The 104,364-nt window shown below is 35.0% G+C and overlaps 1 long non-coding RNA gene and 2 pseudogenes across 1 annotated transcript; all 3 read left to right on the top strand.

The window, feature by feature from the left end:
* Positions 1-14,909: 14,909 nt before the first annotated feature.
* Positions 14,910-32,553, top strand: LOC142617228 (TMV resistance protein N-like; annotated as a pseudogene).
* Positions 32,554-36,605: 4,052 nt separating this feature from the next.
* Positions 36,606-81,419, top strand: LOC142617714 (uncharacterized). Its single transcript, XR_012841028.1, has 3 exons — positions 36,606-36,707; positions 42,250-42,345; positions 81,018-81,419. It is a non-coding gene; the product is annotated as an uncharacterized LOC142617714 (long non-coding RNA).
* Positions 81,420-96,940: 15,521 nt separating this feature from the next.
* On the top strand, positions 96,941-102,893 carry LOC142617995 (disease resistance protein Roq1-like; annotated as a pseudogene).
* Positions 102,894-104,364: the final 1,471 nt, after the last annotated feature.

A 104,364-nucleotide genomic window follows, 5' to 3' on the forward strand; every position in this document is an offset into this window, starting at 1 on the left:
GAATGGGTTGAAGAAGAGGTGGAGGATCCGAATCTGAGAGAGGCGGGTAAGGGGCAAAGAAGATAGGGTTTGTAGTGATGATGGTGGTAGTGGAGGAGGAGGATAAGAGGACGAAGGAGAAGGGGGAAAGGGTGTTCCAAATGGGGAAGCGGAGGATCCAAATGAGAAGGTGGAGACAATGGCGGTGGATGGGTTTGAGAAGGAGAAGGGGGAAGGTGTGGACTGTAAGGATGAGAAGGAGGTGGAAATGGAGCATTCAAATGTGATACATGACATGGTTACTCACTCACTCACTCTAGTTTTGGGCAAGCGATTGATTTGGGGTTCTGAAAAGAAAAAGAAATGAGGGTTTTGCAGTTTTTGGTTTTGGGGGGCTAAATGGTAATTTGCCATCCCTTCTAGCTTTTTCTTTGGTTAAATTGAAAATGAGGAAAATTGGTTCCTAAAATTTATCTTATGAGTACAATTAGTCTCTTAAGTTTCAATTGAGCGCTATTGGTCTCTCAAGTTTAAAAAATAAGCACTATTAGTCCTTCTGTTAACTATTGTTAGTATTATTGCTTATATCGCTAACAGAATAGTAAAATGACATCTTTTTAATTTATTTGGCATTATTTAATTAAAAAATTTTAAAAGTAAATTTACATATCATAAATTCATAATCTCACTGTCATAGCTCAATCAAAGAAGTAATAACCAAATCAAATTTGAATCTCCAAATCCACAATCAATAACAATAATACCTATACCTATAGATAAATAAATAATTTAAATTTGATATCAAAAGACTTGCTGATCTTATACCCTAACACGGCTTTAATCATTGAACATACAAACCCGAACCTACCTTTATGCTTTATAGATCCAAATAGGTATAAGACCCAATCCTCACCGTATGAGACCCTCGTTCCCCTTACTCTCTCTCTCTCTCTCTCTCTCTCTCTCTCTCTCTCTCAAATTCAAACTATATTATCTCAAACTAAAATTTTCTTTAATGTTTCACTTGTCCTATATATATTAATAGATTCTTAGATATCACACAAAATTCTTCTCTACTCACTGAGCGTCTATGAAAGCTCTTTAATTCCATGACCCAATTATGGGTTATGAGGACAATCCGTGTGTATTTCTTGCTGTCTTTCTCCCAAATTTAGGGTTTTTTTTATTTTTTTTATATATTAATTGATTAACAAAATTGGAAAATATTCTGGTACCATGATGAGGGTGTTTTGCCATTGATGGACGTTGATGACATATAGTGGGATGGGGATAAATTTAAATCATTGTTATGAGTATCATTGATTGTGGATTTGGACATTCAAATTTGATTTGCTTTGATTTGGGTATTACTTATTTGATCAAGCTGTGAGATTATGAATTTATGATGTGTAAATTTACTTTTAAAATTTATTAATACAATAATACCACATAAGCTAAAAAGATGTCATTTCACTATTCTGTTAGCCATATAACAATAATACTAACAATAGTTAACAGAGGGACTAACAATGCTTTTTTTATTTTTTTTATTTTTTTAAATATTTGTGGGACCTATAGTGCTCACTTGAAACTTGAGGGATCAATTATGCTTACATGATAAACTTTAGGGACCGATATTATAATTTCACATAAAAAACAGGGAGGGAAAAAGTTTTTGTAGGGTCCACTCTTTTTGTAATCCCAAAATTTATACACATGTAAAATATATTTCCTCTTTTTTTAAAAAAGAAAATTAAATCCAATCATATTTTCCTTTCTCATCTCTTCTATTATCTAACGTCTACGGGAAACAATAACATTTCATAACAAACCGCTAGATTTCTTGTGTTTACTTCACCCATATAATCGAAACTAGAAAAAATAGTAATACACCTTGGCCTATTGTCATAGTGATGTCATACATAAGTTAACAATGCAAACATATATCATTGCTTCTATAGATGATGATAAATTATGATTTAAATATGTTAGTTGTGTATCGTTGAAAATCAAGTGATACGAGTTTAATAACTCCTAACTTTGTTTGTACATTCAATCACCAATAAGTCACATTTATAAATTCATTTTATCATTTATGGGTCCAAAATGATATGGAAGTAGGTTTTTTTTTTTCCCAAATACATTCGAAAGAAATCAACATTTTTTTGCACTTTATTACTTCTATTAACAACTGTATCAATTTCAAATTAGTGATAGAGTAAGTATTTAACTCTAGATGGTAAATTATGTGATACAAACATAACCAAGTATGTATACATGTGTGTATCTATATATATAGTTATATACACACACGTTCAAACATAAACATATACATATGGATATGCATATACAAATACATAGATTAAAAATATAAATTCAACAGCTAATAATTTATTAAACTTTAAAACAACTAAATTAATAAATTAATTTTTTGTGTACAAAAATTAAGAATAATAATAATAATAAGTTAAAAATTATCATGGCTTTGAGTAGAGTTTATGATGTGCTTTTGTATTAAAACTCCATTCCTTCTCCCTTGTTGTGGGTGTGTTTTTGAAATAAAAGGAAAAAAAGAAGAAGTGGTAATTGAAATTTTTTTATCATTAATTTCAAATAGTGCTTCTTCTTTACCCTTTTTTCCACTAAGTTTACTATCATTTTTCCCTCTATTTTTAATAAAGTTTCATGGTGAATCAGTGTAAAAGTTCAATATTTTAGCCAATAAACTTTGGACTTTCTTTACAATTTATAACTTTCACATTATTACTTCTCCAAATAAAGATTGCAACAAACATGTATATGCATTATCATTAAAAAAAAAAAAAACCATGGACGTGATAAATCTGTCTCGTTACTATCCTTGTAGAGAGATCTCATAATATAACTATATTGGAGAAACCATTTTTGCGATGATTGCCATATAACTAATAGTTTACTATTAACAGTCTATTTATTTGTTATTCAAAAAACAAAAACGATTATATGCATAATGCTTTGATACATCAGGATAAATGCATGAAAATCTCGAAAGTTGATTATCCTAGGAGCAACATATTCGTATTAATATCGTGGACATTTCCATCAATACTTACCCTCCAAAAAGTTGTTTATATATATATGGTTACAATAGGTACTCTCTTGATTGGATTAAAGCATACACATCTGATTATGTATTTGAAAAGTATTTTTGAAGTATACTTTTATTTGTATTTTAGTTGAAAAACATATGTTTTTCTTCATATAATACCATCATTAAATACTTGCACATGGTTAATTCTCCTAATATTTATCTCTCCATTTTCTTGGTAGATCCAATTAGGAAGTATTCATGCTATGAAGATAAAAATGTCTTGCACTAAAAGCCTAATGTTACGGCTAGGATTCTTGTATACTTCCAAAATTACTTGATACATGTTCTATACCTCCTAACTTTGCTTTTGTTAACGATTGTATCAAGTTTTAATCAATTACAAAGAGTGAGGACTTGACTTTAGATGGTAAATTATGTAATACACACATAAACAAGAACATAGACGTGTACATATACATACAACCAACCATAAACATAACCATATACATATGCATATACAAAATGTTTGACAAAAAAAAATTATTGTATGAATCTCAACGCATCCTCAATTGATCAACATTTAAGTTTGACACATACTCAACACATACTTGATCAATTGAAAATGGTCGAATCAGAATTTGATTTGATGCGATTTTCATTAAGTCAAATACACAAATGGGTTTTTGTAACCCTAATAGTATTGCCTATATAAAAGGCCTATTAAGCACGACTTTTAAATCCTAACCTTGTACTATTAAAAGAAAAAATCCTAACCTTCACCTATCTAGCCCGTTGATTCAGATGCAAATAGAGAATCTTCTTTCACAGTGTTGTTGCTGTCATAATATAGATCAAGTTTAAAGACAGAGCCATCTCAGGGTTTGCTACGGAGATCAAAAGCTTCACATGGGTACTTGAAGTCATGAGCGGAAAGTTCACGTGCAATAGAGTTCATATATCGAAGAATCCAAGGATTTGGAGCCACATTAAGTGTGCCTTTGACATTAGTTTACTTGGCTTTTTTCTAAAAGAAAACTAAAGTATACATGTACTTTGAAAATTTGAAGGAAAAAAAGATGTGAGGTCTTAAAAAGTCGTTCATAAGCAAAAAAGCGAAAAGGTAAACAAAAATACTAGATACAAACAGACACTAAGAAATGTTAGTAAGCTCTACAAGTGGCCGGAAACTAGAATATGATTACTATATTTTGAAAAACTCCACTTGTATATATAGTGAATATGTTTTTCTTAGGACTAGAGGCTAAACCCCTACAGTGGTTTTTCCTTTTGAATAGTTCCATGTGTCATCATTTGTTGTATCATTTGTTTGGTTGTTTATTGTTTTTCATATAGTGTAACGTATGTTTCTCTGTAGACTATGGTTATTAACCTAAAAATCAATCTAAATTCTTAACCGATTAATTTAACTAGTCGATTAATTCTGTTATAAAATCAATTGGGGCTAAAAGTTTCCTAATAAACTGATTTCACCACACGTTCGCATAAAGCAATTTAATTTCATGAAGCCAACAATAAAGGAAGAAGCAATTTGATATTTTGTATCAACACAAATATTCATATTGTACATGTAAAAGTCTATTTATCCAATAACACTACAAATATTACTTTGTCACAATAGTTTCCACTCGCCAAAATGGGTTTGAGATGGTGAAGAAATGCATTTTTGACTTGTTTAGAATTTTAGCTCATTTATCAAACCAAATTACATGTCAGTGGCCCAAAACCCATGAAAGCCAAGTGGAAAATTCAAGTGCTTTGAGACATCAAGTCTTGCAATAAGTACATCATCTTCTCCTATCCTCTTAAGATCTATAATTACAAGATAGCATCTTTGTATTGAAACAACATACTACAATACAGAGAAATACAAGAAAGGAAAAAACACACGTTTAAGCGCAGTCCATATATATAAATCCATAATGTAGTTACCAAGACTTATCAGTCTTTTATGATAGGCTTTAGACAGTAAAGAGGAATGTTTGACAAACCACAAAATTGGTTTAATTATGATACAAGATAAGCGAAAATAAAACCAATTTAATTTTGAATTGGTTTTGCTTTATTTAGTTTGTCTTTTAAATTTTTAGTGGGAATATATAAATGTGAAACCATTGAAATTTAAAAATGCAATTTTTGAGGGAATGTATTTAATAGAACCAAACACGCACTTGATTTTTAATATATATATATATATAATCAAACTAAAAACTGATCAAATTTAAATCTAGTTTTTGGTGGGAATGTATAAATGTGAAAACATTAAAATTTCAAAAATGTAATTTTTGAGGGAATGTATTTAATTGAACCAAACCAAAACTTGATTTTTGTTTTTATAAATATATTCAATCTGAAACAATTTTTGAATAAAAAATTTTCAGACTAAAAACAACTTAAACCGGTTAAATTTAAAACTAGATTTTAGTGGAAATATATAAATGTGAAAACACTAAAATTTAAATCTATAATTTTTGAGGGAAGGTACTTTTTTTTTTCTTTTGTGAGGTGGAGGGGGAAATAATAGAATCTAATTATCACTTGACTTTTTATATAGAAATATATCTAATCTCATTATAAAACATTTTTTCGAATTTCTTTTAAAAAAATGTCAAATTAAATAGAACTAAAACTGGTTATATATTGGTTGACTTGGTTTTGTGATTCACAAAATACTTAGTAAGTAACGATTGTCTCACATTCTTTATGTTCATGCTTCATACATATGGGACAATCATTTATAAAGTGTGGACATTAGGTATATACATATATATATATATATATATATATGTGTGTGTGTGTGTGTGTGTGTGTGTGTGTGTGTATGTGTATATATACTATATCAACTGGATATTCATTAGCTAAGCTTGCAGATTAGCTTACACTAAAATTATGCAGTTTTGTTGATGAGATAAATGATCAAGACATTGCTCACCTCAACCACAAGAAGATATCGATCCATCATCCTCAACGTCCCCTTTAGGAACAAAAATAGGCTCACCGATAAATCTCCGACAACCAACAGACCATGTGTGGGCAGATATTGATTTAACACATTGAGCTTCACGCGGTATCAAATGGAAAATGTGGTATTGTTTGGCGAGACCCAGAATAATTGTATTTGTTTTTGTTTCCGGAGAATGCTGGGTTAATCACAGGAAAATCATTTGACCTTTTTTCCATTGGTTAATCAAAGGCTCCACACAACATTTTTGGCAATTCCCATCAGTGTCTAATTGAATAGACTCCTGCATATGTGATAGGATATTTAATTAAGATATATGCTAATTGGAAATTGTACAGAATCCTTCACACGGTTCATTGCTAACTCAGAATGTACTTCGATTTTTTGTTTATGGACACAAGAATTCAAACTAATTTATGTAAGCGTTACAGCATAGAATGTGCTATATGGCATTGTTATATTAATATATTTATACCCAAACATATATATATATATATATATGTATATGAGCATACACATACATTATGGATGTAGAATCTAGAGAAAGAGAGAGTACCTGAACAAGACAGGACAGCAACTCGTGTTCACCTTCATTTACGTTCATAATGGAAGGGTCTAGCTTACCACTCTGCCAATTATATCCTGCTCAGTGCAAGTGTCCGTACTTTCTGTCAAAAAGATGTGCAACATGGCTCATGGTAGCAATAATATGCTCCAAAGTGAAACTAAATAATATGAAGGTGTGTATTAGAAAATCTTGTTATCATAATTTTGGCCACGTTTGGTGTGCAATATATTTTTTACAACAACTGAATTAACAAATTGTTACTAATTCTCATCTAAACCAATTACTATTATCATTTTTTTTTATCTAATAATAACAGCTTGCTACCTTAATAGTTGTGAAATTTTTTATGCCTTGTTGGCTTTAGACTTTTTGCTTTATATTTGTATTAGATTGAATACAGATTATCTTATCCCGTATTTGGAACTCATGTGCTCTACCGTGTGTCCAAGGAGGAAAGGGTAGAGAAAATGGAAATGAATTGATTTCTTATAGTTTCTCAGTTTTGGGCCTATGATATTCTCACTTGTGGTAGTTTATACATTGGCCCAAATCTTTTTTTTAGGCCTCTTAAGTCACTAAAGGGCAGAAATATTTATATTAACTATGTCATTCAATTGAGCTGCTTTCAAAGATCTTGACAGATCAAAAAAGAGAAAAATTCAGAACTTGCCCAAGCAAATAACTAGACTTGTTAAAAAACTACGTACCAAATACTTTTTGAAAGTTGAACTACTGGTATGAGCAAGTGGCAGCAGTGTTTGGAATATCTCCAATAATATCAGCATTATCAGTGAACCCAAGTAAGCCCACCTTTCCCAAAAATTTGCTTCCTCGATTTCCAAATAAATCCGGTAAAGCTCGAGATTGGAGAGTGCCTGTTTCACAGTTTTGGTTGCTACATGGTGGCAATGCTTTTGAGATTAAGGATGTGATTATACGGAGCACAACATGCCTACTTGAACATCTTCTTCTTCTTCTTTTGGGTGGGGTGGGGGGGGGGGGGGGTCTAAAAGAAATTCGTACCCACCATTTGTTGCTAATCCATGTATCAAAATAGTATAATTGAGAACATTTTAATAAGAATTTGAAAAAAGAAACGGCCTTTGTAAACTTGCAAGTTTTATCATTTCTTTCCCATGACTAATTGACAAATCAAATGGAGGTGCCATTAAAAGTGTACTTCATACTAAAGCTAAACAATCATTCGACATCATTATCTCATTAACTTTAAAATGCACATATGTATGTACTAATGCAATTAGAGAACAAATTAAATAGATTAGAGAGCCACAACAATGAAGTAAAAGTGATTTGCTTTATGTGCATTTCATTACCAACAACATCAAGCCTGATTCAATTAGCGAATAATATGCAATGAGTATCTGTAAAAGCCCAATCATGGATCATTGAGTGAAAGGGGATGTTGAACTCTAGCTTATTCATCATCAACTCGAAATTTGAATCATATTCTGGAAAAGATAATTATATGATAAAAGTTATAAATTTGTTGTGAATAATACATTAAATGATAGTTATGCATGACCTATTCAATTACGACCATAAAATGTAAAAGAACTGCGAGGCGCAGTAGCGTGTCCTCTGCATTGCATGATGTTGTAATAAGTCTATTCATGCGAGTATCAACCTTAAAATGAGGCAACAGTCGCTTTGGAGGCATTTTGAACACTCCTGTGAATGTTTAACCAAAAAGAAAAAAATAAATTAGACGCATCAATTTCATCTACAATTTATCATTATATATTAATTGATAGCATTTAGAACAAGATCGCAAAATATTCTATTAAACTTCTTCGTCTTCTTATCACTTTTTATTTTATTTTAATTTGATAATTACAATAGAGTAGAAAAGATTTGAACTTCAAATGTCTCCATTAGAAATACTAAAAAATGTCAGCTAAATGATATGTGATGATGACATTCTACCCTTACTGTGACATTGGATTGTAGATTTAATCTAAGTTGCTTTACATAATAAAAATAAATTAATGATTGAAGGGTCCTAGACTGAAATCTTTTTAGTACATATTTAGAAGAAAATTAAAAATGATAGCAAACTTCTACTGCTTGTTGAAAACTATAACCGCAAAAGAACAACTACAGGAAATCTCAGAAAATTGCAAAGATGATAGAAACTAGACCATCCAATGTGTCTAGTAGGTATCCAACTAAGCCCAAGTTGATTTTAATGAAAGATTAAACCATTTAGCCAGACCAGCTTGTTCATCCAAAGAGTATTAATGAAAGAAAGAGAATATTCTAAGGATCTGATCATCGGAAATTACTTTGCATCCTACTGCCGTCTTGCTTATATGATATAGATGGTCACCATTAGGTCAATCTGTGTTGTTGTGTCGTATCTACCTCTTTTCAAAAGCATGAAAATTGGGATGGTCACCATTAGGTTAAACTTTGAAGTAAAAAAAACAACTTAGAAGTTAGAAAGTGGACTATGGTTAAACACTATAAAGGTGAAGAATGAACGTACAAAGTGGATTAAATTTTTAGTGAAAGTTACTGCGTGCATTATTCGTCATCCATTTCCTCTAAAAAGGGTCATGCCGTCCACACTAAATAATTTGAAGAAAGCAATATCAAACAAAACTTCAACGGAGGAGTTATGTCCTTCTGTACTCTTTCTAAGAAAGTAGAAAGTGGGCAAGCTTGAAGACGAATTCTTCATTAAAGGTACTTAGCAAATAAATAGATAACTAAAATAAAGACAAGGGAAATCGTGACTTTTTGTGAATGTGCATGCTATGTTGTGTGTGTGTGATAGTGTGTAAAATAAACGGCACTCAGGCTAGCTTTATAATATAGGCAAATGTGGTGGTCGCCTAAGACCCCAAAGTACAAAATACCCCCAAATTTTAACCAATGTGATTATTTCCTTCATTGTAATAGTATTAAGTAAGCCCAAATATTAGCCAATAAATAAAATAATTTTTTTATCGAATGAGAGAGAGAGAGAGAGAAATACTATGTTTATAACATTTTTTACAACAAATTCTAAGTAGCAAGTTGTTATTGGTTGTTATTGGTGAGTTAAAAACGTAATTTTAGTAGTGAGTTCAAATTAGAACTAGTAGCAACTTAACACCTAGGCTTTGCTGTAAATGTATCACTTCTAAAAAAAAAAAAAAACACAAAAAACACAAAATATTTAAAATATTTTTCACAATAGTTGAGTAGGCAAACTTTTACTAGTTCTCATCTAGGTCAATCACTAGTATCACTTTTTTTACTTACCAATATCAATCTACCACATCAACAAGTGTGAAAATTTTTGTCAAACATTTTTTGTCTATTGACTTTCTAATATATATAGTTTATATTAGATTTAATAACAACTTATCACTTATAATTTGTTATGAAAATGTTATGTATATAACACTTTTCATATGTTTTTCCTATTTTCTTAATTTGTAACTTCAGATTTTGGATTTTAAAGAGGGAAATTTTCATTATTTTTTTCAGATCCACTTCCAATTTTATAGTTGTGGAAGATTTTCAATATGAGATATCACGCAGACATTGATTTTAACTCTGTTGGGTGACTTAAGTCAAAACTACATGGGAAAAAAAAGAGGGAGAAAAAACACAATTGGATGAAGAAGAATGTTTCCTGCACCAGACATTGGCACAATTCCTAATGTTTTATCATATCACCTTTGGCTACTGTATATGACTCCTCAATTCTTCGACGAGAGATCAAATAAATTTTTGGGTGATGGTGAAGCAAATGGATTCAGTTAGATTGGAATCAAAATTAAAACCAGAGGTCCAGGCTTGGGGATTAAAAAAAAAATGCGGATTTTGTATGATATACAAGAAAGACATAGAAGATATTGACTGAACAATGGCCCAGTATAGCAACAATAGCATCACTTCTTATGAGGGCTTTGATGTTCTCCATCATAATTTTGACAATTTGGGAGCGGTAGTGGAATGTCACAAAGTCAAGCGCAACCGTGATGATTATGATGGAGTTGGACCTAGTGGAGAAGGAAGCACTGATGATGTACCATACCCGGAAAGAACAAGAAGACTCTAAGAATTTATGGCCCATGGTAACTATGGCCATGGTTTTAAGAGCCGGATCAGAACGGCCAATTCAATTAGGAACCGGATCCTTAATTGGTCCGATAAAAACTGTAAAAATCAGTGGTTCAAATGTAAAAATTGCTGACTCAACAGTAAAAATCGGAAACTAATATAACTTTGGACTCATGCATTTACTTAATTAATTTGAACTTCAAAATATAATTTTGCTAGCTGTGATTTAGTTTCATTATTGGCACTTATTCCAACTCTCATCTGGTCTATTTCCTTGATCAAATAAAACATAGTAGTACACCTAGTTAATTTAATATGCGTATCATTAAATCTTATGGATCGATACAATTTGTAAAAGAAGAGTAATGATACAGTCACAAACTATTTTATAACATTTTTACAAATTGATGTTGTGGTCAACTTTTTATTGGTTTTTATTTGGCTCCACCACTAACATCACTTTTTCATTTATCAATAACCACTTATAACATCAACAGTTTGAAAAAAAATTTGTAAAAATGTTTGTATCTGTAGCATTTTTTGCATGCCCATTCTTGAGGCAAAATTTGCTAAATAGTATTTTTTTTAAGGAAAATTTTAGGAGAATAGTATGTGACTGAAGTTATTTAATTATGTAGACTCTTTTTGAAATATGAATTTATCAAACTCGAGTTTCAACCCAAAATCGAGTTTAGCAAACTCGAGTTCCAATTTATTATACAACGTCAGACTGCCACGCAATCTAAAATTAATTGAAATTCGAGTTTGATAAACTTGATTTTGGATTGGAAGTTAAGTTTGACAAACTCGAGTTCTAGAAGAAAAAGAAGAAGAAGTCTATATAACCAAATAACTTCGTCCTTGTACTATCCACCTAAACTTTTCCTTAAAATGTAATATTTAGCAATTTTTGCCCCATTCTTGAAGCTACTCTTTTAATCCTCAAAAAAAAAAAAAAAAAGTTTTATAAAATAAATAATGATTAGGCCAATTTTTGTTCAGTGATATATGTTGGTTGGCCCCTCCATGTAGGATTGTTGGACTTGTTCAGTAGGAAACAGTCACACGGCCAAGTGAGAAGAAGACAAGTGCAGACCATGTATGCTTCTGATTTTCGCTATTTAATAGATTGCCCGTATTGCCTATATGCATGCTACTACAAACCTTATAATTCTTATGTCTTTACGTATTATAACTTTGAACTCATGTATAGGTCACAATTAGAATGATTAGTCTGGCAAGACATAGCATGTAGCCTCCTTATAGAAGGTTTTCTATGGTTGGGAAATAACCTTCAACCAAAGAAAATGCTCTTTATCTGTCTAAGAGTTTGGCTGGTTTTTCTAGTCTTGTAATATATCAATTCCAGCACATTGCATAAGTGTGCGACCAGTAATACAATAATAATATTGTTTATGGTGTCCCATGTGTAGAGAGGGAAAATTTCCGACCTATCACAAGCTGATACATTATGCCACCAAGTCCACAAAGTATGGCTAATTACAAAGTATCATGTACTGTTACTAGAAATTTGCCAAATTTCATTAAGGTAAAAACATGAAAAACATGCAAAATGCTAATCACATGTAGGCGCGTGTAAGCGATGACACAAGCGAGCCAGCGCGTGTAAGCGATGACCCAAGCAGACCAATCAGGCTGTAACATGTGTCACCAATCAGACTCCGCCACGTATTACTCACCTACCCCCAAACTCCTATAAATAGAAGCCTTCCTAAGGCATTTGGACATACCAAGACATCTGGGGAAGAACCGAAAAGAGATCTTGAGTTCAGAAATCTAGAAGGTCTGTTGGAATCAAGCCTTGAAGCCTCCAGGAACTTCAAGAACTTCAACTTCGAATACGAAGAACATTCAAAGAGAAATCATCCAAACTACTCGCCTAGATCTCAAAGGTCATCAGAATCAAGCTCAAAAGCCTCCAGAAGCCTCAACAAACCACAAATTGGAGAAGCTCTACAGATTCAAGCCTCCAAAACCCCCAAAGAACTTCCACCTCAAACCTTCAAATATGAAGAACAATCGAAGAGGAATCATCCAAATCATCTTCCTGTTGGGGTTTATGCCTTAAAACCCAATTTATTGGCATGTATTTAATAATTAAATTGTTTAATTATATGAGACTATCTATAAATGAACTAAGACATTATCATAGTCCATGAGATGCATTGTATGTGATTTATGTGAAAAGTCACAGAAGATATAAATCACAAGTTCTTTGTAAACTCAGAAGTTTAGTTCGTAGTCGGTGATGAAATTGGGCGTTTCATCTGCGAAGACTATAACATATCAACTAAGATGATTTGTCTTGATCATGGAAGTGGAGACTTCTAGTTGGTATGTTGATATGTTTTAAGAGTTAAGACATATTGAATCGGACATTGTGAGATTTATTATTCTCCTAACGACTGTCAAATGAATAATAAATCTCACGACTTCTATTTACATCAACTCTAAATCCTGAGAGAATAATGGACCTGATCATGAGATGTAGGTTGCTTTGATATATCAGGAGTGAGATCTATTAGTTATGGTCAAAACCTCAGTATGTTGGGCATCCGCATTTAGTGTTGATGGAACATATATTCTCAAGATAGAATTCATAGTCTCTTAATGGAGATACAAAATATTCTTTTGAGATAAATTTAATAGATTTAGTTATTTAGAGTGTTGGGCCCAACTACTTTAGTAAGGAGTTACTAAAGTATATATTTATGAAATTGGATTTCATAAATATATGACGAATAACATAAAGGATTAAACCGGGTACTCAAGGATTAAGATGTAGTAATCTTCAAAGTGGCAGTCTATATTCATGACTTTGGATTACTACGAATATTTTAATGAAGGGGTTGTATGCATAATAAAGTCTTGAGATATAATTTATTAATAAGGCCTAGAGTGCAATTATATTTATATAGTGGTATTAAATATAATTAATGGTAACTTTGGGCTTGTTAAGAGTTGACGGAAAAGCCCAAGGCCCATTGGAGCTAGTGTCTTATTGGTCCCTTTTGGTCCCACTCCAAGCCACACACTAAAACCCAATTGGAAAGGCCCAATAGGCCAGCCCAATTAGATAATCAGTTAGTTATAAAGGGAGAAACATACATAATTTTTATTAGAAGAGATTAGAAAAGTAAAATAAGAAACGGTGTGTGAGAGAGTGTGAGACACACTTTCATTCTCCATTTGAAAACTGATTGAGAGACCACACATCTTGGGCATAAAGTGGAATTGGAGTGAAGATTAAAAGTGTTCCCAAGTGCTTCTAATCTTTGTTTTGAATTTCTCCACACCAAGGTACGCTATCTTGTTCTTAAATTCTGAAATTTACATAGTGCATGTTATCGATCATGAATGAAATAGATCCTTGTTTGTTGCTTCCGCTATGTGTTTTGTATGAGATACAAAACCAGAATTTTTCCTTCACTTCCTAGATCTTAAATTTCACTGGAATCAAGCTCAAAAGCCTTTAGAAACCTCACAAATCACAAATCAGTGAAGCTCTACGGATTCAAGCCTCTAAAGCCCCGAAGAACTTCCACCACAAACCTTCAGAAAAGAAAAACACACAAAGAACACGAAGAACACAAAGAGTGTGAAGAACAAAAAATTTCTAACAAGCTCATTGCCAGAGATTCATTGTAATTCCGTTTCAAATATCTTCGATCCATTCCTCAGCCAAATTGAAGGATATTTTGCGTTCAAATCAAAATCACATTACCACAATTCCAATCAATAAATCTTTCAAGGAGATCGAATTAGATAATCACTCTTTTGTAATTATAGAGAATTGTACCACACATTCATCAATACAAATTCGCATTTGTGAAACTATTCCACTTGTTTGACTTATTTCGAACTAAGAAATTTAGTCGTCCACACCATGTTTTTGGTTCTATTCTCACTTTTCTTCTCCATTATCTACCTATTAAATTAAATTATAATAAAAGCGAAATAAAGTTATAATTTTTATATTTTTAGGAGTGGAGTAAGTGCTAGGAAAAAAAAAATGCTCATTAATCATCAGAAAACTTCCTGGTATTTTCCTAAACACTCTAATATTAACAGAACCCAGGACTTCATATAAAGCTAGTCAACTCTCCTCTGGTCTGTTTCCACTAACTGAAGTACTTATCCAAAAAAATAGATATTTTCCACTTTATACTGGTCACTAGGAACGCGCTCGAGTAATCAAGTCAAGGAAAACCCACTCACGAAACTTCCTCAACTTTCCTCTTCAATTATTGTCTCTTCTACTTTATACTGATTGCTAGGAACGCACTCGTGTAATCAAGTAAAGGCGAAACCACACACGAAACTTTCCAACAACTTTCCTCTACTCTCCAACTCAACACTAAAAGTTTTCCTCTTCAATTATTGTCCCTTGTACTTTTTTTTCTTCTCAGACTGAGCACACGGAAAGTTTTTTTACAACCAATTGTTCAAGCCTATATTTGTTTCCTCGTGATCCGCAAACTCAAGGTCCTCTCTTTTGTCTTATGCCATGCTTTGTGTGAATTTTTTTTTTTTTTTTAATTATATTTAGTCTGTGTTTCAATTTCTATTTGGATGATGATAAAGTAGAGGGAAAGGGGAGCAACATAAAGATTTTATCCTGGATTTTGTGTTTCACTTATGTTTTTTTAATCTGAATTTCTCCACTTATACGGTTATACCAACTGTGATTGTTAAATTACAAACTTTTTTTTTTTTTTCTCTTTATACTATTATGTGAAAAGCTAACTGTAAGCATGTTCAGGAATGGTTGTGAATCTGTATTCTTATGCCAAAACTCTAAATGGATGCATCATTTTAGTTGACAAGGGAAAGGGTTTTTCCTTGTATATATAGGATCAAGAGAATTGATGCTTAAAACATCATAAAAAAAAACACACAGGATGCTTTGTAATGATTTAACGTTATTTAAATAAATTTCTGCAAAAATAATAACAACAACAACAACAACAACAACAACAACAACAACGTGAGTTAAAAATTTTCAGTTTGAGATTCCTGGAAAGAGAGGGAGACTATGCGAAATTCTTAGATCCATGAGATGCAAAATATAGAAAAAATATGCGCAAAAAAAAAAACAATCATTACAATACAATATTTACGGAGCTGTAGTGAAAAAAAGAAGAAGATAAAGACAGTAAAGTTTTTCTCTCTCAAAACAACATACCCAATCCTTAGAAAATCTCCCATTAAAAACTATAGCACTTTTGTATCGAATCAAGTCATAATCTAGATCAAACACAATTAAGCTTCACATAGCCAACTTGCACATCCACTCTGTTTAAAAAACAAGCAAACAAAAAAGTGGAGATTTCACAAAATTCACAAGAATTTACCATACCCAATTTCCCTACCACCCCTTCACTTTTTTTTTTTTTAATGGCCCATGTGAGAGGTAGTTGGCAAATTGAGTGTAGTTGTGAGATTGTTGTGAATTTTGTTTTATTAATGCCTCTGTTTTACTAATGATTCTATCTCTTTGATTCCAATGGCCAATATCTAAATTAACAAGAAATTAGTACATGATATAAGCTGAATCTGACTTTGAAATGAATAAACAAATTGGAAGTAGTTGGTTTTTGAAAATGTGCCCAAAACAGAGGATGTGAATGGCCATTCCTTTATATAATAGGAAGTTAAGAACTGAATTTTGTTACTCCGCTGTTATAATTTCAGACCTACTTCTCGATTGCTATCTCTTTTCCTCAATCCGACCATAGTTTTCTCCTTCAAGTGAGCTGTGAGTGTCTCTCTCTATTATTTTCTGACTGAGCACACGGAAGTTTTTCCGACGAATCATTCGATCCTCTCAAGGTCCTCTATCTTCTCTTATGCAATGCTTTGTGATAATTCTCTGTTTTATTTATTTTTAAAATAGTTTTTATTGTGTGTGTTCAATTTCTGTTTGGATGATGAGAAAACATAAACTTTGTTACTGGGTTATGGGGTTTTCATGATGTTTTATATCTGAGTTTCTCCTTTTATACCATTGTGATTGTCAAATTACAAACGTTAAGCATATTCTGGAATAATTGTAAATCTGATATTATTTGTATTATTTGGGGGAAAAAGTAAATGGATGCATCATTTTAATTGACATGGGAAAGGTTTATCCTTTTTTTAGGGTCAGGAGGATTGGAGGTTAAAAAATCGTTTAAAACACACAAGATATTTTTGTAATGATTTAACGTTAGTTAAACAAATTTCTACAATAATAATAATAATAATAATAATAATAGTCTCATTGCTCGAGCTATGTGCATGCTTTTAGGGTTTTTTTTTTAAATTATTTTATTTTATAAATTTTAGTGCCATAATTTTTTATTCATCTAAATTTGAGGTTATGCATATATTCAATAATATTATGTATTTGAAAACTATTGATACAGTTAAGATTGTCATGAGGCTAACTCCAAAAATGAACACCAAAACAATATTTAAACCATATCTATTCAGGTAGGATGTGTTTATTTTTTGATACTAGGCTCATTAACACTAATGGCTATATCAAAAGTTGCCAAACGCCTAAAACCATTAGACAAACGCAAAAGCTTCAAATTTATATGAAGGATAAACTTTAACATAAACTCAAATAAGATAGAGCCTCTGAGTGGCTAGTCTCTTTGACAACGGTAGTTTTTGTCTATATTTTGTATATTTACTAGCATTTATACCTAGTCCAATTCTTACAAAGTGCATTGGTTGTTTACTTTATTATTTTGTGCTACATCTCATCATATTCCTAAGTTTTTCAAGTATTGAAAAATACATAAATTCCAAATTGGGATTAGTGAAAAATATTATGGTAAACTACGTATTTGACCCTTATCATTTGTACCATATTTCAATTCGGTCCCTAACTTTTTAATTGTGTCGATTTGGTCCCTAACTTTTTTATGTCATGTTAATTTAGTCTCTGCCGTTATATCTTGAATGGAAATTGCTGACATGACAAACAACCAAAATAACAAATTAGTTTAATGCCACATCAATGGAAACTAATTATGTATTTTGGTCGTTTGCCATGTCATCAATTTTCATCCAAAAAATAATGACAGTAACTAAATTGACAAAGCACTAAAAAGTTAAGAACCAAATTGACATAATTGAAAGGTTAGGGACCAAACTGAAATATGGTGTAAAGAATAAGAGTCAAATACGTAATTTACCCGAAATATTAATATTCATAGAAAAAAAAAATCCTTTTGAGCACTCCCAAGTTCAAAATAAATTTTTACTAATTTTTTTATCATCAATCCACCTCCATAGTTAGGACTCCATAAAAAAGAAGACGTTCACACTTGAGTTTGAAACTCTTTTATTTATCTATCTGTCTAAGAAACATATATATGATGGAAAAGTTGTGCTTGTAGCAAAAAAAATAAATAAATGGTTCCCTCTCTCCCTTCCCTTCAATCATGACAAAGTTATATTTGAAAAAAAAAAAAAAAATTTGAATAACGGAGCTATAAAGAATTAAAGATAAAAGCAGTTTTGTAGTATTCCTGATAATCCCAAGTCTTGAAATAAAATAATAAAATATTGATAGTTTATCTATCTATAGATTCTATAATGTATAATTTATACATGCACATAGAGGTTTTCAAAAGAAATAAAATAAAATAAAAAATAACTAAAAGATTGTTAAATCTACTACAAAAATTTAGCAAACTGATGTTAAGAATAAGATTAGTACCACTTAAATAACATAATAAATGAATGTAAAATATAGAGTCAGTATGTATCACTATGTGAAACCCGATAGTAACAAACAACAGTTACCCAAAACAACAAAACCAAGCAATCAAGTATTGAAGCATCTTTTAAAAGAAATCACGAGATTAAAAAAAGAGAGAATAATAAGAACTTGCTTCAAGTTTTGGCCGGGCAATTCCTCGCTGTAACTCTCCTATTATGTATGTAGGTACATCTAGATTTGATTGTATTGCCAACCACTTCAATCACTGTATGTAGTTATGTATTACCATGCTTTGCACTACTTTGGCTATTATCTTCAATTTACAGTTAATGGACATTGATGAACAATTTTAAAATTTTAATTTTCACAACTAAAAAATGTACTGCGACCCGGTTTTTCTTTTCTTTTTTTCCGATAAATAGAACACACGTACAAATGCTTATTAAACCCATAGCTAAATAGAACACACGCACAAACGCTTACACAGGCCAATACTTGAAAATGGCATTATTCCTTTAAAATAGAATTGAAACAAAATTTTGAATTTTGTTTTAAAGCAAACAAACTATGTGCTTAACTATCAAAGTTTTTGCACTAGGAAAAAAAAATTCATGAAAAACAAATTCATGCCATTTTTGGCGACGTGTCCGTGTCCGACATGTGTCGGACACCGGAACCGGTACGATTCGTCGGACTCCCGTGTCCAAGCAGTCTCTTTTTTTTTTTCGCTTCTCCGACACGTCTCCAAACGGCGCCGACGCGGCTCCAACACATCCGACACGGCAGCCGTGAAAAAAAGAAAAGAAAAGAAAAATCACAGATTTTGACAGATGGACTTACCAATACCGTTGCTTTCATGATATACCCTAAAACAAAAGTCTGAGAAGTGAGAACTCATTAGCCCGAAACCCACCTCTCAAGCTCTCACCCACCCTCCCTCTGACCTATGTCCCTCGCCGGAGCTAGATCTGGCCGATCGGCGAGCTCCATAGACGTCGCTCCGTCCTTGTCCCTTCCGATCTCTATCTCTCTCGGCGTGGACATCTCAGGTCCGACCTCTTGGCTTTAAGCTTCTCTCTGTTTTTTTTTTTATTTGTTGGCCATTTGGTTGGGTGAATGGGACGGGTTGCTTATTTAAGTATTTAACTTATAACGCTTTTTTTTTTTTAATCCCACTCTCATGGTCACTATGTAACCGTGAGAGTGGGATATATATATTATATAATGTTGTTACATTAATATTATGTGCCATATAATATAATGTTGTTAGTTTTTATTGCTATAGTTTTATTTATTTATTAAAGTTAAATTACTTAAATATTGTAGGTGATTTACTAAAATGAATATTGAAAGTGAAAAATCAATTGAGTCAGTTGCTCCTCTATGGAAATATGTTACTAAGTTAGAAAAAGCAGCTACTGGTGGTGGGAATGTTACTTTCGGATGTAACTATTGTGAAAAAACTTTTAAGGGGTTGAATGTAGTCTATTTAAACTTTTGGTTTGTACTCTAAACATTATATGTATATTGTTGTATTACTTTGGGTGTTAATTTGCTTATTTGTAATTCTTACATAATTTAAATTTTATACATAAACAAATTTTATGTCTAAAAAAATTAAAAAATATGCCTAAATATAAAATTTAATTAATTATTTAATTGTTGTGTCCATGCCGTGTCGTGTCATTATTTTTCAAAAATTGCCGTATCGCCATGTCCGTCCGTGTCGTGTCCGTGCAACATAGTAATTTGCTTTTTTTTATTTGAGATGAAAATTTTGCCTTGGGCACTTCTATTAGAGATTGATATTTCAATTTTCACAGAGATAGTTAATGGTTTCAGGGAAAATAAAATGCTAAATATGCTTAGAAAGAAAAAGAAATCTAACCCTAATACTAAATAGGCAGTAACTGCCATATAGCAGTTGTTTTTTGTGTATGTGACTGTAATGCTGTTAGGGGTGTCAACAACAGATAGTGTATTTTGCCTTAGAGAGAATTCCATGTATTTCTCCAGGCTTGTAAGGTTTTCATTTGTACTTGAGATTAAGTAATAAAAGTTGGAGGTGGGTTTCCTATAAACATAGTGTGTGCTATGTGATTGTGTGTCCCTATAATAATTTGTTCTAAGTGTTACTGTAGTGTGAGAGTGGTGGTGGCTGAAACTAAGTCAAGGAACTTGGGGCCATCACAGACAGAAAAATTGAGTGAAAAATTTGACCCTATGACACCGTGAGAAGTTGAAAGGAACGTGTTTAAATATAATGATAGAGCATATGCGTCAATTTACTTTAAATTGCTTTTTTACCCTCACTTTTTGTGTTTCTATGCTCTAGAAAAAAGGTTGGGGTATTTTTGGAAATAGAAATGATAGTAACTAACTTTTTCAAATCCACTTCTATAGAGATGACAACGTGAGTTAAATAATTTTCACACTTACATCTATCTATCTATCTATCTAGATATCTATAATGTATTATAAAAGTTGGATTTCAAATTGGAGAATGCATGCAGCGGTGCCAAATAATCCTTTCTTAAAACATAATATGATAACATGTGGCAACTTTCTACATTTAGTTAGTATTATATGGACAAACAACACCATGTGTCAAAGAATTATTTGTACATGTCAATATATTTGCCATGTGTTAGTAATAATAGAAATTTATAATATATTATAAAAGTTGGATCCTAAAATTGGAGAATGCATGTAGCGGTGACAAGTGTTCCCTTCTTAAAACATAATACGATACACATGTGGCAACTTCCTACATTTATTTAGTACTAGCACGTAACACATGCAAATGCATTGCTATATTTAAAATTAAATACAATTTTTATTATAATATATATATATATATATAATTAGTCAAATTATTTATATAAAAAAATAGTATCTAACACGTGCATATGTATGGATACACTTAAAATTAAACTTAATTTCTATTATAAAAATATAAATAATTAGTCAAATTAGTTTTTTCAAAAAGTAAACGTAATTAGTCTTATATTAAAATTCTTATCCAAATTTAATACTATTTATGATTTTTTTTCTAATTTTTAATATGATTGAATGTGTGGTGATCTTTATTATGTGATTATTTGTATTAAGTATATGTGATTAGTTTTTTTTATTTTTTTATTTTTATAGTTCATTAATATTAGAGTTTTTGTATTGGGAAATTATTGTGTACTCCCGGAATACCATAAATGTGTACTCCCTCCTCTCACATAAATGGTGTGTCCCACTAATTAAATTCATGGCGGGACCCACCATTCATGTGAGAGGAGGGAGTACGCATTTATGGTACTCTGAGAGTACCTAATAATTTTTTGTTTGTATTATGCACCCATTAACTTACTTGGCATACAAATTAAAAAACGTAAGTAGATAATTATGGTGTGGTTCCTACATAAATTTAGACACATGGCACAAAATTGAATTCTAATTTCAAATTTTAATTGAACTTTCTTTGAGCTTTACCTACTAATATATATATATATATATATATATATATATATATATATATATATATATATAGAGAGAGAGAGAGAGAGAGAGAGAGAGATAGATAGATAGATGTCAATATGTTTGCCATGTGTCAATAATAAATAGGAAGAAAAAAAAGCTCAGTTTTTTTATTTATTTTTTATATCTAAGATAGAATTCTACTCTAGCCTAATCTAAATATATATTTGTGTGAAACTCTCTCCTGTAGACTTGAACCTCGGCTTTTACTCCTAACCTCAGAATCATTTATACTTGTGAAATGGTCATCGCGCCAAGGATGGTAAAAAATATTATCTTAAATGTTCATCATTAATTCCACCAATATTTAAACTAGGACAATTATATATGACCCTTAAATGTCATTTAATAGAGTTTTTTTTTCCCACTTTTTTGACACATCTAATTTAAATTTGTACATCCATATCAAAAATGTGTATATGGTATTATTATTATTATTATATTTTGGGTCCATAATTAATGTATAATAATTAGGACAAAACCCAAAAGTCTACAACTATACGTATATAGCATGAAAATGTATATGGAAATTCCATAATGTTTATCTTTTTATATTTCTTTATATAATTTTTTTGGGTATTAGTGAGAATTATTTTTATAATTATATAACGTCATTATTTTGACGATTAATATTACATTTGTTTCAATTAATTAAAAGAAATGTTATATCCACAACATTTTTACAATACTTTCACAACAATTTTTTTTTTTTTTTTTTTTTTTTTTTGAGAATGATCACAACAAATTTTAAGTGGTAGGTTGTTATGAGTTTTATTGGTAGGGCAAAAAAAAAGTAATTTTAGTGATAGTTTTAAATTAGAACTAATAACAACTAACCACCTATAATTTGTTATAAAAATATTGTGAATGTAACACTTCTCTTTAATTAAACATACAATGTCTCCTCCTCTTTCCCAACCTTTTCACCTTTCTCACCCCCCTATTGGTAATACATTTTTTTTCTTCTACATATTTTCATATTTAAATATGTTCTATCATTGTCTCTTTTATAGCAGCTAACTTAAAAATTGTGTTGGGTTAAATTTGTTCCACCTTTGCATTTTTATTTTTAATCTAACACTATCAAAGCTGTCTTTCTCTCTCTCTCTCTCTCTCTCATTTTTTTAGGGGTGTCAATGTTCGACCCAACACGCGAACACGACACGAACCCGACACGGGTTTTTCGGGTTAGGGTTGAGCCTTAGTGGGTTTGGGTCATAAACAGGTCAACCCAAAAGCGACACGATAAGAAACGTGTCATAAGCGAGTCAACCTGTGTAACCCGCAATAGACACGTTTGACACGCCAATTTATTTGTATTAACCCAAAATAACCCACTTAACACAACCCATTTAACTCGTATAACAAATAAATATTTATTTTATTTTAGATTTGTAAAATACCTTTTATATTCAACATATATTTTAAATTTAAAAAGAAAAGTGAGTAATTACAAAAATTTACAAGGGATATAATTGGAAATTGAAACTTTACAAACCCTAGAACTACTAATATATATATATATTTTGGGCATAGAACTTGCACAAATGAAATTGGATAAGCTTGTGGAAGATATTATGAATTTGTACATCAATAAAGAATCTAGGGATGATAATTGTGGTCATAGCCAGGATTAATCTACTGTTCGCTCAAATTCTTTCAATATTGATGCTTAGCATTTGGTGAGTTCCATAGATATTATATTTTTGTTGAACTATGTTATTTTATATTTGCTAAACTTTGTTATTTTGAATTTGAGTTGAAGTGTATGCACTTCTTTTGGAGTGTAAAGAACTTATTTTTAGATGAATGTTATATTTTTATTGAACTATATTATTTTGAATGTGGGTTGAAGACTTGAAGTGTATGCATTGTTTTTTGGGATGTAAAAAAAATTATTTCTAGATGGATGTTATATATAATATTATGCAGGTTGAAATGGGTTGTATTACATTCGTGTCAACCCAACACGACTCGTTTATTAAGCGTGTCAAATAGGTTGGGTTAGGTCAACCTGCCTTATTAACAGGTCGGGTTAGAATTGGAGGATTATGACACGATTATTAAATAGGTCGGGTTAGGGTTGAGCCATTTAGTCGAATATCTTACCTCGACACGACACGCTAACCTGAATTGACACCCCTAATATTTTTAATGCATTTCGTTTTATAGTGTATTTTCTTTGTATACAAAATTTATACCAACCACTGATTTTTAAATAAAAATGATCGTTAGTATTATTTTGAGATTATGCCAATGTTTTGAAGTTTTGCATTTGGATTGACGTACTCCAGGTTAATCTTGATTAGTGGGTGATATTCAGTTTCCATCTCCACTATTAGAGGTACCTCTCTCTCCCTCCCTCTTATTCTCTAATTTATTTTAATGTTTTTCGTTTCATATATGGCTTTCTATGTATATGGAATTTATGCCAAATATTGACCTTTTTTTAATTGTTTAAAAATTTTTGTTATTATTTTGATTTTGAGGTCGATTCCAATGTTTTTAATTTTTTTATGTTTGGATTGGTGTAATCCAAATTAATCTTAATGTATTTATAATGTGTGAAATTTTGATTACTGGGTGATATTCAATTTTATCATTCCATATAATTTATGTCCAGTGCAATTTAGGGTGTATATAAAAGTTTCTAAGGTTTGTGTCATCATCAATTTTGAAATGAACATATAAATAGCCAAATTTTCAACAAAAAAAAGAAAAAAAAGTTGAAGTATTATATATTCAATTTACTATGCCTTTATAGTTTATATGATATCAAAAAAAATTAATGTCTTTATATCAATTAAATGCAAAAATGCCTCACCAACATTCCTTATATGTTAAATGTGCACAATTGACCCTTATATTAATTGCTCTAATAAATTTGCTTACAAATTATTTCCATTTACTAATTTGTCTTTACCCTTGATGTCGGATGCTTGGTTCAATTCACCTAAATCATCAGCCTTCAAACTTCTTGTAAGTGTCACAAATGACCTTTAAATTGCTCTAATAATTTTTTTTACTAATTATTTCTGTTTACTGATTTTCTTAACCCTTGATCACGGATGCTTGGGTCAATTTACCTAAATCATTTACGTTCAAACTTCTTATAGGTGTCACAAATGACATTATTTCAACTTTCAATGTTTCAGTCAAAAAACTTTCAATGTTATATATGAAGATAATCTCTCTCTTTATTATTATTTTTTTATGAACGATAATCTCTCTCTTTAAATTATTATTCCTCAACCCAATATTATAGTGGGATAACTCTTATAAATACTCTCTCTCTCTCTCTCTCTCTCTCTCTCTCTCTCTCTCTCTCTCTCTCTCTATTTTAGCTTGCTCACTTCTTGATATTCTTTGGTTTAAATCAATTAATTGGCAAAGGAGTTTTCATCATTGTATATTTGCATGATGGTCATAACATGCATGATGGGCACAATGGATGGATCGTAATGGCTTGAAACCACTGAAATTAAAATTGGAATGAGGAAAAGAAGAAGAAGAAGGACCGATAAGGATGCTACCCAATCAAGCAAGAAAAGTTCCATAAATAATTTCATGCATGATAATAAATACATTTGATATTTATAACTTTTATATAAATATATATACAATTTATAATCAAATTCAACCACAAAATAAAAGAGGCCTGCATAAATACTAATAAAAAAATATAATTCTATGTAATAATATATAAGACTTTTAGACAAAACATATTTACTTCTAATATTTACAAATTATAATTAAAAAGTATAAAATTTACATATTATAACTAAAAAAAGGTGGAAAGGACGGGGTAATATTGTTTAAAAAATTGAAAAAAAAATGTAGACTTCATTTAAAACAGAGGAAGTGAATGCCCAGCAATGCTAGAATCACCACAAATTATGAGATTGTTATGAAATTTGTTGTGACCTCAGTTTTATTAATGCCTCCTGCACCTCTTTCACAAACTCACAATAAAAAGACAAAATAATGGCCATTCCTTTATTAAAAAGGCAATTATATAATATATAGGAATTGAATCATGGGTTGCTTTTTAAAATAGTGAGCATTACAATCACTGCTGCAAATTCATTTATCAAATATGTAAGTTTTCACTTTTCACACATGTCCATCTCTTTTGTTCTAGACTTTCACTCACTCCGAGAAATGAAAATTCCACGTCAAATGGTTCTCTTCTTCTCTATTTTTTGCCTTATACTCTTTCTTCAATTTTAATTGAACATGCTTTTTTTTTATCATCTTTATTGTAGTTCAAGATTTGCCAACATATTTCCAATGTCTTCCTTTAGCACTCAGAAGGCCTCTCTTTGGTCATCTTCAACACCACAGTGGAAATATGATGTTTTTCTTAGTTTTAGAGGTGAGGACACCCGTAATAGTTTTACGGATCATCTATATGTTGCTTTGAAACAAAAGGGCATAATCACCTTTAGAGATGAGGAAAAACTTGAGAGGGGAAAATCTATTTCACCAGAGATCTTCAAAGCAATAGAAGAATCAAGATTTGTAGTTGTCATTCTTTCAAAAAACTATGCAACTTCAACATGGTGTTTGGATGAACTTGTAAAGATCATTGAATGCATGAAAGAGATGAAAACAACAGTTTTTCCAATTTTTTATGATGTGGATCCATCTAATGTACGAAAACAAACAGGCTCTTTTGCCCAAGCCTTTTCTAAACATGAAGAATGTTTCAAGGACTTTATAGAGAATGTGCATACATGGAGAGCTGCTTTAAGAGAAGTGGCAAATCTCAAAGGGTGGCACCTATTGGATAGGTAATCCAATTTACATTTTTATATTTCTTTCAATTTTTTGCACCAAGTTATTTACATTTTCTTGTTTTAGCCAACAAAATAGAATATTGGGTGTCTACTTTCTCTTTTGGGGTCCTATTTATAGGTGGTGCTCACTATATATCATTCTCTCTTCATTGCAGGTCTGAGGCTCAACTTATCCAAAATATTGTGGGAGAATTATTGCATAAATTGAATTATGCATCTTCGGAAGATATTGAAGACCTTGTAGGAATAACATCCAGAGTGAAGGAATTGGAGTCATATTTGGCAATAGGTTTTAATGATGTTCGCATTATAGGGGTTTGGGGGATGGGGGGAATAGGTAAAACAACTCTTGCTAGAGTTGTTTTTGATACGGTTTTGAAGAAGTTTGAAGGTTGTTGCTTTCTCCCTAATGTTAGGGAGGTTTGTGAAAAGGATGGTTTGATTCCATTGCAACAACTACTTATTAGAAAAATATTAAATGAAAGTATAAGAATACAAGATGTTGACGAGGGACTTTTTGTGATCAAGAATAGATTACGTCATAAAAAAATTCTTCTCGTTCTTGATGATGTAAATCAATTAGACCAGTTGAAAAAGTTAGTTGGGAAGGGTAATTGGTTTGGTTCTGGTAGTAGAGTTATCATAACAACAAGGGATAAGCATTTACTTCGTATACTTAAAGTAGACAAAATATACGAAGCTAAAGGATTGGATGATGATGAAGCTCTTCATCTTTTATGTTTGAAAGCTTTTACTAATGACCATCCTCCCAAAGATTATCTAGCACTGTGTAAAGAAGTTGTACAATATACTAAAGGCCTTCCTTTAGCTATTGAGATTTTGGGTTCCTTTTTGTTTAGTAGAGATATTGATCAATGGAAAAGTACATTAAATAGGCTTAAGGAATTTCCTAAAAGTGAAATTCTCCAAGTACTTAAAATAAGTTTTGATGGACTAGATGAAGTAGAAAAGGAAATATTCCTACATATTGCATGTTTCTTTAATAATGAGATCAAAGATGATATAGTAGAAAAACTAGATTATCTCGGCCTTTACCCTAATGTTGGTTTAGGGGTTCTTGTAGATAAATCTCTTGTAAAAATGGATGAAACTACATTATGGATGCATGATTTACTACAAGAAATAGGTAGGAACATAGTTTATCAAGAGTGCCCTAGAGAGCCTGGAAAACGTAGTAAATTGTGGCTGTTTGAGGATGTTGACGATGTACTAACAAAAAATATGGTAAGTCGTTATTTAGAAAAATTAGGTATGTACCCTATTATTTTATTCAAAAGAGTTTGACTTACAGTAATTTAAGTAATATTGTAATAGTACATTTGCATGTCACTAATCCCTTTTGTTCATGATTATTAGGAAACAGAAGCAATTCAAGGCATTGTTTTAAACTTGCCTACACCAAAAGAGGCACATTGGAATCTTGAATCATTCTCAAAGATGCAGCATCTTAAATTACTCATAATTGATAATGTTTACCTTTTGCATGGTCCCAAACATCTTCCTAATGGCTTAAGAATTCTTGATTGGGGCAATTACCCTTCAAAAAATTTTCCATCAAGTTTCCAATCAAAGGTAATTTAGGTACTTTTATACACCATTTATTTTTATTTATTTATTTATTTTTAAGTTTCCTTAAAATGTAAGGTTTTGTGGAAGCTAATTGTTTTTTTTTTTTTTTTGTGTGTGGCTTTTAACAGTCATTTCAAAGGTTAAAATCGATCCGAATAAGAAAGTCTCTGAAACTTGTTGAAACCCCTATCTTCACCGAAGTCCCGTTCCTCGAGAAATTGGTTCTTGAAGATTGTTTAAATTTATCCAAGGTGCACCCATCAATTGTAGTTCTTAAAAAGCTAACTTTTCTTAGTCTAAAAGGTTGCAAAAACCTAAAATCTCTTCCAAAAAAGTTTGAAATGGAGTCTCTTGAAACTCTTATTCTTTCCGGTTGCTCAAAAATTAAACAAATTCCAAAATTTGGAGAAAACATGCAACATATATTGAAGCTTTACTTGGATGGAACTGCTATAAAGGAGATTCCTTCATCCATTGGTCTCTTAAAAAGTCTTAAAGTGCTATCTTTCGGTGGATGTAAGGGGTTATCATCATTTAAATCTACATCTTGCTATGAACTCCTCCCTTTTTATTCAATGCCAAAAAGTCCACATCCTGTGGGATTGTCCTCTCTATTGGGTTTGTGTTCTTTGACCGAATTGAATCTAAGAGACTGCAATCTTATGACAATTCCTGATGATATTGGTTACTTATTATCTTTAAGAGAAATAGATTTAAGGGAAAATGGTTTTGTTTATCTTCCTGACAGCATTGGTCGTCTGTGTAAGTTGAGAACCATGGATTTGGAGAATTGCAAGAGTCTTCGATCATTGCCAAAGCTTCCATTAAGTATCGTAGCTATTGGTGGATATGGTTGTACCTCGCTAGAAACGATACCAGATTTACTAAAACCTAATTCTATATGTGAGGCAGAGCTTTACTTTTCAAATTGCAGTAAACTAACTGACAGTCAAGGTGTCATTGACATGTTTTTTACTGTGATACGAAAGCACCTTCAAGTCTCTCTCTCTCTCTCTCTCTCTCTCTCTCTCTCTCTCTCTCTCTGTGTGTGTGTGTGTGTGTGTGTGTGTGTGTGTTATAAACAACCTGTGTTGTATGTTTCAGGGACTCTCTCTCAAAGATAGATATTGCAATGAAGGATTTGATAGTAGTTATCACATTGTTATTCCTGGAAGTGTAATTCCGAAGTGGTTTATCCGTCAAAGTATGGGGGCTAAAGTGAATACAAAAGTGGAAACTTCTTCTCATTTGAGGGATGAGTGGATGGGCATTGCTGTTTGCGTTGTATTTTCTTGTCTTCCACATCACCATATCGACAATTATTGCGATTGTGAAATAACCAGTCGGTTGATAGTCAATGGAAAAGAAATGAATGCTACAATAGGCACTATAAGAATGGTTGGTTTATCAGATCATATATGGCTATTTTATTTGCTTCCTCAATACTACGTGAGGAGGGAGGACATAAAATTACTGAAAGAATTGGAAGAAAATGAATTTAGTCAGATTGGCATTAAAATTGAAAAGTATGGTCCAAGCATGGAGGTGAAGAAATGCGGGTTCCGTATGGTATACAAGAAAGACATAGAAGATCTCAACCAAACTGTGGCTCAGAGTAGCAACACTACCATCATTCCTTATGAGGACTTGGGTGTTCTCCATCATAATTTTGACAATTCGGAGGTGCTAGCAGAAGCAACAAAGCGAACCAAACCCATGACGATTATGATGGGGCTGGACCTAGTGGAGAAGGAAGCCCTAATGAACTACCACACTCACAAAGGAATGAAAGATTCATAGAATTTCTGGCCCATGGTGACTCTGATTTTGAGGAGTACTTGGAATGCAGTGAGGAGCTCGGGGATTGGCAGAAATCTAGTGAAAGTGACTTGAAAGTTTGATGGAATTTAGAAAATCGGTTCATATACTCTGTAAGTCATCGGATTTTTTTATTATTGTTGATGGAATTTGAAAAATGGGTTCAAATACTCTGAAAGTCAATGAATTTAAATGAATTTTCCTTTGTTTTGCTGATTGCTGCATTATCTTTTTTTCCTTTCCTTTGGCATATACTTGTACATTTGGTTGATTTAATTTTAAATTCTAAATAGTATATTGCTAGCTGCAGCTTATCTTCGTTTTTGGTACTTATTCCAACAACAGCATCATTGAAGATTGTTGAACTTCTTGTCTGTTTTCTTTATCAATTTTTTCTCATAATTACCCACACATAAGTCACTGTTAAAATTTTGTTGGTTGCTCTGCATTATCTTTTTTTTCCTTTTCCTTTGGACGCTTTTACTTAGTTAATTTGAACTTCAAAATATAATTTTGCTAGCTGTGCTTGAGTTTCATTATTGGCACTTATGCCAACTCTCATCTGGTCTGTTTCCTTGATCAAATAACTCAATAGTAAACCTGGTTAATTTAATATGCGTATTATTCTGGGCCATTCTGCATTCTGTGCATATTCTAGCAGGCAAGCAACTGTGCAGACAAGGTTGAAATATAGAGAAGGTATCCTGCTTTAATCGGTAAGCCCCACTCTAGTTGTTACCGTTGTTTTGATGCATTACATCCAGAATTTAAGTTGTCATATTTTTCCACTTTTTTTGTCGTATTATATTTCATAGTGGAAAGAAAGATCCTACAATTTTATTTTGATGTGTTGTGTCCAGAATTTAAGTTTAGTCATATTTCATAGTGGAAAGATCCTACACTTTTATAAAAACATTCCAGTTTGTGTTTCTCTGTATCAGTCTTTTTCAATAACACAATATATATATATATATATATATATATATATATATATATATATTTGTATGTATGTATGTATTTTAGGAATCCCTTAATGAAGTCGAAACTGTTAAAACAGTTATTTAATCTTACCTTTACACTTTTACTTGAAAACAGGACCTGATTAGAGAGATGTACTCTGCAGAAGTGGCTGCTTAAATTTTAGTTATCCCTATCTCAAGCTGTGGAAATACTGAAAACCTGACATGGCCTCATACAACACAAACATAGTGAGTGAAACCAAGTGTCTTTTTTCACTGAGGAAGAGAAGTTGGATCATTTATTCCTGTAGCGCAGTCTTGCTAGGGCTGTGTGGTTTTGGTCAGATTAGACACTTTGAACTGAGGTCATTTACTCTTGCTCTTTGAAGCAGTAATTTACTTAGTAAATGGAGGATCTAGATTTTCATAAGCAGGAATATGTGATGTTCTCTAGATCATCTTATCATAACTATGTGGGACTTGTCATATAACCTCAACACAGTGATGTTTGAGGATGCAAAACAGTGTACTTTTGATGTACTCAGTAAAGCTTTGTATTGTAGGTATGCACAAGATGCACAACACGTGGATCAGAATAACTGCAGGAGAGTACCGAGGCGGGTCTGTCCATTGTTGATGACAGTTGAGGGGCACTGGCAGAGAAGGTGCAAATGTGTGTTTTGTCTATGTAGCTGAATTGTGCGCTAGATGCCATGCTGTTTGAGAAGCATTAACTAAGGCTCTACAGCTTCGTTTTTGCAGATTTGTTCTGGTTAGTAGAAGAATGGAGGAACTCTATTTGGGAAAGAAGTAAGTTCCTTGGAAACTTGCTGCCCTGATTGAAGGCCAAAAGTGCAATGTAGTTGGAGAACACCAGTGGTGTACATATGCTGCGCATAGGAGTCACTGCAGAGGCTAGGGCCCTGGCTACTCTTTGCTTCAAACTCAAAATAAATAATTTTCCACTTTATAGTGGTCTCTAGGAACGCACTCTAGTAATCAAGTAAAGGCAATTCCAATCACGAAACTTCCCACAACTTTACTCAAATCTGTATCCTAATAGTTTTCCTCTTCAATTATTGTCTCTCTATTTTTTACTTCTCAAACTGAGCACAAGGAAAGTTTTTTACCGCCAATCATTCAAGCCTACTCAACCTTGACAACGTGATCCGCATCCTCAAGGTCCTCTCTCTTCTCTTACATATGCAAAGCTTTGTGTGAATTCTTTGACGAGAAAGCAGAGGGAAAGGGGAGGAATGTAAAGATTTTTTTTCCTGGGTTTTGTGTTTCACTTTTGTTTTATAGTACCTGAATTTCTCCTCTTATACCAACGTTTTTCTCTTAATACTATTATTTGAAAAACTTAACTGTAAGCATGTTCAGGAATAGTTATGAATCTGATAATAATTTGTATTCTTTTGACAAAAACTATATGGAAACATTATTTAGTTGACAAGGGGAAGTGTTTTTCCTGGATATAGGAATAAGTGAATAACCCGATTTCCTTACTACCCCTCACTTGGAGGATTTTGTTTTTTCCCCTTAGGCTGTTTTTACTAACAATTTCGTTATATGGCTGAAAAGCAAACTAATTAGTTAAGTATTATCTCAATTCTTAGATACTTGAGTTCTTTGAAAGACTCAAAGGGTGTTTGGATTGGGAGTATCTCAAAACTCAAAAATCATAATTCAAAAAACATAACTCAAAACACATAACTCATTTCTCAAAACTCATCTCACTCAAAACCCAAAACTGAAAATTTTTGTTTGGCTCCAATATCTCAAAACCGTGCCCCATATCTCATTTCTCAACTTTTTCACTATTTGGTGGAGACCACAGCAAAGGCTTTTTGGTGAAGCTGGAGCATTTGGCACAAAGGCTTCTAACAGCTCTATGGGTGATGTGACAACACACTGAAAAGGGTCCCACATATTTGCAATTATTTACTCAAAATGCCACAAAAATCATTTCTCAGAAAATGATAACAGCCTTTGAGGAGTTCTTATTTCTGATTCTCAAAACTCAAAATTTTGAGATATGAGTTACAGAAACACAAAATGGAAACTGAACCAAACAACATTTCAGCCAGTGGGTCTCATGGTTTTTGAGTTTTGAGTTAAAGTTTTTGAGTTATGTAACTAAAAATAGGCCAATCCAAACACCCTCTCAAATTCCAAGACGTGGCAAAAGCTGACATGGATAAAAAAATCCACTTGGAACTCACGTCTCCAAGACTTGAGTTCCTCAAACAAACTTGAGTCTCTGAGACTCAATTTCCTTCGGAAAAAAAAAACAAATAAAAGAGATAACACATGAGACTTAACTAGTCTCCTTCTCACTCTCTTCATTGTTTCTCACATGGATAAAAAAATTCACGTAGAAATTTAGTCTCCAAGACTCAAGTTCCTTAAAGAGACTTGAGTTTCTGAAACTTAATTTCCTTCAAGAAAAAAGAAAAAGAAAAAAAGAAATAGAGATAACACATGAGACTTAACCAAGTGTCATTTTCATTCCCTTCATTGTTTCTCCCTCAATTGTTTCTCCCTCACTCTTCTCTCTCTGTCTCTAACTCTGCCTCTCTTCTATATCTCTCTCTCTTTCACTGCCTCTCTCTTCTACATCTCTCTCACTGCACCCCTTGTGTGATTTGCATTCTTTATTCTGCTTCTTTTTTTTTTTAGGTAATTGATACTTTCAATCTATTCATTTATGCTTTGATTTTGTTTTGTTAGGCTTTTGACTGAACATATTTTGGTCCGAGCGCTCAAGGTTAAATTTTGTCAATTGGATTCCAATAACGACAACGGTGTTAGCAGAGAAGAGCAAGAAGAGGCATTGGTGGCTCTGATCGAATATCGCACCCACGAAGTTCAACATGTGGTATTAAATTTATTTATTTTTCCATTGGGAAAATTTTGCAGCAACTTCTTTTGATGTATGTTATACAATGCTTGAATTAATGACTGAACTCTGAAGTACACTTTTGACACTTTAAGTTCAAGTTATTTTTTTACAATTTAGGTTTAAAAATTTGTATTTTGAACCTTCATATTTGATTTTGCTTTCATTTGGCGATTATCACCCATGTCCCAAATAAACTTACATGTATCTAAATGTACACCAAATCCTTGTGAATTGTAATCATTAATGTTTGGGGTGAGTTTGAGACGGTAGTATGGCTTAACCCATCTAATGGAACAGCTGTAGCACTCTTAGAAAAGCTTTTTTTTTTATTTTAATGAAACTCTTAGGAAAGCATTAAAATAGAAAGGTTTATTAAGATAAATATAATAAGTATATAACCCACTACAACTACAACTTTGCAAACCAAATATGAGAACATCCCAAAGGGATTAATATATTCACGAGTATCCAAAAGCCATGATTAGTCAATTAGTTTCTGATAAAAAATAATAATTAAAAATGATTGTGATCAACAGATTAAGAAAATAAAATTATATAAAAAATCAAAGCATGTTCTAGATAATTTCTAGTGCTTATAAGCTATAGTTTCACAAGGCATGGTGAAAATTTGTTATACCAAGATAGTGATGGTGTTATTCTTGTTTAGAAAATCTAAAATACAAAACAATGTTGCGTCTGTATTTCAACTGATTGTCTAATTACAAGCGCTTTTTCCTCTCTCTCTCTATCTATCTTACTCAAACAAATGATGACGCGAAGAAAATAATGGCTAGGGCTTAATTTCATATATGCAAATTTAATATGTTTTTCCGGATCCTGTTTTCTTAATTTTTGTTACTTTAGATTTTGGGTTTTGAATGAGGGAAATTTTCATTATTTTTTTCAGAATCATTTCCAATTTTATGGTTGTGGAAGACTTTCAATATGAGATATCATATCATGCAAAAATTGATTTTAAATCTTTTGGGTGACTTGCGTCAAAACTACTGGGAAAAAAAGGGGGAGAAAAAAACAATTGGGTGACTAAAAATTTTATAATATATATATGTGTGTGTGTGTGTGTGTGCGCGTGCGCGTGTGTGTGTGAGAGAGAGATAGAGAGAGATAGCTGTCCTCTTTCTTTGACCCTTGTCTTGGCCGCAGTAAACCAATTAAGGGTCTGTGAGGTTTCCAACAACAATGTATTATGGAACCAAGGGAGTCCAGGAGTTTTCTATTATATCAAATTGGCCCACATTATAAATTTATTTTAAAATATTTTATAAAAAAATTATATATTTTTTTCATATGAAATTATTGTTATGACTTTGTAAGAGAAAGACTTAGGTATAGTACTTAGGTGTTATTTTTTAGATTTTTCTTTTAAAATTTTGTCATGCAGATTTTTTTTCATAGAATGAAAGTATATTTTTTAGTTAAGTAATCACATGACTGAATCTTAAGGGTCTGTGAGGTTTCCAACGACAATGTATTATGGAACCAAGGGAGTCCAGGGGTTTTCTATTATATCAAATTGGCCCACATTATAAATTTATTTTAAAATATTTTATAAAAAAATTATATATTTTTTCCATATGAAATTATTGTTATGACTTTGTAAGAGAAAAACTTAGGTATAGTACTTAGGTGTTATTTCTTAGATTTTTCTTTTAAAATTTTGTCATGTAGAATTTTTCTCATAGAATGAAAGTATATTTTTTAGTTAAGTAATCACATGACTGAATCTTAAGAAAAGAATCTAAAAAATAACACCTAAAGTACTATACTTAAGTTTTGTCTTATTATTAATATTGCTGCCTCTCCCATAGCTCCCAGTCATGAATTAATGGAACCAGAGGTGTCCTAGGGTTTCCTATTACACCAACTGAGCACATACACACGAAAAAATCTGGTACCACACACACAAAGAAAGCAATTAAGGATGTCACATCACAATGGCATCTAAATTATGAATAGATGGGAAAAAAAGCAATATATAGCTTTGTTGTTTGTCAAAAAGCAATATAATCAACATGACTTTATAGCTGGCGGTGGCCACCAAGAAGTTAGTATTCTTCTCTCTTTTCTTGAAGGAATAATGTGTAGGAATAAGAAAAAGTCACCATTGCAAAAAATTTCACAATTTATTATTATACTTGTGATATGACAAAGTGTGATTAGTGAAAAAAATAATAAATTTGTGTAAGTAATAATTAACAACTCATAATCTATCATATCAAAATTGTGGCGAAAAAAATTGTAAAATAATTTGTAGTCATAGAACTACTCTAAGAATAATTGCCATCAAATTTCCACTAAAGGACTTATCCCAAAAATAAATAAATAAAAATTTCCACTAAAGCAAGTAAATTAAAAAGTTGTTAAAAAAGCAAAATAAAATGTAAAGCCAACATTTGGATATACACCACTGTTAGTTTCTTTAAAACTTTCTTCCATCTGCCGTATTAAAATACTTAGTATTCAAAAAAAAAAAAAATGTAAAGCCATTAATTCCAATTACGAAACCTCCTACAACTTTCCTCAACCCTCCAACTCAATACAAAAAGTTTGCCTCTTCAATTATTGTCTCTCTACTGTTTTTTTCTTCTCAAACTGAGCACACGGAAAGTTTTTTCCCACCAATTGTCCAAGCCTATATTCGTCTCCTCGACCTTGACAACGTGATCCGCATACTCAAGGTTCTCTCTTTTATCTTATGCAATGCTTTGTGTGAATTTTTTTTATTTATATTAATTATCTTTAGTTTGTGTTTCAACTTCGATTTGGATGATGAGAAAGTAGAGTGAAAGGGGAGCAACATAAAGATTTCATCCTGGATTTTGTGTTTCACTTTTGTTTTATAGTATCTGAATTTCTCCACTTATACCAACTGTGATTGTTAAATTACAAACGTTCTTTTCTCTTAATGCTATTCTTTTTCTCTACACCACCATCATTGTCTTTTCTCAATCTCTACACTACCATCATCATCTTTTCAACAGCCACCGACAATCTGTCTATTGATGAGAAATTTGCGATTTAAAAAAAAAAATATATATATATATATATATATATATTATATATATATGTGTGTGTGTGAGAGAGAGAGAGAGAGAGAGAGAGATAGCTGTCCTCTTTCTTTGACCGTTGTATTGGCTGCAGTAAACCAATTAAGGGTCTGTGAGGTTTCCAACGACAATGTATTATGTAACCAAGGGAGTCTAGGGGTTTCCTATTATATCAAACTAGTATGTAACCCATGCTATCACACGGGAATTGATATAATTTAATAAAAAAAATGAAAAAAAAAATATTACATTTTATTTTTTAAGTGATACTATTGGTTTTTTTTTTTAATTTATTAATCATGAGTTTATTCATGTTTAAAAGGCTTAGTTAAATCTAAATTTATATTATTAACCAGAAAATTTCATTAACAAAACTTAGCATTATGTAATTTTTTTTATAATTGCCTGGATATACTTAAAAAATACACATTAAGATGCATAATATAATTATTATATATATAATTTAAATAATATTGATAAATAATTATTCTTATATTTTGTTAAGTCTTTAAAAAAATCTTGTAAGGATATTGTTAGGTAGATTTATTGATATTTAAAAGACTTAGTTAAGTCCAAATTCATATTATTAACCAGAAAATTTCAATAACAAAACTTAGCATTATGTAATTTTTTTACATTTGCATGGATATACTTAAAAAATACACATTAAGATGCATAGTATAATTCTTATATATATAATTTAAATACTATTGATAAATCTTTAAAAAATCTTGTAAGGATATTATTAGGTAGAAAATGTAAATTGTCCATATTGTTTTTGTTTAAAATTTATTAATTCTTAATTTTTGATATTGTGAAGCACTTTTTTTTTTCTTTTTCTGCTTGCTTATTTTCTAAGTGATAATTGCCTACTTCATAATTTTTTTTAATTATGATTTATTTATAGGAAAACTTCATATGATGTAACGAAATTGTTTTATTCATTTGGATTAAAAAAAATTGAAATCAATATTGAAAATGAATATATAAGTTAGAATAATATTATTATAAATATCTTTTGTGCAATTGAAACGTATTTGCTTGCTTGTTTTCTAATTAATAATTGCCTGCTTTTAATTTTACATAAACCAATGTAATTTTCTACAATTAATACTGGACATGAGAGGGGGAGAAAGGGAATTGTAGATGTTAGAGCTATGAAATAATAAAACATAACAAACAAATTTCAATTAAATATAACTTTGACAATAATACTGGTTAATTCGGTGGTTCTAAATTATAACACATAGAATCAAGTCAAAAAAAGGAATAAATTAACTTGCATAGAGTACAAAACTAACACAAAATTCAAATGGAGCAAATAATAAGTTTTTCCAGACTCAAACATGTTAGTAGTATAAACTTAAAGACTTTTAGTAAGCAATCAAAAAGGAAGAAGCACCACAAATTAATCCCCCAACTCACTCATATTTTACATGATAATAATGATGTAATAAGTACATTCAAAACAGGATTGGCAGGGAATGTTCAAAAGGTATACATGTCCCATGCAAACTCGGTTTCTTCATGTGGACTTGGTTGGAACAAAAGAAGGAAATCATATGGCCAATAAACATTAATATAAAAGAACTGAAAAAAGAGGGGGTGGGGGTTAATGGAGACTTTGCCTTTTTGATCTTCATCATGCCACTTAAAAAAAAATGATTGTACAAATCGTAAACCGAATTGGGGAAAAAATAAGAACATGAAAGCAAGGGAGATAGAGAGAAACAACCTTTAATGCCTTTAAAAACTCAGAGCAAAGATTATGCATTTGAGAGATATACGAAAGCTAAATGTGAAGATCTATGCGAGAGTAAAAGTTTGTGTTAGTTTTAACTTTTTAGTGGTGGAGGCGTAGGATTTTTTTTTTTTTTGTGGAAAATGTGACTGAATGTTTCTAGAAGGTTGTATGTTTATGCTTATACAAATAGCGAATGGGATGCTAGGGATTTTTATAGTGTGCAAGTTAAATGTTTTTGCTTAGGTGAATGAACTTGATTATTGTGGTTTTCTAACTTCCATGTTAGGTGTTAACGCATGCACAAAAATTTAAAATTTTACATAAGATACATGATGCAAAATTAACTATCCAATTTAGAATTTAAATTATATTTTCTCTTAGCTTTGATTATATATATATATATATAATTCCTTAGACACAAAAATTAAGAAAGGATTTTAGAGTGATTGGGATTGATGTGAAAAAGAAGAAGTGAAGAGTCAGGTTTTTATATTCAATGAGACGTAACTACAAATTTTTTATAATCACAAGGATGAGGTTGATTACACTTTGAATTTTCCACAATCGATAATCATTCCTTTTGGCAAACCATTAAGGAAATCATAATTGTAAAACTTTTGCAAAGCTTAACAAACGATTAACAGAGGAACAGAATATTCCATCTTATTATTTAAGTGATGCTACAATGAGGGTAAAAAAATACAATAAAAGAGACTTAAAGAAGCCTATTTACCAACTTAAACATTTCAAGATCGATTGAGCATCTTTTGCACGTAACCACAAATTCTTCATAACCGTAAGGATAAGGTTCATCTCGGTTCCAATGTCCCATTCCAATTTTGTGGCATGCTTGAAAGTTTGGAAGTCAAACAATTCCCTAGTTTCCTTGCAACTTTTTATGAAACAAGAAATAGACATGTAACATCAATCATAGGCAAACAAAAAAACTTTTATAATTAAAGAATAAAGATTATTCACAGAAAGGACGGAAACAATAGGCAGATGAAAGAAAGCAGTAATCAAACCTTAGGAATTGTTGGAATTGGTTTTGCAGACCATAAACCAGGACCATTAAAATTATGAGTTGCCTTGCAACTTGTTATGAAATAGAAAATAAACATGCAACATCAATGATAGGAAAAAAAATTATAATTAAACAATAAAAATTATTCAAAAGAACGAACGAAAGTATAGGCAGATAAAAGAAAGAAGTAATCAAACCTTATGAAGCATAAACCAGGACCATTAAAATTGTGAGTATAATCAGAATATATGGAAAACCTCTTCTTATATAAGATATAGAGATACCCAAATACACGCATCATTGATACCGAAAGATTCTTTTCAAATTCCATAGCATTCATTGAAGAAGATGGGAGATGTATATTAAGGTGCCTGAATCGGTGTGGTAACTGGGTACATGCACCGTTAGCTGAGTAGGAGAGGAAGGATTTTGGGTTTTGATTATTGTAGAAGAGGAGGTGAACCTGGAAATACGTGGGTGTGAAAAAAAAAAAAGAGCACAACAAAATTACAAGTGATCTCACTTAAATGTAGACAAAATTAGGATTCTAATTTAAAATTGCAATTTGAGTTTCTCTCTGCTTCATCTATTATATATATAGATTGGCCTACATTATAAATTTATTTTATAAAAAAACTTTTTTTTCCCATATGAAATTATTGTTATGATCGTGGATAATATTTATTTGTAAGAGGAAGACTTAGGTATAGTACTTAGATGTTATTTCTTAGATTTTTCTTTTAAGATTTTGCCATGTGGATTTTTTCTCATGGGATGAAAGTGTATTTTTTAATTAAGTAACCACATGACTGAATCTTAAGAGAATAATCTAAAAAATAACACATAAAGTACTGTACTTAAGTTTTGTCTTATTATTAATATCGCTGCCTCTACCATAGCTCCCAGTCATGAATTAATGGAACCAGAGGTGTCCTGGGGTTTCCTATTACATCAAACTGAGCATATACACAAGAAAAAAATCTGGTACCACACACACAAAGAAAGCAATTAAGGATGTCACATCACAATGGCATCTGAATTATGAATAGGTGGGAAAAAAAAGAAGAAAAAAAAGAAGCAATATATAGCTTTGTTGTTTGTCAAAAAGCAATATAATCAACTTGACTTTATAGCTGGCGGTGGCCACCAAGAAGTTGGTATTCTTCTCTCTTTTCTTGAAGTAATAATGTGTAGGAATAAGAAAAAGTTACAATTACAAAATTTTTCACAATTTATTATTATAATTGTGATATGACAAAGTGTGATTAGTGAAAAAAATTATAAATCTATGTGTAAGTGATAATTAACAACTCATAATTTATCATATCAAAATTGTGGCGAAAAAAATTGTAGAATAACTTGTAGTCATAGAACTACTCTAAGAATAATTGTCATCAAATTTCCACTAAAAGACTTATCCCATAAATAAATAAATAAAATTTTCACTAAAGCAAGTAAATTAAAAAGTTGTTGTCAAAGGCCCTGTAGCTGAATTAGCACCTTCCAATATACAAAGTGCTTGGGGTGTAGGGGAGAAAGAGTTCGAGCTACGAGATTAGCAGCATGTTGTAATTATTTCTCAAAAAAAAAAAGTTGTTAAAAAAGCAAAATAAAGTGTAAAGCCATTAATTCCCATTACGAAACCTCCTACAACTTTCCTCAACTCTCCAACTCATACTAAAAGTTTTCCTCTTCAATTATTGTCTCTCTACTGTTTTTTTCTTCTCAAACTGAGCACACGGAAAGTTTTTTACCACCAATTGTCCAAGCCTATATTCGTCTCCTCGACCTTGACAACGTGATCCGCATACTCAAGGCTCTCTCTTTTATCTTATGCAATGCTTTGTGTGAATTTTTTTTTTTTTTTTTAAATTATATTTAGTTTGTGTTTCAACTTCGATTTGGATGATGAGAAAGTAGAGTGAAAGCGGAGCAACATAAAGATTTCATCCTGGATTTTGTGTTTCACTTTTGTTTTATAGTATCTGAATTTCTCCACTTATACCAACTGTGATTGTTAAATTACAAACGTTCTTTTCTCTTAATGCTATTCTTTTTCTCTACACCACCATCATCGTCTTTTCTCAATCTCTACACTACTATCATCATCTTTTCAACAGCCACTGACAATCTGTCTATTGATGAGAATATTGCGATTTGCAGTTGGTTTTTGTTAAACTTGAGTAGGTTACTTTTACTATTTGTTTCTAATACCAAGTTCAAAACATTAAACCTGTCACATCATGTTATCATGTTTTGATATTTATTCTCTGTTTAGGACTCTGGTATTTTAATGCCATAAACTTATTTTTGAGAGGCATCTTGAATTTCCTCTTTCAATTTGCTTGTAGTCTTACATTTTTTATGATTGTTGCGTTGATTGATGTTGATGATTGGATCACTAGGGTTCATGCGGACAGGTTTTTTGTGCTGGAAAATAGGCAAAAGAGGCTAGGAGTCACCGTGAGGGCAGAGTGCTAATCAAGATACAAAGTGCCCAGGTTTTTTTGTCTTGGTGCCTATATTAGTATTACATTGTTTTATTTTTTTATTTTCTAAAAGAAAGTAAAAGCTTTTTAATCAAACACAAATTGTGCAATACCAACATTGCCTCCCATTTAATGTTTGTTTTTCTTATATTTAATATGTGCTCTCTTTTTTTGTATGTTTTTTTAGGGGTCATATATCCACAATTTTGTAGGATTGTAATTCTATGTTGGAATCATCTATATATATATATATATATATAGCTTCAGGGAGTTAGAACCAATTCCCAACTCACCACACCTTGCTACACAGCCAAACAGGATTCGATTGTCAATGAGGAAGACGATCGTGAGCAATCCCCCCCATCCCCATCTGGAACTGATATGGAACAGCCTCCAGATCAGCAAGAAAAATCTCTGAACATCTTGGTCCTAAACAGAGAATTCGTTCCTGACCTAGAAGAGTTAGGTAAGGAGTTTAGTTCTGAGGAAAACAGGACTAAAAGAGAAGCTTACAAAGCCAATTATACCAGAGATCAAAAAGAAAAAGTATTTGAAGCATGGACGGCATTCATGAGGGAAATATCCCGTAATGTCCCCTTTTCATATACTTCGAAAGGTATTTTGGCCAGCGCAAGCAGTTTTGTGTCCTCACCAGAACCTAGACCATTGAAGGACCCAGTGAAATTAAGAAAGTTGTTAAGATTAGTCATCTACCCCTACCAATCACAACAGTCTCAGTTATCCTAAGAGCAAAACAGCTTTAGAAATCATGGCACAAAAGCCTGAAGAGTTAGCAAAGAAGAAACTAGCCATTCCTTCACCAAAATCTACAAGTCAGCTTAAGGTCTTGAAAATCCACACAACCTCTAGCAGTTCCTCCTCTGACACGGATGATGAACCCCTAGAAGCCAAATGGAAACGCCTAAGAATGAACAGACTTGATAGACGTGCTAGCAATGCCCATCGACCTATTTCCAAATCTTATAAAAGATCTAAGAAGCCTGAAAAACATGTCCCTCCTAAGCCTGGAAAATGTTATGGTTGCGGCAAGCGTGACCATCTCAAGAAAGATTGTAACACCAAATCCTCTCACATAAAAACAGGTGGCCCCATTGAAAAGCCTCAGGAGCCTAGCCCAACCCAACAACCTTTGGTACAAGAACCAAGTAAAACTGAACCCAGTAACCTTCAACCCAAGGTAGATTTGGACCGATCTCACAACAAGATTGTCCTGTCCAGGAAGGAAGTTAAGATCAACGACCTTCAAAGAGAAACCAAGGAAACCGGGTATGAAATTGGGACCTTAAAGCAAAGTCTTAAAACCCTCCAGGAAACTCAACCCTTGGAAAACACTTCTTATCAAAGCAACAAGAAAGATTCCTCTGATAATGAAGTTAGCCAAACTGTTGACCCTATAGCTGATCTCATCCATGAACCCAGCAAAGAATTGTTTTTAGATGCTATCACTAGGATTAACTTCCATAAATGGCATTCTAAAGTCAGGATTGCCATTAGCAAAGATTTTGAATTCGAGGTCATAGCCTTAATTGATTCAGGTGCTGATCTCAATTGCATTCAAGAAGGAATCATTCCCTCCAAATACTTTAAAAAGTCTAGGGAACGATTGACATCCGCAAGTGGCGGAAAAATGCAGATTGAATTCAAACTTCCTAAAGCCCATGTTTGCCAAGATAACATGTGTTTCAAAACCACATTTGTTCTTGTCAAAAATATGACAGACAAGGTCATCTTAGGAAATCCCTTCATTTGCATCCTTTACCCTTTCACAGTAGATAGTAAAGGAATCACTACCCAACCCTTTGGCCAAACCATCAAGTTTAAGTTTATTAGTGGACTAGTGCCTAGAAACATTAGCACCATCCAAGCTGACACCGTCTCCAAAACCTTAAACCTGATTAGTGCCAAGTCCATACATCTTAAGTACCTTCAAGAGGAAATTAGATACAAGAAAGTTGAGGACCAACTAGCTTGTAAAACTCTCCAAGAAGAGATCAGAAAGTTTGAGGAAAAACTTAAGCAGGAAGTCTGCTCTGATCTACCCACAACCTTTTGGCATAGAAAGAGACACGAGGTAGCTCTCCCATATGTCAAAGATTTCAATGAAAAGGATATCCCTACCAAAGCTCGACCTATCCAAATGAACCAGGAGCTTATGGATACCTGCAGAGCAGAGATAGAGGACCTCCTTAAGAAAGGAATCATCAGGAAATCTAGATCACCATGGTCTTGCCCAACCTTTTATGTTCAGAAAAATGCTGAGATAGAGAGAGGTGTCCCTAGATTAGTTATCAACTACAAGCCCCTCAACAAAGTCTTAGAATGGGTAAGGTACCCAATTCCCAATAAAAAAGATTTAGTCAACAGGCTTTACAAAGCAGTTGTTTTCAGCAAATTTGATATGAAGAGTGAATTTTGGCAAATACAAATCAGAGAGCCCGATAGGTATAAAACAGCCTTTACCACGCCCTTTGGCCATTATGAATGGAATGTAATGCCTTTTGGTCTAAAAAATGCACCATCTGAATTCCAAAATATCATGAATGAGATTTTTAATCCTTTCTCCAGCCATGCCATTGTGTATATCGATGATGTACTCATTTTTTCAGAATCCTTAGAACAACATCAAAAGCACTTAAGAGCATTCCTCCATACCATCAAGCTCAATGGTCTTGTTATTTCAGCCCTTAAGATCAAACTTTTCCAAACTAGAGTTCGTTTCTTAGGATTTGATATTCACCATGGTGTAATCAAACCCATAGATAGAGCTATCCAGTTTGCAGATAAGTTTCCAGATGAAATCCTAGATAAAACCCAGCTTCAGAGATTTCTAAGTTCTCTCAACTACATCTCAGATTTCTATCAGAATCTCAGGCAACAATGCAAACTCCTTTTTGATAGACTTCGAACAAATCCATCCCCCTGGACTCCAGCCCATACTACAGTAGTCCAGCATATCAAACAATATGTCAAAACCCTTCCTTGTTTAGGAATTCCTGCTGACAATTCCTTCAAGATTGTCCAGACTGATGCCTCAAACATAGGCTATGGTGGCATCCTCCTCTAGCATGTTAGCCCCAATTCTCCTGAACAGATAGTCTGTTTCCATTCGGGAATTTGGACTCCCACTCAGATAAATTATAGTACTATTAAGAAAGAAATACTATCTATAGTACTATGCATCTCGAAATTTCAAAGTGATCTTTTAAATCAAAAGTTTTTAATCAGGATTGATTGTAAATCTGCAAAACACGTGTTGGAAAAAGATGTTCAAAACATTGCATCAAAACAAATTTTTGCAAGATGGCAAGCCATCCTTTCAATTTTTTACTTTGATTTAGAATTCATTGAAGGAAGCCTGAACAGCATCCCTGATTTCCTAACCCGTGAATTTTTGCAGAGTCACAACCAAGATGTCCGGGAAGAAACCCGTACAACAACCCCAACCCCCTAAATTGTCTAAACAGCAAAACCTTATTGGTACTAGCCAAGCACAGGGCTCAGAAAAACTTGTACCAATCACCCCTAGCCAAATTGTCCCAATATCACAAGCTAAAAGCCCTAGACAAGATACCCCTGCATCACCATCAAGCATTGCCAATCGTTAATTGGTTTCATCAATCCCAAAACCAAATTATGAAAGGCCACCATATGGTCAGCCCAGCTACAGCTCAGCCTTAGCCTCCCCAGCACCCAAAGCAATCAACCCTTATCAGATAGAAGAACACTTTAGCCTTATCCAAACTCAAAAGCCTTCTTCCTATCCAACCCAAAGAGGAGGATAGTCCTCTTATGTCAAGAAGACCTTTACCCAGCATATCTCTTATATTGAACCCCACCTAGTTCATATAACAGATCCCCTAGCCTTAGCCATGGAAGTTTTGCCACCAAACTGGCATTTCTTACCCAAACATCTAGAGAAAAATATCCAGTTCTATAAGAGCATCCTCTCTCAGGAAAAGTCTGCTCAAATAGAAAATATCTACAGCAAAGGGGACCCCCCAATAGTCCTCTATCACAAATTCATCATCACAGGTTTTATCAGCAGTAAAGAATGGGGACAGCATCCTTCCCTGTTAAGGATCCTCAAAAACTACAGATCTCCGTCAGGCTCAGTACTCCATTACTGCTATTATGACTACATGGATGCTTTTGAAAAAGTACTCTTCTTCCAGAACCAGAAATTTAACCATTCATGGTTCTTAATGTTCAGCAAAGATTTTGATAGCCAAACCCCCTCCTAGTTCCTTAAGTGGTGGGAAATGTTTGGATCCATCCCCCAGATCTTCCCAGAACCATTACAAGATGCTTTGAGGTACTTTGATTCAAGATGCAGTTCCTCTAGGCACAGATCCCAGTTCCCAGTAATCTTAATCTTCTCCCAGAGGTACAAGGTCCATTGGATCAGTATGTGGAAATATACAATTAACAGCAACCTCTTGGACCGGGAATTCTCAGTTAAATGGTGGGACAGCCTTAGGATTAATCCAATCATCAATCAGGTTTATAAGGATTATCCTCCCCCAGTTCAGAAACCCATTGCCCACAGGACAAGATCTCAGTCTAGCCTAGACTCTGTCCAGATTACTGGAAAATCTAGCAAAGAGTTAAAAGAATTAGCCCAGCAGCTAATAGCTCACTCACAACAGCTAGAATCAGAAGAACAGATCTCTCCCACTGCTTCTGAGGGATCAGTCAACCACGATCCACTGGAACCGTTCCAAGATTCCCAAGACCCTTATAGCGGGTATAACTTGGACAGCGATTAGAGGATATCCTGACAAAGCAAATCGGGATAAGATCACAGTCCGATTACTATTCAAAATCAGCAGCCACTGATATGAACAGTACCCGCATTATCAACAGTAGCCGCACCCAGCAGATTCCCCGACAGGTTACTATTTCAACAGTGACCGAATCCGGAAAAGCAAGGGGACAGTTCACTGTAGCATGAACAGTGAAAGTTTTACTGTTCACCGACACAATCATCCAGAGATCCTATTGCTTTCGGTGGAAACAAATTTCACCTCAGTAAAAGCAATTTACTCTCCGTAATTCTAGCAGTCTCCAACCAGCATCCAAGGCTCCCTTCAGCCTATTTAAGGAAGCCATTTCTTCATTCTGAGGCAGGTCCAATTTTGGAGAAACTTCAGCAACTCCAAAATTCCCTCCTCTTCCAGCCAAGAGTTTATCTTTCTCAGCTTTGCCTCCTCTTTACAACCCTTAGCATTGTAATCAGATGGCACTATCATATTTTCATATTTGTAATATTATGGCCTCAGCCGGCCTTTACCTGTATTATCCGCACATGGCCACAACCGGCCTTAGCTTGTAACTTACCCCTAAATCTCTCCTAGACGTAGGGAAAGGTGATCCTAGAGGTCTGGTTGAGCTACACTGGAATGCAGGTCTGTTTCTAAGGTAGATAGGCGACTGCCTACGGGGCTGATGTAGATCGGTTGGAGATCTAAACCGGGACATGTCCAGAGGTGGTTTACACTCATAGGGTTCCATGTGTCATGAGGGTTCCATGTGTCATGAGGGTTCCATGTGTCCTGATATTGAGCGTGAGAGCTTTGATAACTGTGCTGTCATAGAGATAGATGCTAAAATCTGGGAAACAGTTAAAATGGATGGTTTTGTTGCTAAGACTGGTTTCTATGGTTCCTAGGAGGCTGTCATCAAATCTGATGTGACGAGCATCTCTAAGGGCCATGAGGATTGAGCTGTTCAAACCTCTTCTGGTGAGTGGTTTCACTCCGACTTGGACTAATCCTATGTGTAGGAAGTTATGTCCTTTGTCTTTATGCTTCTGGATAGCTGAAGGGGATAACAAGTAGCACGTTTTGTACTCTTTGTTGATTCCATAGACTTGTTCTATGGTCTTAACATGGTAGTCTGTTTTGAAAGCTGTTTTCAAAGACCATGAAGACTTGTAGAATTGGTTGGTGGCTACTTTTGGGATATTCCAATCTCCTATGTCTAGATCTAGATCGGATAGCTCATAAGACTCCGAATTAAGTACTCCTACGTCTGCTGGGACATCAGGAATGGACGTGGGTTGAGAACATCTACTGCTGGTAGAAGAGTAACTTCTAAACAACCTATTCATGATTCTGGGGTTACAAATTTAAATCAACGATCACAACCTAGTCACCTTTATCCTCAAACTTCTGGATCTAACTTTAGATCTGAAGCAAAAATACAACTATGGGATAGGCACCTGATCTGTGAACTCCTACCTACCGAACTCTCCTCCAATAATGGGGATGATTCCTTTCTTAAGGAGGTCCTCTATCTCTGCTCTGCAGGTATCCATAAGCTCCTGGTTCATTTGGATAGGTCGAGCTTTGGTAGGGATATCCTTTTCATTGAAATCTTTGACATATGGGAGAGCTACCTCGTGTCTCTTTCTATGCTAAAAGGCTGTGGGTAGATCAGAGCAGACTTCTTGCTTAAGTTTTTCCTCAAACTTTCTGATCTCTTCTTGGAGAGTTTTACAAGCTAGTTGGTCCTCAACTTTCTTGTATCTAATTTCCTCTTGAAGGTACTTAAGATGTATGGACTTGGCACTAATCAGGTTTAAGGTTTTGGAGACAGTGTCAGCTTGGATGGTGCTAATGTTTCTAGATTTCCATGGTCTTGCCCAGCCTTTTATGTTTAGAAAAATGCTGAGATAGAGAGAGGTGTCCCTAGATTAGTTATCAACTACAAGCCCCTCAACAAAGTCTTAGAATGGGTAAGGTACCCAATTCCCAATAAAAAAGATTTAGTCAACAGGCTTTACAAAGCAGTTGTTTTCAGCAAATTTGATATGAAGAGTGGATTTTGGCAAATACAAATCAGAGAGCCCGATAGGTATAAAACAGCCTTTACCACGCCCTTTGGCTATTATGAATGGAATGTAATGCCTTTTGGTCTCAAAAATGCACCATCTGAAAAAGGGGGTAAGTTACAAGCTAAGGCCGGTTGTGGCCACGTGCGGATAATACAGGTAAAGGCCGGCTGAGGCCATAATATTACAAATATGAAAATATGATAGTGCCATCTGATTACAATGCTAAGGGTTGTAAAGAGGAGGCAAAGCTGAGAAAGATAAACTCTTGGCTGGAAGAGGAGGGAATTTTGGAGTTGCTGAAGTTTCTCCAAAATTGGACCTGCCTCAGAATAAAGAAATGGCTTCCTTAAATAGGCTGGAGGGAGCCTTGGATGCTGGCTGGAGACTGCTGGAATTACGGAGAGTAAATTGCTTTTACTGAGGTGAAAGTTGTTTCCACCGAAAGCAATAGGATCTCTGGATGATTGTGTCGGTGAACAGTAAAACTTTCACTGTTCATGCTACAGTGAACTGTCCCCTTGCTTTTCCGGATTCGGTCACTGTTGAAATAGTAACCTGTCGGGGAATCTGCTGGGTGCGGCTACTGTTGATAATGCGGGTACTGTTCATATTAGTGGCTGCTGATTTTGAATAGTAACCGGACTGTGATCTTATCCCGATTTGCTTTGTTAGGATATCCTCTAATCGCTGTCCAAGTTATACCCGCTATAAGGGTCTTGGGAATCTTGGAACGGGTCCAGTAGATCGTGGTTGACTGATCCCTCAGAAGCAGTGGGAGAGACCTGTTCTTCTGATTCTAACTGTTGTGAGTGAGCTATCAGCTGCTAGGCTAATTCTTTCAACTCTTTGCTAGATTTTCCGGTAATCTGGACAGAGTCTAGGCTAGACTGAGATTTTGTCCCGTGGGCAATGGGTTTCTGAATTGGGGGAGGATAATCCTTATAAACCTGATTGATGATTGGATTAATCCTGAGGCTGTCCCACCATTTAACTGAGAATTCCCGGTCCAAGAGGTTGCTGTTAATTGTATATTTCCACATACTGATCCAATGGACCTTGTACCTCTGGGAGAAGATTAAGATTACTGGGAACTGGGATCTGTGCCTAGAGGAACTGCATCTTGAATCAAAGTACCTCAAAGCATCTTGTAATGGTTCTGGGAAGATCTGGGGGATGGATCCAAACATTTCCCACCACTTAAGGAACTAGGAGGGGGTTTGGCTATCAAAATCTTTGCTGAACATTAAGAACCATGAATGGTTAAATTTCTGGTTCTGGAAGAAGAGTACTTTTTCAAAAGCATCCATGTAGTCATAATAGCAGTAATGGAGTACTGAGCCTGACGGAGATCTGTAGTTTTTGAGGATCCTTAACTGGGAAGGATGCTGTCCCCATTCTTTACTACTGATAAAACTTGTGATGATGAATTTGTGATAGAGGACTATTGGGGGGTCCCCTTTGCTGTAGATATTTTCTATTTGAGCAGACTTTTCCTGAGAGAGGATGCTCTTATAGAATTGGATATTTTTCTCTGAATGTTTGGGTAAGAAATGCCAGTTTGGTGGCAAAACTTCCATGGCTAAGGCTAGGGGATCTGTTATATGAACTAGGTGGGGTTCAATATAAGAGATATGCTGGGTAAAGGTCTTCTTGACATAAGAGGACTGTCCTCCTCTTTGGGTTGGATAGGAAGAAGGCTTTTGAGTTTGGATAAGGCTAAAGTGTTCTTCTATCTGATAAGGGTTGATTGCTTTGGGTGCTGGGGAGGCTAAGGCTGAGCTGTAGCTGGGCTGACCATATGGTGGCCTTTCATAATTTGGTTTTGGGATTGATGAAACCAAATAACGATTGGCAATGCTTAATGGTGATGCAGGGGTATCCTGTCTAGGGCTTTTAGCTTGTGATATTGGGACAATTTGGCTAGGGGTGATTGGTACAAGTTTTTCTAAGCCCTGTGCTTGGCTAGTACCAATAAGGTTTAGCTGTTTAGACAATTTAGGGGGTTGGGGTTGTTGTACGGGTTTCTTCCCGGACATCTTGGTTGTGACTCTGCAAAAATTCACGGGTTAGGAAATCAGGGATGCTGTTCTGGCTTCCTTCAATGAATTCTAAATCAAAGTCAAAAATTGAAAGGATGGCTTGCCATCTTGCAAAAATTTGTTTTGATGCAATGTTTTGAACATCTTTTTCCAACACGTGTTTTGCAGATTTACAATCAATCCTGATTAAAAACTTTTGATTTAAAAGATCACTTTGAAATTTCGAGATGCATAGTACTATAGATAGTATTTCTTTCTTAATAGTACTATAATTTATCTGAGTGGGAGTCCAAATTCTCGAATGGAAACAGACTATCTGTTCGGGAGAATTGGGGCTAACACGCTGGAGGAAGATGCCACCATAGCCTATGTTTGAGGCATCAGTCTGGACAATCTTGAAGGAATTGTCAGCAGGAATTCCTAAACAAGGAAGGGTTTTGACATATTGTTTGATATGCTGGACTACTGTAGTATGGGCTGGAGTCCAAGGGGATGGATTTGTTCGAAGTCTATCAAAAAGGAGTTTGCATTGTTGCCTGAGATTCTGATAGAAATCTGAGATGTAGTTGAGAGAACCTAGAAATCTCTGAAGCTGGGTTTTATCTAGGATTTCATCTGGAAACTTATCTGCAAACTGGATAGCTCTATCTATGGGTTTGATTACACCATGGTGAATATCAAATCCTAAGAAACGAACTCTAGTTTGGAAAAGTTTGATCTTAGGGGCTGAAATAACAAAACCATTGAGCTTGATGATATGGAGGAATGCTCTTAAGTGCTTCTGATGTTGTTCTAAGGATTCTGAAAAAATGAGTACATCATCGATATACACAATGGCATGGCTGTATATATATATATATATATTAGTTATTATGACTATATTGATGCCTTTGAGAAAATTCTCTTCATTCAGAATCAGAATTACAATCATTCATGGTTCTTAATGTTTAGCAGAGACTTCTTCGGTTAGCTTCCCTCTTGGTTTCTCAAATGGTGGGAAATGTTTGGTTCAATCCCTCAGATTTTTCCAGAGCCTTTACAGGCTGCCCTGAGATACTTTGATTCAAGATATAAGACCTCAAGCCACCGCTCCCAATTTCCAGTAATTCTGCTTTTTTCCTAAAGATTCAGAATCCATTGGATTAGCAAGTGGGATTATAAGATTAATGCCAATCTCTTGGATAGAGAATTCTCAGTAAAGTGGTAGGACAATCTAAGGATTGAACAAATCATCAAGAAGTTTCTCTTCTACCAGTAGTAGATGTTCCCAACCATCATCCATCCCAGAGATACCAGCAGATGTAGGAATACTTAATTCAAAGTCCTATGAGTTATCCGATCTAGATCTAGACATAGGAGATTGGAATATCCTTAAAGTAGCCACCAACCAGATCTATAAATCTTCATGGTCTTGGAAGAGAGCCTTTAAGACAGATTACCATGTTAAGACCATAGAACAAGTTTATGGTATAAACAAGGAGTACGAAACGTGCTACTTGTTATCCCGTTCAGCCATTCAAGCACATAGGGACAAAGGTCATAACTTCCTACACATAGGTTTAGTCTAAGTAGGAGTTAAACCACTCATCAGAAGAGGTTTGAATAACTCAATCCTCATGGCCCTTAGAGATGCTCGTCACATCAGATTCAATGACAGCCTCTTAGGAGCCATAGAAACTAGCCTTAGTAACGGACCAGTCCATTTTGACTGTTTCCCAGATTTTACTATCCACATCCATGATAAGAATGTTATCAAAGCCCTCACACGCAGGGAACTAGTTAGATCGCCTTGATATACAGAGTATACTACAAGTGTATGAGAACAAACATGAATGTCGGAGCACTTGACAAAAGGGAAAGAGGTGAGACAACCCTCATCCAAACCACTGACCCTAGTACCAGGATTCAGGTTCCAAGAACCCTAAAATGGATAGAGGTCACATTCCCAGCCAATTGGACTTTAGAGAATGAGAACCATACTCTACAGATCCAAAACCCGGCCCAGAATCCAGATCTAGAATTTGTCTAGCAATTAGCTAATGGCATGGTTAGGTTAAGCTTTGACAGATCTAGGCTTAGCACTCCTCTAGACTATGAGTGTGGACCACCCTGGATATATCTCGGTTTAGATCCCCAGCAGATCTACACCAACCCCATAGGCAGTCACCTATCTACCTTAGAGATAGATCTGCATCACAGTGTAGCTTAACTAGACAATGTAGCTCGGATCACCATTCCCAAGCTCTAGAAGAGATCTAGGTGTACAGCTCCAGGGAGTTAGAACCAATTCTCAGCTTACCACACCTTGCTACACAGCTAAACAGGATTCGATTGTCAATGAGGAAGACGATCGTGAGCAATCCCCCCCATCCCCATCTGGAACTGATATGGAACAACCTCCATCTTAGCAAGAGTCCATAGATAGCCAGCTTCTGGTTTTAAACAAAGAATTCGTTCCTAACCTAGAAGAATCAGGAAAGGAATTTAGTTCTGAGGAAAACAGAACTAAAAGAGAAGCCTATAAAGCCAATTACACCAAAAAGCAAAAAGAAAAAGTATTTGAAGCATGGACGGCATTCATGAGGGAAATATCCCGTTATGTCCCCTTTTTCATATACTTTGAAAGGTATTTTGGCCAGCACAAGCAGTTTTGTGTTCTTACCGGAGCATGGGCCACAGAAGGACCCAATGCAACTAAGGAAGTTGTCAAGTCAAGCCATCCACCCCTTGAGAAGCTTCCAGCCAGGTTATCCACAAATAGACACACCAACCGCAGTTACTCTAAGGACAAAACAGCCTTAGAAATAGTTGCCCAGAAGCTAGAAGAACTAGTAAAGAAGGAACCAGCCACCCCTTCACTAGTTTCAACAAGTTAGCTTTAAGTTTTAGATATTCGTACAACCTCTAGCAGTTCCTCCTCTGACACAGAAGAAGAGAAAGAACCCCTAGAAGTCAAGTGGAGGCGTCTGAAAATGAAAAGACTTGAAAACTGTGATAGCAGAGCCCCTCAGCTAAGGATAGTTGCAAAAGCCTATAGCAAGGCTAAGAAACTTGAAAATGGTGTCCCACAGAAACCAGGAAAATGTTTCAATTGTGGCAAACGTAACCATCTCAAGAAAAATTGTGACATCAAATCCTTGCACACAAAAGTAGATGACCCAGTGGTCAAGTCTCAGGAGCTTAGCCAAACCCATCAGCCTTTAGTACAGGAAACCAGTAAACCTGAACTAGGAATCCAACAACCTAAGTTAGAAATAACCTACACTAGGTCTCCAAAGGAAGTCACAGTCAACAACCTCTGGATGGAAGCCAAGGAAACCAAATGTAAGATTATAACCTTAAAGCAAGGGCTAAATACTCTCCAAAAAGCCCAGCAGTTGGGAATTACTTCTCATCAAAGCAATGAGGAAGGTTCCTCATTTCAGAACCATTCTGGTGATGAAATTGATCAAATAGTTAACCCTACAGTTGACCTTAGACATAAACCCTCCAAAGAATTATTCCTAGATGCCTTCAACAGGATTAACTTTCACAAATGGCATTCCAAAGTCAAGATTGTCATTAGCAAATATTTTGAATTCGAGGTCGTAGCCTTAATTGATTCAGGTGCTGATCTCAACTGCATTCAAGAAGGAATCATTCCTTCCAAATACTTCAAAAAGTCTAAGGAGCGATTGACATCCGCAAGTGGTGGAAAAATGCAGATTGAATTCAAACTCCCTAAAGCCCATGTGTGCCAAGATAACATGTGTTTCAAAACCACATTTGTTCTTGTCAAAAATATGACAGACAATGTCATCTTAGGAAATCCTTTCCTCTGCATCCTGTACCCTTTCACAGTGGATAGTATAGGACTTACTACCCATCCCTTTGGCCAAACCATCAATTTAAGTTTCTTAGTGGACCAGTGCCTAGAAACATTAGCACCATCCAAGCTGACTCTATCTCCAAAACCTTAAACCTGATTAGTGCCAAGACCATACATCTATCTTCAAGAGGAAATAAGGTACAAGAAAGTTGAGGACCAACTAACTTGCAAAACCCTCCAAGAAAAGATTAGAAAATTTGAAGAAAAACTTAAGCAGGAAGTCTGCTCTGATCTACCCACAGCTTTTTGGCATAGAAAGAGACACGAGGTAGCTCTCCCTTATGTCAAAAATTTCAATGAAAAGGATATCACTACCAAAGCTCAAGCTATCCAAATGAACCAAGAACTCATGGATACTTGTAGAACAAAGATAGAGGACCTCCTTAAGAAAGAAATCATCAGAAAGTCTAGATCACCATGGTCCTGTCTAGCCTTTTATGTCCAGAAAAATGCTGAGATAGAAAGGGGTGTTCCTAGATTAGTCATCAACTACAAGCCCCTTAACAAAGTCTTAGAATGGGTAAGGTACCCAATTCCCAACTAAAAAGACTTAGTCAATAGGCTTAGTAAGGCAGTAGTTTTCAGCAAGTTTGATATGAAGAGTGGATTTTGGCAAATACAAATCAGAGAGTTTGATAGGTATAAGACAGCCTTCACCACACCCTTTGGACATTATGAATGGAAAGTAATGCCCTTTGGTCTTAAAAATGCACCCTCTGAATTCCCAAAATATCATGAATGAGATTTTTAATCCATTCTCCAGTCATGCCATTGTATACATTAATGATGTACTCATCTTCTCAGAATCTTTGGAACAACATCAAAAACACCTACGAGCATTCCTCCATACTATCAAGCTCAATGGTCTTGTTGTTTCAGCCCCAAGATCAAACTTTTCCAAACTAGAGTTCGTTTCTTAGGTTTTGATATTCACCATGGTGTAATCAAACCCATAGATAGAGCTATTCAATTCGCGGATAAGTTTCCAAATGAAATCCTAGATAAAACCTAGCTTCAGAGTTTTCTAGGATCTCTCAACTATTTCTCAGATTTCTATCAGAATCTCAGACAGTAATGCAAACTTCTTTTTGATAGACTTCGAACCAATCCATCCCCTTGGACTCCAGCACATACAACAGTTGTCCAACATATCAAACAATATGTCAAGACCCTTTCTTGCTTAGGAATTCCCTCTGTCAATTCCTTCAAGATTGTCCAAACAGATGCCTCTAACATAGGTTATGGCGGCATCCTCCCCTAGCATGTTAGTCCCAATTCTCCTGAACAGATAGTCTGTTTTCATTCGGGAATATGGACTCCCATTCAGATTAATTATAGTACTATTAAAAAAGAAATACTATCTATAGTACTATGCATTTCAAAATTTCAAAGTGATCTTTTGAATCAAAAGCTTTTGATCAGGATTGATTGTAAATCTGCAAAACATGTTTTAGAAAAAGATGTTGAAAACATTGCATCAAAACAGATTTTTGCATGATGGCAAGCCATCCTTTCAGTTTTTTACTTTGATTTAGAATTCATTGAAGGAAGCCAGAACAGCATCCCTGATTTCCTAACCCGTGAGTTTTTTCAGAGTCATAGCCAAGATGTCTGGGAAGAAACCTGTACAACAACCACAACCCCCAAAATTACCTAAACAGCAAAACCTTGTTGGTACTAGCCAAGCACAAAACCCAGGCAAACTCGTACCAATCACCCCTAGCCAAATTTTCCCATTATCCCAAGCAAAAAGCCCTAGTCAGGATAACCTTGCTTCACCATCAAACATTGCCAATCGTTATTTGGTTTCAACAATTCCAAAACCAAATTATAAAAGGCCACCTTATGGCCAACCTAGTTATAGCTCAGCCTTGGCCTCTCCAGCACCAAAAGCAACGAACCCTTATCTTGTAGAAGAACCTTTTGGCCCTATCCAAACCCAAAAGCCTTCTTATCCAACCAAAAAAGGAAACTCTTCTTATGTTAAGAAATCTTTCCTCCAGCATATCTCTTATATTGAGCCCCACCTAGTTCATATAACAGATCCTCTTGCCCTAGCCATGGAAGTTCTGTCACAAGGATGACATTTCTTACCCAAGCATCTAGAGAAAAATATCAAGTTCTATAAGAGTATCCTCAGCCAAGAAAAATCAGTTCAAATAGAAAACATCTTCAACAGCAGAGACCCCTCAGTAGTCCTCTATCACAAGTTCATCATCACAGGATTTGTCAGTTGCCAAGACTGGGGACAACATCCTTCTGAGTTAAGGATCCTCAAGAACTACAGATCCCCCTCAGGCTCAGCACTCTATTATAGTTATTATGACTATATTGATGCCTTTGAGAAAGTTTTCTTCATTTAGAATCAGAATTACAATCATTCATGGTTCTTAATGTTTAGCAGAGACTTCTTTGGTCAGCTTCCCTCTTGGTTTCTCAAATGGTGGGTTCAATCCCTCAGATTTTTTCAGAACCTTTACAGGATGCCCTGAGGTACTTTGATTCAAGATATAAGACCTCAAGCCACCGCTCCCAATTTCCAGTAATTCTGCTTTTTTTCCAAAGATTCAGAATCCATTGGATTAGCAAGTGGGATTATAAGATTAATGCCAATCTCTTGGATAGAGAATTCTCAGTAAAGTGGTGGGACAATCTAAGGATTGAGCAAATCATCAACCAAGTCTATAAGGACTATCCTCCTCCAATCCAGCAACCCATTGCTCACAGGACAAGATCTCAGTCTAGCCTAAACTCAGTCCAGATCACCGAAAAATCTAGCAAAGAGTTAAAAGAACTAGCCCAGCAGCTAATGGCCCACTCACAGCAGCTAGAATCAGAAGAACAGGTTTCTCCTTCTGCCTTAGTAGCATCAGTTAATCACAATCCAATTGATCCTCTTCAGGATTCCCAAGATCCTTATAGTGGTTACAATTTGGATAGCGATTAAATGCATCCTGACCCAGCAACTCAGGATAAGGTTCCAATCCGGTTACTATTCAGAATCAGCACCAGCCATTGATATGAATAGTACCCGCATCGTGAACAATACCAGCACTCAGCAGATTCCCGACAGATTACTATTCATCAGCGACAGATGAACAGTACTTCGGAAAAGCAAGGGGACAAGTCACTATTCGTAAACAGTAAAAGTTACTGTTCACAGACATAATCATTCAGAATCACTGTTGCTTTCGGTGGAAAGAGTTTTCACCTCAGTAAAAGCATTTCACCTTCCGTGATTCCAGCAATCTTCAGATGGCATCCAAGGCTCCCTCCAGCCTATATAAGGCAGCCAAGACTCCATTCTGAAGCAGGTTAAATTTTAGGAGTAACTCCAAAATACCTCAGAGGTCCAGTTTTAGGAAGAACTCCAAAACACTTGTTCTATGGTCTTAACATGGTAATCTATCTTGAAGGCTCTCTTCCAAGACCATGAAGATTTATAGATATGGTTGGTGGCTACTTTAGGGATATTCCAATTTCCTATATCTAGATCTAGATCGGATAACTCATAGGACTCCGAATCAAGTATTCCTACATCTGCTGGTATCTCTGGGATGGATGATGGTTGGGAACATCTACTGCTGGTAGAAGAAAAACTTCTAAACAACCTATTCATTGTTCAGGATTATAAGCTTAAATTAACAATTACAACCTAGTCATCTTTATCCTCAAACTTCTGGATCTAACCTTTAGATCTAAAACAGGAGTATACAACAGTGAGATAGACACCTAATCTGTGAACTCCGTACCTACCAAACTTCTCCTCCAAATTGGGGACCACCCTTCAACGCCTTCCCCGACTTCACATGGGCTGACCAAACCAAAACCAAGAAGATTTTTTGGATAATTATGGTTTAGAGACCACACAGAACTCGGTTAACAAGTCTCACAAGTATATTTCTGCAACAAACGTTCGGGCTAAACACAAAAATAAGAAGAATCGGGATAACAGGGAAGCAAGAATTAATCTAAACAAATAATCACAGAATAACAAATAGAATGGTTTAGAAGGAGGCTCAGCCTACCATTTGCAGATGTAAAAGAAGATGATAAAATAATAGCAAACAAAGAAATAAATAAATGGGAATGGAAGAGTTATCATAAAATAGATGTAAAACAAAATATGGGGTATGGGAGATATATCCATAAATAATTCAAAATAATTATAATGCCAAAATAACTTGGATAACTATGGCGGCAGTGCCGACCAACAAACCGGCTAGGGTGTTACAAAAGTAAAAAGCCATCTGATTACAATGCTAAGAGTTGTAAAGAGGAGGCAAAGCCGGGTGAGGTGTTTTGGAGTTCTTCCTAAAACTGGATCTCTGAGGTATTTTGGAGTTGCTCCTAAAATTTAACCTGCTTCAGAATGGAGTCTTGGCTGCCTTATATAGGCTGGAGGGAGCCTTGGATGCCATCTGAAGATTGCTGGAATCACGGAAGGTGAAATGCTTTTACTGAGGTGAAAACTCTTTCCACTGAAAGCAACAGTGATTCTGAATGATTATGTCTGTGAACAGTAACTTTTACTGTTTACGAATAGTGACTTGTCCCCTTGCTTTTCCGAAGTACTGTTCATCTGTCGCTGATGAATAGTAATCTGTCGGGGAATCTGCTGAGTACTGGTACTATTCACGATGCGGGTACTGTTCATATCAGTGACTGGTGCTGATTTTGAATAGTAACCAGATTAAAACCTTATCCTGAGTTGCTGGGTCAGGATACTTTTAATCGCTATCCAAATTGTAACCACTGTAAGGATCTTGGGAATCCTGAAGAGCATCAATTGGATTGTGATTAACTAATGCTACTGAGGTAGAAGGAGAAACTTGTTCTTCTATATATATACTGATTTGGAATAGTAACTGGATTGGAATCTTATCCTCGTGAGTGACTGGTGCTAGTCAGGATAATTTAATCAGTATCAGGAGCATCTGATGTATATCCTTCATAGGGATCCCCTTGGGGATCATCTTCACAATGATGCTCGTGATACACATCGTAGTGGTTGCAGAGTCTACAATACAGAAGAGGTTCATGTACATGATTTTTTCCCATAAGAAACTCCCTAGGATTATCAGGACTAGTTCTTCGAAGATGTCTGATAGCAGAGTCATATGGTCTTCTTCCAAAAACATAGATTCTGTCTATAAAACCTATAAAATGGTAATCTTTCCATAGGTCTTAGCTGCCAAGATTGGGGCCAACACCCCTCCTTGTTGAAAACTCTCAAGAATTTCAAGTCTCCCACAGGCACAGAACTCCATTATAGTTATTATGACTACATAGATGCCTTTGAGAAAGTTCTCTTTATCCAAAATCAGAAATACAACCATTCTTAGTGCTTGATGTTTAGCAGAGACTTCTTCGGGCAACTTCCTTCATGGTTCCTCAAATGGTGGGAAATGTTTGGTTCAACCCCACAGATTGTTCCAGAACCCTTACAAGATGCCCTAAGATACTTTGACTCTAAATATAAGACTTCAAGTCATCGTTCCCAGTTTCCAGTAATTCTGCTCTTCACTCAGAGATACAGAATCCATTGGATCAGCATGTGGAATTATGCTATCAATACTAACCTCTTAGACAAGGAATTTTCGGTAAAATGATGGGACAGTCTTAAGAGAGGATAAAAGGTGATTAGGTTGTAATTGTTGATTTAAGCTTTTAATCCAGAAAGATGAATAGGTTGTTTAGAAGTTACTCTTCTACCATCAGTAGACGTTCCCAACCATCGTCCCTCCCTGAGATACTAGCAGATGTAGGAATAATCAATTCAGAGTCTTATGAGTTATCAAATGTAGATCTAGACATAGGAGATTGGAATATCCCTAAAGTTTCCACCAACCAGATCATCCCTTTACCAAAGAAAACCCCACAGCTCCAGGTTTTAAATATCCGCACAGATTCCGGTAGTTCTAGCAGAACCTCTTCTGACAGTGAAAAGGAGGTAGAACTTCTTGAAGCTACCTGATTAGCACCAGTCACTCACCAGGATAAGATTCCAATCCGGTTACTATTCCAAATCAGCACCAGCCACTGATATGAATAGTACCTACACCATGAACAGTACCCGCACCCAGCAAATTTCCCGACAGATTACTATTCATCCATCAACAACAGATGAACAGTATTTCAAAAAGCAAGGGGACAAGTCACTATTCATGAACAGCAACAGTTACTGTTCACAGACAATCATTCAGAAGCATTGTTTGCTTTCGGTGGAAAAGGTTTTCACCCTAGTAAAAGCAATTCACCTTCTGTGATTCCAGCAATCTTCAGAAGAATCCAAGGCTCCCTCCAGTCTATATAAGGCAACCAAGACTCCATTCTGAGGCAGGCTAAATTGTAGTGTCAATTACCTCCCTTCTTTTTACAATCCAGCACTTGTAATCAGATGACTTCCCCCTACACTTGTAATACCTTAGCCGGTTTTCACAATTGTAACCCCATGGCCTCAGTCGGCCTTTATCTGTATTTTTCGCACATGGCCTCAGTCGGCCATAGTCTGTAACTTACCCCCCTTTTGGTATCAGAGCATGATTGTGAAGATGATCCCCAAGGGAATCCCTATGAAGGATATCCATCAGATGCTCCTGATACTGACCTATTCCAAACCTTTAGGGATATTCCAAACCTATGTGTAGGAAAATGTATCCCACTCAGACTCAGTCTTGTACTATGTGTATCCCAAATGGCGGCAGTGTCTATTGGGGTGAAAACCTTTTCCACCGAAAGCAAACAGTGCTTTTGAATAATTGTGTCTTGTGAACAGTAACTGTTACTGTTCATGAATAGTGACTTGTCCCCTCGCTTTTCAGAGTTTTGTTCATATGTCACTGTTTGGATGAATAGTAATCTGTTGGGGAATTTACTGGGTGCGGGTACTGTTCATGGTGCGGGTACTATTCATATTAGTGGCTAGTGCTGATTTGGAATAGTAACTAGATTGGAATCTTATCCTTAGTAGTGGCTGGTGCTAGTCAAGATTGCTTTGATGTTTTAATCGCTATCCAGGTTGTAACCATCATATGGATCTTGGGAATCCTAGAAGGGATCAATTGGATTGCGGTTAACCGAAGCTACTGAAGAGGTAGGAGAAACCTATTCCTCCAACTGTAACTGCTTTGATTGGACCATTAGCTGCTGGGCAAGATCTTTTAATTCTTTGCTAGATTTTTCGGTGATCTGGATGGAATCTAGGCTAGACTGAGATCTTGTTCTGTAAGCAATGGGCTTCTGGACTGGAGGAGGATAGTCCATATAGACTTGATTGATGATCTGTTCAATCTTAAGACTATCCCACCATTTTACCAAAAATTCCCTATCTAAGAGGTTAGTATTGATAGCATAATTCCACATGCTGATCCAGTGGATTCTGTATCTCTGAGTGAAGAGCAGAATTACTAGAAACTGGGAATGATGACTTGAAGTCTTATATCTGGAGTCAAAGTATCCTAGGGCATCTTGTAAGGGTTCTGGAAAAATCTGTGGGGTTGAACCAAACATTTCTCACCATTTGAGAAACCATGAAGGAAGTTGTCCGAAGTAGTCTCTGCTAAACATCAAGAACCAAGAATGGTTGTATTTTTGGGGGGTAAGTTACAGACTAAAAGGGGGGTAAGTTACAGACTAAGGCCGACTGAGGCCATGGGGTTACAATGTTGAAAACCAGCTAAGGTATTACAAGTGTAGGGGGAAGCCATCTGATTACAAGGGCAAAATTTTAAAAAGAAGGGAGGTAATTGACACTACAATTTAGCCTCAATTAAGCCTGCCTCAGAATGGAGTCTTGGCTAGCTTATATAGACTGGAGGGAGCCTTGGATTCTTCTGAAGATTGTTGGAATCACAGAAGGTGAATTGCTTTTACTGGGGTGAAAACCTTTTCCATCGAAAGCAAATAGTGCTTCTGAATGATTGTGTCTGTGAATAGTAACTGTTACTGTTCATGAATAGTGACTTGTCCCCTTGCTTTTCAGAATACTGTTCATCTGTTGTTGATGGATGAATAGTAATTTATTGGGGAATTTGCTGGGTGCGGGTACTGTTCATGGTGCGGGTACTGTTCATATCAGTGGCTGGTGCTGATTTGGAATAGTAACCGGATTGGAATCTTATCCTGGTGAGTGACTGGTGCTAGTCAGGATAATTTAATCAGTATCAGGAGCATCTAATGGATATCCTTCATAGGGATCCCCTTGGGGATCATCTTCACAATCATGCTCATGATACACGGCATAGTGGTTGCAGAGTCCACAATACAGAAGAGGTTCATGTACAGGATTTTTTCCTATAAGAAACTCCCTAGGATTATCAGGACCAGTTCTTCGAAGATGTCTAATAGCAGAGTCATATGGTCTTCTTCCAAAAACATAGATATTGTCTGTAGAACCTATAAAATGGTAATCTTTCCATAGGTCTTGGCTGACATCGAGAATCTGGTTGTTGAAGTAGTTCCTCCAGCGTTCTGCCAGAGCATTAGGATATCTGTATGAAAGATATGTGTCTCCTTCATACCATAGGCCTTGATAAGTAAAACCATTGATAAGGAGAAGATGCTTTGAGGGTTGGACTTCCATCCAATTATCTTTGTCCCAGTTTGGTAGAGTACTCCAACATCTAACGGAAACAAAAGGGTTGTTGATTTGCTTAACAGCACTTTGGATAATCTGCGGTAGTTGGCTGATTTGGTCATGACTTGTTAGCTTGATGAGCCTGATGAAACCATATTCAAACATTTGCGAGAGCCAAGCTAGATCTCTCTTATCATCATCTGTCCCTTCTTTATAATTGACCAAAAGACCAGGAAAGGGATGTTTATTTTCATACACTCTGAAGCTGCTTCCAAAGTGTTCTTCCCATGTGGCTTGCATGAGAACATCATCAATATCATCTGAATCATCTGGATTAGGAATAGCAGTTGTAATAAGAACTTTGAAATATTTAAACCAAAGATTTAGAGATGTGGTCATAGCCTTGCTTCTCAGAATATGAGATTGTAAATCTAATGGCAAGTTGGCAGTAGCACTTCTTAGAGTAGCTTGAGTCTTAAGACTAAGCCTGAGTGCTCATGATAGTCATTTTATCCATTGAATGGATATCCTCTTTGCCAAAGAGTTGACTGGTTAAGACTTCATTCCTAGCCTCAAGGTTAACTAGGTGAATTTCTAGTGGTTTGAGGGTTCTTTGGAAAAGTTCTTGGTTTTTTAAGGTGAAGGCAAATTGGAGGTTATTAAGGAGACATTTAATGGAGTAGGGTAACTATGTATATGCTCCATCATTGAATTGTAAAGTCTTGGATAAAACTTCCTGCAAAATAATAGCCATATCACCACTGGAATATGTCACTTCTGCTGGGACAAATTCCTGAAGGGATGTTGATTCTCTTTGGTTTCCCTTAGAGGATGCGCCTTCATGCATTACAAAAGACTGTCCCACTGGTAGTCTTTTGTCTTGAGCCCCTTGCTGGTGCTTTCCCCTTGTTCCTCTTCTCTGCTGAAGAAGTCATTATCCACTTATTAGTGGTATTAAATATTGCTTTCTCTTTATCCTGCCAAGAAAGACTTGGATCATTTGAGATTTTCAAATAACTATTTAAAAACCTTTTGTCTTTTAAAACAATGGATGTAGAGATGCTATTACCTTTATGATGGATGCATGATGATAGCTGGGACCGATTGGGGTTAAATGAATCATCAGTTGAAATGAATAAGTCAAGGTTCTCAGTTTGACTTATACTTGATGGAGTTGTTGGTACAAAAGGATCAAGGTTCTGGGCTTGGTTGGTACCATGAGATGGAAGGGTTTGGGTGGTGATAGTACTGAGAATTTTGGAGACAGAAGCTTCTTGGAGGGTGCTCACCTCCCAAGGTTCGGGACTCCTAATGAACTCAAACTTGACTGATTAACCAAAGGGATGGGCAGTGATTCCTTCACTTTTTGTGGTGAAAGGGTGTAACAAACACAAGAAAGGATTTCCTAGGATGACCCTATCCATCATGTTTCTAACAAGGACAAATTTTGTTTTAAAACATATTCCATCTTGGCAAACATGGGCTTGTGGGAGATTGAATTCAATTTGCATTCTTCCACCACTAGCGGATGTCAATCGCTCCGTAGTCCTTTTGAAGTACTTGGAGGGAATGATTCCTTCTTGAATGCAGTTGAGATCAGCACCTGAATCAATTAAGGCTATGACCTCGAATTCATTCTTTGCTAATGACAATCTTGACTTTGGAATGCCATTTCTGGAAGTTAATACTACTAATGGTATCTAAGAACTTCTCAGATGGTTCTTGGATTAGATCAGTTGTAGGGTTAACTGTTTCATCTTTATCATCATCAGAGTGGTTCTGAAATGAGGGAATTTCTTCATTGTCTGGGTGATGAGCATTTTCCGATTGTTGGACTCTTTGATTAAGGAGATCATAATCAACCCTGAGAATGGTTAGTTCTTACTTTAGGGTTCTAATTTCTGATTTGGTCTCCTTAGCTTCCTTTTGAAGGCCGTTGACTGTAAATTCCTTCTTTGATTTGGTAAATCTATTGTAGATTTGCTCTAAATCTATCTTGGGTTGCTGGATCCTAAGTTCAGGTTTACTGGTTGCCTTTACTAAAGTTTGATGGAACTGGGTAAGCTTCTGAGCTTTGATGACTGGGTCTTCTATTGCCTCTATGAGGTCTAGAAGGAGCTCTTCTTGCTTAGTGAGAACATTGATAGTCTTGTTCCTACAACAACCATCTTTGCAAGGTGTGGGTTCATCTGGGCCACTAGAGGTACTGGTCCTAGAGGGTTCAGAGGATTACTGGAATATCTGTCGGAGTTCTCGGTCACTAGCACTACTGAATGACTCACTATTAGAGTGGTCAAGTTCAAGTAATTTAAAGATCTCCTTTATGCTAGGTTGGTCATTGACAAGGGTGTTGATAAGGGACTTTGCTTTGGCTCGACATTCTTTCTTGAAATGACCTTTCTTTCCACAATTGAAGCATTTTCCTGATGCTTGTGGAATGGATTCCTTGGACTTTCCTTTCTTATAGAAATCATCAGTCTTGTACTGCTGTTTTCTATAATACTTGGTTGCTGCTTTCTTCTTATGGGATTTCTCATAGGGTTGTTTGCCTCTGTACTTAGATTCCTTTTGGAAGGGTTGACTGAAGGTAAGCCATACTGTGTACAAAAATGTCCCATTTCGTACTTGGCTTTGTTCTTGTTGACTTGGCTTTGGATCTTGAGATCTCTGTACATCTTCATTCCTTCACTTCAAATGGTGCTAGAGATGTCTGCATAGGTTAGGTTATCATAATCTATGACACCTAAGGGGCTGCAAAGGGTTTCCTTGACTTTTTGGCCAAAGAGTGTGGGTAATCCATCAATGAACTTCTCCTTCCAAAATGGAGAGTTACAATCACTCCTATGCATGAATCGGATAGTAAAGACATCTTCATACCACCGGTAGTCACCTAGGGTTTTACATCTAAGGTTACTTAACTGCTCGTAAATCCTAGATGTTATGTTGCTAGGTTTTCCTATGAAGTGTTTCATGATCATATAAATTAGGGTATTGACTCCATCAGGAACTCTTCTTTCAACATTGTCAAAGATGGGGGTTCCTTCCTCATCTTTTTGAACTGCATGCTTGATGTCTTCTTTAGATATTTCAGTTAGGCAGTTGTTCCACCATTGTAGGAGTTTTCCTGTGAATCCTAAAACCATCATTTCTATGACTTCCTTGTGAGGACGACCTTCGTCCAGGTAGTTATTGGCTACCATAGTCATATGTTGGATTTTGTTTAGGACTTCTTGCTCTGATAAACCATCTATGTTCCAAATCTACCTTGGCTCTAAGGTTCTGCTTTAAAGTTCTAATTTCATACTTAATCTCTTTAGCTTCCTTTTGAAGGTTGTTAACTGAAACTTCCTTCTTTGACTTGGGAGGCTTATTGTAGATTTGCTCTGATACCAAAAGGGGGATAAGGTATAGACTAATGGTCCGTTTGGATGTAGCTGAAATTGAAAACTGAAACTGAAAAATACTGTGGCAAAATAATTTTTTAATGGGTAAAAAACACTGTTCACGCTTAAAATCACTGTTCATTAGCCTAAAATCACTGTTCATGGCCAATGAACAGTACACAATGCGCGTCCCAGTGAAGAAAAAAGAAAAGGGAAGGGGCTAAAACGCAAATGCTGGGCGTTTCAGCCCCTCCCAAATGCACACTAAGGCCGATTGAGGCCATGTACGAAAAATACAGATAAAGGCCGACTGAGGCCATGGGGTTACAATTGTGAAAACCGGCTAAGGTATTACAAGTGTTGGATTGTAAAAAGAAGGGAGGTAATTGACACTACAATTTAGCCTGCCTCAGAATGGAGCCTTGGCTACCTTATATAGATTGGAGGGAGCCTTGGAGTCTTCTGAAGATTGTTGAAATCATGGAAGGTAAATTGCTTTTACTGGGGTGAAAACCTTTTCCACCGAAAGCAAACAGTGCTTCTGAATGATTGTGTCTTGTGAACAGTAATTGTTACTGTTCATGAATAGTGACTTGTCCCCTTGCTTTTCGGAGTACTGTTCATCTGTCGCTGTTTGGATGAATAGCAATCTGTCAGGAAATTTGCTGGGTGCGGGTACTGTTCATATCAGTGGCTGGTGCTGATTTGGAATAGTGACCGGATTGGAATCTTATCCTGGTGAGTGACTGGTGCTAGTCAGGTAGCTTCAAGAGGTTCTATCTCCTTTTCACTGTCAGAAGAGGTTCTGCTAGAACTACCAAAATCTGTGCGGATATTTAAAACCTGGAGCTCTGGGGTTTTCTTTGGTGAAGGGATGATCTGGTTGGTGGAAACTTTAGGGATATTCCAATATCCTATGTCTAAATCTACATCTGATAACTCATAAGACTTCGAATTGATTATTCCAATTGTAGTGTCAATTACCTCCCTTCTTTTTACAATCCAGCACTTGTAATCAGATGGCTTCCCCTTACACTTGTAATACCTTAGCCGATTTTCACAATTGTAACCCCATGGCCTTAGTCGGCCTTTATCTGTATTTTCCGCACATGGCCGATATATATATATATATATATATATATATATATATATATATATATATATAATTGGAGTTCCAATTGAAAAGCTCAACTTTGTCTCCTCTTTACAACCCAATACTTGTAATCAGATGGCACCTCCTTACACTAGTATTACCTCAGTCAATTTTTACTTTTGTAACCAGATGGCCTCAGTCAGCCTTTACTTTTGTAATTATATGGCTCCAGTCGGTCTTTGCCTGTAACTTACCCCCCTTTTGGTATCAGAGCCAAGTTTGGCCGTCGAAGTTGTAAGTTACATTTTATATTCAATTAAGTTGGCAGGCATCGCCGCCATAGTTATCCAATTATTTTGAGTATTATCATTATTTTGATTATTTTCATGGATATATCTCCCATTCCCCATATTTTGTTTTACATCTACTTTATGATAACTCTTCCATTCGCATTCATTTATTTCTTTATATGTTACTATTTCATCATCATCTTCTGTCTCCATCTTTTAACTTTATACCGTTGGTAGGCTAAGTCTCCTTCTTAACTCTTCTGTTTATTATTTTGTGATTATTGGCCCAAATTAAATTTTGCATCCCAGTTATCTGCTTCTCCTTATTTCTGTGTTTAGCCCCACAGTTTGTGACAAATGTGTACTGTTGAGACCTGTAAGACCAGATCTGTGTTGTTTGTTAACCCAGTAAGTCCCGGTATCCTCCTGTTCTGTGTTGGTCAGCCCGTGTTAGCCGTGTGTCAGGCATTTTAGGGTGGTCCTGCAGTTTGAAGGATTGTGGTAATAGGAGGTTGAAGTTTGCACAAGAGAAGGCAATTGTCTTGTTTGAACACCCTGTTTCAGATCTAAGGTTAGATCAAGAAGTTTGAGGTTAAAGGTGATTAGGTTGTGATTGTTTGTTTTAAGCTTTTAATCCAGAACGATGAATAGGTTCTTTAGAAGTTACTCTTTTACCAGTTCTAGATGTTCCCAACCACCGTCCCTTCCTGAAATCCCACAAGATGTTGGAATTATCAATTCTGAGTCATATGAGTTATTAGATGTAGATTTAGACATAGGAGATTGGAATATCCCAAAAGTCCCCACCATCCAGATCTATAAGTCCTCATGGTCTTTGAAAAAGGCTTTCAAAACAGATTACCATGTCAAGACTACAGAACAAGTTTATGGAATAAACAAGGAATACGAGACTTGCTACTTGTTAACTCCATCCGCCCTAATAGAACATAGGAAACAAGGACATAACTTCCTACACATAAGTTTAGTCCAAGTCGGAGTTAAACCTCTCATCAGAAAAGGGTTGAATAGTTCAATCCTTATGGCCCTCAGAGATACTCGTCATATCAGGTTTAATGACAGCCTCTTAGGAACCATAGAAACCAGTCTTAGCAGTGGACCAGTTCATTTTAACTATTTCCCTGATTTCACAGTTTTCTTTCATGATGAACATGTTATGAAAGCATTTACACTTAATATCAAGACATATGGAACCCTTATGGTGTAGGGAACCAGCCAGATAGCTTTGATATATAGAGTTTACTACAAGTGCATGAGAACAAATCTAAATGTCCAGGCACTTGACAAAAAGAAGATGGGAGAAACCACTCTCATTCAAACCACTGACCCTAGAGCCAAGATTCAGGTACCCAGAACCCTGAAGTGGTCTGAGGTCACATTTCCCACAAGTTCGACTCTAGAGAATGAAAATTATCCTCTCCAGATCCAAAACCCAGTCCAGGATCCAGATCTAGATTTTGTCCAACCACTAGCTGATGGAACGATTAGGTTAAGTTTTTAGCAGTCTAGATTTAGAACCCCTTTGGATTATGAGGAATCTAGGTTTAGAATACCTTTAGATAAGTCAAGGTTTAGATCCCCAATAGATCTACGCCAACCCACTAGGTAGTCACCTATCCTTCTTAGAGATAGATCTACATCCAGTGTAGCTCAACCAGACCTTTGGCACCATTCCCAAAGTCTAGAAGAGATTTAGGTTTATAACTTCAGGGAGTCAAGACCAAATCTTAGGTTAGTACACCTTGCTACCCAGCCAAACAGGATTCATTTATCGATGAGGAAGACAACCATGAACAATCCCCTCCATCCCCATCTGGGACTGATATGGAACAACCATTTTAGTAAGAACCCCAGTACCCTCCAATAGATCACTAGCTCATGGTAATTAGGAAGAACTTTACTCCTGACCTAGTAGCTTTAGGCAAGGAATTTGATTCTGAAGAAAACAGAGTCAAAAGGGAAGCTTATAGAGCCAACCATACCAGAGAGCAAAAGAAAGAGGTATTGGAAGGATGGAAAGCATTCATGAAAGAGATATCTAGCAATGTCCCTTTCTTTGAATACTTCGAGAACCATTTTGAATGGCACAAAAAGTCTTGTGTTATTACCAAAACAAATTGGACCAAAGAATATACTAAGGAAGTTGTCTGGTCCAGTCATCCACCCCTAGAAAGCATAACCTTTAAACATCGAGAAAGTGATGTAGTTGCCTCCTCTTTCAAGTTCCCTCCAGTGAAGAGAAACCAGTTAAGAAAGTGATAGAGCAAAACAACTACATCAATCAGTGTTTAGATGTTATAGGAAAATAGCTTGATAGGATAGAAGATAGGGTTGAGAATAAGGTAATCCTCCAGCTAGGAAACTCCAGCAAACCTATCCAAACCTTAGAAAAGCCTCTAGTTAAACTTCCCATAACTAGACATACAAGCCTCAAACCTAAGGACAAAACAGCCTTAGAAATAGTCACCCAGAAGCTAGAAGAGCTAGTGAAGAAGGAACCAGTCACCCTTTCACGAGTTTCAACTAGTAAGAATCCCCAACTTAATGTTTTAGGCACAACCTCTAGGAGCCTGACAGCCTTAGAGTTCTTGCCACGTGATTAAACGGCTCTGATACCAAAAGGGAGGTAAGTTACAGGTAAAGGCCAACTGGGGCCATATAATTACAAAAGTAAAGGCCGACTGAGGCCATCTAGTTACAAAAGTAAAAACTGACTAGGGTAAGGAGGTGCCATCTGATTACAAGTATTGGGTTGTAAAGAGGAGGCAAAGCTGAGCTTTTCAATTGGAACTCCAATTGGACCTGCAATTGGGATTCTAATTGGACCTGCTTCAGAATGGAGTCTTGGCTATCTTATATAATGGAGAGAGCCTTGGATTCTTCTGAAGATTGCTGAAAATCCGAAAGGTAAAATGCTTTTACTGAGGGTGAAAACCTTTTCCACCAAAAGCAAATAGTGCTTTTGGAATCTTGTGTCGAGTACTGTTCATGAATAGTAACCGTACTGTTCCTGAATAGTGTCTTGTCTCCTTACTTTTTCGGGGTACTGTTTATCTATAGTGATTGGTACTGTGGATGAATAGTAACCTGTCTGAAATTCTGCTAAGTGCGGGTACTGTTCATAATAGTGACTGGTGCTGTTCTTGAATAGTGTCTTGTCTCCTTGCTTTTTCGGGGTACTGTTTATCTATAGTGACTGGTACTGTGGATGAATAGTAACCTGTCTGAAATTCTGCTAAGTGCGGGTACTGTTCATAACAGTGACTGGTGCTGTTCTTGAATAGTAACCAGATTGGAATCTTATTCTAAATAATTCTTATCCTGAGTAGTGACTGGTGCTAGTCAGAATAATCTAATCGCTATCCAAATTGTAACCATCGTAGGGATCTTGAGAATCCTAGAATGGGTCAAAAGGACATCGATTGACTGAGGCTTCTGAAGAGGCAGGAGAAACCTTTTCTTCTGACTCTAGCTACTCTTACCGGAGAAGCAACTACTGGGCAAGATTTTTCAATTCCTTACTAGATTTTTCAGCGTCCTGGACAGAGTCTAGACTAGACTGAGATCTTGTAACCATTCTCTAAACTGGAGGGAATGCCTTATTTCATCGACTGATGACCGATTTAGTCATAAGGTCCTTTATTTCCTCATGTTGGATATTTAGTCTGTAGAAGGGGCATCAGATGGATACCCATCATATGGATCCCAAGGGGGATCATAGTTGCATTCTGTTCATGGTAGAGAGCATATTGGTTGCAGAGACCACAATATATTAATGGTTCATAGTATGGATCCATCCATGTGTAAAGAACCTTCTGGGGTTGCTGTTGCCAATCTTTTGGAGGTTGACGGCAGTGGAGTATGGCCTGGTGGTAAACACTGAAATTCTTCCTGTATTTCCTATGAAATGATAATCACTCCATAGTTCTCTTGTGACGTTTAGAATTTCATTGTTGAAGTAGTTTCTCTAGCAATCGGCAAAAGCATAAGGGTCTCTGTAGGATAGGTGGGAATCTCCTTCATACCAGGGTCCTTGGTGGAAGTACCCATTAACCAATACAAGATGGTGTGCAGGTTGTACTGTCATCCAGTTGTTTCTTTCCCATTGTGGGATTGTGCTCTAGCATCTAATGAAAACAAATGGACTTTTGATCTGTGTCACAAAGGTTGTACTGGCTGATTTGATTATGGTGAGTTAACTTGATAAGCCTGATAAAACCATATTCAAACATTTGTGAAAGCCAGCTTGGGTCTCTGTCCTCTTCATCTGCACCATCTTCATAATTGATTAGGAGGCCAAGGTATTTACTTTCCATCTCATAGATCAGGGTATTTACTCCATCAGGAATTCCTCTTCCTATGCGTTCATCAAAGATGGGGGTTCCTTCCTCATCTTTTTGGATTGCATTCTCGATGTCTTCCTTAGACTCTTCTATTAGGCAGTTGCTCCACCATTGCAAAAGTTTTCCTCTAAATCCTAATGCTATGAGCTCTATGACCTCTGTGTGGGAACGTCCTTCGTCCAAGTAGTTGCTGGCTACCATGGTCATATGCTGGATCTTGTTTAGGATTTCCTGCTCTGATAAACTATCTATGGCTATCCTGAAGACAAAAGATTACCAGCGGGACAGTCTTTTGTAATGCATGAAAGCGCATCCTCTAAGGGAAACCAAAGAGGATCAACATCCCTTCAGGAATTTGTCCCGACAGAGGTGACATATTCTAGTGGTGATTTGGCTATTATTTTGAGAAGTGCTATTGCCAACTTACTTCCTGAGATACAAACTAGTATTTTAGGATCTAAGGCAATGTTTGAATCATCCGACAAATGGTTTGAACATTTCAAAACATTGGTTACTACTACTTTCCCAGTCTTTGGAGATAATTCAGATGATACAGATGATATCTTTGTCCAGGCTAGATGGGAAGATTACTTTGGGAGCAGTCTCAGAGTATATGAACAAAGAAATCCATTTCCAGGTCTTCTCATTAACTATGAAGATGGATCTAACGACTCAGAAAGGGATCCTAGCTGGTTGTCAAGAATGTTTGAATATGGCTTCATAAGAATGATTAAGTTATCAAGCCATAATCAGATCAACCAGTTTCCACAAATCATCCAATAGGTTGTGACTCAAATCAAAAGTCCTTTTGTTTCCATCAGATGCTAGAGCACAATCCCACAATGGGGCAGAAACAAATGGATGACTGTCCAGCCCTCCACACACTTAGTACTCATTAATGGGTACACTCGCCAAGGTCCATGGTATGAAAGAAACTCCTACTTATCCTATGATAATCCGTATGCTCTTGCTGATTATTAGAGAAATTATTTTAACAATGAAATCCTTGACACGGTCCAAGATCTATGGAAGAACTATCATTTTGTAGGAAACATAGGAAGGAATTTTGTATTCACTACCAAGCCTTATTTTGTTTCCATCCTAGACCTACACAGAGTCGGTTACATTAATCCCAATCAATTCATTACAATGGAACCAAACTATGAACCATTGATATACTGTGGATTATGCAACCAGTATGCCATTTATGATGAGCATGATCACAATGATGATCCACCATGGGATCCTTATGACGGGTGCCCATCAGATGCTTATGATACTGATTAAAGAAATGACATAGGGGAGTGACAACCTTAGGATTGATCAGATCATCAATCAGATCCATAAGGACTTTCCTCCTCCTGTTCAAAGAATGGTTACAAGGTCTCAGTCTAGACTCCATCCAGGTCACCGGAAAATCTAGCAAGGAACTAAAAAAATCTTGCCCAACAGCTTCTTCTCGGATCAGAACAGCTAAAGTCAGAAGAAAAGGTTTCTCTTTCCCCTTCAGAAGCCTCAATAAACTGCAATCTAATTGACCCTTTCCAGGATTCACAAGATCCCTACGATGGTTACAATTTGGATAGCGATTAGATTATTCTGACTAGTACCAGTCACTACTCAGGATAAGAATTATTCAAGTTTCCAATCCAATTACTATTCAAGAACAACACCAGTCACTGTTATGAACGGTACCGCACTCAGCAGAACTTCAGACAGGCTACTATTCATCCACAATACCAGTCACTGTAGATAAACAGTACCCCGGAAAAGTAAGGAGACAAGACACTATTCATGAACAGTAACAGTTACTATTCATGAATGGTACCCGACACAAGATTCCAGAAGTACTATTTGCTTTCGGTGGAAAAGCTTTTCACCCCCAATAAAAGCATTTTACCTTCCAAATTTTCAGCAATCTTCAGAAGAATCCAAGGCTCTCTCCACTATATAAGGTAGCCAAGACTCCATTCTGAGGCAAGTCCAATTAGAATCCCAATTGCAGGTCCAATTAAAAAGCTCAACTTTGCCTCCTCTTTACAACCCAATACTTGTAATCAGATGGCACCTCCTTACACTAGTATTATTCCAGTCGATTTTTACTTTTGTAACCAGGTGGCCTTAGGCGGCCTTTACTTTTGTAATTATATGGCCCCGGTCGGCCTTTGCCTGTAACTTACCCCCTTACAATCTCTAAGGCATTAGGAGCCCAAAAGGAAATCCAACTACAGAGAAAAGGAATCCTCTGAGAAATTCCATAGGAAGAAAATAGCCTCCAAGTATTATAGAAAGCAAAAGTACAGTAAGGATGATATCTATAAGAAAGGAAAATCCAAATCCACAGGAAAATCAATTTCCAAAGCATTAGGAAAATGCTTCAATTGTGGAAAAAGAGGCCATTTCATGAAAAAAGTGTAGAGCTAAGGCCAAATCCCTTATCAACACCCTTGTTAATGACCAACCCAATAAGGACGAGATCTTTAAGTTATTAGAACTTGACCATTCGGAAAGTAAGTCTTCCAGCAGTTCTAGTGACCAAGAGATCCAACAGTTATACCAAACATCCTATGAAACCTCTAGAGCCTCCTTCAATACCTCTAGTGGCCCGGATGCACCCATACCTTGCAAAGATAGTTGTTGTAGGAACAAAACTATCAATGTTCTCAGTAAGCAAGAAGAGCTCATCTTAGATCTCATAGAACAGATCGAAGACCCAGTCATTAAAGCTCAAAAGCTTACCAAATTCCATGAAACCTTAGTACGGGAAACTAATAAACCTGAACTGAGGATCCAAGAGCCCAAAGTAGACTTAGAAAATATCTACAATAGGTTCACCAACTCCAAGAAGGAAGTTACGGTCAACGACCTTCAAAAGGAAGTCAAGGAAACAAAATCTGATATTGGAACCCTCAAGCAAGAACTAACCATTCTTAGGGTCGATCACAATTTCCTTGATCAAAGAGTAAAACATTTGGAAAATACTTCTCATCAAGGCAATGAAGAATGTCCCTCATTTCAAAACCCTTTTAATGAAGAAGTTAATGAATCTGTTAACCCTATAGCAGACATGATCCAAGAACCATCCAGTGAGAAGTTCTTAGACACATCAGTAGGATTAACTTCTAGAAATGGCACTCCAAAGTCAGGATTGTCATCAGCAAAGATTTTGAATTTGAGGTCATAGCTTTGATAGACTCAGGTGCTGATCTCAACTGCATTCAAGAAGGAATCATTCCCTCCAAATATTTCAAAAAGACCAAGGAGAGATTGACATCCGCAAGGGGCGGAAAAATGCAGATTGAATTCAAAATCCCAAAAGCCCATGTTTGCCAGGAAAACATATGTTTCACAACCACATTTGTCCTCGTCAAGAACATAACAGATAGGGCCATCCTAGGAAACCCTTTCATGTGTCTATTGTATCCTTTCATCACAGACAGTGAAGGAATCAATACCCATCCCTTTGGCTAGACAGTCAAGTTTCAGTTCCTTAGAAGCCCAGAACCTTGTAAGGTAAGCACCCTCTAGAAAGTTTCTATGTCTAAGACTCTTAACACTATCAATTCCAAAATCCTTCCACCTATTACACCCCATGGTACCAATCAAGCCCAGAACCTTGATCCATTTGTGCCAACGAATTCATTTGGGGCCAATCAAGCAAAGAATCTTGAATTCTTAACATCTACCACCCCCTCAATAGTTGATGATCCCTTTGACCCCATTCAGTCCCAAATATCATCATGCATCCATCATAAAAGTATTTGCTTCTCGACATCCTTTGTTTTCAACAATAAGAGATTTATAAACAATTATTTTAAAACTTTGGCTTGTCCAAATATCTCTTGGCAGGATTAGGAGCAAATAATTTATAATACCACTAGTAAGTGGAGAATGACTTCTTCGGCAGAGAAGAGGAACAAAGGGAAAGCACTTGCAAGAGGTATATATATATATATATATATATATATATATATATATATATATATGAAAAATCCCTTGGATTTTAAAATGGCAATACAAAAAAGAAGATGATATCCTTACCAGACATTGGTATGTTAAATGGTGGGATAAACTTGGTTATGTTCCACAAATCATGGATAATGTTTACAAAAGAATCTCTCCTAAGCCTCTACCCAAGCAGCATTCTCCGGGGCATTTGGCTCATCTGACATTACACCATCTACTTCATCCTCCAAAGTGATTAAGGATTCTTATGATGATCTAAGCAAGGAAGCTCTATATGCTCTTCTCGAAAAAAAGATTAGAGAAGAAAAGGATGTTGCTAATAGAAATTCTGATGAAGAAGGCTCTGTTGCAGAAAGTCCTTATTATACATACCCCCAACCTTATCCAAAAGATTGGTTTGGACATGATGAAGAATATGATGAAGAAAATACTCTAGATGCATTACTGGATTTTACTCCAAAAGATGCGCCTTCATGCATTACAAAAGGTAGTCCCGCGGGGAGCCTTTTGTCTTGAGGATAGCCCTCTGCCGGTGCTTTCCCCTTGTTCTTCTTCTCTACTAAAGAAGGCATTATATTCCACTTACTAGTGGTAATATTAATATTTACTTTTTCCTACCAAGTAAGGGAGAAGATGTTAAGCCAGCTAGCCATAGTTAACAGTTTAATGATAGAATGTTTTTTGGGGAAATGAGAGCAAATGTTATCAGTAAAGTTCTTTTGAAAAGTATTTTTCAAAAACCTTAGTATAGTAATAGCATGACTTAGTTGTGCAAGACGACAGGCTCTAGCATGATAATGATCAATCTTGGAAATATTGGGATAGTAGAAAAGCATGGTCTGGACATTGATGGGGAACCTGACCCAGTCTAAAGGGTCGGTCAAAAGTTTATCATGAATAACAGGACTAGGAGTTCCTATTTGAAGTGCAATATTCGTTTGAATAGGAATATGTTTTTTACTAAAGTCTTTAACATAGGGTAAGTCAATAATATGTTTCTTTCTAGCCAAAAAGCATTAGAAATATAAGAGCAATCATTGTTCATCAAGATTCTTCCTAAAGTATTTACTTTATCATGAAAAAATTTAAAAGTATCATCATTATAGGTTTCAAACTTTGGGGATAGTGTTGTAAGCACCTTGTTCTATTAGGTGATGGAGTACTCTACCTAAATGGGAAAAGAATAATTGGATGAATGTTCAACCCTCCAAGCACCTTGTTCTCATTAATGGTTATACTTACCAAGGTCAATGGTATGAAGGTAATACTTGTGTTTCCCATAAACGTCCCTATGCACTTGCTGAGTGCTGGAGAAGTTATTTCAATAATCGAATTCTAGATGTCATCCAAGAATTATGGAAAGATTACCACTTTTTTGGATGTACAGATAGAATTTATGTTTTCATAAATAAACCCTATGTTTCTGTTGTCCACCATCTTCAATGGACAAACCATGATGACCTAAGAATATTCCTCACAAGAGATCCTATTTATGAACCATTGTTATACTGTGGTTTCTATAACCAGTACTCCACCTATCACGAACATGAGTGTAATGATGATCCCCCGTAAGATCCTTGTCCTATATGGGACCCCTATGAAGGCTATCCTTCTAACACTGCTTCTACCTGATTCATCCTCATACTAATTGCCTAGCATGCATAGCGGCCAAATGCTTCATTATTCATCCAAGGGAAAAGTTTTTCTGCTACTACTATTCTTTTATCCTTGAATGATGGTTTGATTGACTACCATGAGAATAGGCTTCTTTTGTTGACTTCTTTGGCTCCTATAACACTCCATTAATGCCTACTAATGTTCCTTCTTGTCCAGCTAAGCTCAAAGGCCAATATGTGATGATTTATACCAAGTCTCTTTTGTTGACTACTTTTGGGCACACCATGCCAAAAGTCTACTATGTTCATCTAAAGATAAAAAAAATTCACCTGATTGTCTTTATTGGTGCTATCTCTACTGATGCTACTAAAGATATATCCCTTTGTTGACTACTTTTGGCACAACATGCCAAACTACTTTCGGCACAAAAGCCAAACTGATAAAGCTTCCGATTTTTGCACCCCTGCTACCTCTCACGGGTCTTGATTATGCGCCCCTGATACTCCTCACGGTTCTTGACATGAATAGTAAAAAATGTCACTATTCACTTCTTTATTTACCTATATAAGGGGGTTGTCCCTTATTGCAATTCAGAATTCTTTATTAGGATCTCCTTTAGAACTCTCTTTAGGACTTCTAATACCATAAAGGGGGAAGGACGACAGCGCAGAAGGTGGAAGCACAACAGTATAGTAATTCAAAGTAATAATAATTGAAAGTAAGGCAGTAGAACCAGCCAAGCAGTTATATAAAAATAATTGTAATTGAAAGTAAGGTGGTAGCACCAGCCAAGCAGTTATATCAAAATAGATCAAAAGTATTGAAGCAGAAGTGTTTATTGAAAGTAATTCAAAACACTTACAGCAGTAGCAGTAGCAGTAGCAGTAGTTACAAGATTACAGTAATCAACAGGGATAGTAGTACAAGGCTTGAAGGCTAGTCCTGGTTCTAGTTACAAGCTTTGTGGAAATAGTGAGATATTCTGATCTAAGGGAAGTCCTAAAGAGAGTTCTAAAGGAGATCCTAAGAGAGAATTCTGAATTGTAATAAGGGACAACCCCCCTTATATAGGTAAATAAAGCAGTAAATAGTGACATTTTTCACTATTCATATCAAGGCCCGTGAGGGGTATCAGGGGCACATAATCAGGACCCGTGAGAGGCAGCAGGGGCGCAAAAACCGGAAGCTTTATTAGTTTGGCTTTTGTGCCGAAAGTGGTTTGGCATGTTGTGCCAAAAGCAGTCAACAAAGGAATATATCTTCAATAGCATCAGTAGAGATAGCACCAATAAAGACAATCAGGTGAATTTTTTATCTTTAGATGAACATAGTAGACTTTTGGCATGGTGTGCCCAAAAATAGTCAACAAAAGAGACTTGGTATAAATCATCACATATTGGCCTTTGAGGTTAGCCAAACAAGAAGTAACATTAGTAGGCATTAATGGAGTGTTATAGGAGCCGAAGAAGTCAACAAAAGAAGCCTATACTCATGGTAGTCAATCAAACCATCATTCAAGGGTAAAGGAATCGTAGTAGAAGAAAAACTTTTCCCTTGGATGAATAATGAAGCATTTGGCCGCTATGCATGCTAGGCAATTAGTATGAGGATGAATCAGGTAGAAGCAGCATTAGAAGGATAGCCTTCATAGGGGTCCCATACTAGACAAGGATCCCACGGGGGATCATCATTACACTCATGTTAGTGATAGGTGGAGTACTGGTTATAGAAACCACAGTATAACAATGGTTCATAAATAGGATCTCTTGTGAGGAATATTCTTGGGTCATCATGGTTTGTCCATTGAATATGGCGGACAGCAGAAACATAGGGTTTATTTATGAAAACAAAAATTCTATCTATACATCCAAAGAAGTGGTAATCTTTCCATAATTCTTAGGTGACATCTAGAATTCGATTATTGAAATAACTTCTCTAGCACTCAGCAAGTGCATAGGGACGTTTATGGGAAACATAAGTATTACCTTCATACCATTGACCTTGGTAAGTATAACCCTTAATGAGAACAAGGTGCTTGGAGGGTTGAACATTCATCCAATTATTCTTTTCCCATTTAGGTAGAGTACTCCAGCACCTAATAGAACAAGGTGCTTACAACACTATCCCCAAAGTTTGAAACCTATAATGATGATACTTTTAACTTTATTTATGATAAAGTAAATACTTTAGGAAGAATCTTGATGAACGATGACTGCTCTTATATTTCTAATGCTTTTTGGCATAGAAAGAAACATATTATTGAATTACCCTATGTTAAAGACTTTAGTAAAAAAAATATTCCTATTCAAACGAATATTGCACTTCAAATAGGAACTCCTAGTCCTGTTATTCATCATAAAATTTTGACCGACCCCTTAGACTAGGCTAGGTTCCCCATCAATGTCCAGACCAAGCTGTTCTACTATCCTAGTATTTCCAAGATTGATCATTACCATTCTAAAGCCTATCGTCTTGCACAACTAAATCATACTATTACTATACTATGGCTTTTGAAAAATACTTTTCAAAAGAACTTTACTGATAACATTTACTCTCATTTCCCCAAAAAATATTCTATCATTAAACTGTTAACTATGGCCAGCTAGCTTAACATCTTCTCCCTTACTTGGCAGGAAAATGTAAATATTGATACTACCACTAGTAAGTGGAATATAATGCCTTCTTCAGCAAAGAAGAAGAACAAGGGGAAAGCACTGGTAGAGGGCTATCCTCAAGACAAGAGGCTCCCAGTGAGACAACCTTTTGTAATGCATGAAGGCGCATCTTCTAGAGTAAAATCCAGTAATGCAACATCCCTTTAGGAATTTTTCCCGGCAAAGGTGACATATTCCAGTGGTGATATAATAATTGCTTTACAGGAAGTTTTGTCCAGAGAACTGCAATTCCATAATAGAATCTTTAGTGAACTGCCAGATTCCATTAAATTCATTCTTGACAATTCTTGTTAATAAACATCTTAACTTCATTAAACAAAAAGATAGCTCTAAGAAAACTAGTGGACAACTCTCTGATAATTTGCTACCATCAATAATTGATAATTGTCACAAAGTTTTGCTGAATGATAATTGTCCTGACAATATTGATGTCTTTTTTGTTGACTTGCATAATGAGAAAAACTTTAGTGAAAATATTATCTTCACCAAAGAATGTCCTACGAATACTACAATTTAAAAAAGAATCCCTAGCACTAGACTTTTGACCAAGTCTTTAAAATGGATATAGTATGTCTGGAACAAGTCTTCTTCCTACCCCAATATTTCCAACAATGATCATTGTCATTCTAAAGCTTATTGTCCTGCACAACTAAGATATATTACTACTATACTCTGGCTTTTGAAACGTATTTTTCAAAAGGATTTTACTGATAATATTTACTCTCATTTTCCCAAAAAACATTCTATCGTTGAACTATTGACTATGGCCAACTGGCTTAACATCTTCTCCCTTACTTGGTAGGAGAAAGTAAGATTTAATACTACCACTACTAAGTGGAATATTATGACTTCTTCGGCAGAGAAGAGGAACAAGGGGAAAGCACCTGCACAAGACTTTCCTCAATATGAAAGGTTCCCAGTGGGACATCCTTTTGTAATGCATGAAGGTGCATCTTCTGGAGTAGAATCCAGTAATGCAACATCCCTTCAGGAATTTGTCCCGGCAGAGGTGACATATTCCAGTGGTGATATCATATTAACCTTACAAGAAGTATTAAATAGAGATTTGCAATTCCATAATAGAGTCTATAGTGAATTACCAGATTCCATTAAATTCATTCTTGACAACCTCCAAGCTTCCCACTCTTCAAACCACCATAAACTATTCAACAGAACCATGAGAGCACTTGAAATTCACCTTGTTAACCTTACTACCCAAATTGTTGACCCTACTACTGAAAATGAGGCCTTTGCCGACCAAATTTTTAATAGCCTTGTTAACTCTCAAAACCATCATGATAAATCTAATCTGATTAGTCAACTCTTTGGCAAAGAGGAAATCCATTCAATGGATAGAAAGACTATAATGGGTACTGATTTTGCTAGATTGAGTCTAAAAAACCAATCTTTGCTAAAAAGTGTTGTTGCCAACTTGCCTCCAGAAGTACAATCTTGTATTTCTGAAAGCAAGGCTATGACCAAAGATCTTGATCTTTGGCTTAAACATTTCAAAACCCTTGTTTCAATTGCTCCTACCATTGTTGAACCTGATGGCCCCAATAAAGGCTACATGAAAAAGAAATGGGGAAAATACTTTGGAAGCAGTCTCAGAGTACATGAAAAAACTCATCCTTTTCCTGACCTTTTGGTTAATTATGAAGATGGTTCTGATAATGATCCCTTCTGGCTTTCTCAAATGTTCAAATTTGGGTTTATCAGACTTATCAAATTAACGAGTCAAGATCATATTAACCAATTTCCTGATATTATTCAAAAAGCTGTCACACATGTTGAAAGCCCTTATGTTATCATCCGATGTTGGAGTACTTTGCCCAAATGGGAAAAGAATAATTGGATGAATGTTCAACCTTCCAAGCATCTTGTTCTCATTAATGGATATACTCACCAAGGACAATGGTATGAAGGAAATGCTCATGTTTCACACAAGCATCTCTATGCTCTTGCTGAATGTTGGAGAAAATACTTCAATAATTGAATTCTAGATGTCTCTGAAGAATTATGGAAAGACTACCATTTCTTTGGTTGTACAGATAGAATCTCTGTTTTCCTTAATAGACCTTATGCTTTTGCAGTCCGATATTTACAATGGGCAGAACATGATGACCCAAGAATATTTCTCACAAGAGATCCTGTTTATGAACCATTAATGTATTGTGGTTTTTGCAACCAATATTCAATTTATCATGAACATGAATGCAATGATGATCGCCCATGGGATCCCTCTCCATGGGACCGTTATGCTGGTTACCCATCTGATGCAGCTTCTACCTAGAAGCATAATGATCCCAGAACAAGACTTTCTTATTTGTTTAGCCGGATGATGCTACAATATTCACTAGTTACTATTTGCTGAAGATGCTTTCTTGATAACAATGATTCCTTGTTGACTACTTACTTATTGATTCCTTATGCCAAACCATTTTGGCATCATGTTCCAACATTGCTACAGCTTTCCTCTTTTGTTGACTTTCCAAGATAAGGTTTTTTCCCCAAGGTTAAAGCTATTTACCTGCTACCTTCATAATTGCTGATATTTCCACTAATATTTTGGATACAACATGCCAAACCACTTTCGGCTCCAAAGCCAATCTGATTCCTTCTGAATTTAACGCTACTGTTGCTCTTGATGCCCCTCACGGGTTCTGATATGAATAGTAAAAATGTCACTATTCACTTTGTACTATTCACTGCTTTATTTACTTATATAAGGGGGGTTGTCCCTTATTGTTAAACTCAGAATTCTCTTCTAGGATTTCCTTTAGAACTCTTTCTAGGACTTTCCTTAGTTCAGAATATCTCACTGATTACACAAAGCTTGTAACTAGAACCAGGACTAGCTTTCAAGCCTTGTACTACTATCCCTATTGATTATTATCCCTGTTGATCATTGTAATCTTGTGACTACTACTACTGGAAGTGTTTTGAAGTACATTCAATAAACACTTCTGTTTTCATTACTTTAAATTATTTTGATATATAACTGCTTGGCTGGTTCTATCGCCTTACTTTCAATTATCATTTATTTTGAATTATTTCATCCTTTTTGTAAAATATGTGCAATGATTTTGAATTATTGTTTACTTTCATCCAAAATAATTCAAAATAATTATAAAGAGCATAGTTTTTATTTCTATTAAGGGTAAATTGCAAATCAACCCCTAAAGTTTGGGGGTAATTGGATTTTACACACTGAAATTTTAAAATTTCAATTTTATCCCCTAAAGTTTGGTGATGTCTGGATTTTACAGTGAGACAAAAGGCTCCCAGTGAGACAACCTTTTGTAATGCATGAAGGCGCATCTTCTAGAGTAAAATCCAGTAATGCAACATCCCTTTAGGAATTTTTCCCGGCAAAGGTGACATATTCCAGTGGTGATATAATAATTGCTTTACAGGAAGTTTTGTCCAGAGAACTGCAATTCCATAATAGAATCTTTAGTGAACTACTAGATTCCATTAAATTCATTCTTGACAACCTTCACGCTGCCTTCTTATTAAACCGTCATAAATTTTTCAAAAGATCCATGAAAGCACTTGGAATTCACCTTGTTAACCTTACTGCTCAAAATGAGGATTGCACAAGTCACCTTGCTGACCCTACCACTGAAAATGAGGTTTTGGCCGACTACCTTGTTGACTACCTTGCTCATAAAAGCTATTCTAATAAACCAAATAGTGCAACCCTCATTAGTCAACTCTTTGGCAAAGAGGAAATCCATTCAACTGATAAAAAAACTATAATGGGTACTGATTATGCTAGAATAAGTCTTAAGACTCAATCTTTGCTAAGAAGTGTTGTTGCAACTTGCCTCTAGATGTACAATCTTGTATTTTTGAAAGCAAGGCTATGACCAAAGATCTTGATCTTTGGCTCAAATATTTCAAAACTCTTGTTATAATAACTTCTAATCTTGTTGAACCTGATGGTTCCAGTAGTGCTTACATGAAAAGCATATGGGGAAAATGTTTTGGGAGTAGTCTTAGAGTCCATGAAAATGATCATCCCTTCCCCGGACTTTTGATTAATTATGAAGATGGTTCAGATGATGTATCCCAAATGTTTGAATTTGGCTTTATTAGACTCATAAAATTGACGAGTCATGCCTAGATTAGTCAATTTCCTAATGTTATTCAAAAAGCTGTTACAAATGCTGAAAGTCCTTATGTTTCTATTAGGTGCTGGAGTACTCTACCTAAATGGGAAAAAAATAATTGGATGAATGTTCAACCCTCTAAGCACCTTGTTCTCATTAATGGTTATACTTACCAAGGTCAATGGTATGAAGGTAATACTTATGTTTCCCATAAACGTCCCTATGCACTTGCTGAGTGCTGGAGAAGTTATTTCAATAATCGAATTCTAGATGTCACCCAAGAATTATGGAAAGATTACCACTTCTTTGGATGTACATATAGAATTTATGTTTTCATAAATAAACCCTATGTTTCTGTTGTCTGCTATCTTCAATGGACAAACCATGATGACCCAAGAATATTCCTCACAAGAGATCCTATTTATGAACCATTGTTATACTGTGGTTTCTGTAACCAGTACTCCACCTATCACGAACATGAGTGTAATGATGATCTCCCGTGGGATCCTTGTCCTGTATGGGACCCCTATAAAGGCTATCCTTCTGACGCTGCTTCAACCTGATTCATCCTCATACTAATTGCCTAGCATGCATAGCAGCTAAATGCTTCATTATTCACCCAAGGGAAAAGTTTTTCTTCTACTACGATTCCTTTACCCTTGAATGATGGTTTGATTGACTACCATGAGTATAGGCTTCTTTTGTTGACTTCTTCGGCTCCTATAACACTCCATTAATGCCTACTAATGTTCCTTCTTGTCTGGCTAAGCTCAAAGGCCAATATGTGATGATTTATACCAAGTCTCTTTTGTTGACTATTTTTGGGCACACCATGCCAAAAGTCTACTATGTTCATCTAAAGATAAAAAATTCACCTGATTGTCTTTATTGGTGCTATCTCTACTGATGCTACTAAAGATATATCCCTTTGTTGACTGCTTTTGGCACAACATGCCAAACAGCTTTCGGCAAAAAAGCCAAACTGATAAAGCTTCTGGTTTTTGTGCCCCTGTTGCCTCTCACGGGTCCTGATTATGCGCCCCTGATACCCCTCATGGGTCTTGATATGAATAGTGAAAATGTCACTATTCACTGCTTTATTTACCTATATAAGGGGGTTGTCCCTTATTGCAATTCAGAATTCTCTCTTAGGATCTCCTTTAGAACTCTCTTTAGGACTTCCCATAGATCAGAATATCTCACTATTTCCACAAAGCTTGTAACTAGAACCAAGACTAGCCTTCAAGCCTTGTACTATTATCCCTGTTGATTATTGTAATCTTGTAACTACTGCTACTGCTGTAAGTATTTTGAATTACTTTCAATAAACACTTTTGTTTCAATACTTTTGATCTATTTTGATATAACTGTTTGGCTAGTGCTACGACCTTACTTTCAATTACAATTATTTTTATATAACTGCTTGGCTGGTTCTACCGCCTTACTTTCAATTACAATTATTTTTATATAACTGTTTGGCTGGTGCTACCGCCTTACTTTCAATTATTATTACTTTGAATTACTATACTATTGTGCTTTCACCTTCTGTGTTGTCGTCCTTCCCCCTTTACGGTATCAGAGCCATTCTTTCCTTGGCCGATAGTGTTGTTGTGTTTTCTATATTATGCTTGTGTCTGTCTGAACTTATGATACTACGTTCTTCTTACCATCGTTGGCGCCACCGTAGTCGTAAATTGAAGTCTCAGATCCAAACAGTAAGGCCCATAAAGCCAGGAGAGCGTAAGGGCATGAGAGGAATAGGGTTGGTTGCGGTATGTGTTACGAAATGCAACGGTTGTGAGAAAAACATGATAATTGAGTGTTATAACTAGGATTGCTGTGGATAGGATGTGAAGATCCAACTCCTCTGTTAGCTCTAGGACTGGTTGTCCTCCTGATATTGTGAATGAAGAAGATCACACTGTAGAAGAAAGTAAGTACCTTGATTTCAAAAAATGGAATATTCTAAATACTTCTAAAATATAGGGGTAAATCCAAATTCTGAAATATCAGGATGTAAAATCCAGACATCACCAAACTTTAGGGGGTAAAATTCTAATTTTAAAACTTCAGTGTGTAAAATCCAATTACCCCCAAACTTTAGGGGTTGATTTGCAATTTACCCTTAATAGAAATAAAAACTATGCTCTTTATAATTATTTTGAATTATTTGGGATGAAAGTAAACAATAATTCAAAATCATTGCACATATTTTACAAAATGATGAAATAATTCAAAATAAATGATAATTGAAAGTAAGGCGGTAGAACCAGCCAAGCAGTTATATATCAAAATAATTTAAAGTAATGAAAACAGAAGTGTTTATTGAATGTACTTCAAAACACTTCCAGTAGTAGTAGTCACAAGATTACAATGATCAACAGGGATAGTAATCAATAGGGATAGTAGTACAAGGCTTGAAAGCTAGTCCTGGTTCTAGTTACAAGCTTTGTGTAATCAGTGAGATATTCTAAACTAAGGAAAGTCCTAGAGAGAGTTCTAAAGGAAATCCTAGAAGAGAATTCTGAGTTTAACAATAAGGGACAACCCCCCTTATATAAGTAAATAAAGCAGTGAATAGTACAAGTGAATAGTGACATTTTTACTATTCATATCAGAACCCGTGAGGGGCATCAAGAGCAACAGTAGCGTTAAATTCAGAAGGAATCAGATTGGCTTTGGAGCCAAAAGTAGTTTGTCATGTTGTATCCAAAATATTAGTGGAAATATCAACAATTATGAAGGTAGCAGGTAAATAGCTTTAACCTTGGGGAAAAAACCTTATCTTGGAAAGTCAACAAAAGAGGAAAGCTGCAGCAATGTTGGAACATGGTGCCAAAATGGTTTGGCATAAGGAATCAATAAGTAAGTAGTCAACAAGGAATCATTGTTATCAAGAAAGCATCTTCGGCAAATAGTAACTAGTGAATATTGTAGCATCATCTGGCTAAACAAATAAGAAAGTCTTGTTCTGGGATCATTATGCTTCTAGGTAGAAGCTGCATCAGACGGGTAACCAGCATAAGGGATCCCATGGGCGATCATCATTGCATTCATGTTCATGATAAATTGAATATTGGTTGCAAAAACCACAATACATTAATGGTTCATAAACAGGATCTCTTGTGAGAAATATTCTTGGGTCATCATGTTCTGCCCATTGTAAATATCGGACTGCAAAAGCATAAGGTCTATTAAGGAAAACAGAGATTCTATCTGTACAACCAAAGAAATGGTAGTCTTTCCATAATTCTTCAGAGACATCTAGAATTCGATTATTGAAGTAACTTCTTCAACATTCAGCAAGAGCATAGAGATGCTTATGTGAAACATGAGCATTTCCTTCATACCATTGTCCTTGGTGAGTATATCCATTAATGAGAACAAGATGCTTGGAAGGTTGAACATTCATCCAATTATTCTTTTCCCATTTGGACAAAGTACTCCAACATCGGATGAAAACATAAGGGCTTTCAACATGTGTGACAGCTTTTTGAATAATATCAGGAAATTGGTTAATCTGATCATGACTCGTTAATTTGATGAGTCTGATAAACCCAAATTCGAACATTTGAGAAAGCCAGAAGGGATCATTATCAGAACCATCTTCATAATTAATCAAAAGGTCAGGGAAATGATGGGTTTTTTCATGTACTCTGAGACTGCTTCCAAAGTATTTTCCCCATTTCTTTTTCATGTAGCCTTTATTGGGGCCATCAGGTTCAACAATGGTAGGAGCAATTGAAACAAGGGTTTTGAAATGTTTAAGCCAAAGATCAAGATCTTTGGTCATAGCCTTGCTTTCAGAAATACAAGATTGTACTTCTGGAGGCAAGTTGGCAACAACACTTTTTAGCAAAGATTGGTTTTTTAGACTCAATCTAGCAAAATCAGTACCCATTATAGTCTTTCTATCCATTGAATGGATTTCCTCTTTGCCAAAGAGTTGACTAATCAGATTAGATTTATCATGATGGTTTTGAGAGTTAACAAGTCTATTAAAAATTTGGTCGGCAAAGGCCTCATTTTCAGTAGTAGGGTCAACAATTTGGGTAGTGTCAACAATTTGGGTAGTAAGGTTAACAAGGTGAATTTCAAGTGCTCTCATGGTTCTGTTGAATAGTTTATGGTGGTTTGAAGAGTGGGAAGCTTGGAGGTTGTCAAGAATGAATTTAATGGAATCTGGTAATGCACTATAGACTCTATTATGGAATTGCAAATCTCTATTTAATACTTCTTGTAAGGTTAATATGATATCACCACTGGAATATGTCACCTCTGCCGGGACAAATTCCTGAAGGGATGTTGCATCACTGGATTCTACTCCAGAAGATACGCCTTCATGCATTACAAAAGGATGTCCCACTGGGAACCTTTCGTCTTGAGGAAAGTCCTGTGCAGGTGCTTTCCCCTTGTTCCTCTTCTCTGTCGAAGAAGTCATAATATTCCACTTAGTAGTGGTAGTATTAAATCTTACTTTCTCCTACCAAGTAAGGGAGAAGATGTTAAGCCAGTTGGCCATAGTCAATAGTTCAACGATAGAATGTTTTTTGGGAAAATGAGAGTAAAATCCTTTTGAAAAATACGTTTCAAAAGCCAGAGTATAGTAGTAATATATCTTAGTTGTGCAGGACAATAAGCTTTAGAATGACAATGATCATTGTTGGAAATATTGGGGTAGGGAGAAGACTTGTTCCAGACATACTTGATCCATTCTAAAGACTTGGTCAAAAGTCTTGTGCTAGGGATTCTTTTTTGAATTGTAGTATTCGTAGGACATTCTTTGGTGAAGATAATATTTTCACTAAAATTTTTCTCATTATGCAAGTCAACAAAAAAGACATCAATATTGTCAGGACAATTATCATTCATCAAAACTTTGTGACAATTATCAATTATTGATGGCAGCAAATTATCAGAGAGTTGTCCACTAGTTTTCTTAGAGCTATCTTTTTGTTTAATGAAGTTAAGATGTTTATTAACAAGAATAAAAGTATTATCAATATGAGTTTCACACTTTGAGCAAAAATCAAATTTTACTTTTTGTCCAAAAGGATCAATAATAATTCCATCATCTTCAGTAAGAAAATGGTATAGAGAGTTAATAAAAGGCAAACCAAGAATCACTTTATCAGTCATATTTTCAACAAGTACAGAAGGGATCTTAAAGCAAACATTATCATGGCAAACATGAGCATTGTTCAATTCATACTTGATTTTCATTTTAGTTCCATTAGCAGAAATTAATCTTTCAGTAGATTTTTCAAAATATTTAGAAGGAATCAGTCCTTCTTGAATACAATTAACATCAGCACCAGAATCAATCATAGCAACAACATCAAAAGCATAATCATGAGCAACAACAATTTTGACCTTAGTGTGTCATTTGGGCAGCATATGTTTAACAAGAGACAATTGATTATCAATCAAATTAATCAAGACACGATCAGAAACATTACTAGAAAGAGAAGCTTGTTGATCGGATTCATCTCCGTCTTTTTGCTCATCATCATCAAATTGGTGTTTATCCATATTTTTATCAATCTTTAGAGTTAACAATTCTTGTTTAAGATGATCATTATCATGTTTAATAGTTTTAACATCATTTTTTAACTGAATTATTTCTTGTTTAACAGTTTTTATTTCATATTGAAGATCATTAACAGTTATCTCTTTTGATTTATTTTTATTAAATCTTTTTAGAGTTTGTTCAAAACTTATCGTAAATTTAAGTTTTTTAACCTTTTCATCTTTTGTTAAGTTTTTCATAAACTTATCAAGATAATCTTTTTGTAAATTAGGGTCTTCAATTTTACTTATCATAGTTAATAATAAATCATCATTTTCTTAACTTTTGGTTAACATTTTAACATATTTAATCACGTTACAACAAGAATCTCTACAACCAAGTTTAATATTAGGAGATTTAGAAATATCACTACAAGAGTGATAATCGGAATCAGATGAGGAGGAGAAATCTTCTTCAAAGGAATCAGTTGAAGCAGCAGATTCAAGAATTTGAAATAGTTCATTTTGATCATTATTATTAATGTTTAACATGTTCAACTTATTTTTCAATTTACCAGGCTTTTGGTTATAGTCTTTACAGAAATGGCCAAATTTACCGTAGTTAAAGTATTTACCTTTACCTGATCTTTGTTTATCATGTTTTTGAAAAGTAGATTTGTTTTTAGCACAAAAATCATTGGGTTTAACAAAGTGGGTTCTGTATCTTTTATGCTTTTTATGGGAATAACTTTTGTAAACCTTATCATGTTTACTTTTTCCTTTTTGCTTGGAAGGGACAATAGGAGGTAAACCATATTGTTCACAGAAATTACCCATTTCATATTTAGCTTTCTTTTTATCTTTTAACTGTTGTTTTAACCATTTTTCATCATTGCACATATTAATTCCAAGTTTTTTAATAGTGCTGAAAATATCACCATAAGTTAAATTATTAAAATCAATAGAATCATTTTTACCAATTAATTCATTTTTTACCTTATGAGCAAAGATAGGAGGTAGACCGTCAATAAACCTCTCTTTCCAATAAGGCTTCGTAGAGTTTTTTTTAAGCATGACTCTGGAAATAAACACATCTTGGTACCATTTGTAATCAGACATAGTAGGACATCTCAAATTATTCAAATAATCAGAAATTCGAGACAAAATATTAGATGGAGTACCAGCAAAATGTTTAAGAATGGTGTAAACCAAAGTATTGACACCATCAGGAACACCTCGGTTAATATTTTCATCAAAAATGGGCATACCATCAGTATCTCTTTTAACAGCATGTTTAATAGATTCTTTGGAATCTTCTGTGAGATGTGAATCCCACCAACCTCGAAGAGAACCAGTAAAGCTAGATGCAACCAAATCAACAATATCAGGGTGATCAAGATTGTCATGGTTATTCAAGTATGCAATACCAACCATAGACATGTGAGCCATTTTGTTAATAATTTCTTGTTCAGACAAACCATCAATATTCCACTCATAAAGTTTATCAGCTAAAACAAAAAATTGAGTTTGAGAAGATCTTTCTTCAAACTGTAAATCAGGAGGAGTAGGTTTAGAATACCAATTTTTTATAAAAGACGTGGGATTAGGTTTTCCAACAAATCTTTTAATTTCAAGTAAACTTAAACCATCATCAAAAGCATTTTTTAAAGAATCAGAAGATAATGAGTCAGAATTTGTGTCGTCATCAGAAACAATTTCTTTCTCATTTCTTGAAATAGCACAAGCAGCACTTCTAGAAGTAGAAGTTTGCTCGTTTTAACGTTTAAATCAGCCAGCATTTTTTCAATCTTTTCAACAGTTGATCCTTGGGAGTTAACTAAATCAAAAGTCTTACTCTGAGAAGTTTTAAAATCAATATTTTTTCTTTGACTCGGTAAATCAATCAAAGGTTTCTCAATACGATCAAGTTGTTGACCAATAATGTGAAGAGATTCATTAGCAAAATTGTTTTGTTCAATAATGGCAAAAACAGGAGTTTTATCATCAGCAATTTTGAAAGGGGAGGCTTTCACCTCAGTGCTTTTTTTATCATTTTTGCAAGTAATCAAAACAGTTTCAAGGGGTGGATGACTAGATTTAACAATGGTTTTATCTGGTTTAACAAAAGCAGATTTTCTTATTACGTTCAAGTAATTGGTATGAACCTCATTTCTTGAAACATAATAATTCTCAAGATAATCAAAAAACAAAATATGTTGTTTTAACAAATTCATCTTTTCCCTCCATTTCCTTTTGATTCTGTCTTTTTCAAACTGAGCAAAAGTACTTTGGTAATATTTTCTTTTATCACAGTTTGCTTTAGAAAAGAATTCATTACTTAAAGCAACCATATCAATTTGAAAAGCAGGGATTTCTAAATCCATATCCATTAGATTAATCACACGCAATTGATTTTCAAAATCAAGGTTTTCAATAGGTGGAAAATCAGATCCAGAAGGAGCATCAAATTTAGCATCTTCTTCTTCTTTGTTAATATCATAAGGAAATTCAGGTTTTGTTGAACAATAAGTATTGCTAACTTGGGAATTGTTGCTAGCAACTCCTTTTAGCCTCAAATCAAGTTTATCAAAATTCTTTTCCAAAAATTTATCAACATCAGAATTTCTTTTAACAAAACTTTCAGATCCAGCAAAGGACTTTCTTCCTTCATTGATTCTTAAAGGTTTGCTAGTAGGAAAACATTTGGTATCATCAAAAAATATTTTAACAGTTCCATCAGTATATTGTGCAATTTTAGTAAGATCAAGTTCATCAAAAATAGGTTTAACAGGTGATGCTACTTGTTCCAAAGTCCATTCTCTGGGAAGAGTAATGTCTTGCCGTTGAATCATTTTAGGGACTTGGATCTTAGCATCAGGGGTGGAACAATGAATCAACATAGTTTTTCCAGCAAGATCACGTCCTCTAGACTGAGGAGTTAGCTAGGAATCAAGCAATCTATAAAAATTTCGGTAAATAAGAGTAAAAGGTCTACTACCATCATCCATATCATAACCAGAAGTCAATATATTCAAAGTTAAAGCTTTAATAATATTAGGATCATCCAAAGCAAGAGCAAGATCAGGATAACAATCAAAGTAAACAGGACTATCATACAAAGAAGCAGTAATCATGCCAAGAATGCTATTATTAAATTTCTTAAATCTAGCATCACGTAAGCACAGAAGCATCAATTCATTTTCTTGTTAAGGGTTTAACAGCAACTTGAACCAAACCAATGTGTAAATATTTAAGATTTTTCTTGGATAAAAATTCATTAATATTTTTCTTGGAAAATAAACAACATTTTTCATGAGTTTTAGAAATAGAAAAGGTTTGTTCAATAGTTCTAGCTCTATATTTAGAGAAAATACTTTTTTCAGTTCAATTTAGATCATAAACAATTTTAGTAGAAATCTTTGAGATATTCCATTTTCTAAAATCTGGGTACTCACTTTCTCCAACAGTGAGGTCTTCTTCATTCACAATATTAGGAGGACAACCAGTCCTAGAACTGACAGAGGAGTCGGATTTCCACATCCTATCAATATCTATCTTAGTTATAACACTCAATTATCATGTTTTTCTCACAACCGTTGCATTTCGTAACACATACTGTTCATCAACCCTATTCCTCTCACGCCCTCACGCTCTCCTGGCTTCACGGGCCTTACTGTTCGGATCTGGAAATTTTTACAACGGTGGTGGCGCCAATGATGGCAAGATCGACACAACAATGAAGTCTCACAAGTTCACGCAGACACGGACAGAATATGAAAGACACAACAACACTATCGGCCAAGGAAAGAATGGCTCTGATACTATAAAGGGGGGAGGATGACAGCGCAGAAGGCGGAAGCACAACAGATTACAGAATATATGAAATAATTCAAAGTAAATGATAATTGAAAGTAAGGCGGTAGAACCAGCCAAGCAGTTATATATCAAAATGATTCAAAGTAATGAAAGCAAAAGTGTTTATTGAATGTACTTCAAAACACTTACAATAGTAGTAGTCACAAGATTACAATGATCAACAGGGATAGTAATCAACAGGGATAGTAGTACAAGGCTTGAAAGCTAGTCCTGGTTCTAATTACAAGCTTTGTGTAATCAGTGATATATTCTGAATTAAGGGAAGTCCTAGAGAGAGTTCTAAAGGAAATCCTAGAAGAGAATTCTGAGTTTAACAATATATATATATATATATATATATATATATATATATATATATATATATATCTCTGAGATGGAATTCTACTCTAACCTAATCTAATTGTATATTTGTGTTAAGCTCCCTCTTGAAAATTTCAATCTCAGCCCTTGCCCCCACACTTCACAAACTCTTGTGGAGTGACCATCACGCCAAGAGTAGTAAAAAATATGCTCTTAAATGTTCACTATTAATTCCACCAATATTTAAATTAGGACAATTCTATATGACACTTAAATATCTCCTTTTTTGGGGGGAAAAAACTCAATTAAATGAGATATTTAAGTCTTTCTTTCTTAAATATCTCATTTATTTGAGTTTTTTTCCCACTTTTTTGACACATCTAATTTAATTTTATATATCTATAGCAAAAATGGGTGTATGATATTATTTTTTATATTTTTATTTTAGGTCCATAATTAAATGTATAATAATTAGGATAAGACCCGAAAGTCTACAACTATTCGTTTATAGCTTGCAAATGTATGTGGAAATTCCATAATGTTTATCTTTTTACATTTCTTTATATTTATTTTAGGGAATTAGTGAAACTTTTGGTTTTGGTAAAAAGGAGGTATTAGTGAGACTTATTTTTATCTATACTATCTATAATAGGATTTCACTCTTAGAATAGGACTGTTATGTGGTTCAAAAATACTCTTATTAATGAAGGGTAACTTCTCTTAGAAATAGGGTCATAAATGTCAAATAACAAATTTTATTTTGAATTCAAAATGAAAACTCTTAAATTTTAGGATTTTTTTTTTCCCTTCACTTTCATCTTTTTATTCCCTAAAATATATCATTTTTTATTCCTTTTTCATCTGAATAAAAGTAAAACACCCCAATTTAAAAAATATAAAATAAAGAAAACTTCTGAAATTTAGCCTTCTTTCCCCTCATGTTCATCTTATTTTACATTTACTACTTACTATTTCTCTCTAAAGTTTATCATTTTTATTTGTTTGAAAAATAAAAATATATATTTCCAAATTATAATAGATGCAAATTATTAACTTTTACCCAAATTCCAAAAAAATAGAAGAGCCTACACGCAGTCTATGCAAAGACTAGTAATTATATAATATCATTATTTTGACAATTACAATTACATTCGATTACTTAAACATACAATGTCTCCTCCTCTTCCCCAACCTTTTCAACTTCCTCACCGCCTTATTGGTAATACATTTTATCTCTTCTACATATTTTCATATTTAAATATGTTCTTTTTTTGTCTCTCTTATAGCAGCTAACTTAAAAATTGTGTTGGGTTAAATTTGTTCCACCTTTGCGTTTCTGTTTTTAATCTACACTATCAAAGCTCTCTCTCTCTCTCTCTCTCTCTCTCTCTCTTCAGTGCATTTTGTTTGTATATAGAATTTACACTAACTATTGATTTTTTAAATTGCTTACAAATGATTGTTAGTATTATTTTGAGATTAATGCCAATGTTTTGTATTTATGCGTTTGGATTGGCGTACTCCAGGTTAATGTGTCATCATCAATTTTGAAATGAGCATATAAATAATCAAATTTTCAAAAAAAAAAAACATTTTTTAGTTGAAGTAATATTGTATATATTCAATTTACCATGCCTTTATATGATATCAACAAAAATTTATATCACTATGGTTTTTGAGTAAAGTTTGGAGTGTGTCTGTGTTAGAACCCATTTCTCTCTCCCCTTGTGTGTGTGTGTTTGTTTCAAAAAAAAATTAAAGTTTTTCTTCTCAAAAACAAAAAACAAAAATTTATGTCTTTTATATCAATTAAATGTAAAAATGTCTCATCAACATTCCTTATACGTTAAATGTGCACAATTGACCTTTAATTTGCTCTAATAAATTTGTTTACCATTAATTATTTCCATTTACTGATTTTTTTTTTTTTTTTTTTTTGCCCTTGATCTCGGATGCTTGGTTCAATTTTCTTAAATCATCAGCCTTCAAACTTCTTGTAGGTGTCACAAATGATGCTTAAATTGCTCTAATAATTATTTTTTTATCAATTATTTCTGCTTAACCCTTGATCACGATCCATGGATGCTTGGGTCAATTGCTCTAATAAATTGCTCGTCCGCTATTTATAACTTCAGTCTACAAGCACAAAGACCCTTTTGTAGTTGTACTCTGGTTATGTAATGTATTACAAACTCGATTTAAAACACTAGTATTACTATTTTCATGTGTGTTCTAACAAGTATTACTGTTTACTCAAAAAAAATTACCTTCAAACTTCTTATAGGTGTCACAAATGACATTGTTTCAACTTTCAATGTCATATATGTAGATATTCTCACTCTTTAAAAAATACTCTGTCTCTCTCTCTAGATTTTAGCTCGCTTACTTCTTGATTTCTTTTGATCATATCAATCAATTGGCAAAGGAGTTTTCATCATGTAAAAAATGAGGTTTTAGATAAATAATTAATTTTCTATTCAAAACTAAGAACTAAACAAGAAATGAAAATTCCACATCAAATTTTTCATCATGGAGTTTTCATCTCTTTTGTTCTACACTTTCACTCACTCCAAGAAATGAAAATTCCACATCAAATTGTTAACTTCTTCTCTATTTTTTTCCTTATAATTTTTCTTACAATTTTAATTGAAAGCGCTTTTTTTTTATCTTCTTTATTGTAGTTCAAGATTTGCCAACATATTTCCAATGTCTTCCATTAGCACTCAAAAGGCCTCCCCTTCGTCATCTTCAACGCCACAGTGGAAATATGATGTCTTTCTTAGTTTTAGAGGTCAGGACACCCGCAATAGTTTTACAGACCATCTCTATGTTGCTTTGAGACAAAAGGGCACAATCACCTTTAGAGATGAGGAAAAACTTGAGAGAGGAAAATCTACTTCACCAGAGCTCTTGAAAGCAATAGAAGAATCAAGATTTGTGATTGTTATTCTCTCAAAAAACTATGCAACTTCAACATGGTGTTTAGATGAACTTGTAAAGATCATTGAATGCATGAAAAAGATGAAAACAACAGTATTTCCAATATTTTATGATGTGGATCCATCTAATGTACGAAAACAAACAAGCTCTCTTGCCCAAGCCTTTTCTAAACATGAAGAATGTTTCAAAGACTTTATAGAGAATGTGAATACATGGAGAGCTGCTTTAAGGGAAGTGGCAAATCTCAAAGGGTGGCACCTACTTGATAGGTAATCCAATTTGACATGCTAATTACTTTGAAAATGTTCAAGTAAATACTCTTATTTTCTTAAGCCTTATTTTAAACTTTAAAGTAAAGTGACATAGATGTTCACACTTTTTTTATATTTTGACTTGATCTAATTAATTTACGTTTTTTTTTTCAATTTTTTTTCACCATTTACATTTTCTTGGTTTAGCCAACAAAATAGAACATTGGGTGTCTACTTTCTTTTTTGATCCTATTTATAGGTGGTGCTTACTAGATATCATTCTCTGTTCATTGCAGGTCTCAGGCACAACTTATCCAAAATATTGTGGGAGAGTTATGGCATAAATTGAGTTATCCATTCTTGGTAGATATTGAAGACCTTGTAGGAATAAAATCTAGAGTGAAGGAATTGGAGTCATGTTTAGCTACAGAGTTTAATGATGTTCGCATTATAGGGGTTTGGGGGATGGGGGGAATAGGTAAAACAACTCTTGCTAGAGTTGTTTTTGATATGGTTTCGAAGAAGTTTGAAGGTTGTTGCTTTCTCCGTAATGTTAGGGAGGTTTGTGAAAAAGATGGTTTAATTCCATTGCAACAACTACTTATTAGAAAAATATTAAACGAATGTATGAGAATACAAGATGTTGAGGAAGGACTTTTCGTGATCAAGAATAGATTACGTCATAAAAGAATTCTTCTCGTTCTTGATGATGTAAATCATTTAGACCAGTTGAAAAAGTTAGTTGGGAAGGGTAATTGGTTTGGTTCTGGTAATAGAGTTATCATAACAACAAGGGATAAGCATTTACTTCGTCTACTTAAAGTAGATGAAATATATGAAGCTATAGGATTGAATGATGATGAAGCTCTTCATCTTTTAAGTTTGAAAGTTTTTACTAATGACCATCCTCCCAAAGATTATCTAGAGCTGTGTAAAGACGTTATACAATATACTAAAGGTCTTCCTTTGGCTATTGAGATTTTGGGTTCCTTTTTGTTTAGTAGAGATATTGATCAATGGAAAAGTACATTTAATAAGCTTAAAGAATTTCCTAAAAGTGAAATTCTCCAAGTACTTAAAATAAGTTTTGATGGACTGGATGAAGTAGAGAAGGAAATATTTCTACATATTGCATGTTTCTTTAATAATGGGATAAAAAATGATATAGTAGAAAAACTAGATTATCTTAGCCTTTACCCTGATGTTGGTTTAGGGGTTCTTGTAGATAAATCTCTTGTAAAAATGGATGAAACTAAATTATGGATGCATGATTTACTACAAGAAATGGGTAGGAACATAGTTTATCAAGAGTGCCCTAAAGAGCCTGGAAAACGTAGCAAATTGTGGTTGCTTGAGGATGTTGATGATGTACTAACAAAAAATATGGTAAGTGGTTATTTAGAAAACTTAGGCATGTACCCTATTATTTTATTCAAAAGAGTTTAACTTACAGTAGTTTAGGTAATAGTGTAATAGTACATTTGCATGCCACTAATCCGTTTTTGTTCATGATTATTAGGAAATAGAAGCAATTCAAGGCATTGTTCTAAAGTTGTCTACACCAAAAGAGGCACATTGGAATCTACACCAAAAGAGGCACATTGGAATCCTGAATCATTCTCAAAGAAGCAACATCTTAAATTACTCATAATCAATCATGTTTACCTTATGCATGATCCCAAACATCTTCCTAATAGCTTAAGAATTCTTGACTGGGACAAGTACCCTTCAAAATATTTTCCATCAAGTTTCCAATCAAAGGTAATTTAGGTACTTGTATGCAACATTTATTTTTATTTATTTATTTATTTTTAGGTTTCCTTAAAATATAAGGTTTTGCAGAAGCTTTTTTTTCTTTTTCTTTTTCTTTTTTTTTGCTTTAATAGTCATTTCAGAGGTTAAAATCGATCCGAATAAGCAAGCCTTTGAAACTTATTGAAACCCCTGTCTTCACCAAATTCCTGTTCCTTGAGAAATTGGTTCTTGAAGATTGTTTAAATTTATCTAGGGTGCACCCATCCATTGTAGTTCTTAAAAAGCTAACTTTTCTTAGTCTAAATGGCTGCAAAAACTTAAAATCTCTTCCAAACAAGTTTGAAATGGAGTCTCTTGAAACTCTTATTCTTTCCAGCTGCTCAAAAATTAAAAAAATGCCAGAATTTAGAGAAAACATGCAACATGTATTGAAGCTTTACTTGGATGGAACTGCTATAAAAGAGATTCCTTCTTCTATTGGTCTCTTAAAGAATCTTAAAGTACTATCTTTCGATGGACGTAAGGGTTATCATCATTTAAATCAACATCTTGGTATGATCTCCTCCCTTTTTATTCAATGCCAAAAAGTCCACATCCTGTGGGATTTTCCTCTCTATTGGGTTTGTGTTCTTTGACCGAATTGAATTTAAGAGACTGCAATCTCAGGGAAATCCCAGATGACATTGGTTGCTTATTCTCTTTAAGAGAAATAGATTTAAGTGAAAATAGTTTTGTTTTTCTTCCTGACAGCATCGGTCATCTATGTAAATAAGGGACAAATGACCTCACCTGTCGGTTGATAGTCAATGGAGAAGAAATGAATGCTACAGTAGGCCCCTTTAAGCATAGTTGCTTTATCAGATCATATGTGGCTATTTTATTGGCTTCCTCAATACTTCGTCGAGGAGGACATACAATTACTGAAGGAATTTGAAGAAAATGAGTTTAGTCAGATTGGCATTAAAATTGAACCCCGTGGTCGAAGCATGATGGTGAAGAAATGTGGGTTCCGTATGGTGTACAAGAAAGACATAGAAGATCTCAACCAAACTGTGGCTCAGAGTAACAACACCAGCATCATTCCTTATAAGGACTTGGGTGTTCTCCATCATAATTCAGCGGTGGAAGCAGAAGGTAACAAAGCAAAGCAAACCCATGACGATTATGATGGGGCTGGACCTAGTGAACTACCACACCCACAAAGGAATGAAAGATTCATAGAATTTATGGCCTATGGTGAGTCTGATTGTGAGGAGTACTTGGAATGCAGTGAGGAGCACAGTGATTGGCAGAAATCTAGTGAAAGTGACTTGGAAGGTTGATGGAATTTAGAAAATCGGTTCAAATACTCTGTAAGTCATTGGATTTTTTTTTTTTTTTTTTGTTGATGGAATTTGAAAAATGGATTCAAATACTCTAAAAGTCAATGAATTCAAATATATTCCTTTGTTTTGTTGGTTGCTCTGCATTATCTTTTTCTCCTTTTCCTTTGGACGCTTCTACTTAATTAATTTGAACTTCAAAATATAATTTTGCTAGCTGTGCTTTATTTTCATTACTGGCACTTATTCCAACTCTCATCTGGTCTATTTCCTTGGTCAAATAACACATATTTGTACACCTAGTTATTTAATGTGCGTGTTATTCTGCTGTGCAGACAAGGTTGAAAAATAGATAAGGTATCCTGCTGTAATCGGTAAGCCCTACTCTAGTTGTTACCGTTGTTTCGATGCATTACATCCAGAATTTAAGTTTTCTCATATTTTTCCGCTTGGTTTTGTTGTATTATATTTCATAGTGGAAAGAAAGATCCTACAATTTTATTTTGATGTGTTATGTCCAGAATTTAAGTTTAGTCATATTTCATAGTGGAAAGATCCGACACTTTTATTACAACATTCAACTTTGTGTTTATCTGTACCAGTCTTTTTCAATAACACAAAATATATATTTTAGGAATCCCTTAACGAAGTCGAAACAAGCTACAACTGTTAACGTTTATTTAACCTTATCTTTACACTTCTACATGAAAACAGGATCTGATTAGAGAGCTGTACTCTCCAGAAGTGGCTGATTAAATTTTAGCTATCCCTATCCCAAGCTGTGGAATTACTGAAAATCTGACATGGCCTCATACAACACAAACATAGTGAGTGAAACCAAGTGTCTTTTTTCATAAAGGAAGAGAAGTTGGATCATTTATTCTTGTAGCGCATTCTTGCTTGGGCTGTATGGTTTTGGTCAGATTGGACACTTAGAACTGAGGTCATTTACCCTTGCTCTTTGAAGCAGTAATTTACTCAGTAAATGGAGGATCTAGATTTTCATAAGCAGGAATATGTGATGTTCTCTAGATTATCTTATCATAACTAACATGTGGGACTTGTTGAATAACCTCAACACAGTGATGTTTGAGGGTGCAAAACAGTGTACTTATGATGTGCTAATGCTCAGTAAAGCTTTGTATTGTAGGTATGCACAAGCCTATGATGCGCAACATGTGGATCAGAATAACTGCAGCAGAGTACTAAGGCGGGTGTGTCCAGTTGTGGAGGGATTGCCAGTATTGCTGACAGTTGAGGGGCACTGGCAGAGAAGCTGCAAATGAGGTTGTTTTGCCTATGTAGCTAAATCATGTGCTGGGAAAAAAAATTTTGGAGGCTGTTGCAGTTCTGTCATATGCAACTGAATGGCGGCTAGATGCCTTGCTGTTTGAGAAGCATTAACTAAGACTCTACAGCTTGGTTTTTACAGATTTGTTCTGGTTAGTAGAAGAATGGAGGAATTCTATTTGGGAAAGAAGAAGGTTCCTTGGCAACTTGCTGCCCTGATTGATGGCCAAAAGTGCAAGGAAGTTGGAGAGCACCAATGGTGTACATATATGCTGTGCATAGGAGTCACTGCAGAGGCTAGGGCCCTGGCTACTCTTGCTTCAAACTCTTTTTAACATTTTTTGGGCTTGTAACTCTATTACTCGATAGCTCTTATGCATGCAATCACTAACAATTTAAGACATTGTGGAAAGATTTGTGTCTGTGTGAAAATTCCTGTATAATTCTCCTGTTTCCATCTCTATAATTATGTTCAATTTCCATTTCCATTTTATATGTATTGTGTTGATTATCTCATTATCATATGAATTATTTTTTCCTTTTCAAATGTATTTTTCAGTGCATTGAGCTATATAATTTGTTATTTTCAAGTATAAAGATATGATAAGTCCAGAAATTTAACCAATTATGTGTAATGTAGCTTAAAAGTTTTACAGTGAAATAAGGAGCATTTAGCTTAGTAACTCCAGAACAAAATATGGGCAATCTCGACAGTAAACCCGATCTCACTCTTTGCTGATGATGGGCTGCTATGTCAACATACACTTACAAGCATTCGATCTAGAGTCACCTAGTTGATGCACTCAGATGATAGAACCAGTTTGTTCCAATAGCAGGACTAATGGCCTCTTTGAAGGCCAAATTCTGTAAGTGATCTCTATCTTGTGGACATAGAGACAAAAGCATTGTGTTTTGACATGGGTATTGGACACAGCAACTCCCAATCAAATACTGTGTGACATACCATCATTCATAATTTTTCTAATTTTTCTTTGGATGAACAAGTGAATCGATTATATTCAAGAGAAAAAAAAATGCTTACAATAATGTACAAGCAGCTACTGAGCAGACTTCAATACAAAACTGTTAGCCTTGGCTTTGACTTAACTACCTTCCAGCCACAATATACTATCAAATACAAGGTAATGATATAAAACTCTTTCAATCATATTTTTCATTTTAACTAGAGAAAGGTTAATTCCCATTGCATTTTTATTTTGCTATGGATGAAATTAAGTGATTGAAACAGCACGACATTTCTCTTTTCTTTTCTTTTTTTTTCTTTTTTTTAAATCTTTTCAGTTTTGGCTTAGTGTACTAATACTAAGGTTTTAAGTTCCTAACCAAGTAAACAAGAATTCTCTCATAAAAAATTTTTTTCTTTTTGTTGCTGAAAAAAAAAATAGAAAATAGAAAATAGAGGCTCCAGAGCTCAGGCTACTTTGTGGCTTTGAGTTTCGCGGTAATCATTGCATAGTAGGAGTAACTACGGCGAGAACTTTTCTTCTTTACAACTCACCTGTAGCTTGAGTAAACTTTTTGTAACGCATTCTAATAAGCATTAGAAAAAGAGTTTAATTGGTCAACTGTGCCTTGAAAACTCTCACTATTGCCCTAAAAAAATTGCGCAATTACGTTCTCCTTCCTTTATTATTAGCAACAAAATGTTCTGAATATTTAAAAGATTCTCTATACCATGATTAGTAAATAAAATAAGAATAAAAATACAAAGTTTATCAAGAACCAAAATTTTTGCAAAGAAAAATCTTTTCACGACCAGTTAAAAATAATAATAATAAGTGTGAGTTATAGTTAGCTCAACTGGTAAAGTCTCTGATGGTTGTATAAGAGATCTGGGGTTCAATCCCCGCCTACACCAAAAACTGATTGGTGTCTTGGTCTGATAATAAAAAACGCTCATCATGAGCAGACGCCATAGGTTAAAACT

Source organism: Castanea sativa, chromosome 11 (genome assembly GCF_040712315.1).
Source record: "Castanea sativa cultivar Marrone di Chiusa Pesio chromosome 11, ASM4071231v1".
Classification (NCBI taxonomy): domain Eukaryota; kingdom Viridiplantae; phylum Streptophyta; class Magnoliopsida; order Fagales; family Fagaceae; genus Castanea; species Castanea sativa.